We start from the raw sequence: 144,179 nt of genomic DNA on the forward strand, positions 1-144,179 counted from the left end.
CCATCAAAGAACAGAGTAAAAGCAGGTTAAAAAAGTATGCAAAGAAACAGATGGACTCAGTCAGTAATTGTAAAACAGAAACAGAACAAAAAATGGACAGTGAGTGTAGAAACAAGGAGGTGTGTACATGGTTCAGGTTCACTTTAAATGAGTGCAGATATTGAACCGTACAATTATTGTGATGGTGATTGTCTGTTCTTGGGGCGGTGCACAGTTTGAATATTACAATAAGATTCTGACGGGTTTGCGGACTATTTTGAACCCTTAAAATGTTTGAAGAGCCCTGTTTTAATAATTAGCACAGTACATCAGTACACACTGATCACATGACTCAGATCCAGACCTTTCAGTTTGTTATATATTAATGACACTGTTCGCGCCATCTGTCCACAATGCAGAACGAGGGACCATCTCCAATATGCTCCACACCAAAGGCAAAGTAATTAATGCCAGCAATAATGACTAGATTAAATATTTCACAGGCCGACTGCCACGCGGTTATCGGAGCCAAAAAAAAAGTGTCAAGGATTGTACTTATTGGTAAAAAAATGTCTAAATGCTCTTACGAAAAGCACAATCTGAATTATGATGCTTATTAAAACAAGCGATTCATCTCCAGAAACATCACAATGCTTGTGAATCCCGGTTTCAAAAGCTAATATCGACTACTCCAGACCTACAGAGTGAGAAACATGATGTATTACTATAGTACTCCTGTACACCAGGACAACGAAACCCAGTCACGTCACTGCTGCCACCTAGAACAGCGGGTCATGGCCGCTCTCTCCGCTAAAACTTGTTCCCTGTCTGTGCTCGATTGGAAAACCTGGCATCTGACTGGGGCATCTGCTAACCATGGCCATGCCAGCACGGTGAATACATGCAGACATCTGCTCCATTAGTGCCCAGGGGGCATCCTGGGCAGTACAGTAGACCGAGGGTATGATTATTGCCAGCTTTTCTCAGTGGCCCAGGCCACGAACAGAATATCATCAGTATGGTATGTTGTATACATGTTTATGCCAAATTAAATCCAAAGTATTTATTAAAATACACATTTTAGTATTTTAATCTCTCAGTTTGTGCATCCCATATGCAGTTGATTTCATTTTCACGTTTAACGATGTTTATCCTGGTCAGGGTCTCTGTCGGTCCGGCTTCCTTGGAATCAGACACAGCAATGCTGCTGGAGTTTTTAAACACCTCACTGTCTCTGCTGGACTGAGAATAGTCCACTAACCAAAAATATCCAGCCAACAGCGCCCCGCGGGCAGCGTCCTGTGACCACCGATGAAGGTCTAGAAGATGACGAACTCAAACAGCAGTAACAGATGAGCGATCGTCTCTGACTTTACATCTACAAGGTGGACCAACTAGGTAGGAGTGTCTGATAGAGTGGACAGTGAGTGGACACGGTATTTAAAAACTCCAGCAGTGCTGCTGTGTCTGATCCACTCATACCAGCACAACACACACTAACACACCACCACCATGTCAGTGTCACTGCAGTGCTGAGAATGATCCACCACCCACATAATACCTGCTCTGTAGTGGTCCTGTGGGGGTCCTGACCATTAAAGAACAGGGTAAAAGCAGGCTAAAAAAAAGTATGTAGAGAAACAGATGGACTATAGTCAGTAATTGTAGAACACAAAGTGCTCCTATATGGTAAGTGGAGCTGATAAAATGAACAGTGAGTGTAGAAACAAGGAGGTGGTTTTAATGTACTGTCTGATCAGTGTATAACCAATCATGTCTTTATGTAGACGCACGATTGGTCAAAAGCACCACCAGGTATTCGAACCCTGAATCCCAGCAGTAGTGGGCTAGTGTTTTTTACCACCACCAAGGCCGGAATAACCAGGATTGAACACCAATCCATCGCAGGGCAATCATATCATATTGAGTACCCTACCAACAGCACCGCAGCAGTGTCAGGCTGGCGTCATACCCCCTCGTTTCAGTTATTGTTCAGGGAAACAATGTGCACGTCCTTCTCATCCTTGAGTCATCCAGATAATGAAACAGTAAAACAATACAACTTAAACAGGATCAATTTATATTGAATCAGATATCAAACACAGCGGCTACTTACTTACATCAGCAAAAAGCCAAGCAATCAGAAAATACAAAGAGTATTATCTCAGAGATCGATTCACATGGACTGGGGGGCGGTGCGGTGGCTCAGTGGTTAGCACTGTCGCCTCACAGCAAGAAGGTCCAGAGTTCCATCCCTGGGTGGGGCAGTCCAGGTCCTTTCTGTGTGGAGTTTCTCCTCGTGTCAGCGTGGGTTTCCTCCCGCAGTCCAAAGACATGCAGTGAGGTGAATTGGAGATACACAATTGTCCATGACTATGTTTGATATTAAACTTGTGAACTGATGAATCTTGTGTAATAAGTAAATACCGTTCCTGTCATGAATGTAACCAAAGTGTAAAACATGACGTTAAAATCCTAATAAACAAACAAACAAACAAACCAACATGGACTGGGAATGTTATGTGTCCCGTTTGTCCTACACCAGGGCTTGTCAAACCCTGGGTAAGTGGTTGCAAGCCAAAGAAAAATGGATATAAAAACAACTAATTTTAACAGGCACATAAACACAAAATTAAGTTGTTTTTTTGTTTATTTATTAGGATTTTAACGTCATGTTTTACACTTTGGTTACATTCATGACAGGAACGGTAGTTACTCATTACACAAGGTTCAGCAAGGTTATATCAAACACAGTCATGGACAATTTAGTGTCTCCAATTCACCTTACTTGCATGTCTTTGGACTGTGGGAGGAAACCGGAGCACCCGGAGTAAACCCACACAGACACAGGGAGAACATGCAAACTCCACACAGAAAGGACCCGGACCGCCCCACCTGGGGATCAAACCCAGGGCCTTCTTGCTGTGAGGCGACAGTGCTACCCACTGAGCCACCGTGCTGAAATGAAATTGTACATGAACGCCCCCTTGTGTAGTTTGTACGTTACATCTTGTAAACCACAGTGGGACCAGACTGCCAATATTTTTATTATTTAAGTATACTTCATTTGTTTCGTTTTGATGCATTATTTGTGTTGCCTGGGTCATGGTAAAAATCATGGACAAAATATGAGTCACTTGAAAAAAGTTTGAAAACACCTGTCCTATACCAACATGCTTACGATTGGACAAAAAAGGATTGAGTAAGTTATACATAGTGAGTTTGTAATAGTTCTTAATCAACAATAATACTTGATGGAAGACAAACGGACTTGACCCAAACTGTGTTCTACACCTGTAATTAGAAGAGGTGTCCACACATTCTGATTGCATAGTGCTGACTGGTGTTTTGTTTAGTTTTAGAATGGTGTATCAGGCAAACCACTTTCTAATCCTGAATATCTGTGCTTGTATATGTATTGTGCATGTATAAACTCCTGAGGAAAAAAAAAAAAAAAAAAAAAAAAAAAAATTAAAAATAAAATAAATTAAAGTATAAATAAAATAAAAATAAAAAAGAGACACAAACAGCAAAACATTAAGCATTTTATGATCTTACAAGTTATTGGCACAATGGCAAAATGAACCAAATACTGCCACTATTATAGGGAGGATATTACTAGATTGGAAGATAAAAGGGGGAAATTCAGAAAAAAAGGAAGTTTATGGGCACCCAGTTGGCACAACAGAATATTCCACTAGCACACCAGTGCTGGGATTCGAACAGCTCTCCTACCGGTCGGCTGGGTGCCACCTAGCGGGCACAATTGTCAGTGCCTGCAGCAGACAAAATTGGCCAACAGACTGCTGGATGGGAAAAGACCAGACTAAATATGGGGTGGGGCCTTCAACACTGTGTAGGAACCCTGGTTAGTAGCCTGAGTCGCCTGTACAGAGGTGAAGGAATGCGAAGATAAGCGTGTGACTCTCCGTGCGCGAGACTGGCCTCACGTGCAAATCTACAGAAGTATGGGCGATTAAGAAGGGGTCAGTGGACTGTCAAGCAAATATACCCTCCTTGGATGCGATCAGGGTCCCCAGCAGCGGAAGACTTACTGGCTAAGCTAAATTTGGAGAAAAAGGGAGAAAATGCTTAAATAAAATAGGAAAAAAATAACATTTATGGGCGGAATCTGGAAAGTTTGATTTCAAATGATTCAGTAAAGTTGTGTGGAGTAATGAATCAGGAGTTGAGTTGTACAGTGATGCTTCAGAAAAGAGTCTTCAAAGATCTAATGAGAAACTAACAGTGACTGAATCTCTACTACGATTAGGCATTGAGTAAGAGGAGTCATGGTGTGGGAAGCCTTATTAGCAGCAGGAACTTGTGAGGTGCTTCACAGTAAAAAGTCAATTCATATTTATGTAATTTTTGCTAACAGGAGTGTAAATTTACTCACTTACTCACAGGTGCTGCTCCACACCACACAAAATCTGTTTCTAAACATCTGCTCAGGAGTCAAATGGCGTGAGTTTGAAACCGATGCTGCGTTAATAGTAGATATTGTTACCAAAACACAGTTATCTCCTGTTCAAGTGCCGACTAACTCGCATTCAGTCATTTCCAAATTCAATAAATCCTTCCAAGGTGCAGAACGTCTGACCGCGTGACAGATTGAAAGGAGCTCAGAGGGTCAAAGGGTTTTCGTCGGTTCTGGATGAGGTGCAGGTGGGCCTCGCTCAGGAGTTTGTCATGAGGTCACTGGCCATATGACATGCCAGAAGTGACAGGGTCAAAGGGTGAATTTTTAGGTCTAGTGTTACAACTCAACAGAATAGATTAAAAAGAAGCCAGGCTCCTAATAGCCATTAACCAAGCACCTAGGTTTTAATGGATAGATCTACATTATAAAGCTAAAAGTATTAGGACACATGATCAGGAGCTTTTTGGACATCCCATCCCTTTTGCAGCTCTAACAGCCTCCAGTCTCGTGGCTTTCTACAAGAGTTTGGACTTTGTCTGTGGAAATTTGTATTTTTAGGCACTGATATTGTTACTGTCATTGCAATTCATCCTAAAGATGTTTAATACGGTTATAGTGAGGGATCTTTACAAGCCTCTGGAATTTCTTAAAACTATGTCTGTATGGCTTTGTCATGCTGAAACAGGAAGGAGCCTCCCCTACATTGTTTGTTGCTACAAAAATGGAAGCATATAATTGATCTTATATTATTGATTTTATGCACCTGTTAGCATTGATTTGGATGAAATGTCTGGACTCCGTAATTAGAAGGGGTGTCCACATACTTCTGTCTAAAAACCTAGTGAGCTGCCTTGCTGCCTACTGCCTACCTAGGCAGCTGCCTAAGTAGAGAGGATTCTAATAAGACATCAAACTCATGAGGCAGATTTTTTTTAGACGCACTACTTAGACAGCGATTATGTCATCGCAGTTTTCACTTGCTAAGCTAACACAGTTAGCCTTAGGCTATTTAAACCAATTGGCTGAGGCAGCACAACCTGTTAGCATGCCAGCTAACATCTCCCTTTGTGTACCGAAACCAATTAAATTGTCACTGACGAGCCCGGATTTGCAAATAAATGGAATAAAAAATCAATGAGAACTTATTTACATTTAAAAATAACTCAGTTTGTTGCTCCGCATTCGACCACCACATTTGTAATTATTTCGTGAGAAAAGTTGTGCTGCACTGAATGCTGGGATTGCCTTCACCGCTAAGGAAGCATTGGATGCTCCCACGTTATTCAGTCAGATTATTGCTTAGAATTAAGGCATTCAGTAGGCAGCATTTTAAGGCATCTAAAAATGGAGATTTTTAAATTAACCGCTCATTTATTTGAACACTGATGTAAATACTGATCCACTGACTTCTCTTTTTGGACAGAAACTAAGGAGCACAAGCAGAAGATTCAGGAGATAAAGAAGCTGATCCATCAGTTACCCAGACCCAACCACAACACCATGAAACTGCTGTTTCATCACTTCCGGAGGTAAAAAGTTAAGAGTTTCCTAGGAATAGAATAGAAATCAAACAATATTAATGCAGCGAATTAAAGGGTTAGCCGTACATCTCTGTATTGTGGTGATGTTCAACACACAGTTTAAACAAACCCGGGCCAGAGTCTTTCATTAATTTTCTTTAAAAAGCATAGGTGGAGCAGACTATGCTGATTGTGTGAGTGTGTTAGTGTATGTGCAAGTGTGTGTGTTTGGTTTTGAAATAGGATAAGCTTATGATCAAGTGTACAGACACACTTGTCCATAGAATGCTCCATAAAAATGCCTAGAAACATCTTGGCAACCACCGGGAACACCCTGTTGCTATTTTGAACCCTTTCTTTTTCCTGAACTGTTTAACATATACACACAAATTTAGAACGGCCATAAGGTTCTAGAGCTAGAGCTGTACCACTGTAGTTAATTTAAGCAATAGAACACTTGAGGTCGTGTGTTATCGCGAATAACATCACAGCTGTGATGATCTACGGCACTCGCATTCAGGATGAACCTGACAGCCGTGATGTTATTCACGATAACACACGACCTCAAGTGTTCTATTGCTTTTATACAACAGTTTTTACAAAATAAAGAAAGAAAATAAATCAAAGAAGCCCTGAATTTCGTATTAAATATGCTTTAATATTGACAATACCTTCCGCCAAAAAGTAGTTCCACTACGAATATAAAGTTTAACACTACAAAGCAGACATCCCAAGTTGCAAAAACTCATTTCAGGGAGGTAAGAACAACAAGAAGAAGAAGGCAAGAACCTCCGAAGAGAAAAAAAAGAAATAAAAAACCTCTCACACACACACCAAAGGATATGGGTGATAACAGAACTCTTAGGAGCTGCTAACTGGGCTATTAAGCTAACTGTTCGTGTTACAAATACATTAATGTTCCCTACATAGTACACTAGATTGTGTATCAGATCGTGGATTAATGTTCCCTACATAGTGCACTAGATTGTATATCAGATAACGGATTTAAAACGCGATCGGGAAAAAAGTCTGTGTCGCCTGTGTGCGCGTTTGTGTGCATGAAGCTTGTCGTTACTGGCAACGCATCAGCGGAGTAATACGGTTGTGGTGTGAAAAGTCCGTGCTGTTATCACGAATATCAGCACGGTTAGAACGCTTCTCAACCAATCAGATTGTAAGGTTGCTTTAACTAACTGTTGTATAAATAATAATAAAACTAATAATCATAGTAATAATAATAATAATAATAACTGGTTGGGTATAACAGTCTAGCACGTGAAGACAGTAATCATTGTTACAGACCTCATACAGAAAAGCGCTGCGCCAGAACAGCTCAACAGCTAAAAGTGTGTGTTTTTTTTTTGGGTGACAGTGCTAACATAGCTGGCACAGTCGGTAGGCCATATGGCTAGTCTCCATCTCCCAGGAGGGTGTTCCATGCCTCTTTACCCTTCTGCACATTTACCACTCTGCACAGAAGGGACAGAGGACTTAAATCAGATTGATGAGCCTCCCCCGCCCGCAGCTTCTCTCAAAGGAACACGCCCTTTGGGTCTAATGATGAAGTTTGTTGGGTTGCGTATGCCAGGTCCATCAATCAAATAGTGTATATTGCCAGTGAGCTTGTTTGACCTGTACTAACATGAACCTTGCATTATCAGGAGTCTGATACAGGTGACACGATATAGAGGGCATTGGAGAAAGCTGACTCATCTGTGCAGCCAACCATCACAAAGCCTTGATGGTGTAGTGACATGAGATAAAAATAACACAAACTGTTCAACCTGGCATTCGTGTGGTGCAACAGTAACTTGCTCACTACCTCTGGCTCTGTCTGGGAGGAAGGAGGGGATGGCAGATGCCCGCAGTGAATTGTAGTCTGTTTAAGTTGACTCTGAGGAAACCAAACCAACAGCAGCCCTGCAACGAAAATTTTAAGCTAATGTCCACTTTAGCACACATGGAAAATCCCACTATGCTCTCTTTATTCCTCCACCGTTTGTGCTGGTTCCTTGCAGAAGCAGAAATGTGTTACAGAATCAGACCTTCCCTCCCTCAAACACAGCCAAGTGTATCTACAGTGGGGTCAAAAAGTATTTAGTCAGCCACTGATTGTGCAGGTTCTCCTACTTAGAAAGATGAGAGAGGTCTGTAATTTTCATCATAGGTACACTTCAACTATGAAAGACAAAATGAGAAAAAAAAATCCAGGAAATCACATTGTAGGATTTTTAAAGAATTTATTTGTAAATGATGGTGGAAAATAAGTATTTGGTCAATAACAAACAAGCAAGATTTCTTGCTCTCACAGACCTGTAACATCTTCTTTAAGAAGCTCTTCTGTCCTCCACTCGTTACCTGTATTAATGGCACCTGTTTGACCTCGTTATCTGTATAAAAGACACCTGTCCACAGCCTCAAACAGTCAGACTCCAAACTCAACCATGGCCAAGACCAAAGAGCTGTCGAAGGACACCAGGAAGAAAATTGTAGACCTGCACCAGGCTGGGAAGAGTGAATCTACAATAGACAAGCAGGTTGGTGTGAATAAATCAACTGTGGGAGCAATTGTAAGAAAATGGAAGACATACAAGACCATTGATAATCTCCCTTGGGGTCAAGATCTCATCCCGTGGGGTCAGAATTATCATGAGAACGGTGAGCAAAAATCCCAGAACTACACGGAGGGACCTGATGAATGACCTGCAGAGAGCTGGGACCAAAGTAACAAAGGCTACCATCAGTAACACACTACGCCGAGAGGGACCCAAATCCTGCAGTGCCAGGTGTGTCCCCCTGCTTAAGCCAGTACATGTCCAGGCCCGTCTGAAGTTTGCCAGAGAGCATATGGATGATCCAGAAGAGGATTGGGAGAACATCATGTGGTCAGATGAAACCAAAATGGAACTTTTTGGTAAAAACTCAACTCGTCGTGTTTGGAGGAAGAAGAATGCTGAGTAAACACCATACCTACTGTGAAGCACAGGGGTGGAAACATCATGCTTTGGGGCTGTTTTTCTGCAAAGGGGACAGGACGACTGATCCGTGTTAAGGGAAGAATGAACGGGGCCATGTATCGTGAGATTTTAAGCCAAAATCTCCTTCCATCAGTGAGAGCATTGAAGATGGAACGTGGCTGGGTCTTCCAGCATGACAATGATCCCAAACACACCGCTCGGGCAACGAAGGAGTGGCTCCGTAGAACGCATTTCAAGGTCCTGGAGTGGCCTAGCCAGTCTCCAGACCTCAACCCCATAGAAAATTTGTGGAGTCCGTGTTGCCCAGCGACAGCCTTAAAACATCACTGCTCTAGAGGAGATCTGCATGGAGGAACGGGCCAAAATACCAGCTACAGTGTGTGCAAACCTGGTGAAAACTTACAGGAAACGTTTGACCCCTGTCATTGCCAACAAAGGTTATGTTACAAAGTATTGAGTTGAACTTTTGTTATTGACCAAATACTTATTTTCCACCATAATTTACCAATGTGATTTCCTGGATTTTTTTTTCTCATTTTGTCTCTCATAGTTGAAGTGTAGCTATGATGAAAATTACAGACCTCTCTCATCTTTCTAAGTAGGAGAACCTGCACAATTAGTGGCTGACTAAATACTTTTTGGCCCCACTGTATATAACAACTGTCCAGTCCTGCAGCATCACTGCAGGTCCACTTATCAGCTCCACTTACCATATACAAGCACTTTATAATTCTACAATTACTGACTGTAGTTCATCTGTTTCTCTGCATGCTTTGTTTGCCCCCTTTCATGCTGTTCTTCAATGGTCAGGACCCCCACAGGACCACTACAGAGTAGGTATATTTAGGTGGTGGATCATTCTCAGCACTGCAGTGACACTGACATGGTGGTGGTGTGTTAGTGTGTGTTGTGCTGGTATGAGTGGATCCGACACAGCAGCGCTGCTGGAGTTTTTAAACACCTCACTGTCACTGCTGGACTGAAAATAGTCCACCAACCTAAAATATCCAGCCAACAGCTCCCCATGGACAGCGTCCTGTGACCACTGATGAAGGTCTAGAAGATGACCGACTCAAACAGCAGCAATAGATGAGCGATCGTCTCTGACTTTACATCTACAAGGTGGACCAACTACATGTAGGTAGGAGTGTCTAATAGAGTGGACAGTGAGTGGACACAGTATTTAAAGACTCCAGCAGCGCTGCTGTGTCTGATCCACTCATACCAGCACAACACACACTAACACACCAGCACCATGTCAGTGTCACTGCAGTGCTGAGAATGATCCACCACCTAAATAATACCTGCTCTGTGGGGGTCCTGACCATTAAAGAACAGGGTGAAAGCAGGCTAAAAAAGTATGTAGAGAAACATATGGACTACAGTCAGTAATTGTAGAACTACAAAGTTCTTCTATATGGTAAGTGGAGCTGATAAAATGGACAGTGAGTGTAGAAACAAGGAGGTGGTTTTAATGTTATTACAAATCAGTGTATGTATGTGTATGTGCACGTTTTTGTGTTTTTGAAATGGGATAAGCTCATGATCAAGTCTACAAACACCAATGTCCATAGAATGCACCATAAAAATGCCTAGAAACGTCTTGGCAACCACCTGGAACACCCTAAGAACACCCTAGCAACCTTGCAATGCTAGGTTGCCTAATGTGTGCTATCCGATTTGGCAACCACCTGGGATAACACACACACACACACACCAGTGGCGGCTGCTGGTCTTTCAAAGAGGGGAAGCTCACTGTCGGCTTACGTCATAAAATTTGTCAATTTATTTATACATAAATTCTGCCCTCCGTTCCTTTTCAAGAAAATGGCCTGAACTCGAACAAGGAAATGTTGAAATTATGTTAAACTGAAACAAATACTATGAGTGTGTTTTATTTACACAATGAACAATGGAAATGGTCAAGTAATTTCACCAAGCAAATACCAAGAAATGGGTTGCAGTTTGTCTTTCGACTTCACTCACAAAATCCGCGATGGGACTGAAGCTCCCAGTGATTAAGTGACGTGTAGATCTCAAAATAGCTGTCAATCAAAACGGGATTCAGCCTTTCGACTGATCCTCCAATCATCTTTCAGACGCTGCGCGTCCAGACCCGCCCACAGCTCCATTCACCCCCAGAGACGCTCAGCGTCCGGGTGCGGGACAAAATCGTGGCATTTATCCAATGACCGGCGAGTTTCGAAGCAATGAAAAAAACCGTTCCATGCAGTCCCGTTGAAGTGAATAGACGCTCAGCTTCTACGGGCAAATGCATTGACGCCACGGGAATGTATGAGAAGTTAACAAAATCGATCAGTCAGTCGATCTGTGATTAGTAGCTGATTCTGAACGAACTCGTCTTCGAGATGAACGTGTCCTAACGCATTTGTAGGCAATGAAATGTTAACACAACTGTACATATTTGACCAGTTAATTTTTTACATTTTAGGGGAAGCTGAGCTTCCCTTGCAGTCTTAGAGAAATCGCCACTGACACACACTGACAAATCAACTGTATATTCTGAAATTCAATCCATTTCAGAAATGAAATTCATTTTGAATGACAGTGTCACTGTTCGTAAAATGTGTCTGCATTCCAGCGCATTTTAATGAGCATACTGAAGCTCAGAATAACACAACAGACGGATGAAACAAATATGAAAATAGATTTGTCCCGCCATCAGCACGATCATAGCACAAGCCGTGTCCAGTTAGTCACTGTAACTGCAGGCAAATTTTGCATGTGTTAATGAGCAGACCACTAAAGATGTTAGTGCGATTTGCATTCTACACCAATGCAGTACGACACAAAATGTATTAGCATTAATTCTTTATCAGAACTGCTTGAATAATCTGTTGACAGAAATGCTGTTATAGAAGGAACTTGCGGCGGGGCTGGAAATCCCTGCCGTGCCACGAAGTCTGTCCTTTCTCCTAACTCGTATTCTAGAAGCATTAGCATACGTTAAGAACGCTGGGCCTCTGCAGTGTGGGGCCACACCCTGAGCAAGTGATGTGGTTAACACAAAACTTTTCCTTTTGAAGCTTTATTCTTTCCTCTCTCTGCTTCTTCCCTCACGCTTTGGCTGAGTTAAAAACGAGCAAGAAATGTGTGGTGGAATACTAAGTAGGATGTACGCTTTGCTTTTTGTTATCTTGGGATGTGTGGTGTAATGCTCCATTACAAGCTTGGCATTATTATGGGTACGGTAATACTGCGTTGGAAGAGATGGCACTTGCACTCTTGAATTTATTTGAGTCATGTACTACCCCAAATCAGAACAACACAGAGTTTCTTACATTTACTTTGACTTTTATTTGATTGCAGACAGGATGAACCTGATATATTTCATGTTTTATCTGCTCAACTTCATTTCATTTATTAATAAACATTCATTCCTGCATTTCAGGCCTGCAACACATTCCAAAAACAAGTTGGGACAGTAAAGCATTTACCACTTTGTAATGTTGCCATTTCTTTTCACCACACTTAAAAGACGTTTTGGCACCGAGGATACCAAGTGATTTAGTGTTTCAGCTTTTATTTTGTCTCATTCTTCCTGCAAACACGTCTTAAGATGTGCAACAGTACGGGGTCGTTGTTGTCGCATTTTTCGTTTCAAAATTCTCCACACATTCTCTATTGGGGACAGGTCAGGACTGCAGGCAGGCCAGTCCAGTACCTGTACCCTCTTCTTCTACAGCCATGCCTTTGTAATGTGTAATTTCTGCATTAATGCTGCCATCACAGAAGTGTAAATGACCTTTGCCAAGGGCACTGACACAGCCCCATACCATGACAGACTCTGGCTTTTGGACTTGCTGATTCATCTGACCACAATACACGTTTCCACTGTGTGATGGTCCATCCTAGATTCCTCAGAGCCCAGAGAAGTCGACGCTGCATCTGGACATGGTTAACATAGAGTTTCCTTTTTGCACAGTAAAGTTTTAAGCAGCATTTGTGCATGTAACTCTGTATTGTAGTGCTTGACAAAGGTTTGCCAAAGTAATCCCTCACCCATGTGGTTATATCAGCTATTGTTGAGTGGTGGTTCTTGATGCAGTGCCGTGTGAGGGATAGAAGATCATAGGCGTTCAGCTTAAGCTTGAGCCCTTGGCCTTTACGCACCGAAATTCCTCCAGATTCCTTGAATCATTTAATGATATTATGCACTGTAGAGGGAGAAATATGCAAATCCTTTCCAATGTTTCTTTGAGGTACATTGTTTTTAAACATTTCAATCATTTTCTCACACATTTGTTGACAAACTGGAGATCCTCTGTTCATCTTTGCTCATCAAAGACTCAGCCTTTCCTGGATGCTGCTTTTGTACCAAACCATGATTACAATCACCTGTTTGGAATCACCTGTTTGCAATCACATCATTATTTAGTTTTTTTACCTCATTACTTGCACTAAATTGCCCCTTGTCCCAACTTTTTTTGGAATGTGTTGCAGGCCTTAAATGCAGGAATGGATGTTTATAAATAAATGAAATGAAGTTGAGCAGACAAAACATGAAATATCTCAGGTGCAAACTGTCTGCAATCAAATAAAAGTCAAAGTACCGTAAATGTATTTTATTTGCATTTTCCATACTGTCCCAACTTTTTCAGATTTGGGGTTGTACTAGAGAATAATGAAATGCAAAACTATTTATATTAGTACATAAAGTGCAGTTTGTTTTTGATAAAAATGTGTAAAACACACTGAGCAGTGCACACTTTACATATATTCACCAACATATTGGCGGATCAGGTGGCGCAGCGGGATATTCCGCTAGCACATCAGCTCTGGATCCTGGTCAAAGTATCAGTGAGTCTGGTTTCACCAGAAACAACAACCCAAAGGCAGTAATATCCTGTACAGGGCTTTGGCCATGCCCCCTCTGACCATGTCCAGCAAAAATCCTCAAGAATTTCAACATACAAAATATATAGCCAAAATGAAATATAAGCCAATGGTAAAATACGGCTTGCTTGACTGTAGACAGTGACAGTAACTCTAATTCTTCCTAGAAGTGCTCATGGGTTTAAAATAGAATGTCCAAAAACCTATGGTCATATAGTGTTTATGTCTCATAAATAAGTGTTAACCATAAATTTCTACCCACTAGCTTTTAATTCACTCCACGGTGAAGCACTGCTTAACTAAAACAGGTACGCCAAAGCTAAGTGAACCCCCAGAATCCCTCGCAGTCACAGCCGTGTTGTGGGCTCTATTTTCTCTTGGCTCGGGTCGCTGGAGACGTGGTGAAGTGCCTTATAAAGACGAGGGCCCTTTGTTGTGGGCGCGCGGTATGCCCGTGTGGAACCAATGTTCCCTATTTCCTCTGGCCCATTGGGGCCTGTGTTCAATAAAGCACTTGTGTACTCCCATTGTGATGATGTGGTCAAGGCAACCAGCTCTCTCGGAGTCACATTCGCTCAGCTATGCTATTTACGTCTCTTCTTGTGGGTGTTTTTGTCACCGCCGCTCATATTTCCCGTCGGCCGCGAGTGATTTAAAAGGCCGTAGGTTTTGGCATTTTCGGCGGTAATGCCCGGTTCTTGTTTTGTGCTGAAGAAACCTGGAGAGAGCTCCAAGGATAGAGCTAGCTGATCAGAAAAGCCAAGGGGTGAAAAGTTCTCCTCTCATCTGTGTTGGATGTTTTGAAGAAAGGAGGATAATTGCGAGCGAATGAATAGGCCGCAAAATAACAACATTTACTAGAAGATGCATGTGGTGATGATGCTTTCCCTAAATTGCTTTTAAGGGCTTCTTCAGAAACAAACATGCCATCTTTAATCATGTTTTTACTACTGCCATTATCCAGCTGATTTCCATTTCCAATTCATAACAGAACAATATCAAGATGCAAATAACAATTAGGACCACCACTCGCCTCCAGAACAACTTTAATCCTCTGACTGGTTTGTTATGGAATGTTGGAGTCTGTCGGAGACACCACTGAGAATCTAAACCCTAGACTGCCACCCCATGTTAGAACATTATTTAAGCAAAAGAGTTCTATTCTTCCCTCACCAAACCATAAATGTTTTATGATTGAATGATTAAAAGTAGGGATGTAACAATACACTCTACCCACGATGCAATGCAATTCACGATACTGGGTTCACGATATGATTTTTACCTGATTTCTTTTTTTTTAATGCATTTTCTCCCCTTTTTCTCCCCCGTTAGCGTGTCCAATTGCCCAATTGCATCGTACTTCCTCTCTGCCTATGCCGATCCCTGCTCTGACCGAGGAGATCGAAGCTAACCCACGCCCCCTCCGACACGTTGGCAGCAAGCCGTATGCAGCTTATCACCCACACACTGACGAGTGTTGTGCCACCTAGCGTTGTGTACGGAGAGACACACCCTATGAGCACTCTTTCCTCTTCTCTGTGTAGGCCCCTCTAATCAGTCAGCAGAGGTCGTAATTGCACCAGTCTGACAGAGGAACCCCATATCCGGCTTAGACCCGCCCATCTGAACAACCGGCCAATCGTTGTTCATGTAGCCGCTCAGCCTAGCGGGCAGCCAGAGCTGAGATTCGATACGATGTATTCAAGATCCCAGCTCTGGTTGCAGCGTGTGTTTTTACCGCTGCGCCACCTGAGCGGCATTTTTACCTGATTTGTTAAACAAAATTAAATTGAAGACAAATTATGACAAAGTTTCCTTTTATTATTTCTCTTTAAAAAATAAAATACTGTATTTGTGCTGATCTTTTATTTATCTAAATAATGAATGTCCCTTTATTTTTGAGGTAGGTACAAACTATGCAAAACAATGCTGCACATTTCCCTTTTTTGCGTAAAAAAAAACTGACATGAAATTTTAAAACAAATCCCACAATAAATAAATAAATGAATAATACAAATTAAGAAAGTATCCTCACATAAATAAATTTGGCTGGACAATTCCTAACCTGGCAACCCTGTAGAGATGTCAACCAGGCGAGGTGAATAGCGCCAGTGCCCTCTGCTGTTTAAAGTGATTATACATGTAAACCGATTTGAATCATTACACATGTGAATCGATTTTTAACTGTCTTGTGGTGCATCATTATATCCCTAATTTAAAGTGGGTAATGGGACCAGGTGCAACCAGTGGTACCTTGAAATTGACGTGAGTTGGTTCTGGGAGTGGCGTCAAGTTAAAAAGACATTGAGTTTTAAGGTATTTTTTCCCCCATAAGGATGTATGGGAAACCTGTTAATGCGTTCCATGGTCCCGTGGAACTGCATATACTTTAGGCTAATGTAAAATAATGGGGTTGTTTTTGACACTTATATACTTATACAATTGTGGAGATGCTTGATCTTGGAATACCGTATACCGCCCAGCGCTCACATGTCAAGTTAAAGGGAAACGTCGAGTTTAAGAGTACAAATGTCTCTATATTTTAGGCTGATGTCAAATACCTTCCATGGTCTCCCTAATCATGATATTTGGACATCATTTATGCATTATATGAAGTTTAGGAGGACTGTCTGTATAGCGGAGGACTGTCTGTATAGCAGATGCCTACATTCTTTAAAGAAATTGAACATTTTTTTCTTGAACAATACTTATATTGTTGACTTAGGGCGCATTCACATGAGAAGCAGCAAAACCGTGAGCCTTGGCACAAATCGTAGCTTTAAAGTGCACCATGACCAAGCATCCACATATATCTATGTTTGGCTGTATATTACTGTTTCACTTTTAAACTTGTGTTATAGCTTGGGGTGCTGAGGAACACTAAGCTGTTCTTAATTATTACTGCTTATAAGTTTTCTTCACAAATTAAATTCCTCGTTTTAATACAATAAGTCACATTGTTTTGTTCACGTTAAGCGTTGTTACTGTCTGAGTCGCTTTTACCGCATCATTTCAAACAGTTTGTCTCATTGGAGGCGCTTTAAAAAAGTCAGCGGCAAACCGGGTCAAAGTTAACCATTGCGGCAATTGCAAAAAACGCCAGCCCAACGTGGCAACAGTACGCTCCACAGGAAACAACCGCACAGCCAGCGGTCTTGCCGCTTCTCATGTGAATGCGCCCTTAGACCTACAATGATTAAAAACCAACATTAAGCCCAACATACCAAGCCAGACAATTCAACACTCGAACCTTCTTGAGAACATCAGCATGCCGTTTCTCCATTGAGGTCGTTCTGTCTTACAGCTTGAAGCGATGCCTGCTCTCTGCACAACATCCCACCCCAATTTATTATTCGTCCCATCCTGAAGGACCAGGCGAGCCTGACCCAATTAGCAGAAGCTTTGTGGGAGGGGGAGGGCAGGGGCAATTGTGTGCCGTTCTCCATTTCGTGTCAAGTCTTGCTGACAAATGAGAAGCTAATTAATAAGCATTGGCATCTTGAACGGCGGGCGTCAGCGTGTGTGGAGGATATCGGTTATTTGTCAGAGTTCATCAAGCGTAGCAGAGTCACTTCCGGTCAACAGTGGTCATCACTGTAATGTGTGCAATCTGCTATAAACAACCATGCATCAGTGGTTTGATTTGCTTTTTTATTTAGGGGAAACATTATTTTTACATTCTGTTAGCTTTAGATGTGGGACATGATCTAAATGTACACTATATGGTCAAATGTATGTGGACAGCCCTCCTTATTTGAGCGTAGGTGGTTCAATAATAATAATAATAAAATAATAATAATAATAACAATAATAATAACAACAACAATAATAATAATAATAATAACAATAATAATAACAACAATAATAATAATAACAATAATAATGATGATAAGATAATAATAACAATAACAACAATAATAATTAAAGAATAATAATATTAATAATAACAACAATAAAATAATAACAACAATAATAATAACAATAAAATAATAATAACAATAATAATAATAACAACAATAATAATTAATAATAATAAAATAATAACAATAATAATAATAATAATTATAATACATTTTATTTATTTGGCGCCTTTCACAATCTCAAGCCAGCTTTACAGAGGAGGAAGGAAAGAAAGAAAAATAAAAGTCTTTAATAACAATAATAATAATAACAACAATAGAAACAGTAGAACAATCACACAGAGATTGAGACAGAGCGTTCCAGAGCTGCCATCCATTGAGGAAAGTCTAGTGAGAGTCATAGAGAGGAACCTGCCACCATAGGACCTTAGGAAGTGAGAAGGAACATAGGGATGTAGAAGCTCTCCAAGATAAGCAGGGGCCAGACCATGGTGTTATTATTTAAATCAAATCGGTGTCAATTATATCAAATAGAGTGGCAGGAGTAATTTGTGATAGAAGGGTGTTGGCCAAAGTGAAAGGGAAAGTTTAAGTGTATGGCTTAAAAGCAGTGACAATGACTAAAAGACCAAAGAGGGAGCTGGAGGTGGCAGAGATAAAGATGCTGGGATTCTCGTTGGGAGTGACAAGCACTGACAAGATTAGGAAGGTGTTTATTAGAGGGACAGCACAGGATGTGTCAGAGACAAAGTTAATTAGGGAGGCCAGATTGAGATAGTTTGGGTATGTGCAGAGAAAGGATGAGTGTTATATGAGGAGAAGGGGGCTGAGGATGGAGATGGAAGGAGGATGGAGAAGAAAATGGCCAAAAATAAAGGACATGAGAGTGAGAGAGGACATGCAGGACAGGGCAAGTTGGAGACAAATGATCTGCTGTGGCAACCCCTAACAGGAGCAGCTAAAAGAACAATTCCAGTGAACAAAGCAAGGTCCAAAAATAGCTGAATTTCTGTGGAGGATCTGTGAAGAACACTGACCTTAAGCCTACTAAACAGTTTAGGGATGTATTTGTGTGTCAACTGCAGGCCAGGCCTTCAAATCTTACCTGAATGGGAACAAATTTCAGTGTGCAACAGACACAGTCCAATATCTGATGAGAAGCATTCTCAGACGAGTGAAGGCTGTTAGCGCTGCAAAGTGGGGTTTAGAAATGGAACGTCCAATAAGCTCATGCTCAGGTGTTCACATGACGTACTTTTGGCCTTATTGTGTTTAATAAGCAAACACAATCATGCCTGGTGGTGATTTTTTTATGCAATCAATTCAATGATCATTTAATAGTAATAAACTAATTAAAGCTTAATGAATTAACTCATCTACTATGACTGCAAATTGCAGAAAGGACAGTGATGACCAGGAACACCATCATAAAATAATTACCAAAAAAATACTACAGGATGAGGATGGGAAGGGCTTCATATTAAACCATTTAAAAAATCACTTCGGAAATGAAGTCCCCCTCCTCTTTAAGATCATTAGTGAGCCATTAGCATTGGCAGCACAGATCCTTACATCACAGGCTGCTAATTAGGTTAAAATGCTGGTGGCAGGACGGGTGTCTAGCCGTGATGTACAGGGGGGAACCGAATGGCCGAGGTTAATTATACGCATTAAAGAGGGAATTATTGCAAGTGCCTGGGCTGCCCTTTTAGGTTACGTTTTTCAAATCAGATGGGTCTGTACAGTGCACCAATACACCAAAACAATGTACAGTCTCAACATTAATCCACTCTTGTTAGGCTCATTAGCAACAGAACGTCAATTGACCATTGACTGTTGTAAATCCATATCTCTGTTATACTTCGGATTTTTCTGCTACACCAATCCCAATAATGTTTGACACTTACTATGGTACACTCAGAGCAATTAAGGATTAAAGGCCTTGCTCAAAGGCCCAACAATGCCAACCATTTACATTTTTGGCATTTAGCAGACGTTTTTATCCAAAGTGACTTACAGTACTGTGACAGCATATTGTCTAAGTAACTGATGGTTAAGTGCCTTGTTCAAGAGACCAACAGTGACAACCTGGCAGTAATGAGGCTTGAACCAGCAACCTTTTGATTGCTAGTCCAGTACCTTAACTGCTAACTGAAGCTCTATGAATTATCAACTATTTATGGATGTCTTTACAGTTACCTACAGCCAAAATACCCCTGACAAAAACTCCTACAGTCTTATAATTAAGGTGCTACCGAATTTACTGCCGTAAAAACTGTGAAAAACCATTAAATGAGCCTGTTCCTGTGTAATATGCAATTTGCTGTAGAGCATTTTAGCATGTTTAGCATTTTAATATTCTTTATTTGTGTAGCGTTCAAGTGCCTCACGCTTAGTGGATAATTTGCACTATGAGGCGGCCCTAGCAATCCTACAGCAATCGGTTTGTCAAAATGTCCAAGATGTCAAAGTCTAAAGCAGATAAAAACACTGCTTGGGTAACTGAGATTGGAAAACTCCCAACCAATTCTGTTGACCAATTTAATCATTTTTGAGACTCGCACTGTGGCTGAAGATTTTAGGTTTACATTCAACCGTTTTATATATTTTTTTATTTGGTGAGGGCTCTATGTAAAGGTAATGATCTTTTAACAGACGTCTTTGCAGACTTTTCACCTTTTACACTTTTGTTCCCATCAGTTTTCAGGCTAAAATCTTAGACCTGATTTTTTAAACTTAAATCCTATTAAAGTCTGATATGTCCTATAGTGATTTATCAATATAAAGCAATAATTAAATATGACGAAACAATATTTTGCATGCAAATGTACAGAACTAATAAATCATGGTGTGTGAGCTGTAACAAGCTGAATTTTTTTCTCTTCGCAGAGTTCTGACAAAATCGAGGCAGAATCTCATGTCGACTCAAGGCATCAGTATCGTTTTTGGCCCCACCCTCATGTGGCCTGAGCTGGATGCAGGGAACATGGCTGTTAACATGTTGTACCAGAACCAGATAGTGGAATTCATGCTTATCGAGTGTGTGGAGATCTTCGGACCAGAATCCAAGTGATTCAGAGTCAAAGAAACAACTGTTTTGGAAGACTGCATGATTTCGAGAAACAACAACAAGAGCTTGGAGAAGGGGTCATGCCATCTATTTACAGAGAAAGTAAAAAGTTATAAAGTTTTCATACACTTGTGGATTTTAGATGTGGATATAAAACACGTAGTGGATTCAGAAAGTATTCAGACCCCTTTTTTACCATTAAACTCCACTTAATTACCCAGAATGATGGTTTGATTTTTATTAGAATTAGATTTTTTTTAAACAAAGCCGAATGAATTTTAAGATCTAAGCTTTATCATCCACAAAAGTATTCAGACCCTTTGCTGCAGTACTCCAAAATGTGGTCAGGTACGTCCTGTTTGATTCAATGATCCCTAAAATGTGTCTAGAACTGAACTGGAATTCAACTTAAAGTGTCATTTTAATGAATTAGACATACTTTAAAAAAGCACACATGGGTCTACAGGACATGTCTGTGGACCTCCATGATCAGGGCGGCAAGGTGGCTTGGTGGGTAGCACTGTCGCCTCACAGCAAGAAGGTCCTGGGTTTGATTCCTAGGTGGAGCAGTCTGGGTCCTTTCTGTGGGAAGTTTGCATGTTCTCACTGTGTCAGTGTGGGTGTCCTCCAAGAGCTCTGGTTTCCTCCCACAGTCCAAAGACATGCAAGTGAGGTAGATTGGAAATACAAAATTGTCCATGATTGTGTTTGACATTAAAGACTTGAACTGATGAGTCTTGTGTAACCAGTAATTACTTGTCCTGTCATGAACGTAACCAAAATTAGTAAAACATGACGTTAAATTCCTAATAAATTAATAAATACCTCCATAATCAAACTTTGACGTGGTATAGATCAGGGCAAGCATATAATACAATATCGTTTGAGGCTTTGAGTGTTCCAAGGATCACAGTGGCCTTAATAATTGTGAAACAGAAGATGCTTGTCAGAGGCCTGAACCTTCCTAAAGTTGGGCATCTGGGCAAGAAGGGTCCTGGTTAGGGATGTGTGGCCAAACATATACGTATACACCTGGCCATAAGCTTGCTGGACATCCCAACCCAACAGCTCAAAACCTCAAATTCCAATCAAAAGCCGATCCAGCTGCTTTAACAACCTCCACTCTTCTGGGAAGGCTTCCAACAAGATCTGAGACTGTGTCTGTAGGCCCACTGAGTCAACAGAGCATTTGTGAGGAAAGACACTAATATGGGACTAGAAGGTCTGGCTCACAATAAACGTTTTAATCCATTTCAGAAGTGTTTAATGGGGTTGGTTTCAGAGCTCTGATCAAGTCTTGTTTCTCTGGGCCCTGCTTTGTGCACAGGGGTGCAGTCATACTGAAACAGCAATAAAGGAAGCATATTGTTAATTCTGGATTATTGATTTTACACAAGGGGTGTCCACATACATTTATTATTTTTTAATGGTCGATAGTATATTAACAAGAATGTCTGTTTCGTTTTTTTTTTTTTGACTACTGTGTACTTATGTAAATAAAGTTTTATTGTTATTATTTTTAAGCTTCTTTACTTAATTTACTTGTTCACCCTGCACTGTGACCCAAGCTCCATACTAGCTCTGATATGAAATGTAAAACATGACAAATCAGCCACTGTTGGAACCATAAGTAAGGCCCCTAACCCTCTTGCTAATCTTGGGCTTTAACCACAGCTTCCAAACAAGATGGGATATGTTAAGAATAAGTTTAATTGTGCTGTAATTAAGCAATAGAACATGAGAGGGAGTGCCTTGGCTCGTGCCTGCAACCAAATCACAGCCGTGATGTTATTCGCGATAACACACGACCTCAAGTGTTCTATTGCTTTTATACAACAGTTTTTACAAAATAAAGAAAGAAAATACATCAAATAAGCCCTGAATTTCATATAAAATATGCTTTAATATTGACAATACCTTCCGCCAAAAAGTAGTTCCACAACGAATGAGTTGCTGCTATGCAACGGTAAAAATTCTCTACCCTGCCTTAACACAGTAGGCTAAAAAAGGCATATAGTTTAACACTACAAAGCAGACATCCCAATTGCAAAAACTCATTTCAGGGAGGTAAGAAGAACAAGAAGAAGATGGCAAGAACCTACGAAAGGAAAAAAAAAAAGAAATAAAAAACCTCTCGCACACACCAAAGGATATGGGTGATAACAGAACTTTTAGGGCTATTAACTGGGCTATTAAGCTAAGTGTTCGCGTTACAAACACATTAAAGTTCCCTACATAGTGCACTAGATTGTGTATCAGATAACGCATTCATGTTCACTACATAGTGCACTAGAAAAATATATTAGACAATTGATTTATGTTCCCTACACAGTGCGCTAGATTGTATATCAGATAACGGATTTAAAACGCGATCGGGAAAAAAGTCTGTGTCGCCTGCGTGTGCGTTTGTGTGCATGAAGCTTGTCGTTACTGGCAACGCGTCAGCGGAGTAATACGGTTGTGGTGTGAAAAGGCCGTGCTGATATTCGTGATAACAGCACGGCCTTTTCACACCACAACTGTATTACTCCGCTGACGCGTTGCCAGTAACGACAAGCTTCATGCACACAAACGCAAACGCACACGGGTTAGAACGCTTCTCAACCAATCAGATTGTAAGGTCGGAACTAACTGTTGTATAAATGTATATGCAAAATGCCCCATCATAAAATGCATAAAAATACACATTTTGGTGAACACAGGAAAAATAGGTTATTTAAAATCCAAACCTGTGCCCTATCCGTACTATACATGAAACAAATGACCAGTTGGAGATTGGTAGGGTAAATAGATATTCAGGTTTGAGTCCAAGCTGTGGAGTTTTTACAACCAGAACTGTCTGTCATCTTCATGACACTGCCATAAAGTGATGTCTGGGATACTACCAACCACTATGCAAACACTTGCTCTAGTATCTACCAGTGGTATAATAGCAATACCCTAGCAACCACCTGGTATAACTTAGTAAAAAAAATTAATTAATAATCACACCTGAAATATTATATTAACCAATTAACAACACCCTAGCAACCACAGATGTCATAACACTAGCAAAACCATAGCAGGCACATGGAACACCGTAATTTCGTAGCAATACCCTAACAAGCACCTGGAATGCCATATAAAATTCTAACATTACCAGATTAGGACATCTTGCTGCAACCAGCAACTGTTGGCAAAACTCAAAGCAATTTAGGATTAAAGGCCTTGCTCTAGGGTCCAACAACAGCAACCTGTTAATAATCACACCCACTAAGTGGGTAGCACTGTCGCCTCACAGCAAGAAGATCCTGGGTTCGATCCCCAGGTGGGGCAGTCCGAGTCCTTTCTGTGTGGACTTTGCATGTTCTCCCCGTGTCTGCGTGGGTTGACTCCGGGTGCTCCGGTTTCCTCCCACAGTCCAAAGACATGCAAGTGAGGTGAATTTGAGGTATTAAATTGCTCATGACTGTGTTCGATATAACCTTGTGAACTGATGAACCTTGTGTAATGAGTAACTACCGTTCCTGTCATGAATGTAACCAAAAATCCTAATAAACAAACAATAATCACACCCTAACTATTATATCAACCAATTAACAACACCCTAGCAACCACAGATGTCATAACACTGAATTAGCAAAACCATAGCAAGCACATGCAACACTGTAATTTCGTAGCAATACCCTTACAACCACCTGAAATGTCATAGAAAATACTAACATCAACAGATCAGCGTATTTAGCTGCAACCAGCGTTTGTTAGTGAAACTCTAGACAAAGGTAGATTACCTTAGATTAGTTTAAGGATTAGTTTAAGGTACTGAACCTAATTTGCTGCTGTTGGGCTCCTCAACAAGGCTCTTAACCGTCAATTGCTTGGATTGTATCTGGTCACAATTTGATTGACCCTGTATGGGCCTTAAACAAAATTTATGAGCAATTTTCTTCAAAGTTTTGTCACAGCCTAAACGCACTTCATCAATCTTCAAAACTGACAGAGCGACTACGTACCGGCCACAATCGCATAGTTTTTTAATCAAACTGCCAAGAGTCTTTTTCAGATCCCTAAAAGCAGCGTGTTGTAAACCAACATCCACGAGCCAACACCGAGATGCTTTCGTGAAAGTGTGTTTTATATTCCATCTCAGATAAGACAGGGTCTGTAATTATGCGGAGAGCCAATGCTCTAAATCAGACGCTTCATATTTTGGCATGGAGACGACAAACGATGAAGGGGATTGGAGAGCGGGGGGGAGGAGGGCAACACAAACCAGATATGCAGGCTTGCAAGTTTCAAAAAATCTATTTCTGGAGGGAAAACTTTTACTGTTAGTTTTTCTCTCCTAACAACCCTTCAAAGTAAAAGAAAGAAAAAGAAAGGCTGGATATTAGGGCTTTAAAAGTGGCTTAGAGTTGGTGGTCAATCATAAAAAACGTTTGAACGAGGTCCAATCATTATGCAGCTGATTGTCACCTTTATACACTGATCAGCCATAACATTAAAACCACCTTCTTGTTTCTACACTCACTGACCATTTTATCAGCTCCACTTACCATATGAAGTTCTACAACTGACTGTATTCCATCTATTTCTCTACATGCTTTGTTAGCCCCATTTCGTAATGTTCTTTAATGGTCAGGACCCCCACAGAGCAGGTATTATTTAGGTGGTGGATCATTCTCAGCACTGCAGTGACACTGACATGGTGGTGGTGTGTTAGTGTGTGTTGTGCTGGTATGAGCTGATAAGACACAGCAGCGCTGCTGACGTTTTTAAACACCTCACTGTCACTGCTGGACTGAGAATAGTCCACCAACCAAATATATCCAGACAACAGCGCCCCGTGGGCAGCGTCCTGTGACCACTGATGAAGGTCTACAAGATGACCAACTCAAACAGCAGCAATAGATGAGCGACTGTCTCTAACTTTACATCTACAAGGTGGACCAACTAGGTAGGAGTGTCTAATAGAGTGGACAGTGAGTGGACACGGTGTTTAAAAACTCCAGCAGCGCTGCTGTGTCTGATCCACTCGTACCAGCACAACACACACTAACACACCACCACCATGTCAGTGTCACTGCAGTGCTGAGAATGATCCACCACCCAAATAATACCTGCTCTGTGGGGGTCCTGACCATTGAAGAACAGCATGAAAGGGGGCTAACAAAGCATGCAGAGAAACAGATGGACTACAGTCAGTAATTGTAGAACTACAAAGTGCTTCTATATGGTAAGTGGAGCTAATAAAATGGACAGTGAGTGTAGAAACAAGGAGGTGGTTTTAATGTTATGGCTGATCGGTGTGTGTCCTCCACACTATTACTTAAGATGAGTTGTCTAAAAGCAATACAGACTTGCACATCTGCATGTGACTACAAATAAAACCAAATAAAGTCAACCTGATGCACATCATGGACACACAGGCATCCAATGTGGTTACAACGTGACTATGTTACAAACATCTAACCACATCATGGTGTGTTCTAAACGTCAGGATGGACGTTAAAAAGCAAAGACTGCGCGCTTGATGTTTTCTCTACACCAGCAGAAAGTTCCACGTTTGAAGATTCCATGTTCAACAAGGGAACCACTGCGATGCAGAAAACCACCGGCCCCCATCTCACACTCAACACACACTTTTGTTTTCCTATCCCTCCTGGCAGAGCTTTATGGAAATTAGTGTCTTTGTACACTTGAAAAAAAGAGCTTGACGTAAAAAAAAAAAAAAAAAAGTAAATGAAAGCATAACAATGCTGTGTGTCCTTGTGAGCTGCCTGCCATGTTTTAACCACCAGACCCCATTAAAAAGAAGAGTGCGCTCCAAGAACATGGCAGCATATTGATAGCATATGACTGTGTCACACGAGGACAGAGCTCTTTCTGTAGCTTGGTTTTACATTAACACTGCTGGCACGGAGAGTATACGCTCGCTCTTGACTACCTGCAACTTATCAGTACACTTTTTTTTCCAGCCCGACCGCTCCTGTATATTTTTAAAAGTCGCCAAAGCGGATCATTCTGGATTGCATTTCAGATTTGGCACAGTTTTTACATCAACATTTACATTTGTGGCATTAAGCAGATGCTTTTCCCCCAAAGTAATTACGCTTTTCGAGCAATGAGGGTTAAGAGTCTTGCTCAGTGGCCCAAAAGAGGCAACTTGGTGGTGGTGGTGGCGGAAACCTTACAAGAGTTCCTAACAGTGGCAACTTGGCGGTGGTGGGGCTTGAACTTTTCCAACAGTGCCCAACAGTGGCCTCTTTATAGTGGTAGTGCTTAAACCGGCAACCTTCTGATTACTAGTACAGTACCTTAATTCAAGCAATTGAGGGCTGAGGCGCCCAACAACTGCAACTTGGTGGTGGTGGTGGGACTTGAAGTCTCACAACAGTGGAAACTTTATGGTGGTGGTGCTCGAACCGGCAACTTTCTGATTACTAGTCCAGTACCTCAATTTGAGAAATTGAGGGTTAAGAACCTTGCTCAGGGGCCCAACAGTGGCAACTTGGTGGTGGTGGGGCTTGAACCTTTCCAACAGTGGCAACTTTATGGTGGTGGTGCTCAAACCGGCAACCTTCTGATTACTAGTCCAGTACATTAATTAGAGCAATTGAGGGTTAAGAGTCTTGCTCAGGGACCCAACAGTGGCAATTTGGTGGTGGTGGGGCTTGAACCTTTCCAACAGTGGCAACTTTATGGTGGTGGTGCTCAAACCGGCAACCTTCTGATTACTAGTCCAGTACATTAATTAGAGCAATTGAGGGTTAAGAGTCTTGCTCAGGGACCCAACAGTGGCAACTTTATGGTGGTGGTGCTTAAACCATCAATCTTCTGATCACTAGTCCCGTACGTTAATTCAAGCAATTGAGGGTTAAGGGTCTTGCTCAGGGGTCCAACAACTGCAACTTGGTGGTGGTGGGGCTTGAACCCCTCCAACAGTGGCAACTTTATGGTGGTGGTGCTTGAACTGGCAACTTTCTGATCACTAGTCCAGTACCTTAATTCAAGCAATTGAGGGTTAAGGGTCTTGCTCCAGTACCTTAACCGCTGAGCTACCACTGCCCATTATTCGGGAGTGATTTATGTGGACACGGCTTATTGAAATGACATTTCTCAAAGTACAGCGGTGACCCAGGCTGACGCAACCTTTATTAATTTATTCGAGTTGGAAGCAGCACTGAGAGCACACTGACCAATGCACTTTCCAAATACCTAGGCTGTGTGGCCACACTGATTTAGACATTCAGGTCTGTGTATATTCTTGACCGGCCGATAGCACCGCTAAGATTAGAGCCTCAGATCTCAGGGGTTGAAATTATAAGCTAAATGTTACATTTATAATTTTGTGGAAAATGTTTAAGGAATGTTCTTTACTGTGCTAGCAAGTGCGAAAAGACAAGACAAACTCAAGTGGCCTGTTAAGAGCCAGGACACCACCCAACGTAACCCCTCTGGAACAAATGGGAACACTGATTAGTGGCCGAATGGGCGCATGTGAACACAAAGACCTTCTCAGAAGAATGACGACTGTTATGGCTGCAAGGTGGGTCAACTCCATTTTAAAGCCCAATGATTTCATACGGCCTGTTGAACTAGCTCATGGTCAGGTGTTCACATACTTTTGGCCATAAAGTAAATGGGCGATTTCGCCGAATCTGTGCCATTTCCATCCCTAGGACATTATAAGTATAAATGTGAACAAAAATCAACATTGAATTGCATTTTCTAATTGAGCAAAGTGTCCTGCACATTGATCTAATTGCGAATTCAGAATATATCATTTAAAATGTTGATAAAAACTCCCCATAACACTGAGAAAAGAGTATTTATTCACGTCCCCACTCCCTAACACTACACTTACAATGAAATATAATTATCCTTCATTGTTTGGTGACTCCATATCCCATCTATGTTGTAAAAATTTTACGTTACCTGAGATTGACCAATACACGAGTAGTTAAGTGTGTGTTACTAGATTCAGTGTTGATAAAAAATAAAGTTTCATTTTATCGAGTTACTACACACAAATGGCACCCATTTGGTGGAATGACCCAATTATACATATCTTGCACCTGCATACACGTAGTTTAAGGATAAACAGTAAAGACGTCTGGGACGCCTGTCTATGTAAGACAGAGATATCACCATGGATGAAATCGCTATAGGACCGTCATTGTGTGGCAGTAGAACTGGAACACTGTACTATTGGTGACGACCGGTAGTATAAGTTACTTTGTCTGCTGTCAGTCTGTGGGATAGTGTTAGTATTTAGTATTGTAATTTCCCCGTTAATATGTATAATTAATCCCTTATAATAACGTGTATCTCTCTTGTTTTAATTTTATATTCTTTAAATTGTAGGGTATATTTTACTATATTTTCTTTTAGTTTTCATGTTCTTAATAGCTTATCTCTCTTGTTTGAATTTCATATTTCTTAAATTGTAGGGTATATTTTACTATATTTTCTTTAAATTTTTCATGTTTTTAATTTTTATCTCTCTTGTTTGAATTTCATATTGTCTTAATTGTAACTAAATGTTTGCAAGAAGTCTTTCTGAGGTTCTAGATCTCAGGAATGTTTTAATGCTTTTAATTTTTCCTTATGTAAAGCACTTTGAATTGCCACTGTGTATGAAAGGTGCTATACAAATAAACTTGCCTTGCCTTACACACACAAAAAACTTGGGACAAATGCAAAGGAAAAGTCGGATTTGGTAAAACAAAGTAAAAGTAAGTAAAAGGTCACATTTGATTCATTTAACCTTGCAGTGTTTTCTTCTGAAACAAGCTTTCCTCCTCCACACACACTAAAGGTACTTCCCCCGTCATTTTCTCGTTCAGGTTTACAACAACAGCCTGACAGCAGCGAGCTCATTGCTGATGCGTGAAATTAGTGCCACTGTTTCACGTCGATAATCCAGTTTAAATTCCCCTTCCGAACCCACCCGCACACAATCGACACCTTTCTGTCTAACTTGGGGCGCTTTTTAAAGCAGTCGAGTTAAATACAGACCGCGGAACGCGCAGCGGCGACGGGTTTTCTAAATTAGACCCCTCGTCGCATGCCCTGCGCGCCGTAAATAAGGCTATGTCCAAGATAAACACATTTTAATCATGGGTTGGTGAATCCTCTAGGAAGACTGAGAACCTGGAAGCTTGGTGAAGGATTAGGCTGGGTTTACACGGACGGGTCTTGGTGCATTGATGTGTGGAGCTGGTGTTTATTTTTCCTACATCGCTGGCAAGGCTGTGTCCTAAACCACACACTACATTCTAAATAGTGTTAAAAATGAAATGTATTTGACCGTAATGTGGCGTATTAGAAGAGGTTTTACAATTTGTGAGCTTTATAGCGTCATTAGGTCCTGACCCTGGGTCGTCTCGACGTGTCTGACACTGCAGGAAAGGTTACACAATGAGTCTGGATCAGTCACGCCAGTCGTGGGCAGGGAGATCTGTTACTGGTTCTAATACACCACGGCAAGAAATGGTGTCGGGTTTTACCGACACAAAAATGTGATAAATCACCAAGTCTTATTTAAGCTGTTTAAGTGCTGGAATACTTTGGCCGGGCGCTCAACAGACGACTGGTCATTTCTTACCTTCCTTCCCTCCCTTTTTCTGACACGACCAGTCGTCTGTTGAGCGTCCGGCCAGAAGATTCAAGCACAACAGGATATAGCCAAATTGGGACAAAGCAAAAGACCAAAAAAGCATCAAAAACAACAGCATTCCTCACCACTTCATTACTGTTCTATATAAATATGTCTCCACCTTTACATTTCGAGCCTACTTCCAAATACCTAGTTCTGGTGCGCCCTTAATTACGCACTAGCTCATTTCCGAACACGTACGCCACAGATATATTTAGCCCCAACCACAAGAGAACGAAGGCCCCCCTATTAACCTTCTCTGAGCCTCTAAAAACTCTGTCACAACCTGGCAACCCCAGGTGGAGCCCACAAGCTCTTCCAGCCGCAACGTTGGCCGCCAGTCAGCCCGAGTGGGAAGCGCAAATTCCAGCTGTGCAGCTCCGCTCCGGCACAAAGAGGATAAAAATGGATGTGCACCGAAATGTGAGGTGGCACCGCCTATGCGAAAAACACGAACGGCGGTCACAGGTTTCAAGGTTGTTTGCTTATTTTTTTAACTTCTTTTTTTCTGTTCTTTCTTAAAAGGAGCATGTAAAATCTTTCTGCGCTGAGGTCTGAGCATGGATGTTTTAGTGGAGAGGTGGTGAGGTCTAGGCAGGTTTGTGGCTCCGACTGTTATGAGAGTCATGAGGAACTCTTTATTCCTGCTGCTTGTAGGACGTGTTTGGGGGATTTTCACTGATTATAGTTGTGCTTCTTTGTACTAGCCTTCTATTATTTAGTACTTCCTTTTTAGGGATGTAAGAATTACTCTTTAACAACAACAAAAACTACAAGAAAAATATAAACCAATCAGCCATAACATTAAAACCACCTCCTTGTTTCTACACTCACTGTCCATTTTATAAGCTCCACTTACCATATAGAAGCACTTTGGAGTTCTACAATTACTGACTGTAGTCCATCTATTTCTCTGCATGCTTTGTTAGCCCTCTTTAATGCTGTTCTTTAATGGTCAGGACTCTCCCAGGACCACTACAGAGCAGGTATTATTTAGGTGGTGGATTATTCTCAGCACTGCAGTGATACTGACATGGTGGTGGTGTGTTAGTGTGTGTTGTGCTGGTATGAGTGGATCAGACACAGCAGCACTACTGGAGTTTTTAAATACCGTGTCCACTCACTGTCCACTCTATTAGACACTCCTACCTAGTTGGTCCACCTTGTTGATGTAAAGTCAGAGACAATCGCTCATCTACTGTTGCTGTTTGAGTTGGTCACTTTCTAGACCTTCATCAGTGATTACAGGACGCTGTTGGCTGGATGTTTTTGATTGGTGGACTATTTTCAGTCCAGCAGTGACAGTGAGGTGTTTAAAAACTCCATCAGCGCTGCTGTGTCTGATCCACTCATACCAGCACAACACACACTAACACACCACCACCATGTCAGTGTCACTGCAGTGCTGAGAATGATCCACCACCTAAATAATACTTGCTCTGTAGTGGTCCTGGGAGAGTCCTGACCATTGAAGAACAGGGTGAAAGCAAGCTAAAAGAGAATGCAGAGAAACAGATGGACAGATGGAGAAACAGTCAGTATTTGTAGCTACTAGGTGCTTCTATATGGTAAGTGGAGCTGATAAAGTGGACAGTGAGTGTAGAAACAAGGAGGTGGACAAGGAGAGATGGACTTTGCTTTGTGCACAGGATCACAATCACGCTGGAACAGGAATGGATTTTATACACCTGTTAGCAATGGACATGGGGTGTCCATATACTTTTGTCCATATAGTGTATCTTTAAAGTAGCTCTTGCAGTTTGTAGTTTTGAAGAATGCTGCTGTGTGGCAACAGATGTTTAGTCACAAAATTAAACTAGCCTAACTTTTTAAAAATACAGATTAATCTGAAATATAGATAGCAGAGTCTCTTCCCGTAGCCACTGTGGTCTGCAATTCCACCAACAACACGTAAAATAACACTTGCGTACAAGCTAAACAGTCTTATATAAATAATCTTTGAACAATTAATTTAACTATTAGTTATATAACACCAAACTCAAGAACTGTACATGGCCTAAGGTGCTTTACTTACCCCCAGTGCTTCACTTAATCCCAAAGCATAAAGAAGATCCAGCATGCCATGGTTATCCAACACAACAGTGCTATGTCCAGACTAAACACACACAGCTACACTGAAGACTGGAGTGTCTGTTTAAAAACCATGGCAACAGGCAACATTAACTCTATTAAAAATAAATAAATACATAAATAACTAGAAGTTTTTGTCTTCACTGTATTAAATAGTTGGATTGACCGTAATGGAGGAAAAATAATGTCCAGTTCTCCACAGTCTGTGTAATTATTAAAGAACAACACAAATAACGTTTTTAAAATGATTTTGGTTACATTTAATGAATCAAACAATTCACGAAAACACCAACATAACATACAAAATCTTTTTCCACCCCTTTTGTTCCAAAGCAGCTGTTCATATCAACTCACTTGTTTCACTTCGTTCATATTAAAAAAACAAAAAAAAAGCAACAACAATAAGAGTTTCATAACCATTAGCTGCAGGACACAAAAAGCCATGAAAGCTGGACATTCGGTGATTGAAAGCACTGCGAAACTTCAAATATAGACTCAAGCACATTTAAAATGGTAATGATGCCGCTCAGATGGTGCAGCAGTAAAACACACGCTGTTCACCAGAGCTGAGATCTCAAATACATCGTATCGAATATCGGCCCTGCCTTGCCGGCTGAGGCTGAGTGGCTACATGAACAACGATTGGCCTGTTGTTCGGATAAGGGGCGGGTCTAAGCCGGATGGGGACTCTCTCTCAGACTAGTGCGATTACGACCTTTGCTGGCTGGTTGGTGGCGCCTGCACGGAGATGGGGAAGGAGTGCGGTAGAGGGTGTGGCTCTCCGTGCACAGTGCTGTTCTGCACTGCACTCGTCAAGTGTAGGTGATAAGATGTTCGATTGCTGTGCACGTGTCGGAGGGGGGCGTGGAGCAGCCTCGTCCTCCTTAATCAGGAGCAGGGACCAGCATTAGTGAGAGGATGATTGACGGGTAGAAATTGGATGCCCTAAAGTGGGAGAAAAAGGGGTAAAAGAAAAAAAATAATAAAAAAAATAAATAAAAAAAATAAAATGGTAATGATTCAACAAGGAACAAAGAATTCAACAAAGAATTCACGACTCACACTTGGATCGTTGTCATGACTTGATTTAAAACCATGCATTGCTGGTCTATATTTATTAATGATCACAAATTTTGGCAATGAGCAATCGGAAGCAAGAATCAGACAGCACTACAGACCCAAAAGTCTCTTCTCCAGTTTGTTCTTCATGGCACAAACAAGAAATTGAAACAGTATGACTAGCATGGTGATGTAACCCAGTGGACATGGAATTTTATTTGGAATTTTACTCGTCAGGGTGCACCATCCCACCACATTTGGGAGCTCCAGCTTAAGTTTGAAACCCAACTATGCTATCGACCGGACAGGTGAAGTGTCAACAAAAGGGAGGGACAATGGTCAAAGCAGGGTTCCTCATCGCTGCTGCAATCATGAGCTCTACTGGCCAGTCAAGGCACCTGCACAGGGGGTGGCTGATCTTGGATATGGCACTCTATACACAATACTGTACTCTATAAGACCTCTGGCAAGTGAAAAGAAGAGATTGGAAGCTGCGTTTGTGTCATTGGGGGCACATGACAATAGACGTGAAATAAGTTGAGACCAATAAGAATAAATAGTAGCATTCCAAGGGACATGTGACCAGCGTGCATGTGGCCAATTTCCATTTTTTGCTTGTGTGTCCTGTTTTAAAGTGGAGGTATTCTGTGATAGTGTGCACGTCTATCATGAGGTGTTGCTGGAACCTGTGCTCAGCAGTAATCTGTACTCTTCTCCCAAAGTGTCCCAGGAAAACTTGTTTGTGTTCACCTAAAACAAAAACAAGTAGTGTTAGGATGGGAAATGTATCACATCTGTGGATTTAAACATGATCCAAGTCGTGGTATTTGCTTTTTATTTTTTATACACAGCTGAATATTTTCTTATACGCCCCCTATATATCTTAAACACTTATCTCTGATTTAGTACTATTGTGAAGTTTCAGTTAATTCTGTTAAGTTAGTTCTAATGTTTTGGCTCATGTGTGGATATTGATAGTATTCTTTTGACTATATATTCAGCATTACTGAATTTCTTTGTATGGGGACATAGTGGGCTGCTTGTCTCAGACCTTCAGCTACTTCACACTGCTGACAATGTTCTGTTTGGGTGATGTTTATATGTGACAGGGCTGCAGAAATCAAGCCTAGCTGTGTCTAGTCTAATTAAACCCAATAATTAATTCAATCAGGCTAACTGATTGATTAACTGATTGATTAATTCATTCATTGACTGATCGATTCATTCATAGACTGATTGACTGACTGATTGATTCTTTCATTGACCGATTTACTGATTGATTCATTCATTCATTCATTCAATTATTGACTGATTGATTACTTGGCAGATTGACTGTGTAATTTATTGACTGGCTGATTAACTGATTGTTTAACTGACTGATTGATGAATTTATTGACTAATTAATTGATTGATTAATTGACTGATTAATTGATTGATTCATTGACTAATTTATTGACTATTTGATTAATTGATTGACTGACTGATTGATTAACTGATTTATTGATTGACTCACTGACTGATTAATTGGTTGATTGAGTAATTAATTGACTGATTCATTGATTGATTTATTGATTGACTGACTCACTGACTGACTGATTAAATGGTTGATTGATTAACTGACTGATTCATTGACTGATTCATTGATTGACTCACTGATTGACTGATTGATTGACTGATTAATTGATTGACTGACTGACTGATTAATTGGTTGATTGACTGATTCACTGATTGACTGATTCATTGACTGATTCATTGACTGATTCATTGATTGACTGACATTGATTAACTGATTTATTGACTGACTGACTGACTCACTAATTGATTGATTGACTGACTCACTGACTGCCCGGCCAACTGACTGACTGATTGATGGATTGAGTAAATAATGAGGAATGACTGTCTATGCAGGACTTTATTCATGTAAAATAAATCAGTTTACTACACAAAACTGTATTTTGTGTTTATTATGGTACATTTTGTTTGAAGATCTGTAAGACAGGCATCAAGAAAAGGTTTAGAAAGATGGAAAAATTTCCACAGCACTGTACCACACTCCTATCTGTACACACAGTTATTAGACACCTTGCTTACCTGAATGACGTGTTTCCTCACTAGGTGGGGATGTTTACAGAATCCCTGAAGTCTCTTGCACAGTTGCTCGGGTGTTGAGTACAGATACGAACCTACAGAAGAGAGGAGGTGACATACACATCTCATTACACACAGTAAAAACTGAAAGCATGAAGTTAAGACCAGGCATTAAAAATGCACTCAGCTCCATGCTGTGTTGTTTTACATTATTTATCTAAGCTCAGGATTTTTTTATTTCTATAAAAAGAATATGTTAAGCTAAGATTAGACTTTGAGATGAATTACTTATTACTTCTCTATCATTTATAGTTACGACAATTATAATTAGCATTATTTGAAATAAATGACATAAAAAGACACATAATACAAAAATGTATCTGCTAAATTCTTGGAGGAGAAAAATCATACCAGGAAAAATTTCAGGGTAGACGAGAGCCTTCGGACACAAAGGATAGCACCCACAATGCACTGCTTCCAACCTGTAATTCAAAGTTTGTATCAAATCAACATTAACCTCCTTTGGTTAGCAAAATACAGTATATTTAAGCCATGTATTGCATTTAAAATGCACTGACATTAGGCACTAGGGTTGTACAGAGGAAATATCAGATTGCCCACTAATGCTCGGATCCAGGGTTCCAATATCGAATCCCCAGCTGCACTATCGGCCGGTCAGACGTTTACATACAGACATGATTGGCTATATCTGAGGAAAGGAGGTATATACAGTATACTTCTGAAGCTGCAGACCCTTACACCAGTTCAAAAAAAGCCACACACGCCCCCCTCCTACACTCGTGCAGCCACCAACAGCTTCTTTTCACCAGTTTATACACAGCGCAGTATCGCACGTCCACAATCAACCAACCCTTGAGAAGGCTCCTTGACCAGCCAGCAGAAGTCATAATTCCAGCGCAGTGGTAGCTCAGCGATTAAGGAACTAGACTAGTAATCATAATGTCACCGGTTCAAACCCCACCATCGCCAAGTTGCCCCTGTTAATAGCTTGAATTATATTCAGTCATAATTGTAAGTCTCTTTGGATAAAAGCGTCTACCAATCTCCCCTCAGGTAGCGCAGCGGTAAAATACGCTAGCACACCAGAGCTGGGATTTCGAATACATCGTATAGAATCTCAGCTCTGCCATCCGGCTGGGCTGGGCGGCCACATGAACAACGATTGGCTGTTGTTCAGGGTGGAATGAGCTGGACCAGGGCTCCTCATAACTGGTGCAATTACGACGAGTTGGGGAATGATGCTGATCAGGGTGTGGCTCTCCGTGCACAAGGCTGATCCTCATATGAACTCGCCTCAAGCAGGTGAAAAGATGTGGTCGGTACTGCACACGTGTAGGAGGGGGCGTGTGTCAGTTGCAAAGCTCCTCAGTCAGCAGTGGAGGGGAGGTGAAGTGTAATGTAGTAAGGGTAATTGGATATGACTAGATTAGGGAAGAAAATTGGGGGGGGGGGTCGGAGAAAAAGAGTCTACTAAATGCTGCAAATCTAAATGTAAATATAATGGCAGCAGCAAAGAGAAACCTCCTTCTCAACCATCTTCCCCTACATATACAGCCAATTATGTCTGTGTAGGGGCCCGACTGGTCAATAGCACAGCTGAAGTTCAAACTCTGATCTTTGTGGTAGTGGGCTTGAGCATTAGACTGCATCATTACCCAAGTGCCAAAAAACACATTTTATTCTACAGTGGACAGAAGATCATGGGTCCAGAGCCCACGCTGAAACAACAGGACATCTAATGGAACATTAGATGTCGCAAAGTATCTCCTCAGATTTGTCTTTTGACCCCTGCTTAGGAAGTCTGGGATCACCACAGCAAGAATAAACTGTAAAAGAGGCACAATAAAGAGCCCCAGAGTAAAACCCTGGCTAAAGAAGGAACTTCTCATCTGTGTAACTGAGCTTAGTGAAGTTTTGGGTAAACGGATACATGGATGGATTTCACGCTTCCTCATGTCAAACTCCCAAAATATTGAGCGAATGCTTTAATCTGGCCAAACTTCACCCCCACCCGACTCTTCTGAACTGCCCCTATTCTCTGCCAGTGGGAAATGACCGGCTGTTTAAATATTTTGTAGAATGAGCGTTAATATTTCACAAGTCCATCTATCACTAGCCTCGCCATCAGATCCCTGTCTCATTCTCCATGCTAAAGCCATGCATATTTTAATATCCGATTAGCTCGCTGCCATTCAGCTTGGAATTTCAGTGGGTTTGATGGAACGCCGGGACAAGTCTTGTCAAAAAACTCTCAAAATAATGTTGATCGTAATGAGGCTCAGAATGACGCTCATTTCGCAGTTATTTGACATAGTGGCCGATGAGTGAAAGAGCTGACACCAGTTCGCAAACTATGTTTTGATATTACACTACATGAACATGAACAAAAGTTTCTGGACTCTCGACTTTCAGAGTCGGAGTTATACGAGCACAACGTAAGTAGTATCTGGGTAAATATGATATGGTTTACACTATAGGGCCAAAAGTACATGGACATCTGACCATGAGCTTCTTAAAAGTACTAGGCTAATCCAGACAGGATTAAAGTCAGAGCTCTGTGCAGACCACCAAAGTTCCTACACACTAAACTCATCAGATCTAGTGCACAGCGGGCCAGTCATGATTAATGACCCTTTTTTTCTACCCATGTTTAGAAGCAAGGCTGAAAACTATACAGTGGTACCTTGAAACTCAACGTCACTTGGTTCTGGGACTGGCGTTGAGTTTAAAAGATGTTGAGTTTTAAGGTATTTTTTCCCAATAAGGTGTTTGGGAAACCTGTTAATGCGTTCCATGGTCCCGTGGACTTGCATATATTTTAGATTTTAAATAATGTTAACACTTATACACTGAAAATAATACAAATATAATATAAAAAAACTGAAATAAAAAGCTGATTCTTACAATTTTTCAGCAACCTGAGCTATAACACAAGTTTAAAAGTGAAACAGTGAGGAAAATCCAGCTAAACACAGATACATGTGGACGCTTTCAGAGTGAATCTGACAGTTATTCCACACAAATGCAGTTTCATCTCATACTCGCTTTGATGACGTAGTACCGCACCGCTCAAGCCGAGCGCTGAACAAAGCAACTGTTCATTGTTAATTTAAAATTAAATAAAAAAAATAAAAAAAAATAAAATAAAAAAAAACCCAAACTGAACACGTTGAGTTTAAGGAAAACGTTGAGTTTAAGGGTACACATTTCTCGATGAAGGGCGTTGAGTTTCAAAGATTTTGAGTTTAGGGGACGTTGAGTTGCAAGGTACTACTGTACACACCTACTTAACGCAACCTACTCTGTGTCTAATCTCACTGATAATGCAGTGTGAGCTTAATAACTTGTAGGCACTAGGCTCTGTCGACCGTCCGGGCCGGGATTCCACATTACTGCTGCAATTACAACCTCTGCTGGCCGGTCGATGGCGCCTGCACAGCAAGACAGGGGATAATGGAGATCAGTGCATGAACCTCAGTGTGCGATACGGATCTCCATATGAACCTAGCAGTAGAGATGAAATACCTCTCTGTGGTACATCAGGTAACTGGAAAGACTGGGAAGACAAGACCGGGAAAAGACTGGAAAAAAGACTGGGAAAATAACTGAGAAATGAGCGTCATTCTGAGCCTCATTACGATCAACATTATTTTGAGAGTTTTTTGACAAGATTTTGGTTAACTGGTAGCTTAAAGGGCAATCGATTTTTCACATAGGTCAGGGTAAGGGTGAACAGCATTTCCCTTAAATAACATTATGACCACTGACAGGTGAAGTGAATAACACTGATTATCTCTTTATCACGGCACCTGTTAGTGGGTGGGATATATTAGGCAGCAAGTGAACATTTTATCCTCAAAGTTGATGTGTTAGAAGCAGGAAAAATGGGCAAGCATGAGGATTTGAGCGAGTTTGACAAGGGCCAAATTGTGATGGCTGCAAAACTGCAGCTCTTGTGGGGTGTTCCTGGTCTGCAGTGGTCAGTATCTATCAAAAGTTCAGAGGAAGGAAAAGTGGTAAACCGGCGACAGGGTCATTGATGCACGTGGGGAACGAAGGCTGGCCCGTGTGGTCCGATCCAACAGACGAGCAACTGTAGCTCAAGAAGTTAATGCTGGTTCTTATAGAAAGGTGTCAGAATACACAGTGCATCACAGTTGCAGGGCTGTTCTGGCAGCAAAAGAGGGACCAACACAATATTAGGAAAGTGGTCATAATGTTATGCCTCTGTATTAATGATTAGGAAATAAAAGTGCTGTCTGTGATAGGGAATCTTTGGGGTAAATCAGTAAATCAGAAGAATCATTGTGCCCACTTGCCCTTTCATGTGTTCGCAATAAGTACATTCCATTCATTAGAACATTTAAACATTCATAAGCCCTTCATAAGCAAATGTAAGATAAATCACATCCAAAAAAAATCTATCTGATTTAGGAAACTTATGTTTATGTAACAGACTTACATGGCCACACCGAAGAACTCATGCCTTGCTGTAGAAACGACAACATCCGCCTGGCACAGGGTTCTGAGGTAGTCTTCCTTACTGGCCATGAAACCCCAGTGGCGAATGTGGTGTGCCAACTGTTCTTTGGCCTCGGTGAAAACGTCTGCAAAGTCCAGGACACCGGAGTCAAAGACACAAGCAATTAAGGGAGAAAGGCAAGTTTCCACTCTGGCCGGTAGTTTGTTTCCAAATAAAAAAAGACACACGACACACGAAGGCAGGCGTGACATTCGGACACACTAAACACAAGAGGGCAAAAATAATCAATAGCGATCCTATTAGTGAAATCAAAATGGATGAAAAGAGTTTCAGCGTGATTGCCTTCCCAGCAATCGTAAACCTAATTTCAAAATATGAGTAACATTTATGGTGCCCTTTTTACCCTCATAACTGTTTATGCCACAGTCAAAGTTTAGATCCTAATATAAGAGATTGTGATTCCTGTTAGCTGCTGTGTTTGTGTGGAAATTAACTTAAACACTATAAATATCCAACTGTGTCCAAAAGCCATTAAAGCATAATCATCTGCTAATGGAAGCGAGTTGGCCAGTGAATACAGTGTAAGTAGAAGTCACACGGGACTAATGGATGATCTTTGAACTTAAGAAGTGTGGATTTAACAAATTAGTTGCTACTCTTCATCTACAGCACTGATCAAGGCAGGCATAAAGGATAAAAAAAGGCGCCAATACCAGTACCTGATCCTAAATCACTGGCTGATATCCGGAACCAATACAGATACCCATATGCTTAGGGCCCTACTAAATCCACGGAAAAATGTGCTTCAAACGTGCTTTTTAAAAGAAAAGTGCCACATTTCGAGGCAGTCACATGACACTAATAACACTAATAAATTAAATGATAGAATAAATGGAAGCTACAATACACAGCACAGCCTACCTTAATAGCTGAATGTAAACCTTAAACATCCAGCGACAGTGCAAGGCTCTGTCTCAAATACGAAAATACTCATCCGTGTTTCGACCCCCCCCCCCCCCCCCCCCCCTCAGCATTTTGACTAACCAATTGCTAACTGAATTGCTGTAGGATTGCTAGTGTAACAGACTTTTCTGTGGTGTAGTGTGCTGACTATGTATGAAGTGTGTGTCTACATATTGGGTGCATTTTGTCTCTTTGGGGATTCCATAATCAATGGGGAAATGTGTGCTTCTCTACACACGTGATCATCTCTCTATGTTGGGCTATCAATTGAAAGGTTGACAGTACGAATTCCAGCTCTGTCATGCAGCCACTGTTGGGCCCTTGAGCAAGGCCCTTAACCCTCCATCCAATGGCTGACCCTGCGCTCTGACCCCAGCTTCCAAACAAGAAGGTTGAGTAGCCAACAAAACCTCTGCAGCCAACTTCTATAGGCGTGATTGTAGCATGCCACCTAGTACGCAGCATTGTTCCATCAGATCTGCGCACTTGGCTGTACTATTAGTGCTATAGTGCACATCAGTGAAGTTACCATCTTCTTAACTGAGCCTCATCGGTCGATTTTGATCAACTAGCTTAAAAATATATAATGTAGGTTGGATTGTAGGAAATGACGTCATGATGGTGCCGCTCCTTTTGGCTGATAACAATACTGCTATTAAGTGCCCTGTTGGTTATCAATGCAAGCCTGCGAATCAAAATTGGGAAAAAAAAACAATACCTCTAATTTAAACTATTAATGATTTTTATTCTGCCTTGATTGGACTGACTAGCATCGTCAATTTCATCTTCCCTCAGAGTGAGAATACCTGGCACGTCGGTAAATGTTTCACCAAGGACCGACACTTCAAAGTTCAGTTTGCGTTCTTTGAGCTTCAGCAAGGTCTGGAAGAACATCTCAGGGTCTTTATCATGTTCCCTGCAGAAGAACAAAAAAAAAAAAATATATATATATATTATTGTGGCATCAGCGAGGAATAAAAGGCATTTTCTGCTCCTTCAAACTGCAGGAGGCAGCACTCTTTATTCAGTTGTTATAAATGCCTGAAAAGAGGCTTGATGTCAATACACAGTTGTAGCCTAGAGGTTAAGGTACTGGACTAGTAATCAAAAGGGCGCTGGTTCAAGCCCCACCTCTGCCAGGTTGCTGCTGTTGGGCCCTTGAGCAAGGTCCTTAACCCTCAATCGCTCAGACTGTATACTGTCATACTACTGTAAGTCGCTTTGGATAAAGGTGTCTGCTAAATGCCGAAAATGTAAATGTAATACACAGACAACTCCCGCTATATTAAACATGCACAGAACAGGTTCACCACGTTAAACATGAAGTAAAACTTAAACTTAAAACAGTAAATTATTAACTTAACATAAAAATGAACACAAAACACACAACAAACACATCAACACACAATAAATGTATACACACAAGCAAATACGCCATCCCAACCCTAAAACCCACCTTCTATCCCCTACAAATGCATCGGCCGTGGCCACAGGGCATTCTGGTAGCACTTTTCCACCAAAAGAACCGGTTCTGTTCAGGTTTCTTCAAACCTTGGTGTTTTGTAGAGAACCGAACCGCGTTTCCACCAGTTTTTGGGAACCAAGCCTGCGTCATCAATGGTGGGCGTTACACAGCGAAAGTAATGAGTACCATGATGGCGGAGTGTGTAGAGTATGTGCGAGCATTTGTGCTGTTGTTACAGATGTTCGTTTTTATGTAAAAAGCGATCGATCAGCTATTGGTGATAAGAAGACGTAGACGTGTTTGTCTCAGTTGTTGTTTTCTTTAGTTCATTGACGTGAGAAGCGTTTTGCGCTTCTCTTTTACCGCGACTCTCGGCGTAAATAGCCGATTTGCTCAGCGCTCGGCTTGAGCGATAAAACATCATTAAAGTCCCACGACACGAACAAACATTAGTGTAAAATAACCATCAAATCCAGTATAAAAGCTCCACATGTGTCTGTGTTTAACTGGATTTACTTCACGTGTGATGTTTATGCAGCTCGGGGTTCTGAATCCGCCACAAAGCTTCACCTAAATAAAGCGTAACGTGGCTTAATGTACTAGACGCACCACACAGAAACACTCCGTTATTATTGGTTATAAGTGCTCTGTGCTGCCCAAATTCATCGCTCATTGTTTTAGTACAAGAAGCCACGTCACGCTTTTTTAAGCGTTTATACTGTCCGGTCACTTTTACCACGTCATATCACACAGTTCATCGCTTTGAAAATATCAGCGGCAAACCGGCTCAAAATTGAATCAGTTGAACTTTAAAATATATAAGTGGTTTAAATTCTATATAATGTTATAATGTCTCATGTGAAAACGTCCACTCCAAACCTCTACACCGTGACACGCCCACAGGTGACGTCACGGTTCACGCTGAAACACCAAGTATTCTGTGGTGCCAGATTAGAACGCTAGTTCGCTGTCTGGAACCTCTTTTTTTCGGTGGAAACACGCTGAACTGGTTCAAAATCAAGTTCGGGAACCGGAACGGAACCAGAACCGCGTCGGTGGAACCCCAAAACCCTCAGTTCCCGAGCCTTACGACAACGGTGGATCAGCCAGTCGTCACATTACTTAATTAAGGTATCAAAACAATACCAGTACTCCTAAAGGTTCAAATCTGTTTCATAAGGAAGAACATGCCATATGCGTGTAGCCAATGTCAGTGTTAAATAAAGGTCTGTTTTTTGGTGTGTGTGTGTGTAAACTTCTTTCTAACATTCTGGGAGCTCACAAAAATACATACTATACTTAACTATTGGCTTGTTCTACATTTCATTCTAAAGTTATGGGTATAAATATAGAGCTGGTCCCTTTTTTGAGACTGTAACTGAGTATACTTTTCTGGGAAGGCTTTCTACGAGACTTCTAGGCCCAAATACCAAACCAAACTATGTCTTTATAAACCTAGCATTAGGAAAAGCCATGCTGGAACAAGAAAGTGCCTTCCTGAAACTATTGGCAAAATATTCATATCATTTTGTAAACCTGTGCACAATCTATGTGACAGAAATGGGTGATACCTACACTTAGCAATTAGGAGGGGTCTCCACATTGTTTTGACCAGATAGATGGATGGATGGATGGATGGACGGACGAACAAATGGGTGGGTGGCTTTGTGTGGGTGGATGGATGGATGGATGGATGGATGGATTTGGGTGGGTTGGATGGATGGATGAATGGATTTGGGTGGGTTGGATGGATGAATGGATGAATGGATTTGGGTGGGTTGGATGGATGGATGAATGGATTTGGGTGGGTTGGATAGATGGATGAATGGATTTGGGTGGGTTGGATGGATGGATGGATTTGGGTGGGTTGGATGGATGGATGGATGGATTTGGGTGGGTTCGATGGATGGATGAATGGATTTGGGTGGGTTGGATGGATGGATGGATTTGGGTGGGTTGGATGGATGGATGGATTTGGGTGGGTTGGATGGATGGATGGATGGATTTGGGTGGGTTGGATGGATGGATGGATTTGGGTGGGTTGGATGGATGGATGGATGGATTTGGGTGGGTTGGATGGATGGATGGATGGATTTGGGTGGGTTGGATAGATGGATGGATTTGGGTGGGTTGGATGGGTGGATGAATGGATTTTGGTGGGTTGGATGGATGGATGGATTTGGGTGGGTTGGATGGATGGATGGATTTGGGTGGGTTGGATGGATGGATTTGGGTGGGTTGGATGGATGGATGGATTTGGGTGGGTTGGATGGATGAATGGATTTGGGTGGGTTGGATGAAGGGATGGATAGATGGATTTGGGTGGGTTGGATGGAGGGAGGGATGGATGGATGGATTTGGGTGGGTTGGATGGATGGATGGATTTGGGTGGGTTGGATGGATGGATGGATGAATGGATTTGGGTGGGTTGGATGGAGGGATGGATGGATGAATGGATTTGGGTGGGTTGGATGGATGGATTTGGGTGGGTTGGATGGATGGATGGATGAATGGATTTGGGTTGGATGGATGGATGGATGGATGTGGGTGGGTTGGATGGATGGATGGATTTGGGTGGGTTGGATGGATGGATGGATTTGGGTGGGTTGGATGGATGGATGAATGGATTTGGGTGGGTTGGATGAAGGGATGGATAGATGGATTTGGGTGGGTTGGATGGAGGGATGGATGGATGGATTTGGGTGGGTTGGATGGATGGATGGATGGATTTGGGTGGGTTGGATGGATGGATGGATTTGGGTGGGTTGGATGGAGGGATGGATGGATTTGGGTGGGTTGGATGGATGGATGGATGGATTTGGGTGGGTTGGATGGATGGATGGATGGATGGATGGATGGATTTGGGTGGGTTGGATGGGTGGATGGATGGGTGGATATATGGATGGATGCTATGGTGTATAAAAGGTGTATAAAACCAAGCACCTAGGCATGCAGACTGCTTCTACAAACATTAGTGAAAGAATGGGTCGCTCTCAGGAGCTCAGTGAATTCCAGCGTGGTACCGTGATAGGATGCCACCTGTGCAACAAGTCCAGTCATGAAACTTCCTCACTACTAAATATTCCACAGTCAACTGTCGGCGGTTTTATAACAAAGTGGAAGCGATTGGGAACGACAGCAACTCAGCCATGAAGTAATAGGCCATGTAAAATGACAGAGCGGGGCCAGCGGATGCTGAGGCACATAGTGCTCAGAGGTCGCCAACTTTCTGCAGAGTCAATTGCTACAGACCTCCAAACTTCATGTGGCCTTCAGATTAGCTCAAGAACAGTGTGTAGAGATCTTCATGGAATGGGTTTTCATGGCTGAGCAGCTGCATCCAAGCCTTACATCACCAAGCACAATGCAAAGCGTGGGATGCGGTGGTGTAAAGCACACCGCCACTGGACTCTAGAGCAGTGGAGACGTGTTCTCTGGAGTGATGAATCACGCTTCTCCGTCTGGCAATCCGATGGACGAGTCTGGGTTTGGCGGTTGCCAGGAGAACGGTACTTGTCTGACTGCGTTGTGCCGAGTGTAAAGTTTGGTGGAGGGGGGATTATGTTGTGGGGTTGCTTTGCAGGAGTTGGGCTCGGCCCCTTAGTTCCAGTGAAAGGAACTCTTAATGCTTCAGCATACCAAGCAATTTTGGACAATTCCATGCTCCCAACTTTGTGGGAACAGTTTGGGGATGGCCCCTTCCTGTTCCAACATGACTGCGCACCAGTGCACAAAGCAAGCTCCATAAAGACATGGATGAGCCAGTTTGGTGTGGAAGAACTTGACTGGCCTGCACCTCAACCCGATAGAACACCTTTGGGATGAATTAGAGCGGAGACTGCGAGCCAGGCCTTCTCGTCCAACATCGTCGAATGCGCTTCTGGAAGAATGGTCAAAAATTCCCATAAACACACTCCTAAACCTTGTGGAAAGCCTTCCCAGAAGAGCTGCAAAGGGTGGGCCGACATCATATTAAACCCTGTGGATTAAGAATGGGACGTCACTCAAGTTCACATGTGTGTGAAGGCAGACGAGCGAATACTTTTGGCAATATAGTGTACTTTTCCCAGTCTAGTTTCCATTCCTACCAGTAACACATTCCGAAAGTGAACAGAGAGGCCTGCCACACTCGTCACTACACTGATTTCTGCTGAAGCACATTCATTCCAGTACCCTTCAGCTCAGTTCCTTTTTCACTGCTGAACAAGTACCAACCCATTTTCCCAAAAGTGACGTTTGATGAAGGTCGAAGGCAATTACTAAAGGGTTTGACAAAAGAAGCCTCCCGATTGAGTCGAAGCGCCTCACATGAGGTATTAGCACAAAGCTTATTTATCCTCATTTCCTTTCTTTTATGCTGCCATGTCCCCCTGTGGCACGACGCTGATTCCCTCATTAATTTCGCATCTTCTTAGAGCTGAGGATTTGAATGTTGTACCCTTCTTCAGTCTATGTGCGGTTGACCCGTGGTGCGGTGACAGGCTGCCTATTACCCGTCCTGTCAGACACGTAAATAAAAAGTAATCCGCGCACCGCATGCCGCCTCGTTCCCTACTGCCATCGAGACTGAGGGTTAATTAATATGTCAGCTATGTTATAGGGGGCTCAATGTCATGCTGACACTTTGAGAGAGAGAAATACAGTAGCTAGAAAAGGCTAAATGGCCAAAAATATGTGTACACCACTTTGAATTATTAAGTTTAGGTGGATTTTAGCCAAACCTATTGCTAATACAAATACAATTGTATGAAATAAATGATATGGTTCCAACTTTCCTGTTTCAGTATAAATGAGGTCCATAAATACAGGGCTGGTGATATGGCTCTAAGGGCACATTCACATGAGAAGAGTTTTGCTCTTGGCTTGAGTGGTGCAGTAAGACGTCATCAAAGTGCGCATATGAGACGAATCTGCATTTGTGTGAAAAAACCATCAAATTCACTCTGAAAGCGTCCACATGTATGTGTGTTTAGCTGGATTTTCCTTACTGGTTCACTTTTAAACTTGTGTTATAGCTCGGGGTGCTGAGAAATGGTGAGAATCAACTTTTCCAAAAGAGTCTAAAACGCTTATCGTTAAAAAAAGCTTAATGTGGTTTAACGTATTAAAAGAACGACACAGGAACACTAAACCTCTCTTTATTATTACTGCTTATAAGTTCTCTCCACTAATGAAATTCCTGGTTGTTGTTTTAATACAATAAGTCACGTTAAGCACTGTTCATACTGACTGCGTTGCTTTTAACGCGTCATATAACAGTTCGTCTCATTGGAGGCGCTTTGAAAAAGTCGGCGGCAAACTGGATCAAAGTTCAATCCGGTGAACTTTAAGCAAGTGCAAAAAATGCAAGGCCAACGTGGCAAAAGTACACAGTGAGTGCCGCTTAGAGAAGCGTAGCGGCAAGCTAAGCAGCATCACCAAACTCTGTTGGAAGCAACGGCACAGCCAGCGCAAAAGCGGTTTTGCCACTTCTCATGTAAATGCGCCCTAATTTAACAGCTATTGGTTCTGGAATGTGATGTCCAACAAGCTTATGATCAGGTGTCTGGATACTTTTGTTCATGTAAAATACAAAACCTGAGTTGGTAAGTTTGTAAGGAAATGAGATGAATAAAATTGCCACACAATGTACAATATATAGTTATATTATAGTTATTATTTAGCACGGATAATACAGTTTTTGTAATTTTTCTTTTGGATTTGACATACTGTTTTACAACCCCAAATCAGAAAAAGTTGGGACAGCATGGAAAACGCAAATAATAAAAAAAAAACAGAGTTTCTTACATTTACTTTTATTTGACTGCAGACAGGATGAACCTGAGATATTTCATTTTATTTATTAATAAACATCCGTTCCTGCATTTCAGGCCTGCAACACATTCCAAAAAAGTTGAAACAGTAAAGCATTTACCACTTTGTAATGTTGCCATTCCTTTTCACCTCACTTAAAAGACGTTTTAGCACCGAGGATACCAAGTGATTTAGTGTTTCAGCTTTTATTGTGTCTCATTCTTCCTGCAAACACGTCTTAAGATGTGCAACAGTACGCATTTTTCGTTTCAAAATTCTCACACATTCTCTATTGGGGACAGGTCAGGACTGCAGGCAGGCCAGTCCAGTAACAGTCATGCTTTTGTAATGTGTGCAGCATGTGGTTTTGCATTGTCTTGTTGAAAAATGCATAAACGTCCCTGGAAAAGATGACGTCTTAAAGCACATGTTGCCCCATACCATGACAGACCCTGGCTTTTGGACTTGTTGCTGATAACAGTTTGGACGGTCCTTTTCGTATTTGGTCCGGAGCACACAGTGTCCAGTTTATCCCAAAAAAGACCTGGAATGTTGATTCATCTGACCACAATACACATTTCCACTGTGTGTTGGTCCATCCTAGATGCCTCCAAACCCAGAGAAGTCGACGCCGCTTCTGGACATGGTTAACATAAGGCTTCTTTTTTGCACAGTAAAGATTTAAGTAGCATTTGTGCATGTAACTCTGTATTGTAGTGCTTGAAAAAGGTTTGCCAAAGTAATCCCTCACCCATGTGGTTATATCAGCTATTGTTGAGTGGCGGTTCTTGATGCAGTGCTGTGCCAGTGCCACTAAAATGCCTCATGATTCCTTGAATCGTTTAATGATATTATGCACTGTAGAGGAAAAAATATGCAAATCCCATCCAAGATATTTCCAAACATTAAATATATTGGGTTCAAACTGTCTGCAATCAAATAAAAGTCAAATATAAGTAAAATGTAAGGAACACTGCATTTTTATTTTATGTGCATTTTACACACTGTCCCAACCTTTTCTGATTTGTGGTTGTAGATTAACTGAGAGAAAAGGTACTTGGAGTCACTGACAGTCCTGGAGATCATGGTTTTTCTCTAACCACAGGTTTAAATCACAATATAATGTCATAAAGCACACTGTGGTACATGCGACTCAATAATACATGCCACATTCAATTTCCTACAGGCATGAGCATTATGTCCACTGCAGACCACTGCTCTACGTTAGCCGTGCACAAATCTCAGCTGCCGGCAAAAAACGCTCTCACACATGTACTGTGTGATTAGTTGCCCTTCGTAACCAGGCATAAAGGAAATAAAACAAATCAAGAAAAGCTGGTTCTATGGGGACCCTCATTAGCAGGCGTCCTTTATCACTTAAAAAGAATATGATCCTTTCGTTCAAACCTCTATGATTACGTATTCCCCTTCATGTCGCACCCAAGAGGTGCAGTTTGGAGGGGAAAAAAAATCCAAATCTATTTACTGGAAATGTTAAAAGGATTCAAATCAGGAAGTAAGTGGAAAGTGGTTAATTATGGGGCACTTGAAACACCAGGCTTGACTTATCTGGGGATTGATCAGAGCCGGTTGGGAGATTGCTTCTCAGTGAAACATACAGAATATATTTGTATTACATTTGTATACACCGATCACCCATAACATTAAAACCACCTCACTGTCCATTTTATCAGCTCCACTTACCATATAGAAGCACTTTGTAGTTCTACAATTACTGACTGTAGTCCATCTGTTTCTGTACATACTACTTTAGCCTGCTTTCACCCTGTTCTTCAATGGTCAGGACCCCCACAGGACAACTACAGAGCAGGTATTATTTAGGTGGTGAATTATTCTCAGCACTGCCAATTCTGTGGGTTTTAAAACACGGATGAGAAATTTCGTATTTGACACGCTTAATCACTGGATGTTCAAGGTTTACATTCAACCATTAAGGTAGGCTATGCTGTGTACTGTAGCTTCAATTTATTTTGTCATTTGAATTATGAGTGTAATTTAATGACGTGTGAAATGTGGCACTCTTCTTTAAAAATCTGTGAAATCTGTGATTTTTGATAAACGAGGTCTGTTAAATTAAGCAATTTTTCCCATGAATTTAGTAGCTATGAGGGTGATGGAACATGGAATCTACACCGACCAAGCATAACATATAACACTGATTATCTCTTCATCACGGCACCTGTTAGTGGGTGTGATATATTAGGCAGCAAGTGAACATTTTATCCTCAAAGTTGATGTGTTAGAAGCAGGAAAAATGGGCGAGCGTAAGGATTTGAGCCAGTTTGATAAGGGCCAAATTGTGATGGCTAGACGACTGGGTCAGAGCATCTCCAAAACTGTAGCTCTTGTGGAGTGTTCCTAGTCTGCGGGCAGTATCTATCAAAAGTGGTCCAAGGAAGGAACAGTGGTAAACCAGCTACAGGGTCATGGGTGGCCACGGCTTATTGATACACGTAGGGAGCGAAGGCTGGCCCGTGTGGTCAGATTCTCAAATTGCTGAAGAAGTTAATGCTGGTTCTGATAGAAATGTGTTAGAATACACCGTGCATCACAGTTTGTTGTGTATGGGGCAGCAAAAGGGGGACCAACACAATATTAAGAAGGTGGTCATAATGTTATGCCTGATCGGTGTATGTCCAGACAAACCAGAACCAAGTGTTTGGCTACTATTTCAGCTACTATTATAGCAATTGTGTAATATATTTGTCTATATGCAAGTATCATAATATTACGCAGCTACTATTATAGCATTTGCATAAGATTTTGGCTACTATTTTTAGAACACTGTCTACTTACTGCAGCCAAGAACTACAGATTGCACAATACACTGAATCAATAAGACAAATCAGTTCCAACCCTAACTGGCTTTTATCTGTTATGTTTTAGTGTTTTTGGAATATTTGTATATAGTGTAGTCTGTATAATGTGTATATACAGTGTATCACAAAAGTGAGTACACCCCTGACATTTCTGCAGATATTTAAGTATATCTTTTCATGGGACAACACTGACAAAATGACACTTTGACACAATGAAAAGTAGTCTGTGTGCAGCTTATATAACAGTGTAAATTTATTCTTCCCTCAAAATAACTCAATATACAGCCATTAATGTCTAAACCACCGGCAACAAAAGTGAGTACACCCCTAAGAGACTACACCCCTAAATGTCCAAATTGAGCACTGCTTGTCATTTTCCCTCCAAAATGTCATGTGATTTGTTAGTGTTACTAGGTCTCAGGTGTGCATAGGGAGCAGGTGTGTTCAATTTAGTAGTACAGCTCTCACACTCTCTCATACTGGTCACTGAAAGTTCCAACATGGCACCTCATGGCAAAGAACTCTCTGAGGATCCTAAAAGACGAATTGTTGCGCTACATGAAGATGGCCAAGGCTACAAGAAGATTGCCAACACCCTGAAACTGGGCTGCAGCACAGTGGCCAAGATCATCCAGCGTTTTAAAAGAGCAGGGTCCACTCAGAACAGACCTCGCGTTGGTCGTCCAAAGAAGCTGAGTGCACGTGCTCAGCGTCACATCCAACTGCTGTCTTTGAAAGATAGGCGCAGGAGTGCTGTCAGCATTGCTGCAGAGATTGAAAAGGTGGGGGGTCAGCCTGTCAGTGCTCAGACCATACGCCGCACACTACATCAAATTGGTCTGCATGGCTGTCACCTCAGAAGGAAGCCTCTTCTGAAGTCTCTACACAAGAAAGCCTGCAAACAGTTTGCTGAAGACATGTCAACAAAGGACATGGATTACTGGAACCATGTCCTATGGTCTGATGAGACCAAGATTAATTTGTTTGGTTCAGATGGTCTCAAGCATGTGTGGCGGCAATCAGGTGAGGAGTACAAAGATAAGTGTGTCATGCCTACAGTCAAGCATGGTGGTGGGAATGCCATGGTCTGGGGCTGCATGAGTGCAGCAGGTGTTGGGGAGTTACATTTCATTGAGGGACACATGAACTCCAATATGTACTGTGAAATACTGAAGCAGAGCATGATCCCCTCCCTCCGGAAACTGGGTCGCAGGGCAGTGTTCCAGCATGATAATGACCCCAAACACACCTCTAAGACGACCACTGCTTTATTGAAGAGGCTGAGGGTAAAGGTGATGGACTGGCCAAGCATGTCTCCAGACCTAAACCCAGTAGAAAATCTTTGGGGCATCCTCAAGCGGAAGGTGGAGGAGCGCAAAGTCTCGAATATCCGCCAGCTCCGTGATGTCGTCATGGAGGAGTGGAAAAGCATTCCAGTGGCAACCTGTGAAGCTCTGGTAAACTCCATGCCCAGGAGAGTTAAGGCAGTTCTGGGAAATAATGATGGCCACACAAAATATTGACACTTCAGGAACTTTCACTAAGGGGTGTACTCACTTTTGTTGCCGGTGGTTTAGACATTAATGGCTGTATATTGAGTTATTTTGAGGGAAGAATAAATTTACACTGTTATATAAGCTGCACACAGACTACTTTTCATTGTGTCAAAGTGTCATTTTGTCAGTGTTGTCCCATGAAAAGATATACTTAAATATCTGCAGAAATGTGAGGGGTGTACTCACTTTTGTGATACACTGTATATAAGGTAGTTGCTATTGAAACAGAGTATGTGATTACATGCTTACAGTGACTTCTCTGATTGCTGGTTTGTTTATTAGGATTTTAACGTCATGTTTTACACTTTTGGTTACATTCATGACAGGAACGGTAGTTACTCATTACACAAGGTTCATCAGTTCACAAGGTTATATCAAACACAGTCATGGACAATTTAGTGTCTCTAATTCACCTCACTTGCACGTCTTTGGACTGCGGGAGGAAACCGGAGAACCCAGAGGAAACCCACGTGGACACGGGGAGAACATGCAAACTCCACAAGGACCCCGGACCGCCCCACCTGGACCCAGGACCTTCTTGCTGTGAGGCGACAGTGCTACCCACCAGTGCTACGCCACCGTGCCGCCACTCTGACTGCTGGACATGTGCTTCAAAATTGTGGGTAACATAGTACTTTGGACACTTAAGCAATCAAACATCTTTTAATTGATACACTGAGGTGTAACACCAGAGAAATCTGGACATCCGTGTGTCAGAATAATGAAGGATCTCAAAAGCTGCCTGAAATGAACACAGTGAGGTTATTGGTTCAGTTTTTTTTTTCTACACAAAGCTCTGGCATTAAAAAGCTTCATGTAATATTAAAGAGTTGCCAAATGTAATAGCTGAAATCCGACCAACTGGCTTCCAGAGACGCGTCTGCCTTCGTTTTATAGTCTTGTAGCTGATGATGATTTTTATGAACAATAAAAATCTGAATTTCCAAAAGGAAAAATAAATGGCAGATCTGTCAGGACCACACTTCTCTGCTTTATTATCGTGGCCACATGACGGGGATATGGACATATAGCTGCACATTTCTGAATGCTAGACTGCAACTGTTTTAACATTTTAACTGATCAGCCATAACATTAAAACCACCTCCTTGTTTCTACACTCACTGTCCATTTTATCAGTTCCACTTACCATATAGGAGCACTTTGTAGTTCTACAATTACTGACTGTAGTCCATCTATTTCTCTGCATGCATTTTTTAGGTCGGGACCCCCACAGGTCCACCACAGAGCAGGTATTATTTAGGTGGTGGATCATTCTCAGCACTGCCTTGACACTGACATGGTGGTGGTGTGTTAGTGTGTGTTGTGCTGGTATGAGTGGATCAGACACAGCAGTGCTGCTGGAGTTTTTAAACACCATGTCCACTCACTGTCCACTTTATTAGACACTTCTACCTAGTTGGTCCACCTTGTAGATATAAAGTCAGAGACGATCGCTCATCTATTGCTGCTGTTTGAGTTGGTCATCTTCTAGACGTTCATCAGTGGTCACAGGACGTTTTTGGTTGGTGGACTATTCTCAGTCCAGCAGTGACAGTGAGGTGTACAACACACACTAACACACCACCACCATGTCAGTGTCACTGCAGTGCTGAGAATGACCCACCACCCAAATAATACCTACGCTGTAGTGGTCCTGGACGAGTCCTGACCATTGAAGAACAGCATGAAAGGGGGCTAACAAAGCATGCAGAGAAATAGATGGACTACAGTCAGTAATTGTAGAACTACAAAGTGCTTCTATATGGTAAGTGGAGCTGATAAAATGAACAGTGAGTGTAAAAACAAGGAGGTGGTTTTAATGTTATGACTGATAAGTGTATTTCAGAAGGCAAACCTTTTCTGACATGAGAATGTGCTGTTGAGGCTGCTAGTAAGTCATTCTATGGCAGAGTTTCGGATGCAAAAGGGGGTGAGGGTAATGCCAGCGGAGCGGGCAGCGGCAGCACCAGTGTGGTGCAGTGATGAATCAGTGCCCTTGTCTCATACACTCACTGATTACCACCCAGAATGAGACTGGGAGGGAGAAATTGTGAAAGAAAAACATGCATGTAATGTAACAAGTGATGCACAAATGTCTGGATGTCTGAATATCCAAAAGAAGAAGAAGCGTTGTTGTTTAGTATTAGGCTACAACCCCAAATCAGAAAAAGTTGGGACAGTATGGAATATGCTAATAACATAAAATGCAGTGTTCCTTACAATTACTTTAACTTTTATTTAATTGCAGACTGTTGGAACCTGAGATATTTCATGTTTTGTCTGCTCAACTTCTTTTCATTTGTTGATGAACCTTCATTCCTGCCTTTCAGGCCTGCAAAAAGTTGGGACGGGGCAATTTAGGGCTTGTAATGAGGTGAAAAAACTAAATAATGATGTGATTCCAAACAGGTGACATTTCAAAACATGAAATATCTCAGGGTTATGCTGTCTGCAATAAAATAAAAGTCAATAAATGTAAATGTAATAAAAGTAAATGTAAGAACACTGTCCCAACTTTTTCTGATTCGGGGTTGTATTAAGTTAGCAGTATTAGTATGAGATTTGTAATTATATTAAAAAAACATAATTTCCATAGGCTAAACAGTCAGTGTCTGGATTTAAGTTATTTTAAGTCTTTGTGAATCATGTTCAAGATTTCCCATGTCATAAGAATTTGGACACGTACTGTCTCCCCACAAACCTGGTCCAGTTTAAAAGAAGGAGCAATAAATTATAGGCTACAGAATATTCTATTTCATATTGGTAAATTTTAGCCTATGTTGTGTGCTGTTATGTATAATCCAGCTTGATTTGGTGCAGAATTATAACCAAATTATTACAGATGCCCTTGGTAACAGTACTGTGCAATTACAGAGTGACCAAAGATATGATGTTTCAGACACACACATCACTAACAGGTGTATAAAATCAAGTACATAAAATAAATCTCATGCTTCCAACTTTGTGGTGACAATTTGTGGAAGACCTTTTCCTAATCCAGCACGACTGGGCCCTTGAACAAAGTAAAGTACAAAAAGAAAAGACGATTTCTGTGTAGAGGAACTTCAGTGGCTTAATAGACTAAATTAAGTTAATATTAAGTGTTAGGGTTCTAACCTCAACCCTGTTCTAGAAAATGTGAACTCTAGATATAAGAAAAACAGATTTGGTTGAACTTTTCTGCAGTGTGGCCAAATATTAAAAAGTGGAGCCAGAAGCTGAGCCAAGGGGCATAAACTGTATAAATAGATAAATAGATGGATGGATGGATAGTTAATTTATCCTGATGGACATTATTGGCCTCCAGTAGTTGAATAAGAAGAAATGGATAAAAGAAGAACTAATACAAATGTACAATGTGTTTATAAACAATATAGGATATGCAAAGATGTGCAGTTTGTTTGTCTGACACTAACGGCATGAAATACTTTTTTTATTATTTTATATCTTAGGATTTTAACGTCTTGTTTTACACACTTTGGTTACATGCATGACAGAAGCGAGAGTTATTCGATACACATCAGTTCACAAGTTTAATGACAAACACAGTCACGAACAATTTTGAATCTCTAATTCACCTCACTTGCATGTCTTTGGACTGTGGAAGGAAACCAGAGCTCCTGGAGGAAACCCATGGAGACACGGGGAGAACATGCGAACTCCACACAGAAAGGACTCAGACTGCTTGCTGTGAGGTGGCAGTGATACCCACCATATATATATACTGATTTAAGAGATATATGTATTAGGGCTCTCACGCATTCATCGCAATTAATCGCGTGCAAAAATAACAGCACAATTTTTATTGCAAGAACATGTTTACCAATAAAAAATTAAAAAATTAATAATGAAATTATTAAATATAAATTATTTTTAGAAAGCCAGCCAATGCCTTTATATAGTTGTTACCCATCTTTCAACCATTGGTGTAACTAGGAGCTCATGGGCCCCAGTGCCAAAAAAAATTTTGGGCCCCCTCAACAAATTGCATATGCTGATAGCTGATCAGAATGAATTAAAAGTACTCACTCAGAAGTTACACTTCAAGTCCAAATTCCTGCCTCTGGTACTTTTACTGCACAGTTTTAGTTATTGTAATTTTCCTTAACAAAAATATTGTAATATAGTAATAACAACCTGGCGAGTGCAGCCAATGGGGGGGCAGTGAGGTGAGAAGTTGAGTTCATGTCATAGAGGACATGAACATGCATATATATATATATATATATATATATATATATACACACACACACACACATATACATACATATAGTATACAAAGTATATCTCAGAAGTCTCAGAAGCAGTAGTATGTATTATACTGTCATGGTGTGCATGAGTTAAAGTCCGATGTAATGTCCCAGTCATCGTGTGGTGTTAAACAGTCTGACTTCCTGTGGTACAAAAGACTTTCTCGCCTGTCTGTTAAGCAGACATACAGTATACAACACACACAACTATTCGTGTTCATCTTTTAAGGACCAAGAACTGTGTGTTCCTATCATTCAGTCACAAACCAAAAAAGAAACAAAAAAGCACTAGTGGAAATCACTGAATTCCAAGACTGCCATGACATACATGTACCTTACAACTGCATGTAAACCTTCCACCTCAAAAAGAGTCGGGAGTTTTCAGTAGCCCAAACAGAATCTGAGGATTAAGCCTAAAATCACATAGAGTGTTTCATCAAACAGCTGAATCACTAATAATGAGACGTCCAATTTATCTTAAATCAGTACCTGCTAAAAGAGATCTGTGAGCTGTGGAGTGGCAGCCAGCGCCTGCAATTAGACATCACTGTAATCCGGCCCAGGACGGACGCCTATCCAGGCCACAAACAGATTACCGATCTGTAACCCGGGATGAGAGGAAAAACTGAGATTATGGGGGAAAAAGGAGGAGGCGAAACTGTACAAATTGGTACATACAGATAATCCAGACCCTAACACCCCCTACGCCAGTCGCTCTGACCCTGTGTAAACCCTAATTTAACTCAGCCTGCATATCGTGTTTATGAAGCTCACATGTTGCAAGCGTTTAATCCATCTGTGTTCTGTTCAGTTTTGAGGAGATTACAAAACAAGCCGCTTTCATTACCAATGCAAGAGTAGGTGAAATTCAGAAACACAACCAAAACAAACACAGCCAATTCCCAGTGCCAGCCTTAAAACTTCAGCAGTGGTGGTCTTGTTTTCAGCTGTTAACCTGATTTACGACATTTCTGTCTTTTTTTTTTTTGGTCAGGAAACATACTGTCCCCGCCAAGAGATGAGAGTATAGTCATGGGAGAAAAATGTAGCTCGAAACGTCGAGCTTTTTTCTCTTCCCACTTTCTGGTTCGTGGCAGATGAGGCTGAGATACAAAGCTGCTTGGTTTCCATTAATGCCAAGTAGAGCTCTAAAAATATGGAGAGTGGAAGACATTTAAGCTGGGGTGAAAACCACAAAGCCGTCCTGCGGGCAATGAAATATTTTCTCATCCCTCCTCTCATCCTGCCCCGAACAAAATTCAATGGAAGCGTATTCCCCCATTGTTGTGAAAAGGACGTGGCATACTTGATCCTGTACAATCCCTTCCTTCCATCAGGCGATTCAACACAGGGTAAACATCTCGCCAACACCGACACGTCACTGACATGATCGAGCGGGATCTTGCTGAAACGGGAAATGAAACTGCAGCGCAATAAAAGATCTGGGCAGAACGGATCTCGGATTATACGCCCAGATTATACGCAAAATGAACTCGTGTTGTCCAGAACATGAGAACTGTCCATGTTCCATGTTCCACAATGATCCAAACCCTCAATAAGGTCCATTTGAAAAACACAGAGGGAAATTCCAAAACGCTAAAGATGATCAGCCATAACATTAAAACCACCTCCTTGTTTCTACACTCACTGTCCATTTTATCAGCTCCACTTACCATATAGAAGCACTTTGTAGTTCTACAATTACTGACTGTAGTCCGCCTGTTTCTCTGCATGCTTTGACACTGACATGGTGGTGGTGTGTTAGTGTGTCTCAATAAGGTCCATTTGAAAAACACAGAGGGAAATTCCAAAACGCTAAAGATGATCAGCCATAACATTAAAACCACCTCCTTGTTTCTACACTCACTGTCCATTTTATCAGCTCCACTTACCATATAGAAGCACTTTGTAGTTCTACAATTACTGACTGTAGTCCGCCTGTTTCTCTGCATGCTTTGACACTGACATGGTGGTGGTGTGTTAGTGTGTGTTGTGCTGGTATGCGTGGATAAGACACAGCAATGCTGATGGAGTTTTTAACACCTCACTGTCACTGCTGGACTGAGAATAGTCCATCAACCAAAAATATCCAGCCAACAGCGCTCCACGGGCAGCGTCCTGTCATTACTGATGAACGTCTAGAAGATGACCAACTCAAAAAGCAGCAATAGATGAGCGATCGTCTCTGACTTTACATCTACAAGGACCAACTAGGTAGGAGTGTCTAACAGAGTAAACAGTGAGTGGGCACGGTATTTAAAAACTCCAGCAGCGCTGCTGTGTCTGATCCACCCATACCAGCACAACACACACTAACACACCACCACCATGTCAGTGTCACTGCAGTGCTGAGAATGATCCACCACCTAAATAATACCTGCTCTGTAGTGGTCCTACAGCAGGCTACAAAAATATGTAGAGAAACAGATGGACTACAGTCAGTAATTGTAGAACTACAAAGTGCTTCTATATGGTAAGTGGAGCTGATAAAATGGACAGTGAGTGTAGAAACAAGGAGGTGGTTTTAATGTTATGGCTGATAATTGTATGTTGTTGCTTTGTTACTTTGAGTGTTTGCTGAAGCATAGTTAAGCGAATGCTTTAGTGTACCAGGTGGTTGCTAAGGAATCCCAGGTGATTACTAGTGTGTTGCTTATATACTATGAGGGTTCTTCAAAAAGTTTCCACACTTTTTTAAACTCTATTTATTAACGATTTAAAAACCAAATGACATCACTTTTCTACATTGTCAACTTCTGATGCATTTTTCCCAGCGTCGTACCAACTTCTTAATGCTATAAGCATGTAGCCACTGATGCACCGCTGCTTTCACATAATCATCACATGAAAATCTTCTTCCCCTTAAAGTTTAGAGAGTCCAAAAAAGTGGAAATCAGATGGAGCTAAATCCGGACTATAAACTCTCTCAGTCTCTCAGACACGACCAATTACTACTCCTCCCACCCTCACCATTTCCAAAGAAAAATGTTAAAGTGCGGAAACATTTTGAAGATATTATCATGTGACAGTAGTGTGTTGTAATTACCTTTGCAGAACTTCAAAGCCTTAATGTCTTAAAAATGCTCACAATTCAGCAAAAAACCCTTTAAAAAACCCCTGGACACCTACCAGCGATGAGGCCAGACGATGTGAAGAGGCCGTGGTAGTCCTGATTCTGAATCCGGGTTTTTTTCGGTGTTGCTCTCAAGCTCTTCTGATCCACACTCACTTTTCTGTGCAGACTCAAAGCACCTAGTAAAAATTATTTAAAAGGCAAAAAAACAGACTAAAAACAAGTAGAATTAAAACGTAATTCAGATAATCAAACATTAAATTTTCAATGCTGTGGACACACGGACGAGAATTTTCGTATGAGACTGTCGCTGGATGTTCTAGGTTAACATTTAACCATCAGCGTAGGCTGTGCTATGTACTGTAGCTTCCATTTAGTCTATGTAATGTGGCACTTTTCTGTAAAAATCAGTGAAATTAAGCACATTTTCCCATGAATTTAGCAGAGCCCTTGCTATAATGAAAGGAATTTATTAAGTTACCGTGCTGCTGTCTCGGAGCGATTTTGGGAATCCTGGGAGCTTGTGTTACACAGTGGCTGAGTTTCCCTTAGCAGAAGTTTGTGATCAGGCAGGAATCTAGAAAAGCAAAAAGAACAAAAATACAAACCACGGTATGAACTAGCAGCTTGAATATAAATCACGCTATTTCTATATTTAGATTTTCCTAACAGGCATGCATTGTTTATATATATATATAGCTTCTTTTTGGGGGGTCAGATTGGTCTTCAAAGTCATGTGTGCATATGAATCTGTTCAAGTAGAAGCACGCAATTAAGGCACAACACCAGTAATAAATCCGGAGAACACCGCAACACATTTGATTACTTTACAAATGAACACAGATGTCATTTTTTCCGTGCACCCTTTTCCAGAGAATTAGTGCCACTGCTCTTTCCAAAAGACTAAAATAGGAGCAGAAAAAGAGTGTGACTGATGCACACCGTAACCTATTATTACAAGTTTAAGAAGTTAAAAAGAGTCATGTTTTTTATGCATGTCGAAGCCAAAAGCAATCTATAAAACACTGAAGAGTCATGCCTTGCTTCCCTCAGACTGCCTGTACGCTGCCTCTGTTGTGCTGGGAGGCCTAATTGCAGGTTGGTCAGTGGAATTCAGCCAATTAGCTGTTGAGGAGCAAAGATTCCCTCCCAAGCTCACCGATGCTATTATTTTTTTGCAGAAGAGCAGAACTTAGGGCGCTACCATGAGCCCGAGATAGAGTGTTAGAAAGCCAGCAGTGGCTAAAAGTAAGCATAGAAAAATCTATCCAGGTACAAATATTTTACTAAACTAATCAAACAACCCTCAATGAGTTGAATAAAGGTGACAAAAGCCTGTCTGAAATAGCATACTTTCTTTTGTACAGTACGCAAAAGTAGTACGCGAGAGTGGGAAGTGTGTCCAAATACGTAGGGTGTGTTCGAAAACCTAGTGCGCTCTCTACATAGGCAGCATTTTACGTCATCCTACGCGCCCTCCCGAGAAGAAGGCTGTTCGAAATCATAGATGCCTTAATATGCTCACTAGTAAGGTATCTTAAAATTGCAACGCTATTTTGACTCAAGAACGAGTGAGAATTTAAAGCGTCCTTAGAGATCAAGGCAATCCCAGCATTTTTTCTCACAGAAAAATAAAAAAACATGGTGGACGGTGCTGAGAAACGAACGGTCATTGTCAAACATTATTATTGATTTTTAATTTTTATAAACTTGCACAAGTGTGATTTATTTACAAAGTCGGGCTTGACAGCGAATTAAACCGTTTTCGGGTGTTAGTTGACATGCTAGTGCGTTGTGCCACCTCATCCCATTGGTTTGAATGGCATGAGGCTAACTATCTTAGCTTAGTTAGCAAAAACTGATGGAATTGCTGTCGAAGTAGCACGTTCGAAAAACATGCCTTTTAAGTCGATGACTTATTAGAATCCTCTCTACTGACGCAGCTGCCTATGTAGGCAGTAAGACAGCAAGGCAGCTCACTAGGTTTTTCGAAACACACCCATAGTATTCATTAAACAATATGCAAAAAGAACCCTGATGACCTACTGCAAGGGAGCAAACAATGCACACTGTAGTCCAATAATCTATCCCATAATTCAATTGGAGCTGACAGATGGTGGAAAGATGAGAGTCGGCTCTTTACCAGTGTAAGTAAGGCCAAAATAAAAAATGTCATGATTGCGTACAACCCTGAGTAACGTTATCAGTAGCTTTGTGGAGAACGACTGAATAAATTTTGTCTGATTTTAAAATTGTTATAAATGTGGCGATGTGACGTCATGTATCACGTGATGTTGGTAAGATGGCGGAAGTAGTACGTATGAGGTTACGTGCATGCTGCACACTTGCACACTGCCTCAAATCTAGTACGTATTGTTTAAGTATGTGATTTCGGAAGCAGACAAAGATAACAGAGCTTTTCTAACTCTGAATTTGGTTGACAGAATGTAAAAACAATGCTGAATTACTCTGTATAAGCTACACAGTGCACCACAATGGGGCTGTCTGAAAACCTAGTGAGCTCTTTACATAGACACATTTTACGTCATCCTACGCGCTCTCCTGAAAAGAAGGCTGTCCGAATTCTTAGATACCTTAAAATGCTGCCTACTGAGGTGCCTTAATTCTAAGCGATAATGTGACTGAATAACGAGTGAGCATCCGATGCTTCCTTAGCGGTGAAGGCAAACAACTTTTCTCACAAAAAATTACAAATATGGCAGACAAATGCATAGCAATGAACGCAGTTCTTTTTACATGTAAATAAATTCTCACTGATTTTTAATTCGTATAAAGGTGTACGTGTCATTTATTTGCAAATATGGCTGGACAGTAACAGTTTAAACATTTGTGGTACACGAAGGGAGATGTTAGCTGGTATGCTAAATGCTACGGGTTGTGTCGCCTCAGCCCATTGGTTTGAATGGCCTGAGGTTAACTGTGTTAGCTTAGTAAGTGAAAACTGCGGTGACGTCATCGCTGTCTAAGTAGTGCAGCTAAATAATCTGCCTAATGAGTTTGATGTCTTATTAGGCAGCTCACTAGGTTTGTAAAGAGACTCAATGTGTGGAAGGCAATATGTTACACCCTATGAAGTACAGTGGTACCTTGAAACTCAATGTCAAATGGCTCTGGGAGTGAGGTCGAGTTTTAAATGTGTTGAGTTTTAAGGTATTTTTTCCCATAAGGATGTATGGGAAACCTGTTAATGCGTTCCATGGTCCCGTGGAACTGCATATACTTTAATAATATTATATATATTATAATATAAAACCAGTAAAATACAATTAAAAAAACAGTAAACAATAGATATAAAAATACAATAAAACCTGCACTTTACCTTTACTTCTGTATTGTTACCTTATGCTTATTATTCGTGGAAATGCTTGATCTTGGAATACTGTATTCCTTAGCTAGCTCAGTAATTCACATTGGAAGTGGCAAAACTGCTTTTGCGCTGGCTGTGCCGTTATTTCCTATGGAGTGTAACGGTGCACAAAACTTAACGTGACATATTGTACTAAAACGAGTGAGGACTAGTGGAAAACTTATGAGCAGTAATAATTGAGAGAGGTTTAGTGTTGCTATGTCATTCTTTTAATACATTAAGTCGCATTAAGCTTTTTTTTTTTTAACGATAAGTGTTTAAGACTCTGAAAAGCGGATTCTCAAAATTGTTTAGCACCCCGAGCTATAACACAAGTTTAAAAGTGAAACAGGAGTAAAAAACAGCTAAACACAGATACATGTGGACGCTTTCAGAGTGAATTTGACAGTTATTCCACAAATGCAGATTCTTCTCATATTCGCACTTTGATGTTGTTTTAACGCACTGCTCAAGCCACGCGCTGCACAAAAGTGCTGTTCATTGTTAATTTAAAATTAAGTAAAATTTCTCATTTTCCAGCCTCTGCATTATATCTTCAAATCATCATTTTCATTATCAGAATCAGATCAGAAGGTCCTGGGTTCGATCCCCAGGTGGGGCGGTCCAGGTCCTTTCTGTGTGGAGTTTGCATGTCCTCCCTGTGTCTGTGTGGGTTTACTCCGGGGGCTCCGGTTTCCTCCCACAGTCCAAAGACATGCAAGTGAGGTGAATTGGAGACACTAAATTGTCTATGACTGTGTTCGATATAACCTTGTGAACTGATGAATCTTGTGTAATGAACTACCGTTACTGTCATTAATGTAACCAAAGTGTAAAACATGACGTTAAAATCCTAATAAACAAAATGTGCTTTGTGCTTTTTTTAATATAAATGAAACAACTAAACACCACAGAAACCTGAATGTCGGAGAACAAAACGTTAATCTTACACTTACACTCTTGGAGGACCTCCAGTCGACAGAACCGTGTATTTAGCAGTCGTTTCCAATGGTAGGTTCATTTGCCTGACCTATCTGAAATGGATCCTTTAAATGATGCCTTCGCTGTGCCAAAGACTTTGCGGCGGAGGCCGATGGCACAGACAGACTAACTTTTAACTGATTTAGCACAGTGGCCCACAAAATGTTTGCCATACATGATAGAACTTTCACTCCGGTTGCTGGAGATCTCATCTAGTTGGAAATAAAGTGAGCTATAAAGTCAGAAGTGTAAAAGAAAACTTCTCAGTTACACACAGATGACTGACTTGAATGAGACACTATAATCTTTTAGTGGTTTTTGAAGGTCTTTTTTTAACATTTACATCTAAGGAATTTAGCAGACGCTCTAATCCAAAAGGGACGGGATAAAATTCAAGCAGCTGGGGGTTGCGCCTTGTTTGAAGGCCCAACAGTGGTAATTTGGCAGTGGTGAGACTCGAACCAGCCAGTATCTTAACTGCTGAGCAACCGCCGTGTCTGCTTTGCACTTTCAACACTGTTCATTACCAGTTAGGTCACAGAAATAAACAGCACTAGGAATTTTGATCCTTGGATGCATTCAGTGTTCACTGCAAAGAAATGATACAGCGCCGGTCCCCAAAATGACTTACAGAGTTCTTTGATTAAATAAACCATCCCTACTCCAGCCAAACCCACAAATTTGTATAGAACTCATTAGCGGATGATGAATCTCAGTCTCTTCGTAACCTCAAAAGACTAAACATAAACACAGGTCTTTTTAAAAGCCCTGCTTGAACCAAATGAGCCACTAACAAAAGCAGGAGTTTTGGATGGATAATTTAGCACGTAAATAAGGACGTGGTGCTGGCCTGTGTGCACGCTGCACCCACCGAAGAGACGCCGAAGCCCTACGAACAAGTTCGGGAAAAATTCATTTCCAAAGCCATTTTGAAAATTACTCAAGTGGGTTTTGACTAGGCAATAAAAACAGTGCCATGTTCACTGGCAGGAGAGAGGTACTTAGAGAGAATGCCACCAATTAGCTTATTTATAAATCAACAGCAATTTCAGTGATGACTTTACCGCACATTTGATTAAATGTGAAAGCATGGTGGGGCAAAAAAGGACGGAGAAAAAAAAATCAAAGTCAAAAATCATTTGATCTCATTTCCTTTATTGGCAATAATCACGAGCGGTTTCTTTTTCCCGGCCTAATGAAAAATGCCATTGATCCTGAGGTTGGCCGACGCCATAGCTCAGACACGTGGAGCTGGAAGTAAGGCGAGAAGGTCTCTGTATATTTTAGCCGGTCGAACCTGAGCAAGGGCGGGACTGGGCATCGTTAATCTAATCGTAACAGGCTTTATGCAGGGTCGGCTTGACGGAGTTGAAACGTTACGGGCACGGGGGACCTGAAGCGAGGCTCGGAAACGTGGTCAGGAAAGGTCATTATTGCGCATTAATATCCACATTCATCACTTCGGACTGACCTCATAGTCGAATGGCAGGACTCCCTCTCCGGATCTGGCACGTAGGCCCGACCGTAGCCTGTTAAAATGTGACATCAGTACAAAAGTGCACCTCAAAGGCCTGAGGAAAAGTTAAGACCACCCTGGAGAAATGGAAGAATTGCTCATGTATGGATAGATCTGTTAAACATAATTAGACCAAAAGGTTTAGATCTGAAGCTGGTATGAAGCCATCATATAGACAGCATACACTGATAACATTAAAACCACCTCCTTGTTTCTATGCTCACTGTCCATTTTATCAGCTCCACTTACCATATAGGAGCACTTTGTAGTTCTACAATTACTGACTGTTGTCCATCTGTTTCTCTACATACTTTGTTAGCCTGCTTTCACCCTGTTCTTCAATGGTCAGGACCCCCACAGGACCACTACAGAGCAGGTATTATTTGAGCGGTGGATCATTCTCAGCACTGCAGTGACACTGACATGGTGGTGGTGTGTTAGTGTGTGTTGTGCTGGTATGAGTGGATCAGATACAGCAGCGCTGATGGAGTTTTTAAACACCTCACTGCCACTGCTGGACTGAGAAGAGTCTGCCCGTCTGTCTGTCTGTCATCTATCTGTCCGTCCGTCCATCATCTATCTATCTATCTATCTATCTATCTATCTATCTATCTATCTATCCATCCATCCATCCATCCATCCATCCATCCATCCATCCATCTGTCGTCTGTCTGTCATCTATCTGTCCGTCCATCCGTCCTCTATCTATCTATCTATCTATCTATCTATCTATCTATCTATCTATCTATCTATCTATCTATCTATCTATCTGTCTGTCTGTCTGTCATCTATCCGTCCGTCCGTCCATTTATCCATCCATCCATCCATCTATCTATCCGTCCGTCGGTCTGTCATCTTTCTGTCTGGCCGTCCATCTATCTATCTGTCTGTCTGTCTGTCTGTCTGTCTGTCTGTCTGTCTGTCTGTCTGTCTGTCATCTATCTATCTGTCTGTTTTTCTGTCTGTCATCTATCTATCATCTATCTTTCGTCTTTTTTGTCTGTCTGCCTATCTATCTATCTATCTATCTATCTATCTATCTATCTATCTATCTATCTATCTATCTATCTATCTATCTATCTATCTATCTATCTATCTATCTATCTATCAGTCTGTCTGTCATCTATCTGTCCATCCATCCATCCATCATCTATCTATCTATCTGTCTATGTATCTATCTATCTATCTGTCAGTCTGTCTGTCATCTATCCGTCCGTCCGTCCATTTATCCATCCATCCATCCGTCCGTCGGTCTGTCATCTTTCTGTCTGGCCGTCCATCTATCTATCTGTCTGTCTGTCTGTCATCTATCTATCTGTCTGTTTTTCTGTCTGTCATCTATCATCTATCTTTCGTCTTTTTTGTCTGTCTGCCTATCCATCTATCATCTATCCATCTATCTGTCTATCTATCTATCTATCTATCTGTCTGTCTATCTATCTATCTATCTATCTATCTATCTATCTATCTATCTATCTATCTATCTATCTATCTATCCGTCAGTCTGTCTGTCATCTATCCGTCCGTCCGTCCATCCATCCATCCATCCATCCGTCTGTCTGTCATCTTTCTGTCTGTCCGTCCATCTGTCTGTCATCTATCTATCTGTTTATTTTTCTGTCTGTCATCTATCTATCATCTATCTTTCGTCTTTTTTGTCTGTCTGCCTATCCATCTATCATCTATCTGTCTGTCTGTCTGTCTGTCTGTCTGTCTGTCTGTCTATCTATCTGTCTGTCTGTCTGTCTGTCTGTCTGTCTTTCTATCTATCCATCTAAAAAATAAAATGAATTAATAATCACCAAAGAGCTTTTTGCCATATAACAAAATTCTAACTTTTATCTACAATATATAGTATAATACAGCCCAGCTCTAATCACAGCCTCAACAAATAACTCAACAACATCCAACATTCAGACTTGCTGGCTTTACTTCACTACACTTTTAAAAAACACCATTCACTGTTACGCTTGTTTTGTAAATATCTGATTTGTTATATCATTCCTAAAACCACAGATACTTGACACCTGTTTGAATTTGGGTTTGTTTCCCTCTTTATCCTTCCTTCATTCCTATTCATCACGGTTTGCTCCCAGCACATCAAAGCACCATATGGACCCAATTGTGGCTACATCCTGGCACATGTGATCTAGAGATCAGAAGCATGCCGTACCTTGGGTTTCACCATCGGATTATTTTCACTGAGGAGATGTAGCGGATCCTTTGTGCCCTGAGCCCAGATATCCCTTTTTTTAAGACTAATCCTAAGAGTTCGAGGAGGTGCAATCTAACTTCAATAAAGCAAACGAGAAAAGGTGCCAGCCAGATGTTCCACTGATAAGATTATGTACTTGACGGTTTGATTAAGAAATCCTGGATTCTTCATCTCATCTCTTTGACCGCATTATAGCTTTGGAAGCAAGTGAGGTAAAAACTAAGAGTCTGTGAGGATGAGTGATGTGGCATACGAGGATTTTGAGTTTAAGGGCCAAGTTAAGTGTTTCCAACCTCCACCAGGCTATGTGCTGATTGAGAGAAGGGCACTGAGCTTCACTGAGCTGTCTGTAGTGGTTGTCTGTATACTGGCTTGTGCCATGAGCCATCATGAAAAGTCTATATAGAATGTGCACAAGAGCAGTTTGCTTTATGTGTAGTATTAACTGATGACTGTATACAATAGTCCATTCTTGTCTATTTGAAACACGGACTCCTGAAGATATTTTGTGGTATCTGTTACTGGGACATTACCAGCAAGCCTTCAACTTCTGTATGCTGCCTGGTGGAACATCCTACAGTGCATCTCTTGTACAGGTAAATAATACACAAGTTGCTGGCCGTCCACATGAATTTAAAAATACAGGATTCGTCGGACCAGTCAACCCTTTTTCATTGCTCCACTATCAAGTTCCGATGCCAGAGTGCCTATCGTAGGTGCTTTCAACAGTGGACAGGATTAAGCATTGGAACTCTGACTAAACAGGTGTGTCAGTGCCATGCCATGCTTTGCCAGTGGATATTAAAATAAAATTAAAAAAAACATTTGTGTGTATTTATTTTGTGTGTGAGACATAAGCTATCTATGGGTCTGTCCGAAAACCTAGTAGAGCTCTCTACATAGACAGCATTTTACGTCATCCTATGCACACTCCCGTAAAGAAGTCTGTCTAAATTCTTAGATGCCTTAAAATGCTGCCTACTAAGGTGCCTTATTTCAAAGCTATAAACTGACTGACTAATGAGGGAACATCTGATGCTTCCTTAGCAGTGGAGGCAATCCCAGCATTCAGTACGACACAACGTTTTTCACAAAAAAAAATTTCAAATGTAAATAAATTGATTATTAATTTGTAGGGATGTAACGATGCACCACAGGACAGTTAAAAATCGATTCACATGTGTAACGATTCAAATCGGTTTACATGTATAATGAATCGATATCCACTTTAAACAGCAGAGGGCCCTGGCGCTATTCACCTTGCCTGGTTTATGTCACTACAGGGTTGCCAGGTTCGGAATTTTCCACCCAAATGTATTTATGTGAGGTTACTTTCTTTATTTGTATTATTTTTTTATTTATTTAATGTGGAAATGTTTTTTAACAAAAAAGGGTAATGCAGCATTGTTTTGCATAGTTTGTCAAAAGTTTGTTACCTCAAAAATAAAAGGACATTCATTATTTAGATAAATAAAAGATGAGCACAAATACAGTATTAGAGTAATATTTTTTTAAAGAGAAATAATAAAAGGAACTATATATATTATACTATATTATAAACTTCATCATAATTTGTCTTCAATTTCATTTTGTTTAAAAAAATCAGGAAAAAATTGTATCGTGAACCCAGTTTTGTGAATCGCATCGCATCGTGGGTAAAGTGTATCGTTACATCCCTATTAGTTTGTATAAAGGTGTACAAGTGTCATTTCTTTGCAAATTTGGGCTTTGGTACATCAAGGGAGATGTAAGCCGGCAAGCTAGCGGATTATGCTGCCTTAGCCAATTGATTTGAATGACCTGTGGCTAACTGTGTAGTAAACAAAATCACCGTTATCGCTGTCTAAGGTAGGCAATAGGCAGCTCACCAGATTTTCGAACAGACCTATTGTGTTGTGTGCAGAAACAGGTTGTCATCTATCTGTCTGTCTGTCCGTCATCTATCTGTCTGTCTGTCTATCAATCTATCTATCTTTCAATCTATCTACAGTGGGGCCAAAAAGTATTTAGTCAGCCACTGATTGTGCAAGTTCTCCTACTTAGAAAGATGAGAGAGGTCTGTAATTTTCATCATAGGTACACTTCAACTATGAGAGACAAAATGAGAAAAAAAAATCCAGGAAATCACATTGTAGGATTTTTAAAGAATTTATTTGTAAATAATGGTGGAAAATAAGTATTTGGTCAATAACCAATAAGCAAGATTTCTGGCTCTCACAGACCTGTAACTTCTTCTTTAAGAAGCTCTTCTGTCCTCCACTCGTTACCTGTATTAATGGCACCTGTTTGACCTCGTTATCTGTATAAAAGACACCTCTTAACAGCCTCAAACAGTCAGACTCCAAACTCAACCATGGCCAAGACCAAAGAGCTGTCGAAGGACACCAGGAAGAAAATTGTAGACCTGCACCAGGCTGGGAAGAGTGAATCTACAATAGGCAAGCAGGTTGGTGTGAATAAATCAACTGTGGGAGCAATTGTAAGAAAATGGAAGACATACAAGACCATTGATAATCTCCCTCGATCCCGTGGGGTCAAAATTATCATGAGAACGGTGAGCAAAATATCCCAGAACTACACGGAGGGACCTGATGAATGACCTGCAGAGAGCTGGGACCAAAGTAACAAAGGCTACCATCAGTAACACACTACGCCGAGAGGGACTCAAATCCTGCAGTGCCAGGCGTGTCCCCCTGCTTAAGCCAGTACATGTCCAGGCCCGTCTGAAGTTTGCCAGAGAGCATATGGATGACCCAGAAGAGGATTGGGAGAATATCATGTGGTCAGATGAAACCAAAATGGAACTTTTTGGTAAAAACTCAACTCGTCGTGTTTGGAGGAAGAAGAATGCCGAGTTGCACACCATACCTACTGTGAAGCATGGGGGTGGAAACATCATGCTTTGGGGCTGTTTTTCTGCAAAGGGGACAGGACGACTGATCCGTGTTAAGGGAAGAATGAACGGGGCCATGTATCGTGAGATTTTAAGCCAAAACCTCTTTCCATCAGTGAGAGCATTGAAGATGGAACGTGGCTGGGTCTTCCAGCATGACAATGCTCCCAAACACACCGCTCGGGCAACGAAGGAGTGGCTCCGTAAAAAGCATTTCAAGGTCCTGGAGTGGCCTAGCCAGTCTCCAGACCTCAACCCCATAGAAAATTTGTGGAGTCCGTGTTGCCCAGCGACAGCCCCAAAACATCACTGCTCTAGAGGAGATCTGCATGGAGGAATGGGCCAAAATACCAGCTACAGTGTGTGCAAACCTGGTGAAGACTTACAGGAAACGTTTCACCTCTGTCATTGCCAACAAAGGTTATGTTACAAAGTATTGAGTTGAACTTTTGTTATTGACCAAATACTTATTTTCCACCATAATTTACAAATAAATTCTTTAAAAATCCTACAATGTGATTTCCTGGATTTTTTTTTCTCATTTTGTCTCTCATAGTTGAAGTGTAGCTATGATGAAAATTACAGACCTCTCTCATCTTTCTAAGTAGGAGAACTTGCACAATCAGTGGCTGACTAAATACTTTTTGGCCCCACTGTATCTATCTTTCTATCTATCTATCTGTCTGTCTGTCTATCTATCTGTCCGTCTATCTATCTTTCTATCTATCTGTCTGTCTGTCCGTCCGTCTATCTATCTTTCTATCTATCTGTCTGTCTGTCTGTCCGTCTATCTATCTGTCCGTCTACCATCTATCTATCTGTCTGTCTGTCTGTCTGTCTGTCTGTCTGTCCGTCTGTCTACCATCTGTCTGTCTGTCTGTCTGTCTGTCTATCTAGCTGTCCGTCTATCTATCTATCTATCTATCTATCTATCTATCTATCTATCTATCTATCTATCTATCTATCTATCTATCTATCCTTCTGTCTGTCTGTCTGTCTATCCATCCATCTCTCTCTGTCATCTATCTATCTGTCTGTCTGTCTGTCTAGCTGTCTATCCGTCCATCCGTCTAGCTATCTGTCTGTCTGTCTGTCCATCTAAAAGATAAAGTGAATTAATAATCAACAAAGAGCTTTGCCATAATGCAAAACACTAAATGGTATCCACAATAGCTGGCTTTACTTCACTACACTTCAATACTTCAATAGGCAGCTCACCAGGTTTTCGAACAGACCTATTGTGCTGTGTGCAGAAACAGGTTAAACTGGTGTCTATATACACAAGATTGGCTGTGGTGACCCCTAACGGGAGCAGCCGAAAGACGGAAAAGAAGACACAAATGTCTGTTGGGTCACAAAGGTGCCTTTTAAAAAGCTTTGGTCGAGGTGGCAGTGTGTGGGGCTTAAACCCTTAACCTTTCTCTTAATAATCCAGTACTGTAACCACTGAGCTACCACTTCCCCAAAAAATGAATTCAGAGTGCTGACCCTATGACCAACTGTCCACACTGAGGTCACCCCTCACTGTGACCAATCCAGCCATCGTATAAATCTGATGGAAGCTGGACTAAAACTTGAACCTAAACTCCCACTGGTTCCTGTTTTGCCTGATGCTTGTTTTTAAGTGCGTGATGAAAATCTGCCCGATATGTGGCAGTGGATTTGCTTCCAAATATTAAGCCTAGTCTTAATTTAAGAGAGCTTACGTAAGAGAGAAACAACGCACAGCATTGTCCAGAACCAGGCTTAATCTGTGTCCAATTGGCTTGGATCTAACTTTTTCAGCTTTGCCATTGTGAAACGTTCATACGTGTCTGTTTCCTTTTGAACCTTGTTGAAGAAATCTCTGCAGCAGGATATCCTGCCATCTGCTTCAGCAACGGGATCGTTCCACGAGTCAGTCGTTGGAGACAGGCCACTCCTCGGAGAGTCACATCAATGACTTTGAAGTGCTTTTAATAGCTGGCCAAGGAGCCCTCCTCTCCCCCACCAACTTTTAAAAGTAGCGTCAGTTATCTGCATCCAGTTAACGGGGCTAATGAAAACCTGTCTTCCCAGACAATGGAATTCTGCTAAAATTGTCCAGATCGAATTTCCTCTTGATGAAGCTAATTGCGCTGAGATTTCAGTCACAAATATCGTCTGACGCTGGTAAATCGCAGGCTTTAGGATCAATACTTGACTGACCATTTACGTCATGACTCATAATTCAAATGTTTGGCACTTCCAGTAGGTATTTAATGCCATTTCGGTGGAAATAGGATCCAAGGCTCAGGGAATAATTGAGGAAATGAACGATGCAGATGGACATGCTCAGTGGCTGTTTATATGTCTGAACACTTCAAATGGACAACTCGGTTTCTTGATGACCACAAAGCCTGGACTGTTTTCTATACAAATAACTGAAGTGTTGGTGCCAGACAACTGGAAGTGGAACTCGAAGTTTGGTTTACGTTGATCACCTGTCCAAAAATATGTGGACACCCCGCATTATTGTGTTAGGTGTTACAGCCAGGCAGAGAGGGGGACTCGAGTCTTCGACTCATGGCTCGCAAATAAATGACTCGTGAACAACAAGACTCCCTAGCCACATGGTCCCCACTGAGTGCCCTTGTGTTCCCTACACACTGATCACGTGATCTTGTCTATGGGACCTTAGGCAGGTTAAACGAACTCATTCGGACGCCCTGTGACGTCATCACGTACATTTACATTTTCAGCATTTAGCAGACGCTATAATCCAAAGCGATTTACAGTACTGTGACAGTATACAGTCTAAGCAATTGAGGGTTAAGGGCCTTGCTCAAGGGTCCAACAGTGGCAACCTGGCAGTGGTGAGGCTTGAACCGGCAACCTTCTGATTACTGGACCAGTACCTTAACCACTAGGCTGCAACTGCCCTCAACGTACATGACAGCGTCTTGTTACTGAAATTTCTTTGAGCGTTTGAGCGTTTCTTTACTTTCTAAACTATCAAACTAATGAAGCTCAGCCGTCTGTCAAATTGTGATGTCATCTGGGAATAAACCTGATTTTATCATCGTACAGCCACTTTCTGATGTCACCACGTGGTGTTTTATTGTTTGTGATTAACGGTGTAAAAGTTAACGAGCTACATTTGTGTTTCTGGTGGATTGTGCAGCGTTTCTGGACGGTCACTGGTTCTTCTCACATTACTGCTAGTATTAAAGATAAATGAAACGTCGATACGACATCATTCTGATCGTGTCATTTTCTGCTCTCTGATAACGCTCCGGCCGTCTTAACCCGCAAGGCACGCAATGGGTAAATGTTCCAGCCAGCTTCCGGCGTAGTGATAAAGCGTCGCTGCCTGCTCCCTACACAGTTTGAAGTTCACTTAATTTCAACATTTTCGTTACCTTTGGATTGGAATCTCACTTAAAATGGTGGAATACCCTATGTAGTGCACTTCACAGGAACAACTGGGGTGAATGGAACGCTCCTACAGAATTGGCACTAATTGTTTAAAGAGCGCTTTCTGAACCAATCAGACCTTCTGATTTTAATTTTTAGTAAGAAATGCAGTAGGATTTTAACGTCATGTTTTACACAGGAACGGTAGTTACTCATTACACAAGATTCATCAGTTCACAAGGTTATATCGAACACAGTCATGGACAATTAAGTGTCTCCAATTCACCTCACTTGCATGTCTTTGGACTGTGGGAGGAAACCGGAGAACCCGGAGAAAACCCACACAGACATGGGGAGAACATGCAAACTCCACACAGAAAGGACCCAGACCTGAGGATCGAACCCAGGACCTTCTTGCTGTGAGGCGACAGTGCTACCCACTTAGCCACCGTGCCGCCCAAAGGCACTAATCTGTTGTTTTTTATCTGAACTTACATATTATTTGTTTATTTCTACTCTTCCAATATATGTTTTTTGTATATTATATTGACTCGTGACTTGACTCGGACTCTAGCCTAAAGACTCGTGACTTGACTCGGACTCTAGCCTAAAGACTCGTGACTTGACTTGGAATCTAGCCTAAAGACTCGTGACTTGACTTGGAATCTAGCCTAAAGACTCGTGACTTGACTTGGACTCTAGCCTAAAGACTCGTGACTTGACTCGGACTCTAGCCTAAAGACTCGTGACTTGACTTGGACTCTAGCCTAAAGACTCGTGACTTTACTCGGACTCTAGCCTAAAGACTCGTGACTTGACTCGGACTCTAGCCTAAAGACTCGTGACCTGACTCGGACTCTAGCCTAAAGACTCGTGACTTGACTTGGACTCTAGCCTAAAGACTCGTGACTTGACTCGGGCTTGTATCTTGTGACTTGTGAACATCTCAAAACAATACACAATATTGACTGACAGTATTGACCTTTTTTCAGATGCATTTAGTTTAAAATGTATTTCAGTTCATATAAGACCGATCCTGCTCTATATATAAGACTCGTCATTTGGAGACATGAGAAGATTAAAAACCATCAAAAGAACAAAGTAGCTTCATGAAACTGTATTGTTTTATTAATCGAAGGGTAAATTAAATTATACTGAAGAGCTATGAAGCAATGTGCTAATCTAAAATGCAAACCCGGTCTCACTGTTGAAACAGCTCACAGCTTGCCAAGCTGCATTTGTCTCACAATGTCATGGTTCTAATTAAGAGCTGAAGGTTTCTTTGTGAAACAGTAAGAATCAGTTTTCCTCTTCTGTCTACGTAATATAAACATTGGCGTCTCATTGGCGGTGCTTTGAGAAGGTCAGTGGCACAGTGACAAGCTGTAAAAACGCTTAAGGTAGCCCAGCGGCAAGGTAAACGGCAGCGCCTCACTCCATAGGAAACAATGGCACAGCAGCGCAAGGCAGAATTTATCACATTTTATTTGAGCACAGCCTTACATGACAGGTTATCATCTTGAGAACCCTTCATATGTTTATAATTAAGGTCAAACACAACTAAATTACAGATGCTCCTAGCAAATCAACCACTGCGAATAAAGCATACAAGGCTAATAATCAAAATTTGTACAGTGGTACCTTGTAACTTCACGTCCCCTAAACTCAAGATCTTTAAAATTTTACGCCCTTCAGCAAGAAATTTGTTTCACGAAACTCGAAGTGCACGTGAGAGCTTGTTTGACCGCACTGCACAGCAAAACAAAGTGGTAAGCGATAGAGTGCATTCACATTAGAAGCTTTTTGTGCTTCGATCACTGCGAGCCTCGGCACGAACTGCCACTTTGTTCAGCGCTTGGCTTGAGCGGTGCGGAAAAAGGTCATCAAAGTGCGAATATGAGACGAATCTGCATTTGTGTGGAATAACCATCAAATTCACTCTGAAAGCTTCCATGTGTATCTGTGTTTAGCTGTATTTTCCTCACTGTTTCACTTTTAAACTTGTTTTATAATTTGAGGTGCTGAAAAAACAGAACAAACAGAAAAGCTTAACGTTGGTTTAATGTAGGGATGCACCGATCCGATATTAAGATCGGATATCGGTCCCGATATTACCGAAATGAGATAGATCGGGTATCGGATAATTAGGCCGATCCATGGGGCCGATAAGTTCACTTTAATTCGTTTGCGGCGCGTGCTAAGCCCATACAGGACGCGCTGCTGACGTATGGCGTAGAACACAAACAGGAACAACAACATGGAGCGAGCCAAAGAGTCCGCTGCATGGAGGTACTTCACGCTTGCTATGCCAACAAGTTCGATGGCAACATGCAATATCTGCAGAACAAATGTTGCAAGGGGTGAAGGTAGCGCTGCAAAATACAATACAACAAATTTAATTAAGCACCTCCAAAAGTACCATGCTAAAGAGCACGCCGAGTTCCTAACGTTACAGTCGAACAAACAAAAAGAAGCAGGAGACAAAACGAAGAAAAAGTTAACTGTGGTGGACGTAGGGCTGGGCGATTTTTTTTGTTCTTGTATAATGCAATTAAAATAAGACTCAAAATTCTTTTTTGCATTGTAATTAAAGGCTGCAGAAGTGCAAAAATAGTAACAGCACCACCTATAATTATCCTTTTAAGGGACTCAAACTTTATAACAATAACGATATCACAATAATTAACAATAATTAAAACAAAATAGATCTAAATTATCTATATCCTTATCTATCTATATCTAAGAATAGCTCACAAACAACTTTTATTTTAAATAATGTTCAGCAGAACCTCCTTACATTGGGAAAAAAACTACAAAAAGTTCTTTACAGGTTTCTTAAAAGGAACACGAACAGCGCTGTACTGTGCTGTTTCCACCACTGAGTGAGTCTGTATCAGTATCTACATTGGGGGGGTGGGGGGGGGGCATCAAGTGATCACTCAGCTCAGCTTTGATTTTGTCCTCTTGTGATTGGGGGGGTGGATACAACATTTTAAACATTTAAGGATGTGTAATGTGTCATTTTAGTCCCATAAAACTTTCAAACTGTATTAACCACTATTATGTGTCGTAGAATGATTCTATTCTATTGAACGGCCCTTTAAGCCAAAATAAAGGAACTGATTCGCGCATTTCGGAGTCGTTACATACATACGGCTCTTTAAAAGGAACCGAGACAAAAGATCCGACTCCCTATCGCAGAATTCACTGCAGCAGTTTCCCAGACGCGATTTTTTTACTCATTAACGGATGTGATTTAAAATGTAGCGAATTACAATTCTTAGTACAAAACTTACTTCAGTAAAAGTAAAATTACAGGCTGTAAAATCTACTTTAAAAAGTACAAGTACACAAAAAAAACGACTCAATTACAGTAACGCGAGTAAATGTAATTCGTTACTTTCCAGCCAATCCTGATCGCGCTCATCGGCTCCGTATTTTGATTCAGTTCGGCGGTGTTTGATTCAGTGGATCTTAATTAAACTCTTCTGTTTGTGTCTCGTTTTGCCGATCGTGTTTGCGCTACTTATTACTGAATCTAACCGTTACCGTGTATAATCCTTGTTGTCTTCCGTTTACTGTTTTGGTTTTCGCTGGTTTTGGACTCTACCTGATTTTGTACACTGTTTTCGCCCTTTTTATAATAAACTTTCCCTGATTTATATTCCGCGAGCGTCTGCTCAGTTTCTGCTTCAGGACATGTTGGTATTTTAATTAAAATATAAAGTATGTAAACAATCGCGATTGTCACATTCTAACATCGGGTGAAAACGTTCATGCGAATTAACCAAATTAATCGTGAAAATCGCCCAGCCCTAGGTGGACGCACTGCAAAGACGTGAAAAATTTCCAAACGATAGCGTGAAAGCATGAAAGATGTTTATAATATTTGATTACTGCTTGTATATTTGACCAAATTACATGTTTATTTCTCAGGTTTAGCTGCTAGATTTTATTTTGAATTACTGTTTGCACTAAATATTTACGGATAAGTTTATTTAAAAAAGTTATTTAAGCTACTACTGTTTTTCTCATTGTCAGCAGCTACATTTTATGTTGAATTGCACTAGATGTTTGCTTGTTTACAGTGTTTGATTACTGATTGTATTGTACCAAGGTATTCGTTTATTCTCAGGTTCTTCCGGTGCTAGATTTTATTTTGAATTACTGTTTACACTACATATTTAAAAAATAAGATTGATTACTGTTTGTGTAACTACTTCAGTTTCAGCTGATACATTTAATTTATTTTAAAATATTTTAAGAAGTTTGCCTTTTTTATTTTGAATTTGAATGCTGTGCCAAGGTCCTGCACAATTGTTTATTATTTTACTGACAAATAAATAGCAGTTCAGTACATTTATATCTGTGTTAATTATATTTTGTTTTGCAAACTTAGTAATGTTTAAGTCAAACCTGATGCCTTAAGTCTTTCCCACATGATAAAGTATACGGTTTATTAATTCAACAATGGTATCGGATCGGGTATCGACCGATATGCAAAGTATATGTATCGTATCGGTATCGGAACTGAAAAAGTTGGATCCCTAGTTTAATGTATTAAATGAACGATACAGGAACACTAATCCTTTCTTGATTATTACTGCTCATAAGTTCTCTCCACTAATAAAATTCCTTGGTTGTTGTCTTAATACAATAAGTCACATTAAGCTTTGTTCACATTAAGCATTGTTAGTACTTCCCGAGTCACTTTAACCATGTCATATCAAACAGTTCGTCTCATCGGAGACGTTTTGAAAAGGTTGGCAGCAAATTGGGCACAAGTCCAACAGTGAAGTGTAATGTCTGCAATGCGAGCGTTTCACGAGGCGGTAGTAGCAGAGCTGCGTTCATTACTGTAGAATTTTACTATTTATATGGTGTGTGAGTCGAGGATCACTCCGGTTTACAAAACAATAACTTTTAATCCGAGTATGAAAACTTCAGGACCATAACATACAGCTTTTACGAGTTTACGTGTTACAAGACTGAACGACATCTCAGTATCAAGCACTCTGATTGGCGTAGTTATGTAACAGAGTGTCGTAGTGATGCACTTGCTTAATAAAGAAATAAATAAACGGTATATTCACAAGTTGTCGGGAGCATAACACTTTATTAACTTCTTCTGTTACGGTACCGAATAGCGGACAGCTAGAGTCATCGCGTTAGCCAAGCACGCTATTCCATGCACTATGGAAGCCCCAAAAAGTCAAAACACACTCACTTCGCGTAGAAACGTCCATCAAACCATTGTCACAATACAACCACAGAAAAGTTTGTTACAGTTACAACACGCATACAAGTACGGTAGCTCATAAGAAACAAACCAGATATCATTTAACCAAACGATCTACAATTACTACCAATTTGATACGGCACCTAAAAAATAAACACTCAGCCGAATACAGCGAGTTTATTATTATATGATGAGAAGAGGAACCGGATGTCCGCTAACACGGCAGAGATGCTGATTTTCCTCAAAAAGAACCTTCACTTCAGGACTTTGAGTGTTCTAGTTTTACTACTACAATGCTGCACTAAGTTTATTTTGTAAAAATAAAAGAACATTAAGCAATAGCTTGGATGCAGGCAGTTTTTTTCCTACAGCAATGCAGAGCTATTCAGTTGTTAAACATATACATTGTATAACTATAATGTACTTGAAGTGTGCACTGTGTGAACAGTATTATCCAGTTCTTATCTAGACAATATCTACAAAATACAAGTATCGGTTTGAGGTATCGGATCGGGATCAAAATTAATGCTCGGGAACAAAAACACGTGATCGGGACATCCCTATTACTTATACACAAGGTCATCCTACAACATCAAACTATTACTTAAATAAACACCAGAATGCATTTGCATGCCTTCCTTAACTCCCTAGTATATATATTTAGATGTTTTGAACACCATTGGCGGTAAACCTTGGGCGTGTTGACGGATGGCCGGTCATGCATATAATCACTTCCTTACACACTGTGATTTTTCTGTGGATGGGGCAAATTAGCATCTGAAAATGAGCTGAGAAACACTGTAGGCGAGAACCCGGCATCTTCACTGTCAGTTCACTTACAGTGCCTCTTAGCAATGACACACACACTCACACACACTCACACACACACACACACACTCCCCACACACACACTCCTCCAACTGAGGACACACACATCTAACATGGTGAATGAGGCATGCATCCATGTGGAATCACACGCTTATGAATCAGAAGTCGTCTACAGCACTGTGTTGAATGTCTAAACTTCACCCCAGATCAAACCAAAACCTCATAAGATCTAGATGTACCGGGGCACTCGGGTAGTGCGCCGGTCTAACATATGTGGAGACAGTGGTAGCCTAGTGGGTAGAGCTTTGGACTATTTATCGAAAGGCTGAGAGTTCGAATCCAGGCTCTGTCATGCCGCCACTGTTGGGCCCTTGAGCAAGGCCCTTAACCCTGTCTGCTCCAGGAGTGCTGTATAATGGCTGACCCTGCACTCTGACCCCAGCTTCCAAACAAGCTGGGATATGTAAAAAAACTATTTCATTGCACTGTACATGTGTATATGTATATATGACAAATAAAGACATTATAAGATTGGCTACATCTGAGGGTGGAAGAACCAAAGGGAGTAAACATTACTGCTGCAATTGCGGCCTCTGCTGGCTGGTTGAGAAACTGCACAAAGATAATGAATGATGGAGATCATTGTGTGACCTTTTGTATGTGAAACTGATCCCTATGTGAACCCACCTAGAACAAATGAAAAGAAGTGGTTAGCTACTATATTCATGTTTTGGAGAGGGGTGTGTTAGGTAAAGCCCTCCCTAGTCAGGGTCGGGGTCTGAAGCAGTGAGGAAAATACAACTAGGGAACTGGATACAACTAAAATGGTAAAGAAGTGAAGGTAGCATATAGGACTTGTTTCTACACTCACTGTCCATTTTATCAGCTCCACTTACCATATAGGAGCACTTTGTAGTTCTACAATTACTGACTGTAGTCCAACTGTTTCTCTGCATGCTTTGTTAGCGCGCATTCATGCTGTTCTTCAATGGTCAGGACCCTCCTAGGACCACTACAGAGCAGGTATTATTTAGGTGGTGGATCATTCTCAGCACTGCAGTGACACTGACATGGTGGTGGTGTGTTAGTGTGTGTTGTGCTGTTATGAGTGGCCTCACCGTCACTGCTGGACTGAGAATAGTCCAGCAACCAAAAATAATCCAGCCAACAGCGCCCCGTGGGCAGCGTCCTGTGACCACTGATGAAGGTCTAGAAGATGACCAACTTAAACAGCAGCAGTAGATGAGCGATCGTCTCTGACTTTACATCTACAAGGTGGACCAACTAGGTAGGAGTGTCTAATAGAGTGGACAGTGAGTGGACACGGTATTTAAAAACTGTGTCTGATCCACTCATACCAGCACAACACACACTAACACACCACCACCATGTCAGTGTCACTGCAGTGCTGAGAATGATCCACCACCTAAATAATACCTGCTCTGTGGTGGTCCTGTGGGGGTCCTGATCATTGAAGAACAGGGTGAAATCAGGCTAACAAAGCATGTAGAGAAACAGATGGACTACAGTCAGTAATTGTAGAACTTCAAAGTGCTTCTATATGGTAAGTGGAGCTGATAAAATGGACAGTGAGTGCAGAAACAAGGAGGTGGTTTTAATGTTATGGCTGATCAGTGTATATATACAGATGTTTGCATTGTTTGGAAGCTGAGGTCAGAGCGCAGGGTGAGCCACTGTACGGCGCCCCTGGAGCTGAGAGGGTTAAGGGCCTTGGTCCAGGGCCAAACAGTGGCAAAGTGGTAGAGCAAAGATTCAAACCCCTAACCTTTCGATTGAAAGCCCTAAACTGTCCCTAAATGCTACGTACACAAATCTTAATAAATTCAGATTGTTAATAATCTGCCTCACCTGTGGCAAGTAAAACTAACAGCACCATAACATGGCACTGCCTCTATTGTAACACTGGTACATGTGAGAGTCAGGGATCTATTAAACGAAATCCTCTGTGTGTGCGTGTGTAGCAGAAGAAGCATGTTAAGCAGAGGATATTAAGCCTGCCTGTTTTAATCACCTTCTCACACAACTTGCCCTCTCGCCGTTAACTCCGCTCACGTCCCTCACCAGCTTTCAGGGAAGGATTAAAAAAAAAAACAGCAGGCACGCAAGTGAGTGTGTGCGTTTAATCAACGAAGCGGTGATCTCTGTTAGGCAAATGAAAGCCTGCAGAGAGATGAAGAGAAAGGATGAGAGAAAGAAATGAAGCGAAGGACCTCGTGACGTCGGGGAAGCGGATGGGGAAGTGGAGCACGCGGCATTTGGGCCGGATGAGCTGGTCCAGGCCTTTGGGCCGGTAATCAGGCATCGTCTTCGTGAAGCTGGAGATGGAGGACAGGAACGAGTCCATGTTGAAGGCAGAATTAAACACCACGATGTCTGCCACTAGGCTGGAGGAAGAAGTCAAACAGAGAAAAAAAATATGTAAACACCCTTAAAACAACCAACATTTTTCTATTATTAATTTCATATCATTATTTATTGTTGTTAAAGTAACCTAACCTTAAAAAAGTAGTTAAACCCCTAGCGTGACCAATTCTCCAAAAGCCAGATGATGTAAATGATTAATTGGATGTGTGGGTAGTAGATGTGATTGTAGATGTCATATATACATGGGACAGTGGTAGCCTAGTGGGTAGAGCTTTGGGCTATCAACCGGAAGATTGGCGGTTCAAATCCAGGCTCTGCTATGCAGCCACTGTTGGGTCCTTGAGCAAGGCCCTTAACCCTGTCTGCTCCAGGGGCGCCGTACGATGGCTGACCCTGCGCTCTGACCCAGCTTCCAAACAAGCTGGGATATGCGAAGAAAGAATTTAATTGTACTGTACATCTGTATATGTATATATGACAAATAAAGTATATCTTCTTCTTCTTCTATTCAGGCTTTATTTGTTCTAAATGTAACACACTGGGTCTGTCCGAAAAAACCCAGTGAGCTGCCTTGATGCCTACTGCCTACCTAGGCAGCTGCCTATGTAAAGAGGATTCTAATAAGACATCGAAGGTAAAAGGTATGTTATTCAGACACTACCTAGACAGCGATTACGTCACTTCAGATTTTTCTTACTAAGCTAACACAGTCAGCCTTATATATTACATATCGCATATCTTTAATCTATTTATTTAGCTACATATTTAGCATGTCTATCTATCTATCTATCTATCTATCTATCTATCTATCTATCTATCTATCTATCTATCTATCTATCTATCTATCTGTCTGTCTGTCTGTCTGTCTGTCTATCAACCTGTCTGTCTGTCTATCTATCTATCTATCTATCTATCTATCTATCTATCTATCTATCTATCTATCTACTGTATCTGTCTGTCTGTCTGTCTGTCTGTCTGTCTGTCTGTCTGTCTATCTATCTATCTATCTATCTATCTATCTATCTATCTATCTATCTCTCTGTCTGTCTGTCTGTCTATTTATCTATCTATCTATCTATCTATCTATCTCTCTGTCTGTCTGTCTGTCTATTTATCTATCTATATATCTAGCTATCTGTCTATCTGTCTGTCTGTCTGTCTGTCTGTCTATCTGTCTGTCTATCCATCCATCCATCCATCCATCCATCTAAACATCCATGCATATAGGGCGGCACAGTGGCTAAGTGCGTAGCACTGTCGCCTCACAACAAGAAGGTCCTGGGTTCAATCCCCAGGTGGGGCGGTCTGGGTCTCTTCTGTGTGGAGTTTGCATGTTCTCCCCGTGTTCGTGTGTTTCCTCCGGATGCTCCGGTTTTCTCCCACAATCCAAAGACATGCAAGTGAGGTAAATTGGAGATACAAAATTGTCCATGACTGTGTTTGATATAACCTTGTGAACTGATAAATCTTGTGTGATGAGTAACTACTGTTCCTGTCATGAATGTAACCAAAGTGTAAAACATGACGTTAAAATCCGAATAAACAAACAAAATCCATGCATATCACAAACATTTCTAAAATTCAAACCAAGCAGTGAAGCTCTTTACTGTGGTTAGCAGATCAATTTAATTCCATCCAATCCAAAACAAAATCAAACATCAACAAACAACAAGCTTTTAATTGTTTCACAAATTAACACCAATTTAAAGAATTGTTTATAAGGCAGCACTTAATTGGCCTTTTAATTAGCAGGGTGCTATAAGCCTTTTAAATATCCCCACATTGTCATGATTATAAACAAACAAAACCGTGCTAATTGAGAAAGCAAAGTGGATGGACGTAAATTGTAATGCATTAAAATTACACAGAAGCTTTAAAACAAGCTTTCCTGATTGCTGTTTAGAGATTAATGAAGATATTATCATCGGAGTTCTTCATGAGTAAGAGTTGCATTACGGCATTCTTATGAGGCGCCATAATTAAGCAACCATAAACGGATAACTAATGCTTTTAATGACTAAGTAAGTATGGCAAAGCTCGGTCAATCTGACTGCTACATTATAAAACTCTTCAGTGGAATTTCACCTTAAATGTTGTCCATATATTTGAGGTTAATCTCATTTGCAGTTTACTGGAAACGTACAAGCTTTGAGACCCCATCACAATCAAAATCTGCTAGGAAACAACACTGAAACAGAATTTAGCCTTTAACATAATTACCATGAAAGGATCTGGTTGTAGCTGTACTGGAAGTCTCTCTCTTGGCTTTTACGAACCGGATAAATTAGCTGGTTTTCGTGGAAGTACAGGATCTTCTTCAGAGGGGCGAGATCTGGTCGCAGAGCCACCAGTTCTGCAAGGTTCAGCACAGAACTTGTGAACAAAACCCTGTCAGCAAGACAAAAACAAAAACAAACAAGTAAATATTAGCAATAGTATTAAAAAGTACACTAGCCCGGTACTGGAACCCGGATGTCAACAGTGATATCAGGCAGTTGGGCATCTACCAAGACATGATTAGCCATGTTTGAAGGGTGGGATGGCCAAAACCCTGTGATGGATTGGAGTCCTGTCTTGCTACTGGCAAAGATTTACCACAAAAGTCCACTAACATTCAGTATTGGTGAATACATTTTTTTTTTTTTTTATCTGTGCTGTAAACCCACATAAATGGCCCTTGAACTTACAGCCTTCTGTGTATAAAGCTGCTCTAGTCTATACAATATGCACTTAGGCATCGAAACTGGACATGGACGCATACACACACCCATAACATTAAAACCATCTCCTTGTTTCTACACTCACTGTCCATTTTATTAGCTCCACTTACCATATAGGAGCACTTTGTAGTTCTACAATTACTGACTGTAGTCCATCTGTTTCTTACCCTGTTCTTCAATGGTCAGGACCCCCACAGGACCACTACAGAGTAGGTATTATTTAGGTGGTGGATCACTGCAGTGCTGCACTGCAGTGACACTGACATGGTGGTGGTGTGTTAGTGTGTGTTGTGCTGGTATTAGTGGATAAGACACAGCAGCGCTGCTGGAGTCTTTAAATACCGTGTCCACTCACTGTCCACTCTATTAGACACTCCTACCTAGTTGGTCCACTTTGTAGATGTAAAGTCAGAGACGATCACTCACCTATTGCTGCTGTTTGAGTTGGTCATCTTCTAGATGTTCATCAGTAGTCACCTGATGCTGCCCACTGGGTGCTGTTGGCTGGATATTTTTGGTCGGTGGACTATTCTCAGTCCAGCAGTGACAGTGAGGTGTTTAAAAACTCCAGCAGCGCTGCTGTGTCTTATCCACTCATACCAGCACAACACACACTAACACACCACCACCATGTCCCACCACCCAAGTAATACCTACTCTGTAATGGTCCTGGGAGAGTCCTGACCGTTGAAGAACAGCATGAAAGGGGGCTAACAAAGCATGCAGAGAAACAGGCGGACTACAGTCAGTAATTGTAGAACTACAAAGTGCTTCTATATGGTAGATGGAGCTGATAAAATGGTATAAGATGTTTAAATAAGATGTATTTATAAAGATGTGCAGGAAATATTGAAGTCAGGATTGTTAGAGGCTAATATTAAAGTAAAAATCAATTTAATAAAATCAATGTTAAGCAGTCTCATTTGCCAAGTTTTAAAACAATAGTAAATAATTGTATTTCACAAACATTTACAGCCTTAACAATTATACATGTAACATCACATAAATAAATAACGAGCTCGTCTCAAATTGCTGTATTACGTGCATTACTGAAGCCAATAATTAGCCCACTGGGACAGAGTAAAGACAGGGGTGCTACTCCAGGCTCCAACCCTGCCTGTGTTAAGAGATTTGAGATGGAGAGAGCATGAGCTTTGAAGCTGCATCATTCATCTCCCTAAATGAACCCAACCCCCCTTCACTCTGCTCCTTTCTCTCTGAGCTCAGATTCTTTGAGCTGCTTTGATGTGGCGAGCCCACAGCCTCAAGACCACGACACGCTCTGAGTTTACCTCATTCTTACACTGATCAAGGACCGATCTGCCTAACCCAAAACTCCAGCCTCAATCATTCTACGAGCTCTGAAACTGCTTCCATATCGCCAAAAAAGGCTTTGCTTAATGGTAATGCTGAGGGATTATTGTCCATCCTGTTTCTTAATCAGTACAAAACACCACCTCAGAAATACACCTCAACCCCAAAATCCAAAACCAAAGTAGATCAGAAACCTCTACTTAAGACCATATTCTTATTGGAAAGAGTCCAGGAAACACATACCAGTCCAAGTCAAATAGGGCATTCCTATTTTTCCTTTGAATCCCTGGGATGAATGAAGTGTGTCTATGTGCATTTCTGCACAGATCAGTTGGACTGTATGTGAACCAAACTAATAACAAGCAGGTATCATTAGACATGACGACAATTTTTGTATAGTAACAACCAGCACAGTTCGCTCATATATATACATTATACATACATTATACATGTATGTATACCAGTGGCGATTTCTTTAAGACTGCAAGGGAAGCTCAGCTTCCCCTAAAATGTCAAAAATGAAATGGTCAAATATGTACAGTTTTGTTAACATTTCATTGACAAATGCGTTAGAACACGTTCATCTCGAAGACGAGTTCGTTCAGAATCAGCTACTTATCACAAATCGACTGACTCGAACTTCTCATACATTCCCGGAGCCCGCAGAAGCTGAGTTTCTCTTCACTTCAATGGGACTGTAATGGAACGGTTTTTTTCATTGCTTCGAAACTCGCCGGTTATTGGATAAATGCCACGATTTTGTCCCGCCTCCGGACGCTGAGCGTCTCTGGGGGTGAATGGAGCTGTGGGCGGGTCTGGATGCTGAGCTTCTGCAAGATGATTGGAGGATCAGTCGAAAGGCTGAATCCCGTTTTGATTGACAGCTATCACTGGGAGCTTCAGTCCCATCGTGGATTTTGCGAGTGAAGTCAAAAGACAAACTGCAACCCATTTCATGCCATTTTCTTGAAAAGGAACAGAGGGCACAATTTATATATAAATAAATTGACAAATTTTATGATGTAAGCCGACAATGAGCTTCCCCTCTTTGAAAGACCAGCAGCCGCCACTGGTGTATACATACATACATTATGACCACTGACATTGGCTGCCTGTTCAGCACAGGATTCAGTTTAAAGTGCTTTTATTTGTTTTTAAAGCGCTTAACGGTCAAGCCCCGGCTTATCTCAGTGGTATGCTTTCTCCTGCAACCACACAGTGATCTTTGAGATCAGCCACTCAGAATTTGTTGACTGTTCCTAGGGCTCGTTTGAAGCTAAAAGGTGATCGTGCATTTGCAGTTTATGCTCCGAGGCTATGGAACACTCTACCTCCTAATATTCGACAAGCACCTTCGGCCGCTGTTTTTAAATCACATTTGAACAGTGAGGAGCCGTGGTAATTATAATTGTTTAGTCTATTTTATCTGTTTTATTTTCTCTCTTACTCTGTATTTTTATTTGGTTTTACTTTTTTTTGTTTTTTTACATGATGTTGTCTTATGTATGCTTGTTCGATGTACAGCACTTTGGTCAATGTAAGTTGTTTTAAGAGTGCTTTATAAATAAAATGTACTTACTTACTTAGGTAAAGTGAATAACACTGATTATCTCTTCATCACGGCACCTGTTAGTGGGTGGGATATATTAGGCAGCAAGTGAACATTTTATCCTCAAAGTTGATGTGCTAGAAGAAGGAAAAATGGGCAAGCGTGAGGATTTGAGCGAGTTTGACAAGGGCCAAATTGTGTTAGCTAGACGACTGGGTCAGAGCATCTCCAAAACTGCAGCACTTGTGGGGTGTTCCCGTTCTGCAGTGGTCAGTATCTGTCAAAAGTGGTCCAAGGAAGGAACAGTGGTAAACCGGCGACAGGGCTCATGGATGCACGTGGGGAGCGAAGGCTGGCCCATGTGGACTGATACAACAGACGAGCTACTGTAGCTCAAATTGCTGAATAAGTTAATGCTGGTTCTGATAGAAAGGTGTAAGAATACAGTTGCAGCATCACAGTTACAGGGCTGTTTTGGCAGCAAAAGGGGGACCAACACAATATTAGGGAAGTGGTCATAATGTTATACCTGATCGCTGTATGTGAAACTGCAAAGTCAAAATACGGGATTGGGGCCAGCACTGAGAGTGCACTGATATCAGCCCCCCCATTTGCTAGGTGCAAGTACCACCATGCCCCTTCTTTGTTAGCCCAGCCCTGGGTTTGAACCCCGAAAGTCTTTACATAGTGGATATATGCAATGAACGTACAAACCCCGTTTCCAGAAAAGTTGTCACACTTTCTAAAGACTGTAATTTGTTAAATTAGGTCAACGGTTATTTAACTAATAAATGTACAAAGAAAACATTTTAGTGTTTTTCCTGACAAACCTAGTTATATTTTGTAAATATTAAAACAATAAAATGCTACATCTGCAACACACTGAAAAAAGTTGAGACAAAGGAAACATAAGACTAAGCCCTCAGGCAGTGCTGTTTGAGTAACTGTCATGCTCACATGATGGACATAGCCACATGAACTCGGAAGTACTTTAGAAAATCATTGTCACTTAACACAGTCTGAGTTTTCTGGGCCTGAGGTCATCTGAGATAAATCAAAAGACAGTGGAAATGTGTTCTGTGGTCAGAAAGGTCCTCAATTTAGCTTGTTTTGGGTAAAAAATGATTGTCGAATTCTATATGCCAAATATGAACAACGCCATCTAGTCTGACAACCAGCAAAAACAACATATGTGACAACCTGAGTGATCTGCATGTGAAGATACCACTGATGCTAAGGCTTATACTGGTGTTTTGGAGAGACACTTGCTGTCATCAAGCCGAGGTCTTTTCCCATGAACTTCATGTCTATTTTAGCAGGACAATACCAGGCCTCATTCTGGACAAATAACAACTACATGGTGTCATAGACATACATGATGTGTGCTAAACTGACCTGCCTGCAATCTAGATCTGTCTCCTACTGAAAATGTATGGTGCATAATGAGAAGAATCAGACAACAGGTGGACACAAACTGTTGAGCAGCTCAAGTCTTGTATACCAGGAGGCCTCCTTCCGTGTGCTGACCTCGAACTTGCGCTCCCCCAACCCAAATCGCCACTTTATACGAATCTACAACTGAATCACTTGAAGCGATATTGTGAACAAAGCATCTCCCACTATACACTATATATACTTGAATTTTCTATTTTTTTCCCTAATTTTTCTCCCCTAATCTAGTCGTGTCCAATTACCCTGAATGCGTCCTCTATACTGATTCGACCCTTCACCGCTGACTGAGGACGCCTCTCAACTGACATACGCCCCCTCCGGCACGTACAGTCAGTACAGACTGCATACACTTGACGGGCACTGTGTATGGAGGGCCACACCCCCATCAGCATTATTCCTCAGCCCTGTGCAGGCGCCATCAGTCAGCCAGCAGGGGCCGCAGTTGCACCAGTTATGAGGACCTATGATCAGACTTTTTTACCCTCTAACCCTGAACAAACAGTCGGAAAGGCAGAGCTGAGATTCGATACGATGTATTCGAAACCCCAACTCTGGTGCGCTAGCGTACTTTACCGCTGCGCCACCTGAGCGGCCTCAAATGGAATAACATTAAACGTGCGTGGTCAGTAAGACTAATGTAATGTCTCCTGTGGGTGAAAAATGAATTGAAACCACACAGGTTGAAAACCCCTATTGTATACAGCAAGAATAGACAAAAATCTGCTTGAAAAACTGCAACAATTAGTATCTTCAATTCCCAAATAATTATAAAAGAATTATAGGAAATATGATGTGACCCAAAGGTAAACATACCTCCGTTCCATAAAATATGGGAGCAGCCAAAATAAAATATGGGTGCAGGCAAAATGTAAGAGCAAAAAAGTGAAAGGAAAAAAGGCTGAGAAAAAAACCTAGTGGTGTTAACTTATTATTGTTATTATTATTATTATTATTATTATTATTGTTATTGTATATAAATACCTTCCTTAATTTATTTATTTAATTAATTATTTTTGGGGATGGGGCTGAAACTCCTAATACAGACCTTAGGTCTGGTTATTCTACATCACTAAAATTATTTTCTTTGTTTTTCTCTGTTAAATAAAGGTTCAAGTCAATTTAAAAATTACAGATTTCAGTTTTTGTTATTTTATTTATCCCATTATTTTTTTCCCATGATGACATATCTCGTATTAAAAACATTAGTATTTTTGCACCGATGCTGTAGTGTCATTTACTGCTGTTCTCTTAAAATGAACCTGCTAGGCTGTAACCAGATGCCTGGATGTCCTGAAACTGGGTTGGGCAGCTGTTATTCTGTGAATGTTTCATACCCCTCCACCCCTTAACCAGAGAGTTGACTGTTCCACTGGAATGCTACAGTAACAGTCTCATGGTAGAAAGAATATGACAGACTCGAACAAGCTTCCCCTTCCCAGAATTCCACAGCAGTGTCAGTTCCGTGGAATTTAAGGCTTGCAGTACAATGACTATGCTGGCTGCCCAAAAGTCTGGTAGATGAAGTCTGGTTACATCGCCCATTAAAGTGACCGTGTGTGTAGTCTAGGCTTGCCACAGTGTTGTTTGGATGTGCTGTGGGAAGCCACGTTTGATCTGGTTGGTAAAGTCATATCCAAGGTCCAGAAGGATCCAAACACAGGACCTGTAGTATTGTTCCTTTTTTATATAAACCTTTTGTGTTTGTAGACTTTTGTTCTTCTAATTCTTCTTCTTTTCAGATGCTCCCATTAGGGATAACCACAGTGGATTATTATGTCTCCATCTTGCCCTGTCTTGAACATCCTACACTGTCACATCAACCACCTGCATGTTCTCCCTCACCGCATCCATAAACCTCATCTTTGGCCTTTCTCTTCTTCTCAGCACACTTCTGCACATGCCCAAACCAGTGTTTGGATTTTTTTTTTACATTTCTATAGGTTTCAGTTGTGCATTTTATTTACATTTTATTATTTTACTATTATGCATGTCTATTATAAATAGTATGCAGAGCATGCAGTGATGATGCTGTGATGTTTTTCAGGTATTTGACCTCATGATTCAAAATAATAGTTGTCCACAGCTAACCACACTGTATTATCTAATAGAAGAGCTATGAGATACCAGATGCATCTCTTTGTCACCAGTACCTACCTACTTTACATATAACCTGCATTTTAAATGTGATATTTATGTTCACGGTACTGTTCAGCCTAGTCATTGGGAGGTACACTTGTCAGCGCACCCTCAGTGCCAGCCCCAAAGTCTGTATAAAATAAAGAATGTTGTGTCAGGAATGGCATCCGGTGTAAAAACTGTGCCAAATCAGGTATCTCTGATTGCTTTGTTACCCCCCTTTCATGCTGTTCTTCAATGGTCAGGACTCTCCCAGGACCACTACAGAGTAGGTATTACTTGGGTGGTGGATCATTCTCACTGCAGTGACACTGGCATGGTGGTGGTGTGTTAGTGTGTGTTGTGCTGGTATGAGTGGATAAGGATTAAAAACCTCACTGTCCCTGCTGGACTGAGACTAGTCCACCGACCAAAAAAATATCCAGCCAACAGCGTCCCCTGGGCAGCATCCTGTGACCACTGATGAAGGTGTAGAAGGTGACCAACTCAAACAGCAGCAATAGATGAGTGATCGTCTCTGACTTTACATCTACAAGGTGGACCAACTAGGTCGGAGTGTCTAAAGGACTGGTTATTTTATACTTAATTTAGTTCTTTCATATTCTTAAAAATCAGCTCATATCACCCCAATTCTTTATTATGTACACTGGCTACCTGTGTCAGTTTACATACAAATCAAACAGGACATTTGTAGCCTATGGTTAAGGTAATGGACTAGTAATCAAAAGGTTAATGGTTCAAGCCCAATCACTGCCAGGTTGCCACTGTTGGGTCCTTGAGCAAGGCCCTTAACCCTCAATTGCTTAGACAATATACAGTCACAGTACTGTAAGTCGCTTTGGATAAAAGCGTCTGCTAAATGCCAGAAATGTAAAATGTAAACGTAAATCCCTCAATGGTCTGGAACCAGTGTATTTATCAGAACTTTTACACCCCTGTTTACATGCACAATCTCGTAGGTCCTCAAATAGTGGTCTCTTGTGTGTTCCAAAATTCTGATTAGTTACTGTTGGTGGCAGATCATTTTACCAGTGTTTTTTTCCTCCTTTACCTGTTGATATGTAAAGTGACTTGGGTATAAGAAAGATACTACATAAATACAACTTATTATTACATTATTTATTACATATTTATAAATACACTGATCAGCCATAACATTAAATCCATCTCCTTGTTTCTACACTCACTGTCCATTTTATCAGCTCCACTTACCATATAGAAGCACTTTGTAGTTCTACAATTACTGACCATTTGGTTCTCTGTTAGCCCCATTTAATGCTCTTCTTCAATGCTCAGGATTCCCACTGGACCACTACAGAGCAGGTATTATCTGGGTGGTTGATCATTCTCAGCACTGCAGTGACACTGACATGGTGGTGGTGTGTTAGTGTGTGTTGTGCTGGTATGAGTGGATCAGACAGAGCAGTGCTAATGGAGTTTTTAAACACCTCACTGTCACTGCTGGACTGAGAATAGTCCACCAACCAAATATATCCAGCCAACAGCGCCCTGTATGCAGTGTCCTGTGACCACTGATGAAGGTCTAGAAGATGACCAACTCAAACAGCAGCAATAGATGATCGATCGTCTCTGACGTTACATCTACAAGGTGGACCAACTAGGTAGGAGTGTCTAATAGAGTGGACAGTAAGTGGACAGGGTATTTTAAAACTCCAGCAGCGTTGCTGTGTCTGATCCACTCATACCAACACCATGTCAGTGTCACTGCAGTGCTGAGAATGAGCCACCACCTAAATGATACCTGCACTGTGGTGGTCCTGACCATTGAAGAACAGCATGAAAGAGGGCTAACAAAGCATGCAGAGAAACAAATGGTCTACAGTCAGTAATTGTAGAACTACAAAGTGCTTCTATATGGTAAGTGGAGCTGATAAAATGGACTGAGTGTAGAAACAAGGAGGTGGTTTTAATGTTATGGCTGATCGGTGTATATACATAATAGCTAAAAAGCAGAACACACGACTGAACAATTTAATGTCAATTACTAAACAGCTTTGGTTTGTTTGTTTCTGAATCAAATTCTCCGAGTTGCAAATCTGTAAATAGTGCAAACTGCCGATCAATCTGTCAAGTAGGGAAAATAACAACCACATCAGAAATGGAATGCCTTTTTTGAAACCTTAGGATTTGCTCATAATGAGAAGTTTCACTTAGATCTACATAAATACATTCGCATACTGTACATCACCCGAGTTCAGTTTCTCAGTACACAATTTACTGAGAAGAGTTTCACCAGGCCTGAAAATGCCATGCTGAAGGTTAATTTGTTTTTGTCAATGGCAGAATTCCACTCTTGTTGTTCAAAGCCCATCATTCTTGCCCACTATTAATTTCCAGCGACTGCTCAGCGAAACCGAAGCAGCTGTTTAGCTCCAAAAGCAACTTGTAGGACAGCAGACATGGTGGGTGGCTGTGTTTCTGTGTTTGCTTAGTCAGACTTCTAATTGCATACCAGTGTTTTGAGCAAAAGGTGCTATTTTGGAAAGACCAGGGCCGCGTTTGGCTTTCTACGACTGTAAAAAATTCCCCTACTATAACTACCACTGGGAGCAAAAGTGAGCATACGTATGATTGATTTGAGCCTATAACTGTTAAGTACGACTGGCTGTGCGCCTAAATATTGTGGTTTTAAATAGTCCGATTTAAAATAGTTAAAAAAGTTAATATTTAACATGAATATAACCGCCATCCAACAATAATCTGGGAACTTCACTTCAAGACCTTGAAAAAGAATGCGTTTTGTTCAATTTGATACCAGAAGTAATGTGTCGTTAGGTTTGCTGAGGTTTTTCCCCACCCACTCCGGAGAAAAACCCATCAGATGCTATTATCTGTGTTTGTATGTGTTATTTTCAGTTTGTTTGTTAGTTCTTAGTATATACACTGATTAGCCATTACATTAAAACCACCTACTTGTTTCTACACTGCCCATGTTATCAGCACTTTGTAGTTCTTCAATTACTGACTGTAGTCCATCTGTTTCTCTGCATGCTTTGTTAGCTCCTTTCATGCTGTTCTTCACTATTATTTGGGTGGTGGATCATTCTCAGCACTGCAGTGACACTGACATGGTGGTGGTGTGTTAGTGTGTGTTGTGCTGGTATGAGTGGATCAGACACAGCAGCGCTGCTGGAGTTTTTAAACGCCTCACTGTCCCTGCTGGACTGAGAATAGTGTACCGACCAAAAATATCCAGCCGACATCGCCCTGTGGGCAGCGTCCTATGACCACTGATGAAGGTCTAGAAGATGACCAACTCAAACAGCAGCAATAGATGAGCGATCGTCTCTGACTTTACATCTGCAAGGTGGACCAACTAGGTAGGAGTGTCTAATAGAGTGGACAGTGAGTGGACACGGTATTTAAATACTCCATCAGTGCTGCTGTGTCTGATCCACTCATATCAGTACAACACACACTAACACACCACCACCATGTCAGTGTCACTGCAGTGCTGAGAATGATCCACCACCTAAATAATACCTGCTCTGTGGTGGTCCTGTGAGGGTCCTGACCATTGAAGAACAGGGTAAAAGCAGGCTAAAAAGGAATGTAGAGAAACAGATGGACTACAGTCAGTAATTGTAGAACTACAAAGTGCTTCTATATGGTAAGTGGAGCTGATAAAATGGACAGTGAGTGTAGAAACAAAGAGGTGGTTTCTGAACAGGTGGTTACTGGTTACACAAGTTTCATCAGTTCATCTTGGACAGTTTTGTATCTCTAATTCACCTCACTTGCATGTCTTTGGACTGTGGGAGGAAACCGAAGCTCCCGAAAAAAAAACCCACACAGACACAGGGAGAGCATGCAAACTCCACACAGAAAGGACCCGGACCGCTCCACCTTGGAATCGAACCCAAGACCTTCTTGCTGTGAGGCGAGCCACCGTGCCGCCCTTTTAAATACGGATAACATTACTACATAATGTTATTTACACAAAATGGGAATGAATCACAACACCAGCAAGAGTGAGGTTTGAATATGACTGTTCTGCTGTGTGCTCACACAGCATTGGTGGTCATTTCTAAACTGCCAGCTTTTAAAATAATACAATGTGAGTCACAAATGTGACCAATAATATGAACATGACACGTCTATCACTAGTTGGGCTGTGCCGAATTTCACATACCAACCCAGAAGAACAACTTTCAGGTTAAATTGCACCCGAAAGCAAGTTTTTCATGTTCCCAACACACCTGGTTTAGCTGTTCTGGCAGAAAGAGAAGCTGGTCCAGCAATTCTATTGGATAGCCAAGTATGCAAGTCGTACTGACCTGTATTGTGGGCTGCTTGGAATTGCCTGCATGAAGTACAGTGCTGAGGTTCGTGCCCTCCAGTGCCATTTCTTAGCAGGAAGTGTGTAGGTCAAAGTGTCAGCCACACTCTCCTGCAGAAGATCAATCAGCTGCTTATGGGAGCCACCATAGAAAGCCTCGACCAGCAAGACACTCATGAAGGAAGGTTAGAGCAGTACGGGACATCAGAATTCAGGCAAACCTGGGATGACAAAGGCTGGGATTCTGGCAGAAGAGAGAGAAACAAACAGCATGATTTAATGGAAACGTACAAAGATGTGAAACTCAAAACTGAAAACACGAACCATATTTGATATTATTAGAAATACTGTAATGACTGAGACACGACAGGTTAGGCGAGATGAGGGAATAATAAGTAGGATGTTGAAGTAGGGCTTGTAATCGAAAAAATGTTCAGGCTTGTAATCGAAAAAATTCGCCTACATGCAGTACTTTCCCAGCTGTTGAAAAAGCTGATGGCTGGCTTGTGAAACGAAGGGTTAAGTCATAACTGGAAAACAGACTGAAGTTTGTCGTAAACACAAATACATTAACAGCTGACTTTTGCGAAAATCCACCTTGCAACGGAATGCTAACACAGCGATACGGAGGTGGGCGATACATCATAAAATCCTTTATCTATCACAATATAGTGCAGAGTGGCACGGAAGTAATTTCAACACCTCCGCTGAAGATCTCAGTCTCTCAGGTTCAGATCTGGCCGGGCGTGCCACAGTTGGGTGTGCCTGATGGAAGGGTCGGAAAAAGCATCATTGCTCTGCTGTGTGGTTGAGGCAACTTGCAGGGCGCTATACAATACAGCTGTCTGTGAAAGTCCACCACTGGCAGGGAAAAAGATGAAGCCCTAACAATTGTTGGGCGGTATTGCCGATTTTCATACCGTCATACCGTCTTCAGAAAATACAGCGGTATACGGTATTACCGCGGGGGGGGTTGGACAAACTTTACAGTGTACAAACTTTACAGTGTAATCACAGTATTCAAATGTTTTATTTCAAAAAATTAAACAATCAGAACGTCAAACATTGCTTATCCTATCTGATCTACAATAATAATATAATAATATTTCACGCATAAGTGTAAATGCGTCTCTTCATACATTTGTTTTATTTCTGCGCAGTTCTTATCGGCTGTAATCCACCCATTCAGCTTGGCATCAGTAAAAGGAATCAGTCAGTCATAATAAGAGCTGTTTATTGTCGAAATTTAAATCAGAAAACACTTTTAATATCGCAGAGAGCGAGCGAGACACACAGAGAGAGAGAGAGAGAGAGAGAGAGAGAGAAAGAGCCGTAACCGAGCTACAAAGAGAACACACAGTAAACGAGTACAAATAACTAAGAAATAAACTTGTTTAATTATGTTAAATCTGATGATTACCTGATATTTTATGGTGCGTATGTTTTAAAGCAGAAATAAACACAGGCACATCTCTGCACAAAAGAGGATTGTTCTGAAACTTAATAAAACCTAAGACAGTATGTCTCTTCCCTGTAGTTTTTTCTCTTCTTTTAAAATAAATTTTTTTTTCTCAATTAAGTGTTGTCTGAACTAGGCCTACATTTAAGGCAAGGTAGCAAAATGTTCATGATTGTTCATCATTGATATTAATATCGGGGCTGTCTTATAGTTTACCCAGTAGCGCTTCCCAAGGAACGAAGAATCATTTTTTTGAACGGCTCTTTAAAAGGAACCGAGCCAAAAGATCCGGCTCCCTTCAAGGAGCCATAATTCCCATCACTACACTACAACCAATCAGTGAGCTCCAACCGCCTACCCCTCCCACCCCTCCCTTACTGTGGATGCGCGAATGTCTTAAAGTCTCAGTTTTCAAGGTAAACCTGAAGCAGAAATTTGGCGCTTCACATTTTTTAAAATACCGTCACCATTTTTAAATACCGTCACCATTTTTAAATACCGCGGTATACCACAATACCGTCATAACACCCAACCCTACTAACAAGACATTTCTTCTTCCCGGTCTCGCCGTGTCACATATTTTTTCTCACATGTCATTAGGGCTGCAGCTATCGATTATTTTTGTAATCGATTATTCCAGATAAGGATAAGAAATACTTTTGCTTTAATAAAGAGCAAAAATAAATATATATAAGATTAAGTAAGACATATGTCTCTTAAAACAAACTGCACACTAGGGGTGGGCGATATGGCCTTGAAATAATATCACGATATTTTTTGCGATAACGATATTCACTCGCAATATATAAGAACACCTTTTTAAAAAGTTTATTTTAAAAACACCTTTGTTTTGCAGACACTCAGGAAATCTAAGGTACAAATGTTACTAAATGTACATTAAATTAAGCATCAATTCCAGTAGGGCTGGGCGATATGGCTAAAAAACTCAGATCTCCATATGCTTTTGAGAAGTGGTGATATACGATACGATATAATGTAAACTTAAAGTACAATGGCAGGTCACCGCCCGTATTTTACCTTATATTGTTTATAAGTTCTCTTAAAAACACAAAACATTGTAGTTCTGATAAATACTGACTAATTAGTGTTTATATTTTGTATTATTATAAGGCTGTATTTGTATTCATATTGACAACATTTATATTAAACAAACCAGCAAAATCTCACAATTGGTGTTGCTGGCAGTTTGTTTATTTGTATGTTTAACACCATGTTAACTAGGGCTGGGCAACATGACTAAAAAACTCATATCTCGATATGCTTTTGAGAGGTGGCGATATATGATACGATATAATGTAAACTTAAAGTACAATGGCAGGCCACTGCACGTATTTTAGCTTATATTGTTTATGTTATCTTAAAAACACAAAATAGTAGTTCTGATACATTAGGACTGAAACGATTCCTCGAGAAACTCGAGTAATTCGATTACTAAAAATCATCTATGCAAATTTTTCGCATCGAGGCATCGTTTAATCCATACAGCTATGTACAGCTCACAGCGTTTCGCACTTTTGCACGACGCGCTCACGCTGTGAGCAGGTGATGTGAAGAAGCCGAGGGCTGCGTCCGAAATCTCACACTTAAACAGTACTTAACGGGACTTAACGGGACTTAAACCAAGTACTTTTCGCATACAGTTCAATGAATACTACGTATTTGTACACGCTCGCCGCTCCTGCGTACTGCTCATTATGAAAGTGCGACTTGAAACGCGGCCGATATTTGAGAAAATAGTGCCGCTCAGGTGGCGCAGCGGTAAAAAGCACACGCTGCAACCAGAGCTGGATCTCGAATACATGGTATCGAATCCAGCTCTGCCTTACCGGCTTGAGGCTGAGTGGCAATATGAACAACGACTGGCCTGTTGTTCAGTTGGGGGGCGGGACAAAAAGCCGGATGTGGGTCTCTCTCTGTCAGAATGGTGCAGTTACGACCTCTGCTGGCTGATTAGAGGCGCCTACACAGAGATGGAAGGAGTGCTCTTAGAGTGTGTCTCTCCGCACGCAACGCTAGGTTGCACAACACTCATCAATGTGTAGGTGGCAAGATGCATACGGCTTGCTGCTCATATGTCGAAGGGGATGTGGGTTAGCTTTGATCTCCTCGGTCAGGGCAGGGTTCGGCATAGACAGAGAGGAAGCACAAAGCAAATTGGACATTTGGACATGCTAAAGGGGAGAAAAGGGGGAGAAAATGCAAAAATAAAATAAAATAAAGAAAATAGCGAGAGGCGAACAGAGGAGACTGGACAGAGAAAACCACAGAAAGTTTGAGATCTTTTTAAACCGGAAAAAACTAGGGATGCATCAATACCATTTTTTCCCAACCGAGTACAAGTACATGTATTTTTGTACTTGCCGATACCAATACCAATACCAATACCTATTTGGAATACCGTTTTTTTTAAAACAAAAACACACGTGAGAAGTGACGAGAAGTTTAATGATACCACGTCCAAAAATGCACGTCAACAAGTAGCGAGCGATCAAAGTGTTTGTGCGCTGATGTGATGAAATCAAGGAGGAAAAATAAATGAATCGAGTGGATTTGGCAACACGAATAGCATGGATTGTTCTGTAGTGAGTTGGAGGTTAATAAATATTTTTGCAATGTTGGTGTTTTGTTGTTATGTTTTGTAGAGAACGATCAGGTCAGAAATACTGTAAATCGTGTGTGTGTGCTGATGTATTCTGATATAAACTATATTATCCCCCTGTCCCACCTGTGTACACTCCTCTCCTGCGTTTCCCCTCACACCGTATCCTGCGTTCTCATTGGCTGTTCGACATGTCACTCATTCCCAGTCGCACATCTCAGATCAAATATCTGACGTGCTAGAAAACTCGATCCGGTCGGTCGGATCGAGTTGTTGGATAGTTCACACTTAGCGATCCAGAGCCGAGTTTTGATCGCCGAGCGAACGCCGAGTTGCTCCCGAGCCGGCAAATCTAGCGCCGACCAGCCGCCGAGCGAAAATCAGGGCAAAAATCATGTAGTGTGAACCAGGCATAACAGCAACGTGCACTAGGCACACGGTATCGGATGTTTAGTATCGGAGCCTCGTTTGCGAGTACGAGTGCAAGTATGAGTACAAGTACCAGTACAAGTACCAGTATCGGTGCTCATGCATCTCTAGAAAAAACAACAACTCAGAACAACATCCACACCATCAGAGCGTCTTGTTGATACGCTGACTTTTCTTCATTGCAACCACCACAGGCTTTTTTGAAGGCTCAGGCAAACACACATGTACACGCACACAACTGTATTACGTATGGACAGTTCCTGACTAGGGATGTAACGATGCACCACAAGACAGTTAAAAATCGGTGCACATGTGCCACGATTCGAATCGGTTATTCATTTAAGATGAATCGATATTCACTTTAAACAGCAGAGGGCACTGGCGCTATTCAGCTCGCCTGGTTGACGCCACGTCACAAAGTTGCCAGGATTTTCCAGCCAGATTTATTTACGTGAAGATACTTTCTTTATTTGTATTATTCATTTATTTATTTAATGTTGGATTTGTTTTAACATTTTATTTCAGTTTTTTTACTCAATAAGCATTATTTGGCATAGTTTGTATCTACCTTGGAAATAAAAGGGCATTCATTATTTAGATAAATAAAAGAAACTTTTAATTTTTAACTTTTAATTTTTTAGTAATTTGTCCTCAATTTCATTACATCCCTATTTCTGACATTCTTAGAGGAATCTGGGTCTTTTAAAATGTGTTTTATAGAGATAGGTGGTGTCACTGGCTACACGTGGAGATACAGGATGTCTGACCAGTATAAAGTGCTTTGTGTTTGTGTGGACGCCCGGCCAGGTTAGTGGCTATGATATAACAGGTGGCAGTGTTGTGCTAGTGCATTAGACTGCTGAATAACCCAAGTGACCAAGTTTTCTAGCAAATTTTATGCTTTTTTTTAAGCTAATCACCATTAAATCATTTACAGTTGGGTATTACACATACTAGATCACTCCCTCATCAGTACTGTATTGCGCAACCTCACTAACGATGCGTTCTGAACTTTCTAAAAGGATAACAGTCTGCAAATGCTAAAAGATATGGTTATCTACACCGATGCTTTTGCTACATTTTCTACTAACCTAGATGATTCACACATGATGTGTAAGAAGTGTACCAAAAAACACATGCTAACCATAGCACATTGTTCTTCGGCATGAAGAAATTCACCACCAAGACACATTATAAGACGAGTATTAAAACGAAACTCCTACCTACTACTATCCATCTTTAGCTAAATTCATAATAATTCACAATAATCATAATATTATAATACATTAAGTCTAAAATCCATCATCTAGTTGCAGACTATTTAAAGACAATTAGTGGGCTTTCCCCCCTTCCACCACGTGATCACCTTCAACTCAAGCCCTCCATTTCACACAGGTAATGCAGAAAGAATGCTCAACCTCAAAATGGAGAGAGGAAAGTGATGGGTTAACGTCAGTGCGTACCCACACACGGTGATGCGAGAGGGAAACCCCGCTGTACCCGAGCTGATGACACCTAAAGCAGCACCATCATGCCTCAACATGGATGCTGAATCATTTCTTAACTTCTCTATAAACTCTCGTCCGAGTTCAAACTCGGCACTACTTCCACATTAAGTGCTAGAAACACTAGAGTTCAGGGGTGAAAGCAAAATGTCGAATTTTCTCTTCACTTCCACAGTCAATCTGAGAACAAAAGAATGTACACAGCATCTCTCAGTCAGCTCAATTCCTTCTCAAACTCATGCTACATATTGCAGTACAAAGAGGTAAGTAAAGTATAAGCTTTACTGTCTTACCCTCAGCAGCACATACACGCGTAGCCAGGGGGCTAACATTTGGGATTTGGCCCATATCACTTTTTAGCTCCAGCAATATACAGTATATACTGTATATTAGGGCTGTCAAACGATTAAAAATTTTAATCGCGATTAATCTCAGAATTTCATATAGTTAATCACGATTAATCACTTTTTTTTTTTTTTTTTTTTTTTTTTTTTTAAGAGCAGGTGGTGTTTATGTTATGGCTGATCAGTGTACATACACTAACATACACAAAAACTCATTCACAATCAACACAGTCTTGTTCCCTGGGTTCTGACAACTCATACTAGTGACTATATTACCTGCATCTTTGCACAATATTGCATTGTGTTTGCACCTTATTCTCACCTTATTCTACCTGCTGCTATATAAACCTTACGCTGCTAACTGGATATCAGAATACGTTTTTATTAGGGCTGTCGAAGTTAACGCGATAATAATAACGCGTTCCAGTGTTGCCAGATTGGGCGGTTATCTGCCAAATTGGGCGGATTTTGTTGGAAAACAATTTAATAGCATTTAAATAACACTTCTGTTTAAAAGAAAATATTCCGTTTTAAGAAGCACCAGCATTGTAGAAGGCTATTAAAAGTAAAGTAAATTTTCAATGCTGATTTGGCTTATTAGTGTTGGTCAGTCTGTATCATATTCTTGAAATGATAAAGTATTGCAAAGGAATATCTTTGAAATTCTTCTTCATAATGTTAAGGTTGCTATATTTTGGTTTTTCACTTGTCAGGGAAAATTAAGAGAGAGAAAAAGCTTATTATTATCATGCGTGTGATATATATCATTTACGTGATCTGCGTATCACGTTACCACTGTACGTCACTGAGCTGATATGTGATATGTGTGAGAGCTGATATCAGGTGACCAGCGGGTAACGGCGTGCTATGTTTAAGTGTGATGCTCCAAATTGTGGATTAAGCAATAAAGACAAACACGTTCTCCACATAACTAGTGTCATTTGTGTTTCGTGGTTAAGTACAAAACAAAACAATGCGGGTCTTCGTGATGTAATTCTACATGGCACTCACTGCCTGTATAGGTAAATTGTTCCTGTATAGAATTTGCGTTAACGGCACTATTTTTTGTAATCGCGTTAAATTGAGATCGCGTTAATGCGTTATTATCACATTAACTTCGACAGCCCTAATATACATATACTGTATATATATATATATATATATATATATATATATATATATATATATATATATACAGTGTATCACAAAAGTGAGTACACCCCTCACATTTCTGCAAATATTTCATTATATCTTTTCATGGGACAACACTATAGAAATAAAACTTGGATATAACTTAGAGTAGTCAGTGTACAACTTGTATAGCAGTGTAGATTTACTGTCTTCTGAAAATAACTCAACACACAGCCATTAATGTCTAAATGGCTGGCAACATAAGTGAGTACACCCCACAGTGAACATGTCCAAATTGTGCCCAAAGTGTCAATATTTTGTGTGACCACCATTATTATCCAGCACTGCCTTAACCCTCCTGGGCATGGAATTCACCAGAGCTGCACAGGTTGCTACTGGAATCCTCTTCCACTCCTCCATGATGACATCACGGAGCTGGTGGATGTTAGACACCTTGAACTCCTCCACCTTCCACTTGAGGATGCGCCACAGGTGCTCAATTGGGTTTAGTCCATCACCTTTACCTTCAGCTTCCTCAGCAAGGCAGTTGTCATCTTGGAGGTTGTGTTTGGGGTCGTTATCCTGTTGGAAAACTGCCATGAGGCCCAGCTTTCGAAGGGAGGGGATCATGCTCTGTTTCAGAATGTCACAGTACATGTTGGAATTCATGTTTCCCTCAATGAACTGCAGCTCCCCAGTGCCAGCAACACTCATGCAGCCCAAGACCATGATGCTACCACCACCATGCTTGACTGTAGGCAAGATACAGTTGTCTTGGTACTTCTCACCAGGGCGCCGCCACACATGCTGGACACCATCTGAGCCAAACAAGTTTATCTTGGTCTCGTCAGACCACAGGGCATTCCAGTAATCCATGTTCTTGGACTGCTTGTTTTCAGCAAACTGTTTGCGGGCTTTCTTGTGCGTCAGCTTCCTTCTGGGATGACGACCATGCAGACCGGTATGAGAGAATTGTACCCAAAACACCAAATTTAACAGCCCTGCTCCCCATTTACACCTGGGACCTTGACACATGACACCAGGGAGGGACAACGACACATTTGGGCACAATTTGGACATGTTCACTGTGGGGTGTACTCACTTATGTTGCCAGCTATTTAGACATTAATGGCTGTGTGTTGAGTTATTTTCAGAAGACAGTAAATCTACACTGCTATACAAGCTGTACACTGACTACTCTAAGTTATATCCAAGTTTCATGTCTATAGTGTTGTCCCATGAAAAGATATAATGAAATATTTGCAGAAATGTGAGGGGTGTACTCACTTTTGTGATACACTGTAAGTATTTGATCCCCTGCTGATTTTGTAAGTTTACCCCCTTACAAAGACTTGAACGGTCTATAATTTTTATGGAAGGTTTATTTTAACAGAGTCAGAATATCAACAAAAAATCCAGAAAAAATACATTAAATAAAAGTTATAAATTAATTTGTATTTAATTAAGGGAAATAAGTATTTGATCCCCTACCAACCAGCAAGAATTCTGACCCCCACAGACCGGTTATGTGCCCATGAGGCACACAAATTAGTCCTGTCCCTGTATAAAAGACTCCTGTCACAGAATCAGTTTCTTCCGTTCAAATCTCTCGACCACCATGGGCAAGACCAAAGAGCTATCAAAGGACGTCAGGGACAAGATTGTAGACCTGCACAAGGCTGGAATGGGCTACAAGACCATCAGCAAGAAGCTTGGTGAGAAAGAGACCACTGTTGTGCGATAATTCGAAAATGGAAGAAATACAAGATCACAGTCAATCACCCTCGCTCTGGAGCTCCATGCAAGATCTCACCTGGTGGGGTAAGAATGATTCTGAGAAAGGTGAGGTCAGTCCAGAATTACACGGGAGGAGCTTGTCAATGATCTCAAGGGAGCTGGGAGCAGAGAAATGCTGGATATGACCCCAAGAACACCATCCCCACCGGGCATTTCTCTGCCTCCAAACACGGCGAGTGGAGTTGATGCCAAAGAGCTCAATTTTGGTCTCATCTGACCATATCACATTCTCCCAAGCTTTCTCTGAATCATTCAGGTGTTCACTGGCAAACTTCAGACGGGCCTGTACATGAGCCTTCTTAAACAGAGGGACTTTGCGGGCACTGCAGGATCTCAATCCATTACGGCGAAGTGTGTTACTAATGGTTTTCTTGGTGACTGTGCTCCCAGCTCCCTTGAGATCATTTACAAGCTCCTCCCGTGTAATTCTGGACTGACCTCAAAGTTTTTTTTCTGGATTTTTTGTTGATATTCTGTCTCTCTCTGTTAAAATAAACCTTCCATAAAAATTATAGACTGTTCAAGTCTTTGTAAGGGGATCAGCAGGGGATCAAATACTTATTTTCCCCACTGTATATATGTAAATATATATGTGTGTGTGTGTGTGTGTGGTGTGTGTATTGCTGTAGCTAAAAAGTGATGTGGGCCAAATCCCAAATGTTAGCCCCCCTGGCTGCTTATATATATTTAAGCAATAGAACACGAGAGGGAGTGTGTTATCGCAAATAACATCACGGCTGTGATTTGGTCGCAGGCACGAGCCGAAGGTGAGTGCCGTAGATCATCATGTTGAGTTTGATGCTTGATGCTTGCTGTTGAGTTTCAAGGTACCACTATACTTTCCAGTTTATGCAAATATACAAACAAAGCATGTAGTCATTAAGCAACTATATGAAGACCTGGTGCTGTTTCTCAACCAAGACTAAAAAAATTCATAGCAATTAATCATTATTAAGCATCCAGCTCCCCTGACGAGACCAGTCACTATCTAATCAGCATCTTTCCAAAGTAAATGTTCAACTGTATTCTATTCGAAAGAACACAAGAGACATCTTTTTTAAGAAGCAGCATCGCAAGGAAGAACTCCAAAACCGTGAAACAGGTCGAGCTCACAAGAGCCGAGCTCACAAGAGCTACACCAATCAAAATAATTACACCTGTCAAGCCAGGGCAAGTCTCCTGATGATACCCTGTGAGCGGTATGTACAGTTAGTTTCACGAAAACTTGGCGCAGTGGAGCGTGCCAGCCAGTGCTAGTCCCCTCATTTAAACAGCCTCTAGCTATCAGTGGATGTCGGAGGTGCATGTGCGCATCTTATCATTTAAAACAGTGTGACAAGGCACGAGAAGTCCTAAAGTGATATGGTCTTGCTGGAGGGTCCATTCAGCTTAAACAATAGATCCGATTAAACACTCCCCCACAGTTGAGAGCCAAAGCTAAGATTCATAATGCAAAATTATACTTGAAGAATATGGAGACGTAACTTAGACAAAAGCCTCTAGTGTCATGAAGAGCTAGTAATACTAAACTAATAAACAATTGATTGCATTTATGAGTGTCACAACAATCACATTGGAATTTGATCAGAAGATCAATTGATTGATATTGTCTTGTTTCCTCCCAGCCAGCTAGCTTAATGATCTGTATGGTTTGATCATATGATAGATATGATTAAATCTTCCAGAATTGAATGATGCACCTGCACAGTATTGACAACTCCATGATTAAAGCATCAGCTTTCAATACCTTCAACATTCTTGCACATTTAAACGTGTACAACATATAGACCGATCAGGCATAACATTATGTAATTCCTAATATTCCTAATATTGTGTTTAGCTGCCAAAACATCCCTGACCCGTCGAGGCATGGACTCCACTAGACCCCTGAAGGTGTGCTGTGGTATCTTGCACCAAGATGTTAGCAGCAGATCCTTTAACTCCTCTAAGTTGCGAGGTGGGGCCTCCATGGATCAGACTTGTTTGTCCAGCACATCCCACAGATGCTCGATTGGATTGAGATCTGGGAAATCTGGAGGCCAAGTCAAACCATTCCTAAACAATTTTTGCTTTGTGGCAGGGTGAATTATTCTGCTGAAAGAGGCCACAGCCATCAGGAAATATCGTTTCCATGAAAGGGTGTACATGGTCTGCAACAATTCTTAGGTAAGTGGTACGTGTCAAAGTAACATCCACATGGATGGCAGGACCCAAGGTTTCCCAGCAGAACATTGCTCAAAGCATCACACTGCCTTTGTGACTGGTCTGCGACTATGCAGCCCCATACGCAACAAACTGTGATGCACTGTGTATTCTGACACCTTTCTATCAGAACCAGCATTAACTTCTTCAGCAATTTGAGCTACAGTAGCTCGTCTGTTGGATCGGACCACACGGGCCAGCCTTCACTCCCCACGTGCATCGATGAGCCTTGGGCGCCCATGGCCCTGTCGTCGGTTTACCACTGTTCCTTCCTTGGACCACTTTTGATAGTTACTGACCACTGCAGACCGGGAACACCCCACAAGAGCTGCAGTTTTCGAGATGCTCTGACCCAGTTGTCTAGCCATCACAATTTGGCCCTTGTCAAACTCGCGCAAATCCTTACGCACATCCATTTTTCCTCCTTCTAACATCAACTTTGAGGATAAAATGTTCACTTGCTGCCTAATATATCCCACCCACTAACAGGTGCTGTGATGAAGAGATAGTCAGTGTACATGCAAGGTACAAAAATATCATTTCATGTAATTTCTTCCTCTCTCTATACTAGTGTATAAGTAAATAAAATAAAAGAACAAAAGCTAAACTTCAGCCTCTATCCATTCAGTTAAGCTTACACTTATTGCAGCCAGTCAGAAGACTCAGAAAGCACGACAAAAATAAGTCCATAACAGTGACATTAGTCTACATGTATTGGTTAAATAGATGCTGCTACGACATGACATTTTTGACTCATTCTTTAACCACAAGGCCTGCTGAGTGGCATCATAATCAGCAAAAACAGAGATGTAAGCCTCATTAAACGTTGAGTAATTCGTTCCTGAAACCCCCTCGTTCAGAGTGCTCCGACTGAAACCAGCGATTTTAGTGAGTTCCAAGATTCTGAACAAAGAGCACGCAGCACTTTTCTGAATTAGTTTTATCTTGTTTTATATGAGAACAGAGAAACTCAAATTTTTTACGGATTAACTTCTCAAACCCAGCAAAGTGCCTGGAAAAGTGACTTTTGCTCTCCTTTAATGGAAAGACGTCTTCGTTCACTACTTCAGAGGCTTTGTGTGAGCGCTAATCATCAAAGGAGCCATTGAAAGGGAGAAGGGCTGTAATTACACGCTAACACGTACATGCTAATCACCTCAAACTGCCAACAGAATAAGTGAGGAGAGGAGCAGCCATGCTAGTTAGATAGAGAAGTTGAAAATGATTTTGCCAAATTATTATACAATGCAGGTATCGACTATTAATCACACTGATCTTTCCAAATAACGAACCATCAAATAAACACCTTAATAACAGAGAATTGGGATTTGAGCCTTGGTACAAACTAATAATCTCAATATAATTTGTGCCTTTATTTAAAGAACTCATTACAAGCTTGCTATTTCAAACAGTTGGTTTATATCAGTAATGCTCAGAAACAAATAACTGGGAGCCACATGGAAAGAAAAGTCCAATCAGGTGCAGCAGTGTCAATAGTGCTCCAACCAAAAATATAAAGCCAGCAGCGTCACGTGACCACAAAGTAGGGATGCACCGATCCGATATTAAGATCGGATATCAGTCCCGATATTACCAAAATGAGATGGATCGGGGGGCCGATATACGTTCACTTTAATTTGTTTGCGACGCGTGCTAAGCCCATACAGCACGCGCTGCTGACGTATGGCGTATAACACAAACAAAAAGAGCAACATGGAGCGAGCCAAATAGTCAGCTGCATGGTGGTATTTCATTTGCTTGCTATGCCAACAAGTTCGATGGCAACATGTTTATTACTCAGGTTTAGCTGCTATATTTTATTTTAAATTACTGTTTGCACTAAATATTTACAGATAAGTTTATTTGACAAAGTTATTTAAGCTACTACTGTTTTTCTCATTGTCAGCAGCTACATTATGGGTGTGTTCGAAAACCTAGGGAGCGGCCTTGCTGTCTTACTGTCTACATCAGCGGCTGCCTCAGTAGAGAGGATTCTAATAAGTCATCAACTTATAAATCAGGTTATTCGAACGCGTTACATAGCGATTCCATCGGGTTTAGGATTTAGCATCTTGCCATTAAAACCAATGAACTGAGGTAGCACAGCGCTAACGCTAACGTCAATGTAACATTTCCCTTCATGTACCGATAACCGTTACATTTCCTGACAAGCTCGAACTTGCAAATAAAAACACTCGGTACAAGTTTATACAAGTTAAAAATCAGTAATATTTTATTTACGTTTGATAATAACTCCATTCGTTTCTCTGCCCCGTCAAGTCATGTTTATTTTTCTGTAAGAAAAGCGCATCCGACCCGCAATGAATGCTGGGATTGCTTTGGTCACCAAGGCAGCGTCGGATGCTCACTCGTTGAATGAAAATAACACTGAAATATTAAGATGCCTGTTTATTATTTTATTGACAAATAAATAGCAGTTCAGTACATTTATATCTGTGTTAATTATATTTTGTTTTGCAAACTTAGTAATGTTTAAGTCGATCCTGATGCCTTAAGTCTTTCCCACATAATAAAGTATACGGTTTATTAATTCAACAATGGTATCGGATCGGTATCGGGTATCGGCCGATATGCAAAGTATATGTATCGGATCGGTATCGGAACTGAAAAAGTTGGATCGGTGCATCCCTACCACAAAGTGTCCTCTGATAAATGACTAAAAGACAGTGAACACACAGATCTAGTCTCTAACTGTACACCTACAACCAGTGCTAACAGGATATGTGTTCCTAATAGAGAACAATGTAATCAGCATGAAATAAATCCCAACAACACTGATGTACCGGCGACACTCATACCAGAACAACACATACTACCGTGCATTGCCATGTTTGTGTCACTGCAAAACTGACAAGGGTTCTATGGGTCCCGTTTAATTGATAAATAGGGTATGCAGGGTGACAAAATGTACAGAATATCAGATGTGCTGAGGTCAGTAGTTGCATACCTAAATAATTCTGTATCTGTACGGTAATTGTAGCTTATATGTACATACCAGATAGGTGTAGTAAATTAGATCGGCTATGTCTAAGGGAAGCGGTGGCCAAGGCCCAGTAATGGATTAGCATCCTATGCAGCGTGTGTTTATGCATTGCACCAATCATCTTGCTGCTGCAGCGAGCACATCTTCTGTTATGAAATACACCTGATATAAAAGGCGTTTTGGGGTAGCACTGTCGCCTCACGGCAAGAAGGTCCTGGGTTTGATTCCCAGGTGGTGCGGTCTGGGTCCTTTCTGTGTGAAGTTTGTATGTTCCCCCAGTATCTGTGTGGGTTTCCTCCCACAGTCCAAAGACATTCAGGTGAGGTGAATTGGAGATACTAAATTGTCCATGACTGTGTTTGACATTAAACACACTTGTGAACCGTTTCTGTCATGAATGTAAACAAAGTGTGTAAAACATAACGTTAAAATCCTAATAAATAATAATAAAAAGAGTTTTTAACAGGCCATGACATAATTCTAGATAAATGTTAGATATAAGGGCGCTAACCGCTCAGGTGGCGCAGCGGTAAAGTACACTAGCTCACCAGAGTTGGGTTTCTAGATGCATCGTATCGAAACTCAGCTCTACCTTTCCGACTGGGTTGGGCGGCAGTATGAACAACGTTTGGCTGTTGTTCAGGGTTATAGGGGTAGAGTCGGAGCATAGGTCCTCATAACTGGTACAACTGCGGCCCCTGCTGGTTGACTAACGGCGCCTGCACAGGGCTGAGGAATTACATTGAGGGGGGTGTGACCCTCCGTGCGCAGTGTCTCTTGGAGTATGAACATCGGCTCCTGCAGGTGAAAAATGCAGGCTGTACTGATTGCGTGCCGGAGGGGGCGCAAGTCAGTTGAGTGGCGTCCTCAGTCAGCGGCAAAAGGGTCGAATCAGTATGGAGGACACAATCAGGGTAATTGGACATGACTAGAATGGGGATAAAAGTTGGGGGGAAAAAGTGGGAAAAAATAGATAATCCAAAAAAAAAAAAAAGACATAAGGGCGCTAAACATTGACACATTTATAAATTAGCCAATCGTAGATACACAATGCACTTCCATGTCTATACTATTACTGACTGGGACACATCAAAGTCATACACCTCTACTCTATTTATCAAATGAAAGGAACCCTTATACAACCCCCATTGCCCAGATGATATTTGGGTGGTGGATCATTCGTAGCACTGTAACGACACTACCATGGTAGGAGTACTGTACTGGTATGACTGTAACAGGTGCAGCAGTGTTGATGGGAGTTTTAAAATTTTAAAGTCAGTGCTGAGAGGATAGGAGTGCTCCAAAAAAAAAAATATAACGTCACTGGTGTCCACTGGTATAAGACAAAATGGCTCTAGTCTCCAGTGTTAAGATGATTAATGAGGCTTACATCGCTGTTTTTGCTGATTATGATGCCACTCAGCAGGCCTTGTGGTTAAAGAATGAGTCAAAAATGTCATGTCGTAGCAGCATCTATTAAACCAATACATGTAGACTAATGTCACTGTTATGGACTTATTTTTGTCGTGCTTTCTGAGTCTTCTGACTGGCTGCAATAAGTGTAAGCTGAAATGAATGGATAGAGGCTGAAGTTTAGCTTTTGTTCTTTTATTTATGTAAATGTACAATTGTATTATTTCATTTATTATTAATTTAACATCATGTTTTACACACTTTGGTTACATTCATGACAGAAACGGTAGTTATTCGTTACACAAGATTCATCACTTCACAAGTTTAATGTCAAACAGTCGTGGACAATTTTGTATCTTCAATTCACCTCACTTGCATGTCTTTGGGCTGTGGGAGGAAACTGGAACTCCTGGAGGAAACCCTGCGGACACAGACACAGGGAAAACATGCAAACTCCACGCAGAAAGGACCAGGACCGCCCCACTTGGAAATGGAACCCAGGACCTTCTTGCTGTGAGGCGACAGTACTACCCACTTAGCCACCGTGCCGCCCCACAAACATGGTAATGACATAGTAGAGAGCATTGTACTAGTATGACTGTAACAGGTGCAGCAGTGTTGTTGGGAGGTTTAAAGTCAGTGCTGGGAAGATAGAAGTGCTTTAACCAAAAATATAAAGCCAGCGAATGTCCACTGGTAAGACAAAATTGCTCTAGTCTCCAGTGCTAAGATGATGTGTTGTTATTAATAATAATAATAATAATAATAAGTATTATTATTATTATTTATTGATTTACTAGGATTTTAACGTCATGTTTTACACTCTTTGGTTACAGTCATGACAGGAACGGTAGTTACTCACTACACAAGATTCATCAGTTCACAAGGTTATATCAAACACAGTCATGGACAATTTTGTATCTCCAATTCACCTCACTTGCATGTCTTTGGACTGCGGGAGGAAACCGGAGCTCCTGGAGGAAACCCACACAGACAAAGAAAGAACATGCAAACTACACACAGAAAGGGCTCAGACCACCCCACTTGGGAATGGATCCCAGGACCTTCTTGCTGTAAAGTAACAGTGCTAAACACTGAGCCACCATGCCTAATAATAATGATACATAATGATACATTTGTTTGTTTGTTTATCAGGATTTTAACGTCATGTTTTGCACTCATTGGTTACATTCATGACAGGAACGTTAGTTACTCGTTACACAAGATTTATCAGTTCACAAGTTTAATGTCAAATACAGTCATGGACAATTTTGTATTTCCAATTTACGTCACTTGCATGTCTTTGAACTGTGGGAGGAAACCGGAGCTCCCGGGGGAAACCCTGCAGACGCAGACAGAGACACAGGGAAAACACGCAAACTACACACAGAAAGGACCCGGACCGCCCCATCTGGGGATCAAACCCAGGACCTGTGAGGTGACGGTGCTAACCACTGAGCCACTGTGTCACCCCGATAATAACAATACATTTTATTTATTATTATCAAGTTCTAAGCATATATATGCAACTTATGTCTATGTTAATTTGGTTAGGAGCTCAACTTAGGAGCTACATGAACAGTACTAACGACTCACGTTTAATCTTAGAGCTCATATTTAATGAAAAGTAGAAATATTAACAGTACTGCACTGTAAAGCCCTGAGAATGCGGTCACTGGCAAGAAACAGACTTGAAAACTCTTAGTGATACGCTCTTTTGAGGAGCACCTGAACGCAGCACGTGAGGGTTGTTTGTTTGAATTTGACAGTGTTTGTTATTACGAAGACTGCCAAAATAAACAAAACCGAACTAGGTTAAATTAATTTTACCTCATATTATCAGAGTTCAGATAGAGTTTGGACACATGTGAGCGTTATTTATGCGGTGTGGTGCAGAGACAGAAGAGAGAGAGGAGATGCGACGGTACAGTTAACATTCTACTATGCTAACCAGCTAGCAGTCCCCACAAGTGCAGCACAGCCGTTTCTCTATAACTATACACACACATACGCATTCTTTATGTTTGTTTAAAACCGCCGACTGTTATTCCACTGTTACACAAACAAGCGTCCATAAATTAAACAAAACAAACAGCGTGTTTGTACACTCAGTTCATACGTACCTCCTTCTCAAAGTCCCGCTCTTGCAGGAGTGCGTGATGACGTCACTACTCGGCGTGTTGCCCCACTGTTCGGGTAATTTCGGGAAATTTCGGCTAGTTTCGGCTTACATCGTTTGAATGACTACAAATCCCCGCCAGGGTTTGGCAGAGCAACTTGACAAGTAATGAGCATTCATGTATGACATGTACCTGTGCTCACAAAGATACACTTTGTGGCCAAACAACTACTGTTATTTTGTAAATGTGCTTATAATTAAAAACCTTCGAACTCAGTGGCGGCTCCTGCCAAATCTCTCAGGCGGGGGCAATTGTTGCGATGATGGCCAAGGTGACCCGTTCAATGGGTAAATCAAAGCTTGAATAATTAACATCTTAAGTCATCTGTCAGTTTGCCCTCACAAATAACTTGGAACATGGAGACAGACCAGCTTTACCATTAATCATAAAATTAAGTAAAGCCTTCACACTAACAATTTAATTCAGTCTTCATCAGATAGCATTTTATTTTAGTTGCAGCAGATCCAGAATAAAGATTGGCATCGGGGCTGATGTGCAATGAATAAAGAAGTACAATTAAACAATTAGGGAGATACAATAAGTGCAATCACAATTCACAATTAAAAAATTACATTACTTACTTGTAATTTACTTGTAACTTATATGATTCCACCCCCCCCACCACCCCCCCCCCCCCCCCTTTGTAGATACTTGATGTTTAAGGGTGATTCTTCAATTGGGGGAACTTTTACATCTCTAGGTTATAAATTTGTGTTAAAAATACTTTATTACAAAACAAATATTTTAGGTATTAAAAAGATCATTCATTGCATCACTAAAAAAAATTACATACCAAAATAATTATGATTTCCATTTTTTATGATGATTTAAACATCAATATTTTGCTACTTTGGCCTTGTCCCCAACCCAGACTTTAAAACTTCTCTGCTCTAATAAAATGCTAAAAAGTGATCAATTCATTATAAAAATCACAATAACAGTTTCATAATAACTTAAAAAGAAACAAAATGTAATTTTTGTTTTCATATTTGTACAACCTATGCATATTTTTGAGCAATATATTACTGTCCCCAGCATTATTGTCATTACCGCAACAGTGAATGGTTTCTGTAGGGAATCATTTGAATGTAACACTTGTTTATGTTGTAACCATGGAAACAAAGACTCGCAAGGAAGCACATGTCAGCCATGAGAGAAGATTGACATTTTAATGTCTGGAAATGTGAGTAATTTATTCATGTATTCCTCCTGATCATAGAGTATATTTATTCAGCATCATTACCATTTACATCAATATGGCAGTACTTTACCAAAAAAAAAGAAATTTACACATTATTTATATGTATTTAAAGTGCATCTTGTACTAGCTGTTGACTAGCTTTAACAAATCCATGGCCTAGCTAGTTTTTTTCTTAAAAAAAGTAAAAATTGTCATTACCGCAACACGTCATTACCAACACATAATGACATTTTGAAATATTAAAATTCTATATAAGCTCAATTGTAGCCATCATTAAGTCTTTGCTCTAAAGCATGTAAGCATTATCTTGACATAATTAAAACTAAATTATTACTAATTTTATTTTTCAAAAGTTAAGATGGTAAAAAGAGCCCGCAATTGAAGAATCACCCTTAAATGTGGTCTGGGTGGCCCTAATTCTTAAGTTGCTAATTTATCCTGATTACACGATGGAGTGACGAGATTGCGACACCAGGTTACGTGTGACGCAAGCACGTAAGTGCGTGCCCTCCCGGAACTCATTCAGATTGTATTGCAGCACCTGCAGTTCGAAAGAAAGAGCCTTAACATGAGAGTCTAACATGAAAGCAATCCGGGGCGATTTTCAGTCAGACTGAAATCGCCCCAAAAGGGGCGGTACTATACGGAACACAACTCGACGCTGATTGGACTACGATATTCCGAGGCAAGACAGACTCCAGAACAGTCACAGCTGTGATAGAAAAATTTCTTCCCTTTCGCCCTTTGGTGGTGCGTCACCCGATCGCCCTAAGGAACGAGCCGCCCCTGTTCAAACTTTTCCCGGTTGTGAAGTAAAACACGAACTCGTTAGAAAGCCAATCAAGCGTTTCATTGACACATCATCTGTGTGACGCTGCAAACTAAATACATGCAAATTACAGCATTTCTTACAAACAGTTAAAATCAGAAGGTCTGATTGGTTTAGAAAGTGGTTCTTACAGTCATTAGCGCCAATTCTGTAGGAGCGTTCCATTCACATTATCTGTTACTGTGAAGTGCACTATGTAGGGTATTCCACCATTTTAAGTAGGGAGCGATGCTTCATTCTACACAAGTCATTTTTTCTGAGTCTGAAGTCGCTGTGCGTGCGACTTACGTGCGACTCGGACTCTGGCTCACATCGATACACTTTGTGGCCAAACAATTAATGACTGGGACTAATTTTTTTCATCTCTGTGCTTAGTCACAATGAAGGTTTATTAATAAATGAAATAAAGAGTAGATAAAACATGATATATCTCAGGTTCATCCTGTCTGCAATGAAATAAAAGTCAAAGTAAATGTAAGAAACTCTGTGTTTTTTATTATTTGCTTTTTCCATGCTGTCCCAACTTTTTCTGATTTGAGGTTGTAGAAAAGTGATGTCATTTGTTTTTGAAAAACTTTTTGAAGAACCCTCGTATTTCCATACTATTTTTATTTAATTTTAAATGTTGTGATGTATCATTTCCAAATCAAATCCAATTTTTATTAAGTATTTACAGATTCAGGTGTTTTAGCTACAATAAGAACAAAAGAAAATGGTTTATTGATTATGTTTGTTGGTTTTGTGTTTCAGACATGGCTTTTTCAACCTCAGCTTGTTCATTTCCGAAATAAAAAGTGCTGGAAATCCCCAGGAGGAAAAAAGCATTGAATATGTGATTTTAGCAAAACTAGCGTGGTCATGCTTAATGGAAGCGCTCTGGGTTTTCCACGTGGAGCCATTTGGCAGCCTGCAGCCCAAGTTCATTTAGCCCAAATGGCTAATCTAAAATAATGGGGTTAATTTTTTTTATGCATTTTCTCCCCATTTTCCTCCCGATTTAGCACACTCAATTTTGTCTTCCACTGCTGAGAGATACCAGATTGCATGAAAGGAGAGCACATTGCTGTACACACCTCTTCCGACACGTGCACAGCCCTCCTCTTCTCACCCCTGCTTTCTGCACAGGCGTCTCTTCCACCAATCAGGGTCCTTACGCAGCGTATGAAGACCCACCCACCCACACATAGTCCGACCTCCACCCTGCAGATACGGTGGCCAATTAGTATCTGCTGCAGACACTGCCAATTATGCCCGCCAGATGGCGCCCAGCCAACTGGTGGCAACACTGAGTTTCGAACCGAGGAGTATCCCGCTGCGCCACCTGGGCGCAGAATGGGGTTGTTTTTGACACTTATACACTGAAATTAACACAGATATAATATAAAAACACTGAAATTAAAAGCTGATTCTTACAATTTCTCAGAGCCCCGAGCTGTAACACAAGTTTAAAAGTGAAACAGTGAGGAAAATCCAGCTAAACACAGATACATGTGGATGCTTTCAGAGTGAATCTGATGGATATTCCACACAAATGCTGATTCGTCTCCTATGCACACTTTGATGATGGTTACCTCACCGCTCAAGCCGAGTACTAAACAAATCGACTGTTCATTGTTAATTCAAAATTAAATAAGTACATTTTTAAAAAACAAACTGAACACGTTGAGTTTAAGGGAAACATTGAGTTTAAGGGTGTTGAGTTTCAAAGATTTAGAGTTTAGGGGACGTTGAGTTACAGGTACTACTGTATTTTTATTATTATTGTTAATCAGATGACAGGCTTTAAATGAAAAATGTTACAGAATTCTTGGGCTGATAGTCCAGACGATGGTGCAGAAGAGTGGGTGCTGCATGCCTCTGTATACCTGGGTTTAATACTTACCTTCCCCTGTCTGTGAGGAGATGTCATGTTCTACCTGAGTGTGTTTGGGATTCCTCTCAATACTGGAAAACTTACAGAAGGTAGACTGGATGCTCTAAACTACCCACATGAGTAAGTAAGTAAGTTTGTATGTGTGTGTTGCAATGTGATGGACTGGCATTCAATAAGTGAGTGAGCATTCCTGACCCAGTTTGATAATGACTGGGATGGAGCAGTTAGTGAAAATCCAGCACCTGGTGGTGTAGTGTTTCTCCAAAGCTTCACCTGAACACTGAGAAGACCAAAGAGCTCATCGTGGATTTCCGGAAAACCAAGAGATGCACACACTCTCCTGTCCTTATCAATGGTGATTAGGTGGAGCGTGTCTCCAGTTTCCTGTTTTCCTTTAGAAGATTAAAAAAAGGACCATCGGTCTCCTCAAATCCTCACAACCTTCTACCACTGCACCATCGAGAGCGTTCTGTCCAACTGTGTGACAGTGTAGTACGGCAGTTCCACTGTGGCTGACAGGAACTTATCCATATATTAGTATTAATCATAGATATACACCGATTAGTCATAACATTAAAACCACCTCCTTGTTATTACACTCACTGTCCATTTTATCAGCTCCACTTATCGTATAGAAGCACGTTATAGTTCTACAATTACTGACTGTAGTCCATCTGTTTCTCTGCATGCTTTGTTAGCCCACTTTCACCCTGTTCTTCAATGGTCAGGACTCTCCCAGGACCACCACAGAGCAGGTATTATTTAGGTTATTTAGGTATTATTTGATTCTCAGCACTGCAGTGACATTGACATGGTGGTGGTGGTGTGTTAGTGTGTGTTGTGCTGGTATGAGTGGATCAGACACAGCAGCGCTGCTGGAGTTTTTAAATAGCGTGTCCACTTACTGTCCACTCTGTTAGACACTCCTACCTAGTTGGTCCACCTTGTAGATGTAAAATCAGAGACGATCGATCATCTATTGCTGCTGTTTGAGTTGGTCATCTTCTAGACCTTCATCAGTGGTCACAGGACGCTGCCTACGGGGCGCTGTTGGCTGGATATTTTATGTTGGTGGACTATTCTCAGTCCAGCAGTGACAACGAGGTGTTTATAAACTCCAGCAGTGCTGCTGTGTCTTATCCACTCATACCAGCACAACACACACTAACACACCATCACCATGTCAGTGTCACTGCAGTGCTGAGAATGATTCACCACCCAAGTAATACCTGCTCTGTAGTGGCCCTGGGAGAGTCCTGACCATTGAAGAACAGGGTGAAAGCAGGCTAAAAAAATATGTAGAGAAATAGATGGACTACAGTCAGTAATTGTAGAACTACAAAGTGCTTCTATATAATATAAGTGGAGCTGATAAAATGGACAGTGAGTGTAGAAACTAGGAGGTGGTTGTTATGGTATGGCTGATCAGTGAATCATTGATATTCTCTGTTTTTTCTTTGCACAGTGCTACTGTTTGCATTCTATCTATTAAATGAAGCCTACAATTAATTGAATTAGAAAGAAAACGTAACACAGTAAAACATGACACACGTAGGGAAAATTAAAATGGGCTACATTTATTCGAGCAAGGTCATTTCCAAAAGAAAATACAAATTCAAAATTAAATTATACTTCAACAGACATTTCAAGAATTTCCATTGACCACAGACAACCTTCATCTCTTCAGCTAAAAAGAAAAACAGATGAATAAAGTGGAATTTTCTTCTCAGTCAAAAATACAGTGTTTTCACAATATCGTATCAAAAGTTCCCAAATTGTAGAATCTCCTTCATCAGGTACATTAAGTAAATCGAACAAATCCGGAGAATTGTTCCAGATACAATAAATGCTCTCATAATGTAAAATTTGCTCCGATATTCACTTGTCAGGATCCATTTTTACTAAAATATATCTATAACAAGGAACTATAATACTGTACACTACAGTATGAAATAAATATAATTAGGAAATATAAAATGAGTCATAAATAAAATGGTAGTTTCAAATAAAAAAAATTGTATTTTTTGTATTGAACAATAAAACAAACCATGGTAATACTGAAATACTGACGGGGTTGAGAAAAAAAATACAGAAAATTGCACAAAAAATATGTAAACTAGGAAGTCTAGCAATACTAATACTGACGAAGGTAAATCAAACGAGGTGAAGTATCTTTTTAATAATACTAAAGCAGGTGCGAGGAGGACACCAGTCGACTCCCATTTACTCTGTACAAGGATGGCACTTAAAGAAAACACGGGTGAAAGGGTTTGCATATAAGGCTTTTCTCTAACGAAAAATAACAGGGGCGCTCGACAAAGCCTCGCCAACGGAGCCTTCATCATAACTGCCGGTCTCAGTCCCTCTTTTTAAGACTTTGTATATTTGAAGAACCATACAGGTACATTTATTTCCATAAAAAAATGCTTCATAAAAAGCCATATAGTGATCCAAAATCGACAAGTGGCAGGTCGAAAAGGTAAAAAAAAAAGAACATCACAAAGATATCACAGTAAGTGATAGACGACGAAACGTAACACTGGAACACGTGACACGCCACTGCGACTTCGAGCGCAGTAAAAGTACATATAGGCGACGCTTACTTCGTTCTTCATTTTTTAACATTATTATTTCATGTAGTAAATCAACAGAGTGCAATCGGAGGCTTGTGCTGTGACCACGATAGATACACAGATTGAAACGGGGTTATGGAAACGAGCACCGCAGCCTTCCCGTCCCACTCTGTACACTTTAGAAACCTTTACAATGTACAGATAGGTGACAAATTGAAGGAAAAAACTAAGTTCAAAGCATTCGCTGGAACTGTACTGGCGTGATGGAAAGCCTATTTCAAAGAATATTTCCTCCTGGTTGAGATCTGGTGACTATTTACACCGATCAGGCATAACATTAAAACCACCTCCTTGTTTCTACACTTAAAGTCAATTTTATCAGCTCCATTTACCATATAGAAGCACTTTGTAGTTCTACAATTACTGACTGTAGTCCATCTGTTACTGTACATACTGTTTTAGCCTGCTTTCACCCTGTTCTTCAATGGTCAGGACCACTACAGAGCAGGTATTATTTAGGTGGTGGATTATTCTCAGCACTGCAGTGACACTGACATGGTGGTGGTGAGTTAGTGTGTGTTGTGCTGGTATGAGTGGATCAGACACAGCAGCGCTGCTGGAGTTTTTAAATATCATTTTCACTCACTGTCCACTCTATTAGACACTCCTACCTAGTTGGTCCACCTTGTAGATGTAAAGTCAGAGACGATCGCTCATCTATTGCTGCTGTTTGAGTTGCTCATCTTCTGGACCTTCATTAGTGCTCACAGGACGCTGCCCACGGGGCGCTGTTGGCTGGATGTTTTTGGTTGGTGGACTATTCTCAGTCCAGCAGGGACAGTAAGGTGTTTATAAACTATTTCAGCGCTGCTGTGTCTTATCCACTCATACCAGCACAACACACACTAACACACCACCACCATGTCAGTGTAACTGCAGTGCTGAGAATGATCCACCACCCAAATAATACCCGCTCTGTCGTGGTCCTGTGGGGGTCCTGACCATTGAAGAACAGCATGAAAGGGGGCTAACAAAGCATGCAGAGAAACAGCTGAATTACAGTCAGTAATTGTAGAACTACAAAGTGCTTCTATATGGTAAGTGGAGCTGATAAAATGGACAGTGAGTGTAGAAACAAAGAGGTGGTTTTAATGTTATGGCTGATCGGTGTATATCATTTTCACACTCATTACACTCATCAAACCTTTGGATAATTAGTGTCACTCTGGAAGAGACCAGTACCATCAGAATAACTCTGTTTTGCGGCCACTATTTCCTCTAAATTGACCCAAACCAAGGTAGCAAAACGTCTTCCTTTCATAAACAGAGCCACCAAAGTTTTCCTCTGAAGGGATCAAGCATTCAGGCCTGTTCCCACCTCTTGGTGTATTATAAGAACACACAGTTTTCCTCCTCAATTTGTCACCCGTCTGTTAACTTTGACTACTTTATTTTTGCATAATATGAACTCTGTCCTTTGTCTGAAGACCGTTACCCGTCCGAGTTCCACTCTTTCTGTCTATAGACACAATATTAAACATCCAAGACATGGCAGTGTGGTCACAAAAGTCAGTCTGGCTCAAGGTCCCTCAAACTTGAGGGAAGGAGCAATTAATACAAGCAGGAGACAAATAAAAAACACCGAAAGCTTAGTCCAAAATGCAGTAGTTAATCAGCATCCTCATTCTCGCCCTCTTCATCCGTCTTGCTCGCCACCTTCCTGTCCTCTAAACTTTCGTCTTCTGTTCCACCGGACGCCTCGTTCTCGTTCTCTTTAGCCATCTCGTCTGGGCTCTGCCTCTCCAACCTGTCCTCCTCTGTCTCCATCTCCTCCTCCTCATCTCCAAACCCTTTCTCTCGCCTGTCCATCACTTCCGGGAACACCTTCTCTGCTTCCCTGGCCCTTCCCTCCGTGCCATCTCTCAAGATAGTGCTTCCTCTCAGGACGTCCTCGCTCTGCTCCTCGGGATCGGAGAATCCCAGTGGTGCCAGTCCCTTCAGGTAAGTGTGGTGCATCAGGAGCTCCCTGGATTCCAGCAGGCTGCCGTTCTCGTGGCTCTCCTGCTTAGCAGCTTCACGCTCCTCCGCCTCCCTCTTGCAGTAAGAGTACCGGTGGTTCATGTGCTGCGAGTAGGAGCCCGAGTGCGAGAAGCGCTTCCCGCACTTGTCGCACTGGTAGGGTTTCTCGCCCGAGTGCAAGCGCGAGTGCTCGATCAGATGGTGCTTGTGCTTGAAGGCCTTCTTGCAGATCTGGCACTGGTGGGGGCGCTTTCCTGCAGACACACAGGGAAAGAAACGGCAAACGGTTAAACGGACATCTGGAAGTGTCAAAAACCAACTGAGTATCAAATTTTAGTATCAAATGTGACTCAGTGAGTGTTTGTAAAACTTGGAGGCTCGGTTTAGTGCTGTAGAACCATCCAGACCAGTCTCAGTCTTAGTAATTGTCATACACTATACAGCCAAAAGTATGTGGACACCTGATCATGAGCTTGTTGGACATTCCATTCCAAAACAATGAGCATTAATATGGATCGTAAAAGTCTCCACTCTTCTGGAAACTCTTTTAACAAAATTTTGATGTACGAGGCTTCTTCAAAAAGTTTTCGCACTTTTAAAACTCTATTTATTAAGAATTTCAAAAACAAATGACATAAATTTTCTTCATAGTCACCTTCCGATGCATTTTTTCCAGCATCGTACCAACTTTTTAATGCCATCAGCAAATAATATTTTTGGTTGAGCGCGTAGCCACCGATGCACCGCTGCTTTCACATCATCGTCACATGAAAATCTTCTTCCCCTTAAAGCTTCTTTGAGTGTCCAAAAAGGTGGAAATCAGATGGAGCTAAATCTGGACTATAAGCTCTCTCTAAATCTCTCAGACACGCCCAATTACTACTCTTCCAAAGAAAATATAAAAGTGCAGAAACTTTTTGAAGATCCAATCAATATTACAACCATGGACAAATTTCTGACATGTATCATTCTTTAAGATTTCTCTTTTGTCAGAATAATTAATACACTGTTGAGCCAGAACATTATGACCACTAATAGACTGTCAAATCAGCTCTGACCCTTGAGCCATGGAATCCATGTGGTATCTGGTACCACGACAATACCAGCGTTTCTTTGTCTGTCTGTACATTGCAAATGGATCATCCAATGCCATTCTTATGCAAACTTAGTCGCAGGTAAATGCTGCACATATGCCGTCTACATGATCTTGGAGAAAACAGGATTTGTCGGACCATGTGACCTTGTTTCAGTGTCCAGTTCTGACACCTGCGTGCCCATTGTAAATGCTTTTTTAATGGTGGACAGGAGTAGGCATGGGCACTTTGACCCATCTTCTACTATATACAAAGAAGGGTTTGATGCACTATGTATTGGGACACATTCATGTCATCACCAGGATTAAAATGATCTGCAATTTGAGCCATGAAAGTCTTGGCCACCCAACAGCTGGTTCATGGCTTGTCCTTCCTCAGACCACTGTTGGTGGCCTGTTTCTGAGATACTTTGACCCAGTCATTCGGCCATAACGATTTGACCATTATTAATTAGGGTGACATTTCTTTATGTTCATCATACAGTATTTACTACATTTAAGGAACTCCCATCAGGCCAACATTTAATAGATCCCTAATGGCAGAATTCACTGATATTATAAAACAGATGCATTTTTTGGGAGGTGGTCATAATGTTTTGGCTCATGGGTATAACTGCAAGCTGTATAATATTTTCACAGTAAATAGGCAAGAGGGTTTATTTTTAATGTGATGCCATAAACAGGATAAGGAGGCAAGAAGGAAGCCGTGATCCCGAAGATCTATTCTGAGGCTGTGTGTGACCTCGCCGAGCGCAGCCAAGGAGATCAGGTGATTATCACAGCATGCCGCCCAAGGTGAAATCGAGGCGGCCAGCATCCTTGATGGAGCGTGCTTTTTATGACATCATGTCTCCGGGTTATAAAATGCTTAGGTCAGGCAGTTCCCTCGTGATAGAGTAACGGGGGTTCACAGGGGAGCGGTTCGCTCGCCCTGAGCTGTGTTCATTGACCAAGCCTTTTGGCAGGAGCTACTATGACTCGGGAGCACATGCTCATACAGTAGAGGGGAAGGGAATCAATGCAGAAGCATTTGGCATTCAGTAATTTCGGCTGTAACCGGATTTTTGCGTGCACGCACGTCCCACACACATGAGCGGCTGGAGCGTATTCTTGGCCCCGGACGGCTCTGGAATGACTGCGGCACCTTCCATAGCTGGCATGCTTGAGATGACCCCCCTACCCCACCTTCGCTCATCAAGTTCAAAAATAAACGAGAGAGCAGATTCCCCCTGCTCTGCGTTCCCGGGGAGGAATGCGAATGAGGTATGATGCAAGCCTGTGAAAGAGAGGAGTCCCCCTGGAGGGGCGGTCACGGTGTACACATTACGCTTACATGCACCTGGTTTACTGTGGTATGCTAGCATGCTCGACATACTGCATTTTCTCACACTGATGTGTGAGAGTTCCAATTCTCTGCATGGCTGTCTAGTGTATTAGGCTGCTGTGCCACCCGAGTGACCAACTGTCAACTTTTTAAATCAGACAACCAATAATGAAACTATTCTCATTTCTCTGTGTGGCTATAACAGCCTCCTCTCTTCTAAAAAGGCTTTCCACAAGATTGTGGAGTGTGTCTGTTAGAATCTGTGCCAATTTAGTCAAAAGTTGGATGACAAGACCTGAAAAATTTACATTCTTAAATGTCTCACCATGTTTTTATGGGCATAGTCATACTGGAACATACGTACACTATATGGACATAAGTATTGGGACACATACACCTTAAACCTACAGGATTTTATGACATGCAGTTCTAAATATATATACATTATTATTATGGAGCTGGTCCACTAACAGCTTCCACTCTCTGGGAATGCTTTCTATAAGATTCTGAAGTGTGTCTGTGGGAATTTTTTGCCCATAAAATTAAAAGAGCATTCGTGAAGTCAGATACTCATGTTGGACAAGAGAGCTTGGCTTACAATCTTTTCTAGTTCATCACTAAGTTGTTTAATGGACTTGAGGTCAGGGCTCTGTGCGAGTCAGACAAGTTAATTCACACCTAATGGACCTAATGGCTTAATGGACCTCATCCACCACACTTTACAGTTGGCACAATACAGTTAGGCAGGTAACATTGTCCTGGCATTTTCCACACCCAGACTCGTCCATCAGATGGCCAGATATAGAAGCATGATTCGTCACTCCACAGAACATGTTTGCACTGCTCCAGGGTCCAGTGGTGGTGTGCTTTACACCACTCTATCCAGTGCTTGCCATTGTGCTTGGTGAGCACAATGCTATAAAGAAGACTATATACACTATGTGTCCCACCACTCTTTAACTTTATGTGATCTGTCACTGCATGCCTAATTTTCTGTGGTTCCTAAATGCTTCCACTTTTCAATTGTATTACTAACAGTTGATTGTGGAATATCTAGGAAAGAACTTGGTGGTGTGTCCCAATATTTTGCCCATATGGTATAGAAGAGCTATTCCGAAAATGTACAGTGTTATATATCATTATTATTAGATTATTATTTATATGTCTTAGCAATGGGTGTGGCTAAACATCTAAACTTAATATTATTTATTTATTAGGATTACACAAGATTCATCAGTTCAAGTCTTTAATGTCAAACACAGTCATGGACAATTTTGTATCTCCGGTTCACCTCACTTGCATGTCTTTAGACTGTGGGAGAAAACCGGAGCTCCCGGAGGAAACCCATGCAGACACAAACATGCAAACTCCACACAGAAAGGACCCGGACCGCTATATAGTGGACTTCAATTGGCCGGTTTTGCTTAATTAAGCTTCTGAGTGTCTCTGTACATTTTTACCTTACTGATTGACTGTTGAAGTGATGCTCAGTGTATCAATGTGAAGTAATTGAAGACAACTGATTCACAAATTTCCCACACAGGTATTGAGCGAGCTTGTATGTGTCGGAAATGACCGAACTAGTCTTACAATCGGAAGAGTTATAATTAATTTAAAGTGTCAACATCTGTTAATGGATGTTGTATAGATTCCTTACTATAGATGACAATCTGTCATCATACTTGATGCCTAGCTTCAGACCAGGCCCTTCAAATCTTTCAAACCTAACACGAACCATTCAGCAGGATTTACCACATCTAACCTAAATCAATCCCTGAGTGGCTGTTAAAAAATGCAGCTGTTTTACTTTTTGGTCATAAGCTTTAAATGGTCAAATAAATAACCGGAAAGGAACAAAATTGTTGAATAAAAACAAAACCAAGAATGAAAGAAAGAGAGGAAGAACACAATATATTAAAATAAATAGATATTTTTGGGTTGAGGGTAAAAACAAAAAAGAATTTTCTCAATGTGATATACCTGTGTGTTCATATTTGTGTCTTAGGAGGGAACTGGTCTTCTGGAATGTTTTGTCGCACAAGTCACACGCGTACATACCACTTTCAGTCTTCTTAATCTTCTTCCGGGCAAGCAGCAACTCACTGTCTGTCAGGTCCTCCAGCCCTGACAAATAGTCCACTGTGCTGTCCATCAGCTCCCCCTGCAAAAGAGAGACATACTTTTAGCCCGGTAATCCACACCTGCCAACTTGAGAAAGCCAGCCTTCGTCTTGATCCAAGTTTAGAGCTTTACCGCCTGTACACTTGACCATGAAATGTGCTTTGGGTGGGATGTCTGGTCTGAAGATTAGCAACAGAACAAAGGGTGTTAAGTATGTGGACATCTGACTACAAGTTTGTTGGGTATGGGCATTTTTAAGGAGTCAAATCCCCTGCTTTCCCCACCCACCACCCAGGAACATTTGCAGCTCTACCTATCTGGACAGGCTTCCCATAATATTTTGGAGTAATTAGTCAATAGAGCATTTTGACGTCAGGTTCTGATGTTTATCATAAAGGTCTTCATTGGGGTTAAGGTCAAAGATCTCTAAAGACCACAGGAGTCTCTCCACACTAAACTTATCAACCCATTTTTACATTTACATTCATTGCATTTAGCAAATGCTTTTTTAAAGGTCATGCAGTAGGTGTGGCTGAAACACCTGAAATTGAAAGGGTGTCCACATACTTTTAAACAGAAAAAAACACATCAAGGTATTAGAAAGTATGTAGATGTAATTTACCTGGAAGCCTGTTTTCCTCTGGTATTTCCGTCGCTGTTGCATCTCAGCAAATGTGGCTGCTCCCGCCGCATAAGTATAAGCCATGTGTGGTAGGAAGCTCATGGGATCAAGCCCTGGGTAAGGCCTTAGTCCTGGGATGCTGGCCTGTGCTGGGGACATGAAGGTGGATGGAGGAAACGCCCCATGAGGTGGTAGCGGAGTATAAATTGGGCCGCCGCTAAAGGGGTTGATGCCAAAGATGGGGCTAGAACTTTTATCTAGTTGGCTTTCATAGCCCATGCCATTGGACCCGTTGAACTCCTTCTTAATGTGAGCCAAGTCCAAAGGTTCTGTACCCTGTTCCCGTACAGCAGGGTCACCGTTCCGATCTATGTTGAAACGATTTGGCTTGGACTTTCTTTCTGATTTGGATAGTTGTTTTGGCAAAGACAGGTCCAGAGGTTCACCGTGGGCATCTTCAGAAGTAAGGCTGGTGGGGGTATAGGAGCTGCTGTGAGAGTGCTTTGAAGATGTAGAAGAGAGATTCAAGGGTGACGGAGTCTCTCCTCTCAAGTGGTCCATGGAGTCAAGTGGCTTTTCATTTGTCTGTCTTATGCCTGGTAACTTATGCAGTTTGGAGAGGCCATGCCCAGCATCACCATTCCTGGCACCTTGAAAATCTGCCATGGAGTCACTATACTGACTGTGAGAAGCTGGTGACTTTGCAAGTGCTGATTCTCTAGCCAAGCCCTGGTTGCTGTTCCCACTGCTCCACTCAGGGGGTGGAGATCTTTTCCTAGACATGCCGTGGATGTTCTGAGCTTTCCACTGCACAAACCACTCCTTTACGAATTCTTGAGGGAGACCGACAGCACTGGAGATCTTCCTGAGTTCCTCTGATCTGGGATCGGTATTCATGGCAAAATAAGCCTTTAATACTGACAAGTGATCTTTAAACAGGTTGATTGGGCTAGTTACGTTCCTCTCTGGAAGGGAGGAAGCCTGCTGTTCCATGCCAGGCACTTCCCTCCGAGTGAGAGGTAAGGTTTCATTAGGTTTCAGGACAGCCTTTATCTCTTCGTTCATCTTGCAAAGGTAACGCTCATGCTGGTGCAAAGGGATGGGGCCGTTAAAGGTCTCCTTGCAATATTGGCATGAGAATGAAGAATACTGGGCATCCCTGTCCTGAATTTTCTTCTCTGTTATAGAATCTATAATCTGGCTGGACCTCTCTTTCTTAATCTCGACCGGCCGTTTAGGGGAGTCTTCAGATAGGCTTTTTGGAGAGACTTTGGCCTCACTGACCTTCTCCAATGTATAGTCAATAATGCTCTTGGTAGGACTGATGTGTCCTATATCAGGGAACCCAGACTGAAAGGCCAGAGCCAGCTTCTGCTCCTCCATCATGTAAGCCCTCAGCTTGGAGGTCTCATCAGGACTGCTGTCCGTTTTCTGCTTGAATACAGTGTTGTCCACGATCTGCAGTACCCGCTGAACATTACTCAGATTATTGTTTAAACCTGGGTAGCCCAACTGATGTGAATCCAGTCTCATAGCCAAGTGCTGCAAGGGGTTCTGTGATGAATGATGCATCCCTAAGGGGCTCCCGCCACGACCCGTACCATTAAGAAAAGCCCCAGATGCGCCAAACTCTGGCGATGAAGCCATCATGAGTCGATACTCGTTAAAGTCCATGGGCTCAGCCTTTATATCAGGGTGGACTGCTTGGTCCTGGAGCCCTACGCACCTGCCGTTTTCCAGTTTGTTCCGGAGCTGAGCCAGGGCAGGGCTGCCGGGAGATGAAGCGGCAGAGTTTGGGGATGAGCCAGCCTTAGTGCCAACCCCGTGTCGTACTCGTCCATTTATAGAGATGAGGCCAATGCACTTCTTGCTGCTAATATGTGAACTGTAGGAGCCAGAGTGAGAAAAACGCTTCTTGCAGTTGGAGCATTCATACGGCTTCTCACCTAAGACAAGAATAGAAACTATTACAATCTCAGATGATCAGAACTTACTTTCACTGTTATATGGTTTATTAAACAAACATATTGTGAATTAATATTGCACAGTAATCAAAGTGTTCTTTTAAAATACATGGATAGGGAAACATGACACCAGATGAAAATAAACCTTGTCTGGACTGGACAAGATCTGACTATATGCCTCCTGACATGTAAATTATATATATTTTTTGCTTTTTTCCCTTTTCAGTCATATCCAATTTTATATTGCATTCGTGACCCCTGCCACATACATGAAACATGAGTATACACTGATCAGCATTAAAACCACCTCCTTGTTTCTGCACTCACTGTTGATTTTATCAGCTCCACTTACCATATAGAAGAACTTTGTAGTTCTACATATACTGCCTGTAGTCCATCTGTTTCTCTGCATGCTTTGTTAGCCCCCTTTCATGCTGTTCTTCAATGGTCAGGACCCCCAAATGACCACTACAGAGTAGGTATTATTTGGGTGGTGGGTCATTCTCAGCACTGCAGTGACACTGACATGGTGGTGGTGTGTTAGTGTGTGTTGTGCTGATGTAAATGGATAAGACACAGCAGCGCTGATGGAGTTTTTAAACACCTCATGGTCACTGCTGGACTGAGAATAGTCCACCAACCAAAAATATCCAGCCAACAGAGACCTGTGGGCAGCGTCCTGTGACCACTGATGAAGGTATCGAAGATGACCAACTCAGGTAGGAGTGTCTAATAGATTGGACAGTGAGTGGACATGGTATTTAAAAACTCCAGCAGCGCTGCTGTGTCTGATCCTCTCATACCAGCACAACACAAACTAACTCATCACCACCATGTCATTGTCACTGCAGTGCTGAGAATGATCCACCACCTAAATAATACCTGCTCTGACCATTGAAGAACAGGGTGAAAGCAGGTTAAAAAAGTATGTAGAGAAACAGATGGACTACAGTCAGTAATTGTAGAACTACAAAGTGCTCCTACATGGTAAGTGGAGCTGAGAAAATGGACAGTGAGTGTAGAAACAAGGAGGTGGTTTTAATGTTATGGCTGATCAGTGTTCAGTCAAAGCAATTAAGGGTTAAGGGTCTTGCTCAAGGGCCCGACAACAGTAACCTGGCAGTGGTGGGGCTTGAACCAGCAACTTTCTCATTACTAGTCCAGTACCTTAACCACTAGGCTACAATGTATTGTATTTTTATGCTACCAGTACAAGCAGACTTTGTGATTATTGAACTACTTACCACTGTGGATACGGAGGTGCTCCTTCAGATGATGCTTGTACTTGAAGGCTTTCCCACACTCTGTGCATTTGAATTTGCGATTGCCAGCAACTTCGTTCATCAGCTGAGACTAAAGGAAAGGAAGGGTGAAAAAATCACCGATTATTCATGCTGTATGAATACAAAAATTTCATTCTGTAATTGTATTTAATAAAACATATGGTACAATGAAAGAGCACAACGTGGACGGAATTCTGATCTAATCGTTTATATGTAGGTAGTGTTTCTGAATTTGAAATGAAAACGTGGGCCATGGATGAACAACAAAAACAACAGTAGCAATGCCTGCACCCCACTCACGGCCACAAAGGTCTCGTCAGTAACGTAGGAGAGCATGTTTGATGTACAAATTGTACAAAGTTCACAGAAGTGTAAGAATGTTCAATGTTGGTGGGAGAGCACTAGTGTAGTCAGGGATTTGTAAACATTTAGGAAGATGAGAGTGAATAATCACAGATTTAAAGTCATTTAGGGATTTGAATCACTTGAAAGCTTAATCAATAGAAAGCTTTTTGGAGGTGTGTGTGCCTGAACTGGAGTCTCAGCAGTGCAACTGGTCTGGTCAGACACTTTAAAGACACAACAACAAAACATTATGTGGTTCTTCTTGACTAGGATGAATGTCATGCGTGGTTGACAATGGAGTGAGAGGAATTGGACATGTCTAAATTATTATACTATAAAAGTTAAATAATAATAATAATGATACCTTGTAACTAGATGTCCCCTAAACTTGAAATTTGTACCCTTAAACTCGACGTTTATCTTAAACTCGACATATGTGCGACCGCTGCTTTACTTAGCGCATCATTAAAGTGCGAATAACTATCGAATGACTATCAAATTCACTCTGAAAGATCCACATGTATCTGTGTTTAGCTGGATTTTTCACCTGTTTCACTTTTAAACTAGTGTTATAGCTTGGGGTGCTGAGCAATTGTAAGAATCATTTAAAAAAAAAAAAGCTTAACGTGACTTAATGTATTAAAAGAACAACATAGAAACACTAAACCTCTTTTAATTATTACTGCTCATAAGTTCTCTCCACTAATGAAGTTCCTCGCTCGTTGTTTTAGTACAATAAGTCACAATAAGTTGTGTGTTTATATTATATTTGTGTTATTTTCAGTGTATAAGTGTCAAAAACAACCCCATTATTTTACATTAGCCTAAAATATATGCAGTCCCATGGGACCACGGAACACATTAACAGGTTTCTCATACATCCTAATGGGAAAAAATACTGAACGCCTTTTAAACTCAACGCCACTCCCAGAACCAATTGACGTTGAGTTTCAAGGTACCACTGTAATGAAAATGAGTGTATTAAAGAGGTTTAGACTGATAGGAAATCGAAGATGTTTGCTCATATTATTCTTTCGCACCACAGCAACTCCAGTTAACTTCCAAATTCCCAATTTGAACGAGGTTTTAATCTAATTAAATGTTCGAGAATCAATTTACCACATGAAAAACAGAAACTTGTAATAAAACCTGCATCAAAGGAGCATTTTTAAAAAATAAAATCAGCCAAAGGAACTGATATTTGGTTTCACAGGACTTGGACTGCCCTGAAACCAGCAAGCAAGAGCGAAACTAATGTCAGTGTTGGGCGCATGTTTGGAGTTTGATTCCAATCCAACAGCAGCTGAGGCGAAAAAAAAAAAAGCTATAGAACTCAATGTGCTAGAACATCCCACACATGCCTTACCGTGGGCAGACGACCGTGCACAGCTGTGGCTCGGGTGCGAGAGATCTGCATTTTAAGGAGGCTCCAGAGAAGCATGTTTAGTATGTGAAGTCAACGAAGCCAGAAACATGCTTAAAAAACAGTTTCTAGAAATCTGGGATGAATTGAACGCTGATAGCGTTTGATGAATGAGTGAAATTTGTCTGGTTTCAGTAAAGCCAGCTGCAATTTGTGTGGAAATCTAATATCTAATTAATTATTAAGAGCAAGACAAGTATAGAACCTACCTGGTCCCTGGAAGAAGGCTTATGGGTGGCCATATGGCGATCCAGCTGTGCGCGATAGGCAAAAGTATCACTGCAGAGTGGGCACGGGAAAGTCTCCTCGTTCTTCTCATGCCGGTATTTGATGTGCTCCTTGAGGGAGGTCAACCTCTTGTAGCCACGGTCACAGTATGGGCAGGTCAACAGTTGGGCAAAGTCGTCCGGTGTTCGCAGTGTCAGATCTGGATGAATAAAATATCAGCAAAAGTCCTTCAAATTAAGGTGGCAAAAAGATTCTTTACGCCAATACCACAGAAGAACCATGTTTGGTTTCATAAGGAACTATTCATGTGCATTTATAGTTGTTTCTTGGGACCACAATAAAGTTATATACATTTAGTTGGTAATAATTTACAAATATATTATTCATTTATAATTTAAATTCATAAATAAATAAATTATTAATTATTAATAATTAATTATATAATATTTTATATATATATATATATATATACGATTAGGCGTAACATTAAAACCACCTCCTTGTTTCTACACTCACTGTCCATTTAATCAGCTCCACTTACCATATAGAAGCACTTTGTAGTTCGACAATTACTGACTGTAGTCCATCTGTTTCTCTGCATGCTTTGTTAGCCCCCTTTCATGCTGTTCTTCAATAAAGTGACAATGACATGGTGGTGGTGTGTTAGTGTGTGTTGTGCTGGTATGAGTGAATAAGACAGAGCTGCACAGCTGGAGTTTATAAACACCTCACTGTCACTGCTGGACTGAGAATAGTCCACCAACCAAAAATATATCCGCCAACAGCACCCTGTGGGCAGCGTCCTGATGAAGGTCTAGAAGATGACCAACTCAAACAGCAGCAATAGTTGATCGATCGTCTCTGACTTTACATCTACAAGGTGAACCAACTAGGTAGGAGTGTCTAACAGAGTGGACAGTGAGTGGACACGGTATTTAAAAACTCCAGCAGTGCTGCTGTGTCTGATCCACTCATACCAGCACAACACACACTAATACACCACCATCATGTCATTGTCATTGCAGTACTGAGAAAGATCCACCATCTAAATAATACCTGCTCTGTCGTGGTTCTGGGAGAGTCCTGACCATTGAAGAACAGCATACAAGGGGGCTGACAAAGCATGCAGAGTAACAGATGGACTACAGTCAGTAATTGTAGAACTACAGAGTGCTTCTACATTTCAGTGAGTGTAGAAACAAGAAGGTGGTTTTAATGTTATGGCTGATCGGTACACAAATATAAAGTTAATCATATTTGGGCAATGAACTGTAATATTCTCTAAATCCGAAAATTCTAATTCTAAGCACAAGGCATTTAAGAAAACTTACCACTCTCATTATCCTCCTGCCCGTTGGCCTCTGGAGTGCTCAGTCTCGTTCCTTCCTCCGGGTCTTCCGGGTAGATTATGGCCGTGTCCCCTCGTTGCAGGTACTCGACGATGCTGGCCGCGCAGCCCTCGCTGTCCTCCAGCTTCCTCTTGGCGAAGAAGCTCTCCAGCTCGGCAGTAGCATCAATACCTTTAACTGCATGCAATAAAACAAGGATAATAATGAACCCATTGGTTTACGTTCCTCGTCAGTAGACAAGCCTCATCTGGACAATAGGAAGCCAGCTGCTCTAAATGTGATGTACTGGGGGACAAACCATTAGCAAGCCTTTATAGGTGGAAGTATTTATTTAAGTTAGACTGTAATGGCCACTTCAAAGACGAATAGGAGCCAGCACGATCATCGAGCACTCCTTAAGCGTCCTTTTACATGTCGGAAAAGGCTTTGCAGCATTGTGGGTAATTGGTTAATGTGGCAATTAGGCTTGCCTGGGTAACTGATCTCACTTTGCACAGCCCTTCTTATACTTACAATCAGAAGCAAATCTAATAATGAGCCATGCGTTATGTATAATTGTACAGAATAGGGTTTTTACGATGAACACAAGTTACACTGATTACAATAAAATGGTCAGATTGCATTAAAAGAAGACAGGAAATGTGAGGAGGAACAGGCTGAGAGTTTTGTCCTTAAACAGATATCAAATTGAAGTCATATATAAAAATACAAAAACAAGAATAAATAAGAATAGTTAAAAATGTCCCAAATTGTTTATCTCTCTTTGTCATTGTGATGTTAGGGTGAGCCGTGATTGTATTGATTTAAGAGCAAACAGATGTAAATGTTAGTGTCTCATTGCAAACCAAGGAACACAACGTAGACAGAACAAATCTGATTTGGTCTCAAACTTGATTTGGCGGCCAAAATGTGATTTTACCTTACAAATGTTGACTTTCCATTTCCTGCTGTCACGCGTAAAGCAACCATATCCAACACTTGTCTCTGACTGTGCTCGTGTTCGAGTTTAAATGGGGTTATTTTTTATGTTCTCATTTAAGTCCTGTTTGGCTTTCAGCTTTCTGCTTCTTTTTCCTCTGATTGAATCTAAATGGAAATGCATTATATGGGATTAAAATCGTTATATTGTAGCCGCATATGTCAAGTGATGGTGTAGTGAAGAGTAAACTATTTAAATAAAAAAAACTGCTTGCAGATGAGTTACAGACTGATTATGAGATAAAATTACAAATCCAGGGTATTCGGGTGGTGCAGCTGTGCTACTGACCCTCCCGGACATCTCCACATACATTATTGGCTATGTCTGAAGGAAAAAAGCTTTAAGATGGACTGGCACCTTGTCCAGGGTATTCCTGCCTTGAACCAAGTTTTTTAAACACGCCTGGTTCCTGTTAAATCTTAAACACTGAAGGCAGTTGTAGCCTAACGGTTAAGGTACTGGACTAGTAATCGAAAGGTCGCTGGTTCAAGCCCCAAAACTGCCAGGTTGCCACTGTTGGGCCCTTGAGCAATCAATTGCTTTGACAATACACTGTCACAACACTGTAAGTCGCTTCAAAGAAAAGCGTCTGCTAAATGCCAAAAATGTACATGTAAACTAACCACAACCAGACCACAAGATGTTCTGTCAGTTTGTTAAGGAACAAAAAATCAACATTATATTCTGCAGTTATGTAATGCTCATTGTGAAGTAATATTGCTCTTGTTTACTCTGTCTGTCCCAGTCTAACATTATAGGGTCATTATAATTTAAAGTATTAATATTTAAGTATTATATGTTAAAAGCAGGTAAATTTTTTAATTCAATGTTAATAAAGTTTAAATAATTGTTTCTATTTTATTTACACTGCATTATCCACTCAGATACTATGTATATATTATATATAATATATATTATGCATTTTCTCCCAATTTAGCGTAGTCAATTTGTCTTCTGCTGCTGAAGATCCCCGATTTTTTGCAGTTGAGGTGGGTATATTGCTGCTCAAACCCACGCGCAGCCCTTAACGGAACCCTTTTCCACCCATACACTCTGCACAGTCACCTCTATCCGCCAATCAGGGTCCTTACACAGCCCACATATTCCAGTCATCCCTCCCCTCAGGCACTGCCAATTATGCCAGCTAGATGGCGCCAAGCCGACCAGTGGTCGAGGAGTTCAGAATCTCGGCGCTGGTGTGCTAGCGGAACATCCCGCTGTGCCACCTGGGCGCCAACTATTTATTTTTGAGTGATTATTATTGTATTATTATTATTAAAGTATTTGAGATGTTTTGCTGAGGACCAGGAATGGCTTTCCAAGAAGGTGTAGACTCAGGAGAACCAAAGCCCCAATTTGGGTAAAAAAAAAAACCCTAAGCATTCTATATTTCTTTGTCCTGGAAGAGTTTTTTTTTAATTCACAAAGCAATGGTAGGAGTAAAAAAGCTTTGTGCTGTCCAGAATTATAAATAGCCTACGGCCATAAGGCATTACATAAACCGATAAACACCCTTTAAGCGTTACGCACACGTGGGCTCACCTGTACCATTTCCAGCTCCATGCAGGGAGACGTCAGGGCTTAGAGGATTGTATTCATCTTTTCTTTCCTCTACAGAGAGCGAGAGAGAACAAGAGAGAGAGAGAAGTATTAACAAATGTTGGGCTTAGCACAAACCACAAGCTGGAAGAGCCAAAAGAAAGACCACATTGCATAAATCAACAGCATCAAATGTGCTAGCAGCAGCCTTCTGGGCTCCTTCTTAAATCCCATAAAGACTCTTTTTTACTCATCCTGTCATAATCATCAGACAATAAAATAAAATAAAATAAAAACAGCAGCATGATGATTAAAAATTGGACTGTGACTAGAATCACAACCGTTTTGTCAGCTGAGCAGTAGACTAAAGCTGGTCTTGCAGGCTGCACACATGCAGTAATGTATAATAGGTCTAAAATACAAAAGTATGGGCTGCACCTAGACCAGGAGCTGCAGATCTCCTGGAACCCAGGGGCTCAGATCATAGCCCATTTTGACATCAATATAACCCTATTCTTTTTTTGGCCAGTTAAAGACCACATTCTTATACTAGGAATCAAATGTGCTTGGCCAGCACCACTAAGATGTGAGGTGGACACCTACACAAACATGAGTTGCTGTGTCTGTCAAGACGGAGCCTATGCAGGCTGATCCAAAGCGACTTACAGTTGTGACTGTATACAATCTAGGCAATTAAGGGTTAAGAGTCTTGCTCAAGGGCTCAACAGTGGCAACCTAGCAGTGATAGGGCTTGAACCAGTGACCTTTCGATTACTAGTCCAGTACCTTAACCGCTAGGCTACAACTGCTACAAGGTGATTCACTGAGACGGTGAATAATGGAGAGCAGTGCGTACTTCAGTGTGCGATACTGCTCTCTACTCTCTGTGTGAACCTATTGGTAGGGGTGTAAGGTATGGCCCTCTTCGATCAGAATAGGGTTTTGCAGCAACCCAAGTGAAGGAGATACAACAGTGCAATTGGGTATGACTAAACTGGAAGAATAAAGAAAAAAGGAATCAATTGATCACAATTTGGATAGTCACAACATCTGTCCAGTGGTGGATTTACACAAAGAGTCTCAAGGACCATGACACCCCTTCCGTATTCCACCACGGAAACAAGATGAATCCCTATTCAGCCTTCCCTCCCGTTGGCACGGCTTATTGTGTCAGTTTAGCACCAAAACAGGCAGTAGCACCACCAAGACACAAACCTGAGAGATTAGCTTACATTGTTTAATATATAGACCTGGAAATGTTGTGCAGTACTAAAACACCAATGAAGATCAAACCTTGAGATGAACTTTGTGTCCTACTAGCAACCGTGGAAACTATATTCAAACTAACATCATTCATCCTGGTAATTTCTACTTCTTTCGAGCCAAATAACCAAGTTCTTAGTGCACCAAGGTTACACCCATCTGAAATCATGGCTTAGGAAACAAAATCAAGGTAATTTCAGTAAGGGTTGCCATGACTTCCAAAGAAATGTCGCGTATATACTGCAGCTATTGTATTTCTTCCTCCTGCTTGCGCTCATGTGACCTCTTACTGGCAGTCACAAGTATCATAAGCTTCCCCTTCAAAAGGAGGATATAGCGCACCTCGGCCACAACGAGGGAGGAAAACAAGAGAACTCCATATTACACACACATGCACACGCACACGAGCGCTGTCTAATTTCTGAACCGCTTAGAACCTTCTTTCTCATTATCCAACAAGCTTTCTCTCTCTCTCTTTTCATTTTCTCACTTCTCTGTTTGAAGTGTCTTCTTAAACACTGTGTGAATGTGACTTTTAAGAGAGGCTATTCAAAAGTGCTTCTTTAGGTCTTTAAAGAGAACAAAGGCTTCAGTCGACTCAGAATCATTTCACTTTACAGAGTTTGGAACAAACAAGTGATTCGCTAATTGGGGTCCTGCTGTAGTGAAACCCCTGGTAGTGAAACGTTCTTCTTCTGTGTTGTATGGGTAATGTTCAACACCTCAAGTCAGACTGAATGTTCCCCTGAGCTCACTTTAATAAAACTACTACACTTATTTAACTGTGCAGGTACTTAGAATTAGCTACAGCTATAAATACAGTGTGAAGCTTGTATGAAGGGCTGAGCATCATAATACAAATACATAAATAATAAATAAACAAGATGAGTACTTATGCGACAGCAATTCTAACTAGGTGCTCATGAATATTTATTCTGTCTGTTCGTACCACCACTTTATCCTGGTCAGTGTAGCGGTGGCTCAGATTCACTGGGCGAAAGGCAGAAAACACCCCGGTCAGGTGATCAGTCCATCACAGGCAAACACACATACACACATTCACACACTCATACCTAGGGGACCTGTTTTTGGACTGTGGGAGGGGTCCGGAGCTCCTGGAGGAAACCCACACAGACACAGGGAGAACATGCAAACTCCACACAGAAAGTACCCAGCCCACTTCACTTGGGAATCAAACCCAGGACCTTTTTGCTGTGAGGCAACAGTGCTACCCACCGAGCCACAGTGCTGCCCTGCTCACAAATATATGTAATAAAATATATTAATAATGATTAATAATGGAACATATAACTGTGTGAAGTGTGAGGGTATGATGTATAACTCTATAGTACTGATGTAAATACAGTATAACTGTAAACTAGAAACTTAGTAACTTAGAACTAAAGCGACATATTTGTGGGGTAACAAACAAATGTAAAGACTGATTCTTATTTTTCAGTCACCAGAATGTCCAAAACTTACATTATTTTACTATTTTCATTAGCTGTTTTTTTTTAAGTTTAGATCATACACCGTATAATATAGCATAACATTATGACCACCTTCCTAATATTTTGTTGGTCCCCCTTTTGCTGCCAAAACAGCCCTGTTAACTTTTTCAGCAGTTTGAGCTACAGTAGCTCGTCTGTTGGATCGGTCCACATGGGCCAGCCTTCACTCCCCACGTGCATCAATGAGCCTTGGTCGCCCATGACCCTGTCGCCGGTTTATCTAGCCATCACAATTTGGCCCTTGTCAAGCTCGCTCAAATGCCTATTTTTCCTGCTTCTAACACATCAATTCTGAGGATAAAATGTTCACTTGCTGCCTAATATATCCCACCCACTAACAGGTGCCGTGATGAAATAATCAGTGTTATTCACTTCACCTGTCAGTGGTCATAATGTTATGTCTCGTTGGCATATGTTTTGGTCTTTACAGTCACTAGGTCTCATACCTTTTTGAGATCCTGGATTGACTACCACCTGCAAAACACTATTTAATGGTGTTCTATTTCTTCTAATACAGTTTAACAGTTGAATCTACACCAAGGTGCATGAAAGCTTGTCTCGTGCTGACGTTTCTTTTCATCTCTGTTTTTTCCTGTTTCGATTGAGTGATTTCATCCAAGAGGTGAAAATAACCCAACAGCGGTTATGAGGTGATGAGGTGATGAGTGACTGTAGTACCTCAATTAGTTCTTCTATTGCTTTCTGGGCAGATCCAGTTCTGCTTTCAGGTAAATAAAAGCTTGCTGTTTCTTCGAGAGTCAGAAACAATGCTGGTGTCTCAGTTCTGCTTGTAGTAGTTGCAGATCATTTTCCAGTAAGGTATCGGTGGTAAGCATCACACTTTAAGACTGTTTTCTATTTTGCTGAAAGAAGTACGACAGATCCTTACTTGCTTCTATTTGTCTTGGAACTAAATGAATGCATTAACATGCCAAGTGCTGCTGCCATGCTATTACCGAACCAGCATGTTTAGCTTACTAAGTTCTATATGTTGAGTTATGTTGCATTAACACAGTATTTACACCGATCAGGCATACCATTTTGACCACCTTCCTAATATTGTGTTGGTCCCCCTTTTGCTGCCCCATACGCAATAAACTGTGATGCACTGTGTATTCTGACACCTTTCTATCAGAACCAGCATTAACTTCTTCAGCAATTTGAGCTGCAGTAGCTCGTCTGTTGGATCATACCACACGGGCCAGCCTTGCTCCCCACGTGCATCAATGAGCCTTGGCCGCCCATGACCCTGTCGCCGGTTTACCACTGCTCCTTCCTTGGACCACTTTTGATAGATATTGGCCACTGCAGACCGGGAACACCCCACAAGAGATGCAGTTTTGGAGATGCTCTGATCCAGTCGTCTAGCCATCACAATTTGGTCCTTGTCAAACGAAAGAATTTCGTTATACTGTACATCTATATATGTATATAAGACAAATAAAGGCATTCTATGAATGCCATATTGTCATTAGCTTAAACTATTATTTTGAATTGGAGCTCCTGTCATTGATAATATTCTGTTGTTTAAAAAACAGTTTTTCAACCTTAAACAAAGAGCAGTAGGTAGGTTCTATGTTAATGTAACAATGACAAACCACAGAATGTGCACAAAATGCATGTGCATTAGGCTAATAGCAAGTGTTGCTTGAAAAAGAGGAAGTTAACTTTTGGTTATAACTGTGCATGATGATTCATCAAACACCCCAATGTGTCACATTTAGCACCGTATAGAAGAGTATGTGTAAGCGCAGTAAAGCTCTGATGTCCCACCGTCAACCTACAGTTTATAAATATAATAATTCAGGTTTTATTTCACCTGACCAAGCAGTTCAAAGCTAATTCTGGAAAACTTTGAGTGCTACGATTTCATGTACCGGCGCTTGCTTCTATATGGAGCAACTAATTAGGATGGCACAGCATAGATGACATTAAGTAATCCAGGCTATTTGTGTTAAAGTCAACCAAACAGAATTCCACACGACCGGACCACAGTCCTACAGACTATAGAGTTCCATGCCAGGGTCAAAAAAGCACATGGCTGAATCATTAGCTAAGACACATTACTAAAAGTTGTGGGGGAAGGATGGGGGGGGGGGGGGGGGGGGGGGCAAGAAAAAAAACCCCACTGGTGACCCGGTGGAGTTCTCTTTATACTTAGTAACTGTCATCCAGACCCATGGGATCGTGAGCTCATTATGCATGTAAATGGCTGTCATAATATCATAATGCTAAAAATTTCATTTAACGCTCCTAATGAGTCCACTGACAGGACGGACCCGTCGCTAAATAATGCTGCCCGGGTCCTAATGAAAAGAATTCGTCTTCTGTGCCTCGCTAGTTCTTGCCATTTCGGTTGATGGCTTTTGAAACAGAGAGAATGGGGGATGGAAAGAGTGAAAGATAGAGAAAGAAGAAGATGTGTGGGTGTGGAGATGATGCATTGTAAGGTCAGGTGTAACCACCTTCTAAGGGAGATGAGTAAGCAAGTTGAATTCCACCCCGACCGGGGCTATCTTCTATAGATCAGAGCTGTGTGACTTCTCGCTTGCTACTGAGTTCAGGCTCAGGAAACAGAATTCGAATCGATTTGAATCATTAGATCCTCTAATATAATAAATAACATAACAGTGGCGTTGTACAGAGGTCAAATACCAGTTTACTTCTCTAATTTGTATAATTAACATACGCAATCTAATTAACATTATTGATCCTGCATTCAGGTCATTTAAATCCAAGCTTCCCATCAATACTGTAAATGTATTGATTATTTCTTTATTTATTAGGATTGAAACGTCATGTTTTACACTTTGGTTACATTCATGACAGAACAGGTAGTTACTCATTACACAAGGTTGATCAGTTCACAAGTTTTTAATGTCAAACACAGTTATGGACAATTTAGTATCTTCAATTCACCTCACTTGTATGTCTTTGGAATGTGGAAGGAAACCCACACAGACATGGGGAGAACATGCAAACCCCACACAGAAAGGACCCAGACCACTCCACCTGGTATTCCAACCTAGGACCTTCTTGCTGTGATGCGACAGTGCTACCCACTTAGCCACCGTGCCGCCCAATTAAAAAAATGAATAAATAAATAAATAGGGTTGCTTGGGCGGCGCAGAAGTAAATTACGCTAGCTCACTACTACTGGGATTCAGAGTTTGAATCCCCGGCTGTGCTATGTCTAAGAGGGGGATGAACTGGCGTCCAGTCCTGTGTGTTCAACCGGATTGTACATAGAGATTCTGTGGAAGCCAGGTGCAGTGAGAGTCCCACCAAGATAAAGTGGTAGTAAAATATGAAAATTATGATGCCAGTCTGTTCCTTCAGATATTATATATATATATATATATATATATATATATATATATATATATATATATATATATATATATATATATATATATATATATATATATATATATATATATAATGCCGCAAAGCAACAAAAGCAGCAAAGTTGAAACTTCCAATCAGGCCTTTGCTGCCTCAGACACAGCACCCAACCAGGCCTCTGGGATTCTAACTCAACTATTGTCATTGTAGAGGACTGTGGCATAAAGTGGGTCCTTGTTTTTTGTGGATATAAATGGGCAAATGACCTATTAAACAATTTTAGGCATCATTTGCTCCATTACCACTTGGATGGTCTATTACTAGGCAATTGTAGCCTAGTGGTTAAGGTACTAGTAATCAGTAACAAGATTGTATACTGTCACAACTGTAAGTCGCTCTTGATAAACAGCGTCTGCTAAATGCAGAAAATGTATATATTACACTAACCCACTACTGTTAACATCTGGGTTCCAATCTCAGTGGAGCTATCTGGCAGCCAGCAAATACACAGACATGACTGCGACTGATTGCCCTGCACCCAGTGTCTTCTGCTCGAACCAGACCCACTGTGACCTTGACCAGTATAAAAGCAATAAAATTAAATTCCTTTCGTCCTGCTTTTTTTTTTTTTTTTGCTAATTCCCTATTACAGTCAAGACATGGATAGCTGCACATTCCAGCTAATTAAGATTAGCTGGTGCAGCGACAAGGTGACTTCTCAATCTGGACTTTTCCGTCTTCGGTCATGAGCAGGCCTTTTGTACTGCTGAGTCTTAAAACCTGGGTCTTAGCGATGGTGGGTTACATGATCACTAACCACATTATTTAGGACACCCCAGAATAAGTCTGTTTCACTGTTCCCTAAAAAAATAGTTCCTAACCTGCGCCACTGAGGTCCGCATGCTGCCAGATGTCGCGACTTTCGTCTTCGT

General features: G+C 41.2%; 3 protein-coding genes across 4 annotated transcripts in view; 1 reads left to right on the forward strand and 2 right to left on the reverse strand.

Annotated features, from left to right (window-relative positions):
* The window catches only part of arhgap15 (Rho GTPase activating protein 15), a 71,121-nt gene extending 50,255 nt beyond the window's left edge, over positions 1 to 20,866 (forward strand). Inside the window, exons 13-14 of the mRNA XM_063006397.1 lie at positions 5,826 to 5,931; positions 20,507 to 20,866. Coding sequence (XP_062862467.1) covers positions 5,826 to 5,931; positions 20,507 to 20,690 — 290 coding nt within the window. The 3' untranslated portion in view covers positions 20,691 to 20,866. The remainder of the gene's footprint in view (positions 1 to 5,825; positions 5,932 to 20,506) is intronic.
* Positions 20,867 to 32,628: 11,762 nt separating this feature from the next.
* gtdc1 (glycosyltransferase-like domain containing 1) lies at positions 32,629 to 114,368 on the reverse strand. Its single transcript, XM_063006456.1, has 12 exons — positions 114,307 to 114,368; positions 96,278 to 96,523; positions 85,029 to 85,196; positions 82,655 to 82,828; positions 60,491 to 60,586; positions 60,066 to 60,188; positions 41,839 to 41,948; positions 40,049 to 40,193; positions 35,977 to 36,047; positions 35,569 to 35,660; positions 34,164 to 34,227; positions 32,629 to 33,363 (listed from the first exon to the last, which is right to left on the reverse strand). The coding sequence occupies exons 2-12, from the start codon at positions 96,454 to 96,456 to the stop codon at positions 33,326 to 33,328; spliced, it is 1,260 nt and encodes a 419-aa protein (XP_062862526.1). The 5' UTR covers positions 96,457 to 96,523; positions 114,307 to 114,368; the 3' UTR covers positions 32,629 to 33,325.
* A 7,618-nt stretch (positions 114,369 to 121,986) lies between these two features.
* Positions 121,987 to 144,179, reverse strand: part of zeb2a (zinc finger E-box binding homeobox 2a) — a 74,900-nt gene continuing 52,707 nt past the window's right edge. Inside the window, exons 3-10 of one of the 2 annotated variants that reach the window (XM_063005778.1) lie at positions 144,129 to 144,179; positions 137,132 to 137,200; positions 134,593 to 134,787; positions 133,243 to 133,460; positions 131,227 to 131,335; positions 128,019 to 129,964; positions 127,256 to 127,436; positions 121,987 to 123,112 (exon numbers count right to left, since the gene is read on the reverse strand). The exon at positions 144,129 to 144,179 is cut by the window's right edge and continues 123 nt beyond it. In XM_063005778.1, coding sequence (XP_062861848.1) covers positions 122,508 to 123,112; positions 127,256 to 127,436; positions 128,019 to 129,964; positions 131,227 to 131,335; positions 133,243 to 133,460; positions 134,593 to 134,787; positions 137,132 to 137,200; positions 144,129 to 144,179 — 3,374 coding nt within the window. In that variant the 3' untranslated portion in view covers positions 121,987 to 122,507. The remainder of the gene's footprint in view (positions 123,113 to 127,255; positions 127,437 to 128,018; positions 129,965 to 131,226; positions 131,336 to 133,242; positions 133,461 to 134,592; positions 134,788 to 137,131; positions 137,201 to 144,128) is intronic. The other variant, XM_063005780.1, reaches the window with a different exon arrangement.

This window comes from Trichomycterus rosablanca, chromosome 12 (assembly GCF_030014385.1).
Source record: "Trichomycterus rosablanca isolate fTriRos1 chromosome 12, fTriRos1.hap1, whole genome shotgun sequence".
In the NCBI taxonomy this organism is placed as follows: Eukaryota; Metazoa; Chordata; class Actinopteri; order Siluriformes; family Trichomycteridae; genus Trichomycterus; species Trichomycterus rosablanca.

What these genes read in the sequence shown, in the direction of transcription:
- gtdc1 (XM_063006456.1), bottom strand. Translation starts at nt 96,456, where the DNA reads ATGAGTGTCTTGCTGGTCGAGGCTTTCTATGGTGGCTCCCATAAGCAG. An exon ending in CCAAGCAGCCCACAATACAG is followed by an intron (nt 85,197 to 96,277) that starts GTCAGTACGACT and finishes TCTTGCTGACAG; the next exon opens with GGTTTTGTTCACAAGTTCTG. An exon ending in CGCTCCGAGACAGCAGCACG is followed by an intron (nt 60,189 to 60,490) that starts GTAACTTAATAA and finishes AATTTTTACTAG; the next exon opens with GTGCTTTGAGTCTGCACAGA.